Source organism: Crotalus tigris, unplaced genomic scaffold (assembly GCF_016545835.1).
Source record: "Crotalus tigris isolate CLP2741 ecotype Arizona unplaced genomic scaffold, ASM1654583v1 scf7180000018006.973166, whole genome shotgun sequence".
Classification (NCBI taxonomy): Eukaryota; Metazoa; Chordata; class Lepidosauria; order Squamata; family Viperidae; genus Crotalus; species Crotalus tigris.
The window spans coordinates 458364-602542 of NW_024096771.1; the positions used below are offsets into that span (position 1 = coordinate 458364).

The window sequence follows — 144179 nt, forward strand, 5'->3', positions numbered from 1 at the left end:
TTCAGCATCCAAAAATATAAAAGCCACAGGAATCTGATTGTTCTTATCCAGATACTCAATTAAATTAATAATTTGTCTTACATTATATTTCATATATCGCCCTGTTATAAATCCTGATTGATCACTGTGAATCAAATCCTTCATAACCTGCATTAATCTGCTTGCCAAAATTTTAGTGAAAATCTTATAATCTACATTTAACAAAGATATTGTCCTGTAATTCTCTGTAAGATCTTGGTCCTCCTTCGGAATCAATGATATAAACACTCTTCTCCAAGAAGGGAGGACTTGTGCTCCCAACAAAATACTATTAAAGAGCTCCTTTAATGGCTCCATCATTTCTTCAGATAAGATTCTATAATACGACGATGTCAATCCATCTGTTCCTGGAGACTTTCCCACCTTTAACTGCTTAATAGCTAAACCAATTTCCTCCACAGTAATTAAACAATTCATCCCACTTTGCTGTTCCTCAGAAAGTTTAGGAAAATGTGCTGATTGTAAATATTTATCTATATCCATGCCCTTTATATTATCACTTGAGTATAATTTTGTATAAAAATCTAAAAAACTCTTTTTAATCAAATTTTGCTGAAAGACCTCGGTACCTTTATATTTTACTTTCTCTATAATCTTAGCCTTCTGTTTCTTTCGTAACTGATAAGCCAGCCACCTCCCAGGCTTATTTGCATTACAAAAAGTATTATGTCTCATATAATGCAGATTGGTAGCCACCTGATCTGCCATCAACATATTAAATTGTTCCCTAAGCATTTTTATAGAAACCTTTAAGTTATTATCAGTTGGATTAAGAACAAGCACTTCTTCTTTTAATTTAATCTCTTCTTCTATTTCTCTATGTCTTTGTGACCTTTTGTCCCTGGAAACTTTATTTAAATGAATCAAAATTCCCCTCATATACGCCTTACTGGCGTCCCAGACCATGGGCATCAATGTACCCTTATTCATATTTAAAGCAAAAAACTCCTTTAAATACTCTTTACATTTTTGTACAAACTCTTCCCGAGTAAACAAATTCTCATTCAGTCTCCAGGATTTTCTATTCCCATCTTCCAAATGTAACTCCATCCACACCGGACTATAGTCTGACAAAGTCCTGGGAAAGATTTTTACCTTCCTCACCCTAGAAAGGAAATCACTAGTAATCAAAAAGAAGTCAATCCTTGAAAATGACTGATGTCTATCCGAATAAAAAGTAAAATCTCTATCACTTGTATTCCTTTCTCGCCAAATGTCAATAAGTTCCAACTCTTCTTTCAAATCAAAAAAAGTTTTGGGTAATTTAGTTTGAGTAAAAGTTTTAGAAGAGCTCTTTTTATCTATGGTTAAGTCCAAAACTCCATTCCAGTCACCTATCATAATTACAGATTTGTAATCCAACTGAGATATCTTCCCATACAAAAGCTTATAGAATTGCTTCTGTTGTTGATTAGGAGCATATAATCCAACAATAAGAACTTTCTTGCCTTGTAATAATAATTCCACAAAAACATATCTTACCTTCAGAATCAGCCTCTATTAATTTAGCCGATAAGTTTTTCTTCACATAAATGACAACACCCCCCTTTTTCCCTGGAGCTGGAGCAATAAAATGTGATCCCAAACGAAAATTTATCAGGTATTTTAAGTCCTTTGAAGTTATATGAGTCTCTTGTAAACATATTAAGTCATTATTATGTTGTTTCAAATAGTGGAAAACTTTTCTCCATTTCTGTGGTGAATTTAAGCCGTTAACATTCCAGATCAGGAACTTTGCCATCTGCACCGGCCTGAAGCCTCTGAAGCATGGCCTGAAGATCAATTGTCGAAGATCTTTTAGGTCTTGCCCCTCCCACAGGCTCTGTAGTAACCGTTCCTTCTACTTTATCACCACTCTTCTGCTGCTGCTCTTTTTCTTTACGTTTATGAGCAGCTTGTGTCATTCTTTGTTCTTTTATCTCAAAATTCTGTGCAGGCAACACCACTTGTTCCATAACCATCTGTGAAGAGGCTCCTGCCATAACAGGCTCTTCAATTTCCCTTGTTTGTGGGGGTGAGGACGGTCCTGCCTTTAAGATAGAATAATAAAAATCTCTTGCCTTTGAAACTGTAGTTAATCTGTAACATATTCCATGGATGGAAGATATCTTGATCGGACATTTCAAAGATAGCCTGAAGTATGACATCATACTTATATATATGCATCCCTTGAGGGTGTCCAGACTGACTCCAAGACTGGTACATCCTGGCCGAGGAGATTGATCGGCCCAGAAGGCAACAATGTGGAGGGAGATCTTGGGGGAAGTCACCAACGGAGTCATCCCATGAATCAATGAAGCCAGCACCAACCACACCGAGAACAAAGAATACTTCAAATATGGAAAAGAAGGACACCATGCTACCGAGTGCTGCTCATGCACCCCCATCTGTAAGCCTGAAGGAGCCCTGGCCAGGAAACCGGGGAAGACCCTGATGAAGCTGAAGGAGATGGCCATGAAAAGCACGGAGGTCATCGAGTTCCCCACCCCATCAAAACAAGGAAAGGGAACTCTGACACTACTGGGAGAGCCATCCAACTCGTCAGACGACAATTTGGAGGATGAACCCTGGTAACTGGACCCATTGCGCCCCTCACCAGAACTGTAGAACTATTTAGCCCAGAAGCAGCATTCAGAGCACTAATAGACTCTGGCTGCACCCACTGCCTCATAAGCCCAACTTTAGTGGGGAATTTAGGAATTCTGGTAGGAGGCTGAAAAAACTGATCTCATTCGGTCAATTAGATGGATCCATTCCAGGGGAGACGCCAGCCACACTTGCCACACTGCCCATCAGCTCACCATAGGGGATCACGTAGTAGAGACTATAACGTTTGTAATGACACCTGGCATGGAGTGCCCCCTTATTCTGGGCATGGCATGGCTAACCAAGTGGAACCCGTGGGTGGACTGGAGGACGGGAGAACTCAGATTCCCAGACACAAATGCAGCAAGAACCCCAATTCAGCCCGGAAACGGGGGAAGCCCTTCTGAAATGGCAGCTGTGGGGGGGAGGAGTTATCAGACATCCCAGAGGAATATAGGGACTTAGCTGAAGTATTTAGCAAGGAGAAATCTGATGAACTGCTCACCCACCGGCCCACAGACTGCTCCATTGAAATCGTCCCGGGGCGAAGTTACCCAAGCTGAAACTGTATTCCATGAGCCCACGGGAGCTAGAGGAAATGCAGACATTCATAGACAAAAATCTGGAAAGGGGTTTTATCTAACTGGCAAAGCGAAAAACTGCAGCCCCTGTATTATTTTCAGAAAAGAAGGACAGGACTCTTCGCCTTTGTGTGTACTATAGATCTCTGAAAGCAGTGAACGAGAGTAACGTATACCTCCTCCCTTTCATGAAAAACATGCTAGCCCACCTGTTGAAAGGAAAAATCTTTTCAAAACTGGACTTAAGGGAGGCGTATTACAGGATTAGAATTAAAGAGGGAGACAAATGGAAGACAGCTTTCAATTGCCCCTTAGGATGCTACCAATTCAGGGTTCTGCCTTTCGGCCTTCAAGGGGCACCCGCAGTATTCATGTAATTAATAAATGATGTGCTCCAGGAGCACCTGTATAAAGGGGTGCTTATTTACCTGGATGATATCCTGATATTCATTGAAACAATGGAAGAACATGTGAAGTTAGTCAGAGCTGTACAGAAAAATTCCAGGCAGCTCACGTGTATGCTAAACTGTCTAAATGTGAGTCCCACAAGGAAAAAATTGACTATCTGGGGTATCGCCTCTTGCCAAATGGCATAGAAATGGACCCTGAGAAAGTCCAAGCAGTACTAGAATGGGCTCTGCCGCGCACTAGGAAACAATTGCAAAGTTTCCTTGGACTTGCTAATTTTTACCGGCAATTCAACCCCTCCTTTGCACAGATTATGCTGCCAATTACTAATTTGCTAAAGACCAAGGGGGAGGGAAAGCTGAAACCAAGCCAGCCATTGAAATGGATGGTAGAATGTCAAACCGCATTCGAAAGATTAAAACAACTATTTTCAGCAGAGTTGGTTTTAAGGCACCTTGACATTGAGAAACATTCTGTGATTCAGGCTGATGCTAGCGTAGTGGCTGTGGGGGCAGTACTATTACAGGAAAATGATGAAGGGAAATTGCAGCCTTGCGTGTATACATCAAGAAAATTCACAGAAACAGAGCAAAGGTGGGCAGTCTGGGAGAAGGCGAACAGCATTTTGAAATTAAAGAAATCCTAGACTCTAGAAAACATCATGGTTCCACCCAATACCTGGTAGCATGGAAACACCTGCCGCCTTCCCAGAATGAGAGGTTCCAGAAAGGTCACATTAGGGCCCCCTGACTCCTTAGCAAATTTCATGCTGCATACCCAGATAAACCAGACTAATCTTTAATTCCCTCTTATCTGTTTTGTTTTCTACAGGTGGGCCTCTCTTTCTTTTAAGGAGGGTAGAATGTCAGAACCCATTCTTTTACTGGGGGGGGGATCTATTTTATTTTTTGTTCTATCTTACAGAGGGTTCTGCTATTCTCCTGAGGGGGAGGGGGAAAGGCTCTATGGTATATTTCTCTGCTTTGCTACAATGTATCCTTTCTGCTAATTCTGCAAACTTACTCTTTGAACTGACTCTCCCTTGATGTTATCTTGGGGGGGGGGGAGAAAGGAATGTGCCTTTGGCCATCTGGCTTATCTCTCGCTGTACAAGGGTATCCCAAAGTTAAACTATCTAGAACTGACAGGGGAAAAAACAACACTGACTTGCATTGTAGTCAGATGCATACTAATAACCAATGCAGCACCTCCAACTGGACTACAATGGCCCTTTGTGGGTCACTGCATTTTGCAACAGTTCAAATTCTTTAAATTCAGATTATTGTCAAAAATATACTATATGAAAGCCCCTGGGAATCTTTCCTATGCACCTCATAAAGTCTGCACTCTCTACAAACATTGCAATATATTTCACTGTACTTCAAAGAGATTCTGCAGGACTCTGGGACTGAATGACAGACAATCAAGCAATATAAGGCATACAAAAGTGTAGTAAATAAGTGCAACATGAATATATTACCATATTTTAATTCCTTCAATATTTTGTTATATGTTCAAAATTTACATTTTAAGGAATTACAGAATGATACTTGTATTTAAATTTTGTCAGCCCTAGATCTTATACCTATTTCAGATCACTTTATATTTGAGAGTTATTACTTGATACTCGTGAAATCATGGCAGCAAATCACAACAGAAATTTTATTATTTTTTCAGTACTTAAGGCAATTAAATATATTTATGCTTTATTGGCAAATAAATTAAAATTTGATTTTAGATCTCTTAAGAAGTGGATAGCTTCTCTAAAGTTGATGCCTTATCTAAAAATGGCAGGCAAAAAAGTTTCTTAGAAATCATGACACTTCATCAGTTAATGTGTCACCTTCAAAAAGTTGAAAAATTACAAGAGGAGTATAACTTGACAAAAAGCTTCTTATATTTTTTGTTTACTCTGATGTCTACAAAACATTAGAAAATTTTAATGTACTAGAGAAGTCTACTTGTTTTTACAGTAGCTAAATTAAAAATTCAAAATGAGCAAATATTTCTTTAAAACCTTAAAAAAATAAAATTAGATAATATAATATAAACTTGGAATAAGAAATGAAATATCCTGCATTGCAAAGTCAGTAGTCCCAAGTTTAAAGATGATCAAATATTTTTAAAATAAAATAAATGATCAATATAGAAAGTCCCATAAAACCATCTGTAAATAATTATTTAAAATGTCTTCAAATCAGAATTTCAAATAACTTTTATGTCTGCTGTGTAAATTACGAAAAAAAAAGGCTGAAATATGAAAAGTTCTTATGACCAGGGGATATATAAGGAAAAAAAGATTCTTTATTCTTTATTTCATTAGAATATTTTTATGTCATCTTCTATACAAAATATAAAATCCAACACTGGAAAGCAAATAATAGAAAATCTTTGTCGCAAACCTGTTGACTATCATTTAAAATATATCATTTGATGACTTAGAGATTAAACATATCTGCAATGTAACAGTTGTAAATCTACTGTAACCAAAATATATCCAAAATTCTTTTAATGTCGTGGTCTTCTCTATAGAATAGAATAGAATAGAATAGAATAGAATAGAATAGAATAGAATAGAATAGAATAGAATAGAATAGAGCTGAAAGGGACCTTGGAGGTCTTCTAGTCCAGCCCCCTGCTTGAGCAGGAGAACCACACCATTTCAGACAAGTGACTGTCTAGTCTCTTCTTTAAAATCTCCATTGATGGAGTGCTCACGATTTCTGAAGGCAAGCTGTTCCATTGATTAATTGTCCTCACTGTTAGGAAGTTTCTCCTTAATTCCAGGTTGCTTCTTTCTTTGGTCAGTTTCCAACCATTGTTTCTTGTCCTGCCTTCTGGTGCCTTGGAGAATAGTTTGACGCCCTCTTCTTTGTAGCAGCCTATCAAATACTGGAATACTGCTATCATGTTACCCTTGTTTCTTCTTTTCTTTAGACTAGCCAAATCCAATCCTGCAGCCATTTTTCACATGTTTTAATCTCCAGACCTTGGATCAGGTCAGGATCATAGAATGCCCAGAACGGAGTTCCGGCACTCTTTTTGGATGGAACCTTGTAGGGTAGGCAAGGCGGGTTGTATGACATGTGTGAGTTCAAGCACTTTTTTTTTTTCAAAAAAAGCACCGCCTTGGATCATTTTATTTGCTCTTCTCTGCACATTTTCCAAAGTCTCAACATCTTTTGTGTAGTATGGTGACAAAAATTGGTTGCACTATTCCAGGTGTGGTCTTACTAGGGTTTTATAAAGTAGTACTAATACTTCGCGTGATCTTGATTCTATGCCTCTGTTTATGCAACCCAGGATTGTATTAGCTTTTTTGGTGGCTGCTGCACACTGCTGGCTCATAGTCAAGTGATCGTCCACTAGGACTCCACGGTCCCTCTCACAGTTGCTGTTTTTGAGCCAGGTCTCACCTAACCTATACTTAAATCTTTGATTTTTCCTGCTTAAATGTAAAACTTTGCTTTTTTCCACATTAAAATTCATTTTGTTGGATAGAGGCCCATTGTTCAGGTTTGTCAAGATATTTTTGGATCCTGAGCTTGTATTTGATGAGTTCTGTTTCTATTCCTTCCTCTAAGTAATTAATGATAGAGGAATGACAGAGCCTTCTGGTATCCCACTGTTTTCTTCTCTCCATGTGGATATAGTACCATTGAGGACTACTCGCTGACTACAGTTTGCCAGCCAGCTACAGATCCATCTGATGGTGTTATTGTCTATCCCACCTTTTTCTAGCTTACTAAGCAGCAGGTTGTGGTCTACTTTGTCAAATGCCTTACTGAAGTCTAAGTATACTATTTCCACGGCATTTCGCTAGTCTACTAATTTAGTCTCTTTATCAAAAAATGAAATAAGATTGGTTTGGCATGATCTGTTTTTGACAAACCTGTTCTGGCTATTGGTTATAACTTCGTTTGCTTCTAGGTTGTTCGCAGATATGTTTTTTGATTATCTTTTCCAGGATCTTAAGAGCTCTTCAAGGCAGGATAGTACCATTAGATCTTAGATGACATTATTGGGGTAGATTTTTTTTAAAAAGAAACAAACTGAATTAAATTAAACTGGAATCTCCCATATCCATTTACAGAAAGTATTTCAACACATCAAGCAAAGAAGTAGAAATTATTTCCTTTCATTTGCAAAATCATGTATACTCTGGAGAGCCCTTTGGATCTTGGAGATAAGGGAAATGATGAAAAAGTTGAGAAAGCAAAACTAAAATGCCCTATATGTGCAAGCAAGCACTAACACATTGCATTCAAATCATGACTTGCTTACCAAAACGCAAATAGCAATCTTACAAAGTCTGAAATTAACACGCTTGAATAGCAGTTCCATGAAGAGCATCTCTTCCAGTCATTTCCCATTTAGTACTATCATTTGATGCACACAACATTTTGACAAGTTCATCCAGTTCCTTTCTAAATCTCACATGACATATTGTCTTTTTCTTTTCAATCTTATCCACATAAATCTCAGCTTATTGTGTTACAAGAGTCAATCAAATCACCTTTTCACCCATGTGACTAGCACAAGGGACTTCTTTCAATGCTTAAGGAACCTCCAGATAAATATATTTACTCTGACGGATGATTCTAAATCATCCAATAATCCAGCATATGTTTCAATACTATTTTTGTGCATATTCAGTGTACATCCAATAGTCTCAATCTATAATTCAGAATCCCTCTGACCTGGCTGCCTTCTAGGTTTAGAAAGATTACATTCACCAAACACTTTCATCAGAAGTTGCTGCTATAAATTCTAATAGATAGAAAACATTAATAAAGTTTGAATTTCTTATATCATATTTGTCAATATATGGACATATTTTTAATCTGGTACTCTTTATATTTCATCAAGTTGATTGCTGATTACAACCTTCAATTTACCTACTCAGGAAGTGATGTGTGTATAAGATTTTGAGATTGTGTATATTTATGTATATATATGAGCCTGTGGGTATGTGCATGTGTAGGTAAGTAGGTAGACAGACAGATAGATAGATGATAAATACAGACAGAAAGACAGAGATAGATATGGTTACAGACACATATACACACAGTATGTATATATATGATTTTGACCATAGCTAAATTCAGCTCTACTAAAGTGTTAAAACTATACACTTTTTACATATTTTGTCAATGTATTATTCTTTAATACAGATAATCCCTGAGTTAGGAATATTCACTTAACACTCATTCGAAATTACGCGATAAGTGCCCCTAGTGATTACGAGCAAGTCCCGAAATTCCAAATACTGCGGCACCACAGCAGTCGTTCACCCTTACGAGCACCCACAGAGGCTCTGCAACATTCACCCTAGTTATTCCCTCCTTCCCCACCCCCACCCTGAGTCGTTTTCCAGGCCATTGCTGCCTGGATCTAAGGCCGGAGGACACTTCTGTGGCCCTCTGGTGGCCCGATCCAGCTACTGAACACCTTCTCCAGGCTGCTGCTGCCTGAATCTGAGGCAGGGGAATGCTTCTGTGGTCCTCTGGTGGCCCAATCCAGCTGCTGGATGCCTTCTCCAGGCTGCTGCCGCCTGAATCTGAGGCTGGCGGATGCTTCTGTGGCCTTCCAGTGGCCCGATCCAAGAGCCAGATGCCTTCTCCAGACTGCTGCTCCTGCCCGGATCTAGGCCGGGGGATGTTTCCATGGCCCTCCAGCAGCCTGATCCGGGTGCTGGATGCCTTTTCCAGGCCACTGTCACCCCGATCTGAGGCCCGGGGATGCTTCTGCAATCCTCTGGCAGCCCAATTCTGGCAGCAGCAGCCTGGAGAAAATGTCTGGTGCCCGGATCGGGCCGCTAAAGCATCCTGACATCAGATCCAGGTGGTAGCAGGAACCGCGACAGAGAGGAGATGGATCTTTTCCAGGTGAGTCTGGTGTGGCAGGAAGGGAAGGGGAAGCATGAAGTATCTTAGTGGGTCCAGAAGGACTTGGGGGCCTGTTCCATGACTAGGACTTCCATGGCCTTCCCCACCCTGAGATACCTCATGTTCACTTAACGAGCCGCATGAGTCTTAATGAGCAAGGGAGTGATCTTGTTCGAGGTACGAGATTCACTCTGAGTTTTCGAGTTACAAGTGGAATGGGCAGGCTCCATTACACTCATAACTCAAGGACTACCTGTACTGATTTTCTGGAAATATCAAGTGTAATAATAAATATTAAAAAGCTAAGTATCTCCAAAATTACATTTTTTTTCATTATTTTACAAATCACAAGCACAACTATGTGGGAAGAAAATTGATATAAAATTCATATATAAGGATTATATAAGATTATATAAGAAAAAAGAAAACCCATGAAATAAAACAGGAAACCTTAACAATGCAGTTACAGGTAGTCCCCGACTTATGACCACAACTGAGCCCAAAATTTCTGTTGCTAAACAATACAATTTTGTTAATTTTGCCCATTTTACAATCTTTCTTAGCATAATGTTAACTGAATCACTGCCGTTAATAACATTTTTGTTAAGTGAATCTGGCTTCCCTATTGACTTTGCTTGTCAGAAGGTCACAAAAGGTGACTGCATGACCCCAGGATGCTACAACCCTCCTTAATATTATATGCCAATTCCCAAACAGCTTCTTGATTGAGAAGCAAAACATCTTCAAAAAAAAAAAAACCCAAGAAAGTCCAGTTGCCTCTTGAAAAAGCACCTTTGGGACAACAATGACCTGGATGACTGAGAATCTCCATAGACATTTAGGATATAAGGATGTTATCTTCAAAATCACTAAAAGCACTCATTGAGGATTCTGAACATTGTCATCGCAATTATTTGTTTATTTGTTTGTATATTTATTATTAGGTTTACATGCCACTATCTCACTATCCAAAGCGACTCTGGGCAACTCTGTTTCTTTTAGTCATTTTCTTTTCTTTCTCTAATTCTTTCAGAAAAGTTCTTTTTACCTCTTGTCTGTAACTCTTCTCTTCATGTTCTTCTGGCTAATAAGCTGTTCTCCCCATTCTTTTTTATATATAAATGCAAAAAAATGCCAATATTATTTTATGTTGAAAAAACTGTCATTGACATCAAATGAAATTTTTGATATAAACATGAAGACATTTTCTCATGCTCTCCAATTTTTCCTATGTGAACACAAAGAGAATAAAAGCAGGAAGACCAGAAAAACAAAGAAGACTTGCTTAATGGGCTTCTAAAAGAATTAAGGCATCAAGCTGGAAACCAGGAGATCATAAGTTCTAGTACCGTCTGAGGCACAAAGCCATCTAAAACTTTGAGCCAGTCATTCTTTCTCAGCCTGGATGCCTCTTCTGGAAAACCTTGCCAAGAAAACTACAGGGACTAGTGCAGGTAGTTGCCAGGAATCAACAGAGATTAAAAGGCACCACAAAAAAAAAAAAAGCAATTGTTCCTATGTACGGTTTGGCTGAGAATTAAACTGATCCCTATCTGAACAAATACATTCCTATCTATTTGATGAGGCTAAGTATACATCATTTGATATTGTAACATTTATTGTTCACTGAACATTCTGTATCTTCTCAGTATAATTGCAATGCACCACTCTTCTGTGGATAAATATTACTTAATGCAGCACTTAATCAGGTATTTTTAAGATATTAAAAATTTTGATAATCAGACATTGATCTATGCCACAGCTATAATGTATGGGGTTGATTAGCAACTGCTATTCAAGTAGTTTTAAATAAAAAGCCTGTTATACTCTTGAAATTCTATATAGAATATTGCACTTTTATTTTTAAACATTTTCAATTAAACATGCAACTTATAGTATTAAAAAAAATCAACTGAACTTCACTGAAGCACGGACACAGATTTTTCATGGCTGGTTACTGCACATCATTATTGTTGGTGCAGTTACTATATAATATATTAATAACATTTCTTTGGAAATTATTTCCCTCAGAGTGTAAAATAGCCAGAACTCACCTTTAGCAATAATAAGCAAGCCTCCTTGAGTATTGAGAACATTTTCATCTCCAGGTTATACAGTTCTGTGGATGGCATGATAAATTAAAATAAGAAAATAAATAGAGACAGGAATTTGGAAAATTAAAAACAAGTTAGCAAAATAAATTGCATCTGTATGTGAAGATGATAATTGATATGGTAAGAGTCAGTTTGGTGTAGTGGTCAAGATGATGACCTAGAAATGGGGGGGAGGCGGGGCCAGCTTTCAAGAGGAAAGGCTGTGCAGAACGGCTCTCCATCTATGAGAGTCGAATACATAGCCTTTTCCATCCGATCAGCAGATTCTTTGGAGTCCCAGATTCCCTGGAAAGGAATGGGAAGAAAGAGGCGCCCTGCAGTGCAGCTCACAGCGGCAGTTGAGAGTGTGGATGGCAGGAAAGCCTCGGAGAAGTCGAGCGGGGGAAGAAAGGTGGCCCATAATGGTGGCCGGGAAGAGAGAACAACAGGCAGCTGGACAACATTAGAGGTGGACTAGCGGGACAATGGAGAGACGGACCTGGGCAAAATGATCCTGGCAATGAAAATTCCATCAACCGGCACATAGACCTCCTACCAGCATACCAGACTCTCAGAAGATGGGAGAAACAACGTGGTAATCCACGGAGTAGATGGCCATCCCATACGGTGTAAAAGCAAGACCATGGCTCTACAAATGGAGAAGCTGCGATCCCTAGGGAGGACAGCGAACTGGCAAAAGAGAAGGGGGGCCAGGTGACACCACAATGAGATAGCAACTGGCAGGACTGGAGTGATAGGGCTGCAGGTGAGGCAGCAAGAACTGCTATGGGAGAAGACGACGAATGGCTTGGAAGGACAGACAAAAAAGGAGGGGGGAGTATGAAGCAGGAATATCTGAATAGTTGTTCTTTGCAGGGTCAGGGAGAGGGAACTACAATCATCAGATCCACCAACAGGCTGCTGGATGAGAATCAATTTAACACATTGCAGAGTAACATAGCTAATGGGCCGATGACGTGCTGGAGGAGCCGGGTGCAGAGACAGGCAGCTGTATATAGGCAAGCTTTCTAATCACCTAGCATTTTAACTCTAATGACATCAATAGTTTGGCTGATGAAAGCTCAGTAAGTAACTTTTTTACTCACAGGTTTTTTTATATTAAACAGTCCTGTTTATTTTTATCCAGGTGTTCGCTTTTCTTATATTTTTATTGATATGCCCAGGATTCGCATTTTTAATGATATTAAGATACACACACACACACACACACACACACATATATATATATATATATATATATACACACACACACACACACAAACACATACATACACACATATATTATATATAATCATAAAGGTAAAAAAGAATATATGCAGTGTGTTATCTTCATTTTAGATGTCAAAAGGGTCTCTCTGCCTCTCTTCTCTCCCTCTCTCTCTCTCTCCCCCTCCCCTGCTTCTCTCCGATCTTCTGCTCACCTGGCAACCTGGCTTCAAGCTGTTCTCCAACAAGCTCAGGCAACCTTGGTTCTTTTATAACTCATGGACTTCAACTCCCAGAATTCCGGAGTCAGCATAGCTGGGCTAGCTAGCTCTCTCCTGCCCTTCCTGCTTCCTGTTTCCTGCTTCCTGAAGAGACGCAGCAAAAGGAGGAGCCCCGCCCAGTAAGCTTTTCAGCTCCTCGGAGAACACCGTGAGTCCTCTCTTTTTTACACACACACACACACACACACACACACACACACACACACACAGAAACAAAGGGGGGAAGCGCAAGTGCCTCTCTGTGTCTCTGTCTCTCTCTGCAAATGGCAGAAGAGGCTGGGACCTGCAGGGGAAGGATCAAAGAGCCACATGCGACTCCGGAGTCACAGGTTGCTGACCTGTGCCCTAGATAATACACACTCCCATAAAGCAAGAAATCCCCAAGCGTGAGGAGGAAGGGTACTTTTGTCCCACCCTTCCAGAGAAATAAAAGCGGCGGGTCACTCTTTTTGGGGGACAAAAACAAAGAAGAATATAATACCAAAGTGGAAGTACTATAAAGACAGAGCATTGACAAACCACAGAATTGAGAAAACTGTTAAGGGTTTTCTCATTGGACAGAATATTGGGGTGAAATTCGAGAAACTTTAAAGCAGAAATAATTGTTTGCTTTAAGTGTTGGGAAATGGACATTTGCGTACATCTAATGGTGGCATAGAGGTACAGCATTGAGCTTGTTGTGGCTAAAATGGACTTGGCACAATGCCCAGACACAAATAAATACCTAGCTTCTTTGATCTTCAGTCAAGCTTTTAGTTCAACAGAGAACAGCTGGCAATGGAGAAAAATATTTTGGGCTATTCTCTGCTTGGTGGAAGTTATAACTGTTTTGAAATTTGCTGACTATCTTGGATTACAAACATTGATTGAACTTTAAGTTTTGATTTTCTGTGTCTGGATTATTTTTTTACCAGGAGGAGACCAAGGGATTGACTGTAAGATGGTTGGACACTGTGGATTACAAGCATTGATTGGCTGAAATTTTTGGATTCCTGGACAGAAGAGTTGTGACAAAATACCCCTTGTTGGGTGGACACTGTTTAATTACAGCCTTTATTAAAATAAATAAATAAATAATAAAGAAGGAAAGACTTTCTTTGATTATTTTTAAAATGGAGAAACTCCACTCTCATTTAAATTGCAAGCTTATACTGGAAAAGATTTATGAGGTTTCTGAAGAAATATGTGCTATAAGGAAAAGGATTACTACAGAATGAAGAGTCAATGCTACCCCAAACTTTCAAACTGATTTTTAGATCACATCTGTTTATGCTATAAACCAAAACATACCAGAAGAGGAATTAAAGGAAATTAAAGAGGAATTTGTTACAATGAAAGAGATCACCACAGATCTAAGAACAAGAGATTATTCTTTAAACTTTAAAAGTGACTTTCAGATTACACCTGACTACTCTACAAACCAAAATACACTAAAAGATGACTTTATTGAGGATACAGAGGAACTTATTTTATCTTACAAGCATATTATCTATATTTGTGAGGACCAGAAAAAACAAAGATTGAGATTTGAACCTTTATTGCAGCGAGGTTTCAAGAATAAGAGAAATGGAGGTCCAATCCAGACGACAGGAAGCTTATTACTGCCTCAAATATCATCACAAGCAACAAGGAGAGATTTACCGGTTGAAAGGGAAGCATTGTTGTGGAAACCTGCTTGGCAGAAAAAAAAGCCTAGAATAAGACTGAAAAGAGAAATTTAAAATTATATATATTGGATATAAGGCATTTTAGAACTATGGACTGAGTTAAGGATTAAGTTTTTGAATAGAAATAAGAAAAAATGGGTGATTAATGTATGAAAATTACTATATAATGGAATGAAGAAAAGTGAAGATATGTTTTAGATTGAGATTGAATTAATAATTAATTGAATGTGATTTTAATAAGATGATGTGTTTTGTCTGATAATATGGATGATATTAGGTTTGATAATTAATTGGATGAAAACAGAACCTTGTCTAAAGGACTCAAATGATTTAAGGTTGTTATTATTTTATTAATAAAAAAACTGAAGTATTGATGGATTAGATATATATAGGGTAGATTAATATTTTATTTTTATTGGGAGATATTTGTGGAAGAAGAAATAAATAAGATTTATGATGAAATTAAAGAATTAAGATATATTTGGAAGGTATACCTGAACTGATAATGCGTGTATTTGAAGTTAAATTAGATTATGGTCTTGTAATTGCATAATAGGATTAATAGAAATTTAAGGTAGAAATAGACTAGTTTAAATATATAAGCTATTTGAGGGAAATAGAGAGGGAATATTTGATGTACTGATTGAATTACTTATATATGTTTTGTTTTTGGATATTTGATTACCCCAGCCCCATGGTGTGTCTCAAGCACTTTGTATTAATTAAAAAAAATACCCCTTGTTGATGATGGACCTATATTTTGGAATTTATTGGATTACAAAGGCTACACACAAAGACTATAAGAATTATATGAGATGATTTTAAACCTAAATTTAAATTTAAGTTGTATATTATTGTATTGATTATAAGATTGGTCCTGTTAAATAAGACTAGCACCTGGGAAATACAAATAGAGGGAGGAAACCCAAAAAAACCACCCCAAGTATCCACCTCTGAAGCCCCCAATCTGGTACACCAGAGACAAAGAACTAATAACTTCCAGAAGGAAATGCAATTCATATTGCAATCAATTAGAGAGGCAATTGAGTCATATAAAGAAGATTCAAGAAGAAACCATGATGAGACTAAAGAGATTCTGAACAAGATAAATGAGCAAGTTCTTAACTTAAAATCAAAACTAGGGAATCCCCAGAAAATAAATAAACAAGGAACCCAGAAAATAGAAGATAGGCTAGAAGAAACTGATCCAAAGACAGGGGATATAAAGGAAGGAAACTACAGACTGGCACAGACAAAGAAAAATACTGAAGACTTCGAGATAATACTGGAAATGGAAAAGGCATACCATCCCTCAAGATAAGAAAGAAGACTGTACAGAACAGATTATAGAGCCTTCAGAAGAAGCATTAGAAACTGGGAAACAAGAAAAGAAAAGAGAGGCTGAGGGGGAAAAAACTTGGAGCTTTTCAATGAATATGATTGGATTGAACTCCCCCTCAGAAATATCATATTTAAATGGCTTTCCCCACTACAAAGAATACCCATAAAATCAGAGGAAAAATTTGATGATTTAAATACACAGATTTGGAAACCTATCTGGCAAAGGAAAAAAGTTAGAGTTAGATTAAAGAAAATAGAGGACTTGATCTATTGGATGGGCCCTATATTATCAAATAGATATTTGAATAGATAACCTTTAGATACTAAAAGATCATCATATTTAGAAAGATTTGATTTATACTTAGGATGGTGTACTTTTCTATGAGATGGGAAACATGAAAATAACAGGATGGCTCTCAACAAGGGAAGGTTTTACTCACCTTAATGTAATCACTGCTGAAAAAATCGTTAATTTATAAAGATATTTTGAATACTGAAGGGAAAACAAAATTGAAATAAGAGTTGGGAAAACAGGGTATTGGCTAAATAAGGTGACTTTAATTGCAAATAAAATTGAGATATGAACTGGACAGAAAATATGTTATAATCTAGAACTATTGTTAGTAGATACAATATTAGAAAAATATGATGAAGAAGCATATATTTAATGTTATATGTATGTTATATGTATTGATAGCAGAAAGAATTGCATTTGTTTAGTGTTTGAAAAGTGAAGAAACATTACTTGAAGAGGGGATTAAGAAAATGCCAGAATGTGTAGAAATTGACAGAGCGATATTGAAGAACAAAGAAAAAAAAGACATAGAATAATTTTAATATGTATTGTTAAATAAAAAATGAACCCAGGCAACACGTTGTTTACTAAGCACCTATGATTTGTAAAAATAGAAAATCAATAAAATTCTATTAAAAAAAGAAGACCCTAAACAACTTTTCTAACAAACATATACCGGGGTATTTAAGTTGTAATAGAGGTCCCCCAGTTGTGCCTTTAATGGGATTTGACTTTATAGGATCTCATTTGGAATCAGTTCTTTGATGGATGTATTCTTGCATATTGCTCACATTCTTCTGTTCATCAAGCATTTGTCATTCCACTTTGGTGCTGCTGTACTACCTAATAGCCATGTATTACTTCTGTATCTATTTTGCTTGTGTTTCTACCCTATGGATAGTTCTTGTTTGGTGATTGTTTCATTTAGCAACCATTTGCAGTTAATAACTATCATTGAAAAAGTAACTTTATGACCAAATCTCTCATTTACAACTTCTACAATTCTATAAAGCAAAGGAAAGTTGAAATAAGATTATAGTCCTCGACTTACAACCATTTGTTTAGTGACTGTTCGAAGTTACAGCAGTACTGAAAAAAGTGACATGATTATTTTTCACACTTATGATTGTTGCAGCATCCTCATGGTGATATGATTAAAATTTGGATGCTTGGTAATTGGTATGTATTTATGATGGTTGCAGTGTCCCAGGGTCATGTGATCACCTTTTGCACCTTCTGACAATTAAAGTTAATGGGGAAACCAGATTCACCTAACAACCGTATTACTAATTTAATAATTGCAGTGATTCATTTAACAACCATGGCAAGAAAGGTCATAAAATAGGGTAAAATTCACTTAACAACTATCTTGCTTAGCAATAGAAACTTTATATTTCATTTATAATTTTTTATAGCATATTGGGTTTATTGTATTCCAGCTGGTTCATCTTAGGGACTCTTTGCATGAGAGACATCAGAGAATTACTTTAATTATGGAAATAAGTAATGAACTAATTTATTAATCGATTATTAATGATTTCAAGGAGCTTGGATAAAAATGAGGAAAGAACATAGAATAAGAGTTGGAAGGGACCACAGAGGTCTTCTAGTCCAACCCCCTGCTTGAGCAGGAGACCCTATACAATTTCAAACAAATGTTGTCCAGTCTCTTTTTGAAAGCCTTCAGTGATGGAGCACCCACAATTTCTGAAGGCAAGCTATTTCATTGGTTGATTGCTCTCACTGTTAGGAGATTTTTCTTTAGCTCCAGGTTGCTTCTCTCCTTGGTTAGTTTACAACCATTGTTTCTTGTTTTGCCTGGTACCAAAGAGAATGGAAAGGAATCCATTCTCTTTGGTATCATCTTCCGGTGAGAGAGACAGATGGAATAAAAGTTGAGAAATCACATAGACATCACTTCTCCTTCTTATTTTTATTGCTGCTTGGTGGATTGTGCAGAAATGCAGAAAAAAGATTAACATCGTCCTGAAGTAATAGAATTTAGATGGCTCTAAGAATTGGGAATGAACTGCTACTTGGATGACAGCTTCCAAAAGTCCAGCTGCTAATAGGAATAAAATAATAGAGTTTTGTAGTACTAAAAGACTGAAAAGTATTTATAATCACATGAACTTACATTGACATTTAATGAGGTAGACTTTGCTCCACATATGCTTAAGTCATAAAAATATGTTGGTATTTAAGGTGCTATTAGGAAACATATTCCTTCTTTTCATTTCTTTCTACTTCTGATTAGCGAGATTGACCTTTCTTTGTTAAATAATATAATAAACAGAAGGCTTCAAATCACTTCCTAGATGTGTTTGGATAGATTTCAAAATAATGTTATTTTATTTTATATTATTTTTATTTTATTTTATTTTTAAATGTGTTTTAGATAGAAATTGAGGGTGACATGATAGGCACAAAAATTCAGCAGTGTTTTTATTTCCCAGTTTTGCTAATACAGTAGCATAATCATCAAGGGAAATTTAAAATTGAAAAACGTCATATCACAATTTATAAAAGACTCCCTAAGGTAGTGCTCTAGAAATTTCTTCCAGCAGCCCACTCTTTATGTTGTTGTACAGTGTTGACTATTGCAAGATACTATATTCAGCAATATAGAAGTTGCTCGTGCCCTTGGGGTGCTATATCATGTTCTAATAGAGTTATGCAACAGTATATGAAACCTAGTGTCAGACTTAAAATAAGCAGCATGCTTTCATAGCTCAAAGAATTACTTTAAACTAAAGGCATACATCTGTATATCTTACATCCAGTGCTTTTTTTCTAAAAAAAAAAAAAAAAAAAGGTGCCAGAACTCACACGTCATACAACCCACCTTGCCTACCCTACAAGGTTCACCCTCCTGGCCACTCTGCTCTCAGCCATCCTGCCTATTTGTGGGAGGGGCATACTCAGCACAGCAGCGAAATTGGCAATGTTGGTAAAGCAACACCCTAAATTCAGCCTGGACCTGGTTGATTGATTGAGCGAAGTGAAGGCACAGAGGGAGGCAGGCAGTGCAAGTCCCCCGTACATGATACCATGGTTTTTTCCCCGTGGATTTTTGCTGCCAGAGTATTTAACTTTCTTAAACATTTACTTGATGCAGAATGTGGATTTTCCCTGTTCAGCAAAACACTGAAAAAGGCTTCGGAAGAATCTTTTCGTGATTCTGCTGCTGCTACTGCTCCCAGTTTTCCAAAGGGGCATCTCTGCAGGGATCTCCCTCCTGCGGCGGCCCCCTCCTTGAAGTCGTGCCTGCAAGCAGATGGCTCCTGAGCAGCAGCAGTGCCCAGCGCTCCCACCGCCTCCCCAAGTTTTCATGCCAGGCTTTGTGTCATGACTACAGCCCCTGCTCTATCTGCCGTAAGAAGAACCACCGCCCAGCTGCCCTCATTTCCCTCAAACATTTTTCACTAACCTGCTTTCCAGCTCCATCGCATTTCTCTGTCTCCGTCAAGTTTTTCTGCCACCACATGCTGGGAAACAAAAGACGTTTGTGGGACTACCGGTAAAAAAAAAGTTCAATCAGACTTTCCAACTTCTCATGAAAAAAAAATGGAGAAGGGAGCCACAGGGTGATGCAGGGTGGCAAGAAAATGCTCTTCTTTGCTCTGAATCGCTGCGCAGAGCCGGCCCTCCCCATTCTCTGTTCTCCAGTGGTGGATGGTTGGTGGAGGGAGGCAGCAGGGGAGTGGGGCAGCTCCATCCCCCTCCCCCACCTGTCTCGCCTCGTGGTGGCAGTGGTATGACACGCGCTTTGGTGCCCCATTGTGGCAGTGAGGTGGAACAAGAGTGGATAGGATCTTAACTAGGGGTTATTTTTTGGGTAGGGCATATATTAGGCACACCCCGCAAAATCAGGCTAGGGCTTATTTTTGGGATAGGGCTTATTTTGGGGGTAGGTCTTATTTTCAGGGAAACACAGTATTTAGAAACTTTCCGATGAATTATATTTAAGCCAAAAACATATGAATATTGCTTAGACATTAAAAATATTTAAACTCTAAATGGTGTGATAGAAAAAGAATGCTTATAAGCAAAGTTTTTTTTCAAAATGTTCATTGTTTCATATAATTGAGATTTTTGTGCTGTAAAAATGTCAATCTACTTTCAGAGAAAAATTAATATGGACAGGTTTCTATTATCTGTAAATACACCATAATTGTTTTTATACAGATGATGCTCTGGTAAGCAACTGTACCTAGCTGACCTTGGCTGATCCTGAAAAGCTAAGAGGATTTGGATGGAGAATCTCAAGAAAATGCCAGTGTAGACCTGACTAGATAGTATAAGGGGGGGGGGAACATGCTAGAAGAGAATGGTAAGCCACTTCCATGATGTCGCCTTTAACATTCTGACCATTGCTTCATATTGTTCTGTTTTTTAGTTAGATAAGTTAACAATGAATCCTGAAGCATCTTAGAAGTCAGCAGGATTACTCCTACATAGATAGGCACAAGACTGGAAATATAAAAGAACCCTGTAATTGAACAAAACTCAAAACTGCAAACAAAACAAGAGAAGAACATGAGACAGTTGACCTGCACAATGATATATAGCCAACAGTGTTTTTGCCTCAGATCATTATAGCAGGGGTATCAAACTCAATTTCATTGAGGGCCGCAGTATTTTGGTTGCTCTTGGGGGACCGGGTGAGTGTGGCTGGGATGGGTATGGCCTACTGGGTGGGTGTGGCTGGGGTAGGTGTAGCCTACTGGGTGGGCGTGGTCAGCTCAACATCGCTCGTGCCAGGGGCGCCTGTGTGGGCCTGGGCAGGACTGGGGCGAATCAGGGTGTCTCTGGGGGAGGAGGGTGGGACTAGGGTGAGCGCCAAGGCATGGTCCACTGGAGGAGCCTCACCGTCCCTCCCAGGCTGTGCAGAGGAGTCCACAGACGGTAGTGCAGGCTACCAAAAGCCCTGGGCAGCGGAGGTCAAGCGCCCAGCCATTGAGTTCAGGGATCCCACAGCCTAGCCTAGCCTAGCCCCACTTCCTCAAGGGTCGCCCAGCTGTGCTTATCTCCTCCTCGAGGTTGCTGCTGCTGTGCTCGCTCTCCTTGGCCAGGTTGCTCATGGTGGGGGCAGGAGGGCAAAGGGAGGAGACCCAGCTTTGTAACCAAAGCATCCTCAGCAATAGGATGGGAGACCACCAGGGGATGGGGAAAGGGCAGCAGGGCTACTGGTGGCCAAGTGCTAAGGCAGGACTTCCCTCAAACCCTCCCTTCCTCTAATGCCAATCTCCTTCCTTCCTCCCTCCCTCCCTCCCTCCTTTTCCTTCCTGTCTCCCTCTTTCCTTCTTTCCTGTTTCCCTCCCCTCCTTCCCTCTCTGTGCCCAGGAAGGATGAGGGGAGGGGGAGTAGCTGGCAGCATTTCCCTCAAAGAATAACAGTTGGAAGAGACCTTTGAGGTCTTCTACTCCAATCCCTCCTCAAGCAGGAGACCTATACCATTCCAGACAATGGAATATCCAATCTCTTCTTAAAAGCCTCCAGTGACGGAGCATCCACAACTTCTGAAGGCAAGCCTTTTCACTAATTAGTTGTTTTCACAAGTCCTTAGTTCTAGGCTGGTTTTCTTCTTGATTAGCTTTCATGTATTTTTGCCTTCTGATGCTTTGGAAAATATGTTGACCCCTTCTTCTCTGTGGCAGCCTGTCAAATATTGGAACACTGTTATCATTTCACCACCCCTAGTCCTTTTCATTAGGCTAGACATACCCAATTCCCACAAACATTTGTCATATGTTTTAGTCTCCAGCCTCCTAATCATCTTTACCATCCATTAACAGTGGCCACGAGCAGAGCCTTCTCAGGGACAGCACTCCAATTATAGAACTTTCTCCCAAGGAAAATATGAACAGTGCATCCCTCACCCATTTAGAGGCAACTCCAAACACACTGTACAGCCAGGCATATGTAGAACAACAACATTTTATGGTCAAACAGCACTAAGTAAATTACTACTAATTTTTTTTCTTTCTTAAAATACACACTTTTAATATTGTTTTAAGCAGTGCTGGTGATGCTTTGCAATAGTTGTCTTTGAGAGTTTTCTTGTAAACCACCCTGGATTTCTCTGAAACATTTAATTTTGAATTAGACGTTTATTTAATAAATTAGGCAGAAGGCACAGGGGGGACACGCTGCCAAAAACAGTGGAGTCTGTGTGTGTGCCTGCCTTGCCCACATCAGCTGTGCTCTCCATGGCACACTACAGCTGATCCAAGGCGGCTGGCCAGACACCAAAGCACTGCCAAAAATAGCAGAATCTGTGTCTGTGTCTGCTATGCACTCACCCATCACGCTGCGAGGCTCATTGTGCCAATTGCGCCAGTTCTGCAGCTCATGGCTGCAGGCTTTGAGGCTGATCCGGTGCAACGAGCCTCAAGGCCTGCAGCCATGACTGACGGTAGCGGCACAATTGGCATGACGAGCTTCGTGGCGTGACGGGTGAGTGTGTAGCAGGCGCAGGTGCAGACTCAGACCCTGCTGGTTTTGGCAGCACTTCAGTGTCTGGCCCGCCGCCTCAGAAGCTGTAGCATGCTGTGGAGAGCATGGCTGATGTCGGTAAGACAGGTGCGCACATAGATTCCGCTGTTTTCAGCAGAGCTATGGTGCCTGGCCCTCAAAGTGGAGCCGGGCGTGGTAAGGCATGGCCCACCAAAGCAGAGCCAGATGAGGAGAGGCCCAGTAAAGCGGGTCATGGCCAGGAGGGGCATGATGGGGTGAGGCAAATGAGCTGCAGCTGCAAATGAGTTGCAGCTGCTCCACCATCCCCCGAGCACTTGCCATTTCCTGTGTGTGCACCGGGAAGGTGCCCAGCCGGGTTGGGGTAGGCCAGGTCTGGGGCAGCAGGGGCCAGTCCCTTGCCATTTCTGGAACAGCCCCAGGGCCAAATCTGGACCGTTCGCAGGCCGGCCCCGGCCCGCGGGCCGTGTGTTTGACATGTCTGCATTATAGTCTTACCACTGGAATGAAATATGAAATAATAAAAATATTGTATTTATATATGCTAAAATTCCCATGGAATAAATATTTATGGGAATAAATGAAAATATTATTGAACAGTAGTTGATTTAAGCATTTCATCAGTTTAATCACTGAAAATGGTAATGATTTTTTCCCTGCAACCAATTCATAATGAACTCCATTCTTTATTACTTGATAGCGCAGCTCAGAATAAAGATTACAGTTCTGAACTGACTAAGATAAATGGAGCTATATTTGGTATGCCTTAATCACAAAAAGGCTCTGGATAAATATGTGGCTCAAATATGAACATCTCTCATTTTGGTAGATGTATACAGTATATTTTACAACTTCCAGTGGTATAGATACTGTGGATATTTTCAAAGCCACAGTTTTCAAAACAATACATTGAAAACATATTACTTGTGCCATGGTCGCTATTTAGAGGAAACCAATATAATTAGTGGCACTTAGAAAAAGCATTTATGTTGTTGCAAGGACTAGGACAACTGTAATGAAAGAGTATGAATAGACCACCAGCAAACAAAGGATAATGGCATTTTCTATACCCCGAAGGCCTTCTGCATTGCTTGGTTGTGCTGAAGTTTCCCAGTACACTCAGTGCAGACTATTTTTAACTTGATGGGTGAATATGACCTTAGAGTTGACATGCTATAGAATCATGTTTAAATGCATAATCATGCATTCTTTAATGCTCTCTTTGATTCTAAAGAATGCTGGCAACTACAGGTTTCCTCTTTAGGGGAAAAACACTATTGCATTAATATATTGTACAAATTCTTCAAGTTCTTGGTTGAAGTAGGAAAAGATAAATTCTTTTATTTAAAATTATGATCCTGATTTTAATCCCTTTGAGAGTAAGAAATTATTGCCCACATATAACTTTGTAGCATATTAAGCTAAATTCAAAGTTTATAAGTGTCTGGTCCCCATAGATCCCTATCGGGACACTGCCATTCTGGTGGGAGGGGGAACCTCGGGGCATTTCTATGATGTATCCATTTTACTTTGTTCCTCTTTTGCTTTGATGTATCTTCCTGGGAAATGAGAGGGGGAGGGATGACCAGTAGCCATCTGCTTTGTCACATCTCTGGAGAACCATGGTCAGAACGCCTGAGAACAACTTATCATCTTCTCAGCTCAGAGTTCTCACAACACCTTCGCACCTCTGGATTGGGTCTCTATGGACTGGGCAGTTGGGAAGGGTTTTGAACAATGGCGTTTAACCTAACGTTTTTGCGCAGGAACTTTATACTCTGCCTGCTTTCTCTGCAATCACTATCTCTCAATAAAAGATCCTTTTGAAATGCTGTCTGTTTCAAGAGTTTGTATTTTGCTCTGTCTGTTTCAAGAGTTTGTATTTTGCTCTGGGAGGTCAGGGGGGGAGCGGGGAGGGGGGAGGGGGGTGGGGGTGGATGGGTTGAAGTTTAAATAGTTCAGATAAAGTAGAAATAGTCTTATTGTATATAATATTAATGTTTTAATTTTGAGAGAGGAACTGCTTGGGCATTTCCCCTGGACCACATCAAGAGGGAGAAGAAGAAGGTGAGAAGTAAGTAGGAAGGTTGAGGTGAAGTAAGTTGGTTTGAGGTGGGATGCGGTTTGGGGGGAAATGGGCGGGCAAGAATGAATGTGGTGTGTATCAATTTGTTTTATTTTTTATCTGAAGTATTTGTAAGATTGTTATGTATTGTAAAGATGAAAATAAAAATTTTTACAAAAAAAAAAGAGTTTGACTTTCTTGAGGGAATAGCTGAGGCAAGACCTTAGGTACCTCAATAAAGTAAGAATATAATAAATATATATTATCTAAAGTTATTGGACAATAGAAATCTTTGCTCACACAATGTTTTATCTGTGAAGCTCTGAAGAGTGATCTACATAACCAAATTGGCCAGATTTCTATGGAAGCATGCTACATTATTTAGTAACTCAGAAATTCAGAGTAGATGAAAGTCTGGACTTCAGCACCCACTGCTGATTCATGTATGTGTAAAGAGGAGTCTCTATCTTTCATTATTCAGCACTCAGGAAGTATCAAACTGTCTAATTAAGGCAAGTAACAGCTGTGTTTTTAAAAATCTAATTGGATATTTAAACTGGCAATTTTCTTCCTGGGTGCAAATCTTAAGAATTCCTAAAGAGAACATGTATCATTTTAAGAGGAAAAAAAGATTGCTGAGGAACATGTAATGCTTACTTAAAAAAACAACCTTGAAATATCAGCTTTCTTTCTTTCTTACTTTTTCTTCTTTCTTTTTTACTTTGTTAATCATTTTTAGAAATATGCTTATTACAATGACAGAATAATATCCCTAGATTCTACTAGAGTTCTATGCCCAATTCCATAATTTTATTTTATATAGGACTATTTTTTAAAAACGAATAATAATAATAATGCTGAAACTGAGTTCTTTTGTTACCTGTGCTTACTTCTCTACCTAACCACTACCATTCAATACACCCCCTACCAACAATGGATCAGATTTTTAAAGTTATCATGAAAGAATTCACACATCTTTTCAATTGGGTTCTGACATTCCTTTCTGCCTTTCATTTAAGTTAAACCATGAAAGCCCATGAAAGTATTCTTCAATTTTGAGAAGAGATAGAAGTCTGCATTAGACTGTGTATGGGATAAGACAAAGATCCAGCTTGTCTTTTCCCTAGCTTGAGATATGAGTCATCAATGTCGTGATATTAAAGTAAAATTTCATTTTTGCAGTTTCAAATTTTATCTAATTATTGTTTCAAAGTTTGGAGTGCTGCAACTAATGCCAGTTTTAAGAAAGTCCATGTAAATAACACAACCATGTCCCCAAAAACTGTAATCATGAGTTTTCCTTTTTGATTCCCTCACTCCCAATTTTTGAAGCTCTGGAATATACCATGGATTGACTCTTCATTTCTGGGTCATAATAATGACCCCACGTTTGGCTTTTACCATGCTGTGAAGAAATTCCTCACCCTCATTCTCATAGCATGGCAACAACTGCTGGAAAATGACCACTGTTTCACCTTTGCCCTCGGCATGCAATGAACCCATCTTACATAAATCTGATTCTGAAGAATATCAAAAATGTAACATGTTTTTTTTTTTTGAAATGCCACATTTGGCAGCAATTTTCCTTTGAGTGATCTATCATTTGCCCTTAAGGAATCCTTATTTCCTATTCCTCACATGAAGTTCATTGATTGCTGTCACAGTTCACTCTCTTCATTCTTGTTCACTCAAATCAGTTCTTTCCAGTTCACTTCTTTATATTTTTTGGCCCAGTGATGCATAGTACTCACATCAATACTGTTATCACCATAAATTGCATTTGATAGGGAATTTCTAATGGAGGTAATCCCTCAGCAGTCAAAAAATGAATGTTGATGAGTTGCTTAAAACATGTTTACATGTACACAGTGCAGGCTTTCATTTCACAAAGAATAGCAACACCATCTTTTTTTTCACTGCAACTTCCCCAAGGAAGTGAAAGAACAAGTAAGGAACACATATCAGAAGTTCTAGTCCTTCAGTACTGCCATCTGTTTTTGCCCTGAAACTGAAGGCATTACTTTTCATTTAATCTTTGTACAGGTGCTTTAATGCTTTAGTGATTTAAAGCTATGCCAAGGAACTCACCTGTCTCTTTCCTATCATAAACTCAATTGGCAGATGTTGCAGAAATTACTGAAGAAATACAAGACTATAAAATATCAAGTACCGTATATGCCGGTGTATTAGGTGACCCGGCGTATAAGACGACCTCCATCTTTATTGCCGAGTCACCTTCCTAGAATGTCGTCTTATATGTTGGAAACTACCAGTATTTCCGGCGTATAAGACGACTCGGCGTATAAGATGACCTCCGTCTTTGGCACCGAGTTTAGCGCTTCCGAAAGTCGTCTTATACGCCGGCATATACGGTAATAATATCTGGGCAACTAATTATGTACTCATTAAAAAATTCTAATAGATTGTAGTGGAATATATGGGTGACCTTGGAGAAAGAGGAGACGTTGCCTAGGAAAAATCAAACAAGAGAGGCAAGGGGACCACAGAGGGTTTAATGGTTATAGAAAGAAATTTGCAAAGGATCCCTCTCTATGAGTCAAGCAGTTAAAATTGGCAAAGGAAAATTTAAATCTTCAGATTTGCAAGATTCTGTTAATGTAGCCTTAAATAAAGTAGAATTAGTTCATCCTCTTTACTGTGTTGTTACCTTGAGAGGTTTTGGAAATATTCAATTCACTGCATACAAATATTCAGTTTACTGCATAAAAATATCATACATGCTTAATAATTTAAAAGATATACAGGCAGAGATTGATAGCAATTGAAATTAGTTTTATTGTTGTTCCTAAAAGTACTTGACCATGTATTTTTTTTAATGTACTTGCATGATTCTTGAAGACTACAGTCTTAAAGCACAGCTATGAGTAGATTGTATATACTAACAAGAATTATTTGTAAATTGTCTGTATAGGAATCTGTAGTAAAATTCTTTATTCCTATATTTACCTACATTATGCAAATAATGTTTGTAGTTAGTCGCGAAGTCGTGTCTGACCCATCACGACCCCATGGACGTTCCTACAGGCCTTCCTGTCCTCTACCATCTTCTGGCATCCCTTTAAGCTCATGCCTACTGCTTCAGTGACTGCATCCAGCCACCTCATTCTCTGTCGTCCCCTTCTTCTATTGCCCTCGATCTTTCCCAGCAATAGGCTCTTCTCCAGTGAGTCCTTCCTTCTCAGTGGTTCTGTGTCCAGTTCTCACTGTTGCTTCTTGACCCGCATATAGGTTTCTCAAGAGACAAATAAAATGGCCTGGTACTCCCATCTCTTTAAGAACTTGCCACAATTTGTTGTAATCCACACAATCAAAGGCTTTAGCATAGTCCAGTGATGGCGAACCTTTTAGAGACCGAGTGCCCAAACTGCAACCCAAAACCCACTTATGTATCGTTGGGTGCCAGGTGGGTGTGGCCATCTGAGTGGGCGTGGCCCATTAGGTGGGCATGGCCACAGTGGTAATGGCAGACTGGGTGGGACTAAAAAGTTCAATCAATTCCAACTTTGCAAGATCTTTTTTTTCCCACAAGAACTTGAAATTGATTGATTGACCCTTTTTTTTTCCCACACAGCGGCGGAGGCCTAAAGCAAAAAGGTTTTATAAAACCCAGCTGAATGCCTAGGACTCAGGCGACAGCACGCACGCCCACAGAGAGGGCTCTGCGTGCCACCTGTGGCACATGTGCCATAGGTTCGCCGCCACGGGCATAGTCAATGAAGCAGAAGTAGATTTTTTTTGGAATTCCCTAGCTTTCTCCATGATCCAGCATATGTTGGCAATTTGATCTCTAGTTTCTCTGCCTCTTCGAAATCCTGCCTGCACTTCTGGAAGTTCTCAATCCACATAGTGCTGGAGTCAAGCTTGTAGGATTTTAAACATAACTTTACTTGCATGTGAAATGAGTGCAATGGTGTGATAGTTTTTTTCTCCTTTTTAATTCTAAGCAAATTTAATTACACCCTTATATAACTAGCCCCAATTTGCATTTCAAAAATACACTTTGGTGAAGTCATGGCTTTTTAAGAAGAAAGTACTTCCCCATTATTTTCAATGAGAATTATGCCATCAAATCTTCAGAAAAATAAGAACTTGCTTTCACAAAAAATATATATTGCTTTTGAAGTGCAATCGATCAAAAAGTAAAGTTAGATATTATTTAAAGGGCAGATATTTTTAAAAATTACAGTATTATCTTTCTACAACAACCCCCAATAATTGTGATTTTTAAATCTTCACACGTAACTGTTCCTGGTTATTTATCTAATAATATAGTATCATATAGTATCATTAATGCTGATAATAATTTACTAAATATGCTACTATTAATGATTTTACAAATAGAGAATATTTTATTTCAAACCAACAAAAACTTAATACATCTTGTGGCATAATGTTTTGGGATCTATCTACAGAATGCTATTTCAGCTATGAATGCAGAATATTCTGATTTTTTCAGTGTTTTTATTACTTGTTTGATATTTTGGATATGATTTTCATAATAGAAAAAAAATGGATAAAAAAATAAAAGACACAAAAATGTGTTACATATCAATGAAATTTAGTAATGAGTATAATTTTAACTGTAAATTCAGTATTAACCAATCATTTAATGAACTATTATGAGCAGTTTCAAAGTTCACCTTGACATTTAAATTATTTTAAAATGTATGTCTGTACCCTATGACTATTTTAAATCACAATAATTGATTTGGAATGAAGTATGTAATTACAGTAACCCAATGTATTTGGTGGGCCTTTTTTCTTCAGGGAATAAAATTGAACGGTTATCCCTTTGCCATATTTTATTTCATTCTTCCAATTCTGGTACCTTCCTACCTTCTGGAGTTCAGGTTTCATCCAGCAAGGCCAATATTCTATTTTGTATTGTTTTTTTTTAAATTCAAGCCATTTATAGAGAGGAAACACCCAATACAATATTTTTAATTACACAGACATGAAATGATGGTACTAAAGTGCACTGTCCAGTAAAAGATTACAGAACAGCCATCTGCATGCAATTCGCATTAACGCAACCAATAAGGGAAACTGGTTTGCTGAATACGGGCAGAGAAGTTAACAATACCATGTTTCTCCAAAAATAAGACGTCTTTTTTTTTTCCTCCAAAAGAGGCACTAGGTCTTATTTTCAGGGTAGGCCTTACCTCACCTCCAGCACTGACAGCCCCACCCAGACGATCCACTTCTTCTGGGGCCGAAGTTCTGCAGCACCATTCAGGCCTGCATTTTGCAGTCAGGCCTTTGCAGAAGGCCTAAGCAGCCGAATACCGAGCTATGGATTCAATCAATAGCTTGGTGCTCAGCTGCTAAGGTCTTGCAGAACTGAGCTATAGATTGAATCCATAGCTCAGTTCTTGGCTGCACAAGCCTTCTAGAAAGCCCTGTGACTGAGAAAAGCTGGCCTGGCTGCAGAAGAGGCCTCAGAAGAAGTGGGCCGGCAAGGAGAGGCCTGGCTGCAAGGTAAGTGGGTGTGGGACTGGTGGGGCATCTCCACACCCCCACCATAGCTTGATTTTTAGATGTGTGTCTCGCCCCAAAATTGGGGCTTAGTTTTGAGATATGGCTTATATTAGGCCCCCCCCCCAAAATCAAACTAGGGCTTAGTGTTGGTGTAGGCCTTACTTTCGGGGAAACACAGTAAGTATAATTCATTGCCTCTCTAAGGCTTTAAGAAGGCAGGCTGATATAGAAAGATAAAGTAACAAAGCTATCATTATCATCATCATCATGATAAATTTTTCTTATATGTAAACATTGACCTTTGTCCAACCATGTCAAGAATTCTCATTACCATTCCAGACAATACCTGTCCAACCTTTGCTTGAAAACCTCCAGTGCTAGAGCACTAACAATCATGAAAATCATCTTTACCAAACTTACACCCAAAGGTTCTTCTCCTATCTTCACTTTTTTTCTGTGACAGCTTTTCAGTTATTGGAAGACTAATATCATCTGTCCATTAGACTTTTCTTCTTTACACTAAACATAGTAGTTTGTTTAACCATTCTCCATAGGATTTAACTGTCAAGCCCCTGCGGGCTTGCCACTAACTGAAAGGGGGGAGGGGTCACGGGTGCAACCAGAACGACAGCGGCGGCTAGAGCAAGCTGATAAGAAACGGGCTCCCCACAAGCCATTCCGGGTGGAGGATACAGTGTATCTATCCATTAAATACTTACACCTGAAAATGCCCTGCAAGAAATTAAGCCCAAAGTTTATAGGACCATTCCTGATAGTACGGGTAATTAACCTGGTTACTGTGGAACTGAAACTGCCCCATCTCTTGGGGAGGGTGCACCCAGTGTTCCATAGTAGTTTGCTAAAGCCAGTGGAAGGGTTCTCCTTGCGGCCCATTACAGGTTACCGGGTCTTGTCATAGGGGATCAATACGAGATTGATGAGGTGTTAAATTCTCGACTCTACCAGGGTCGATTGCAATATTTGGTATGCTGGAAGGGATACCCTGCCCCAGACGCATCGTGGGTGGCGGAAAAAAGACATAAAAGCCCCTCATTTGCTTAGACTGTTCCACCGAAAGCATCCTCATAAACTGGGGGGAGTGGGCCGAGGAACCCACCGTAGCCAAGTACTAATCAACGTCTCTCCTTGCCTTCCAGGTGGAGCCCTGATAGGGGGAACTGCCTGTCAAGCCCCTGCTAGCTTGCCACTAACGTCATCCTGATTTACACAACCAACATGGCAGAACACACTCAATTGGTCCGGCAGATATTAGACAAACTACTGAAGGCGCACTTATACGTGAAACTTTCTAAGTGTGAGTTTCACCAAACCCGAGTGGACTATCTGGGGTACTGTATATTGGGTGCAGGCATGGAAATAGACCCTGCCAAAGTCAGGGCCGTACAGGAGTGGCAGGTACCACGGATCCGCCATCATCTGCAAAGCTTTTTGGGGTTTGCAAATTTCTATACACAGTTTATCCCCTCATTCGCAAGAGTGACCCTCTCCACCAGGGTCAACTGCAATACTTGGTATGCTGGAAGGGGTACCCTGTCACAAACGATTGTGAATGGGGGAAAAAGACATAAAAGCCCCTCATTTGCTTGGACTGTTCCACTGAAGACATCCTCATAAACCGGGGGGGGGGTGGACTGAGGAACCCGCTATAGCCAAGTACTAATCACATGTCTCTCCTTGCCTTCCAGGTGGAGCCCTGATGGGGAAGCTGCCTGTCAAGCCCCTGCGGGCTTGCCACTAACCGGGAGGGAAAAGGGGTCACGGCTGCAACCGGAGCGGCGGTGGCTGGAGGCAGCAGCAGCGACAGCCCTCCCCCTTGTACCTGAATGATGGCCAGGGGCCGTTTGGAGTATAGCTGGGAGGCCATTGTGATCGGATGGCTGGGAGCCAGCTGCTGCCAGGTCATCATGCCGGAGGATGGCTGCCAGTCAAACTTCCAGCTTTGCCAGCTCAGCTGTTCAGCAGTCCGCTGGATGGCTGATCGGCGCAGATAAACAGGGAATTTGAAACCAGCCCTCGCTTGCCCTGCTGCCACGGACCAAAGCCTATGCCAGGCTGATTGCTGAGAGCTGTGAACTGGGTTGTTGTTCCAGATGCTGGTTATGTGGGTGGGGGGAGGCCCGGGCGGGATACGTCTATTTAGCGTGCTAGGAGGCAGTTGCTTCCAGCACTGACTTTGTTTGCATTTGTTTTGAGCTCGCAAGCCAGAGTGTACCTAAATAAACCAGGTTTCCTTTGAACCCAACATCCTGTTTTCTGTTGGGCTCATGTCTGTGGTTGGGACCTTTGACATTAACCTTCAAGACCTTTACTATCTCTCTCCCTCATCCATGTATTTCTTTTTTTAAAAAAAATCACCTCTAGAACAACAGAAATAGGTGAGATAAGATGGGCTTAATAGTTACCCAAATGAAATTCCATGTCTAAAAGTGAAGTAGAATCTAGGTCACCACTGTCCTTAACCACTATACTACACAACAGATTTTCATTTGATACACTTTGTATCTTGTGTTATTCAATTCATGCCTCTCAAAATGTATAATTGATTTTCCAACAAACTTTTGAAATTTTGTGTAAGAGTATTCTTCACTTTTATAAATGGGTTTGTGATATTCAATATGCATAGTTTTAAAGTCAAAATGAAAAACATGCATAAATACGCCCAATGATAAAAACAATACCAAAGCATTTGTACAAAGACTTCTTAAATCTACTGCCAAATAGCTTGTAGAAGATTATGAGTATTTTTTAATTACTGTATTTATTTATTACTTGTTTTGAACCACCAGTAGCCAAGGCACACTAAAAGATATGATATGAATAAAAATATTTATAACGACATGTAATAAAATGCAAAATGAAAACACCACACAGACTAGGCAGCAGCAAGGCAACGTTCAACATCTTTAAAAATCAGAATTGTTGTTGTGTTGTTCGTCCATCAATTTCGATGAAGACCTTGACATCTTGTGGGTTATGGGCCATTAACGATGTGTCCGTAGGTGGCTAATAAGACCGATGTTAGCACGGAATGTTCTGCCACATACTGTTAATTCAGCATTTGCAGCTCTGGCTTTGCGGAGTGCTCGCTTTTCTTGTGCCAAGATCGTCCTTCTGTGTTCATACGTCTGGCAACCCTGGTACACCAAGGTGCGCCATGTTGGTCGATCATGTGCCAGAAGTTCCCAAGAGATGGTGTTAATATCCAGGGATTTAAGAGAAGCTTTTAATGTGTCTTTGTATCGCTTCTTTTGTCCCCCGTGTGATCGCTTTCCTTGAGACAGCTCACCATAGAAGAGCTGTTTAGGGATGCGATGATCTGGCATCCTTACAACATGGCCCGCCCAGCGCATCTGGGCTTTCATCAACAGAGTGTAAACTGATGATAGACCTGCTCTGGAGAGGACATCTGTGTCTGGTATCTTATCCTGCCACCAGATCCTCAGAATTCTACGAAGGCAAGTCATGTGGAAGTAGTTCAGTTGCCTAACATGCCTCCTGTACACTGTCCAGGTCTCACTAGCATACAATAGGGTAGTTAGCACTGCTGCCTGGTAAACTTTAAGCTTGGTAGCAAGACTTATTCCACAGTGGTATAGAAAAGCCTTTTACCTGGGGCCAAAATAAAGCTAATGTAGGCACTGATTCAGTCTTTCTGTAGAGGAAATTCACCTCACTTTCTTGGTTGGTATGTCCTGACCTAGATAGTGATAAGCTCTGGATAAGTTCTTGTGGGAGAAAGTTAACTCTATGCAAGGCACTAATATTGGAAACTATTAGACCAGATGGAATAAATTCATCATGAGGTTAAGAACAAGAAAGGTTTAGTGCAGATTGCTTCTTAATGGATCACCAACTCATTATTTTATACCTAGTCAAAAATATTTGTAGGGCTAAAATTTTCTTTATACACAACTTTTGCAAATACCTTCAATACTATTTCTAGAGGCAAACTCTGGGACAAACTCAAAGATGTTGACAACAAATAACTGTACAACTCACCAATAAGCTGTAATACTAATATTTATTTGAGAGCCAGATATATAAATTGAATGATCCATTCTCATATAGTACTAGTGCAAAAAGGTGTTATATATAGATCCATTTTGTTTTTTAACTTTTGTATTAACACCCTAGTTAAGATCTTAATTTAGTTTACATCACCCATTTAAACTGGTAGAACAAAAATTCCCAATATTGTTGCATGCTGATGATTCAGTGCTACTGTCACAAACTCTACTTGTCTTTTAGTCTCTATTTAAGTATTATAGCAAGGAACATCTTCAAATTAACTACCAAAAGACTAAAATAATGATATTTATTACAAGACCCAAGCCACATCACCAAGTTATAAAGAGAAAAAGACAGCACAGAATACATGTTTAAAATACTTCTGAGTGGTACTTTACTCTTCCTGAAGTATGAATAAAGTGTGCAATATTGATAAATCAAGGAATATAGCGACTATTTTGGAATTATGTGTCCCAAGTGCAGCCATATGTGTCCCAAGTTTGGAATACAGAAGGTTGAAAGCAGAGTTTTGATAGAAATTGACTACCGGCTAAAAAGAAAATTCCTTCTGCTTGGCTTTATCTTACATGTTTCTTAATAAATTCCTAGGTGAAGCAGGCTGTAATTTTTAAACTATGCTTCTTTGGACTTTCACTCTTAATTTTTACTGTTCCTAGGCTATGGACAAGCAATAATGACTTCAAGAAAATGTATCAATGATGTAGATCTTTAAATAGAATTTAGTTTCCAAACTTGCAGAAATTGAGTGTTGCATCCACCCCAGAGGAAAACCTGGCAGCTATTTCTTCATTTACTTTCCCTAAATATAGAAGTAATTAATACTTGGAGAACGTTAACAATAGACGTATGAAGTATACTTCCCCAACAATCAGCCAGGAGAAGCAAAGATAATCCTTAGTGCTCTTTATGCACCAAATACTTTAATTATAAATTGGAAAAAAAACATATTTTGTCCTTGGACAATGTACTATCTATTTGCTTAATATCATAGTGTCTGTTATGCACAATTCAACATTCATTTCTACATCCATTAAGATAGGAACAGTCTGTATCCTTGAATTGCCAAGAATGTATTAGCAGAGAAACAGCACCACCTTATGGCTCTTCATTTTATGGTATTAGGAAAAAATCACACTTCTCTTAAGAATGGCCAAACATATTCATGAAGCACTCTCAAAATCATTCAAACACAGACCATACATATTTTTCCATATTGAAGAAAAACTATTCTGGTCACATCCTATTCATCACAAACATTTTTAAGTTCAGAATATAGTTATATAATCTTCCATCATTAAATCACTACTGCTGTTGCATCATTGCAAGTTACTTATAGCAAAACATAACACAAATAATTAAAATCCTTTGAAAATCTAGAAAGCAATGGTAATCATTGTACAACTGTCACGTATCAATAAAAAAGAAAACAAAGACATGCTGACATTTGCTTAAAGCTACTTACACAAGTGAAACTATGTCTCCACGTTGTACTTTGTAATTCCGAATACTCCAATGATTTAAAAGCACTATATCAGATACTTGCTGTTCCACTGGATTCAGTGAAGGCTGTGGGGATTAAAAAGGGACAGGTTTTAGCATTCACAAACAGAACAACTAAATCAACATTCTCATTAATACATATTGGATAGGGGAAAAAGTGGTTGAGAGATTTGCAAAGCATCAAGCTGGGGAAAGCTGTACACAAAATCATTAAAAGCACTGAAGTGTATCACGTGGAACATGCTATCTACTTGTAACCATGCCACTTTGCCTAAGTTGTGCATGTAAACAAGAGACTGAAAATGTAAGGAAAATGATACATGAATATTAGAACATTGTAGAATATTGTAGAATATTCTACAATAGTTGTGGATATCCAGGTTATTCACCTGATCTTTACAGTTAATATGCTGAAAAGACAGTTTTGAAGTAGCTCAGGGATAATTACCAAAGAAATACTAGAATTATAAATGCACTTCACTTATAATAAATCTAATGTCAATACTCTTTCTTAAGTGATGGCAAATAGCATTGCTTACATTTATGAAGTAAAGATATAGAACCATAGGAAATTCAATGAGATGGGGCGTTGTCTTACCTGAACGCCTTTTCTCAGCATGATGATGGAGAATCCATGAGTGGGTTGCCTTAATCCTCCTGCTCAAATTAGACTAAGTCTGGAAAGTTGCCACGCCTCCTGCTGGGCTAGAGCACCCCAGTTTACGATGAAGGTGAGGCCCAGACTATAGTCCGCTGCAAAGGCTCCTCCTATACTGGGCACAGGACCAGATGGACACTAAAGGGAGGGTGTGGATTCTCCATCATCATGCAGAGAAAAGGCGTTCAGGTAAGATAACGCCCCTTCTCCAGCATGATGGATGGAGAATCCACGAGTGGGACATACCAAAGCCCTGTTCTCCCTAAGGGGGGGGGAGTAGTTTGGGCCTGTGTCCCACTGGCTGATATCACTTGCTGTAATACCCTCCATCCATACGAGGCATTCGAGGAGGCAAATTTGTCAATTTTGTAATGTTTGATAAACGAGGAAGGCGAGGACCAAGTCGCCGCTCTGCATATCTCCCCAATAGGTGCTTGGGTCGCCCAAGCCACCAATGTAGCAGCACTGCAGGTGGAATGGGCAATGATACAACCAGGAACGGGCAATGACTATGACCGGTATGCCTGGGCAATGCAGGCCCTAATCCACCTGCCTATGGTCAAGGAGGAAACCTTCTGACCGATGGAAGTGGGTTGAAAGGAAACAAACAATGCCTCGGATTTACGGAAGGTGGAAGTCTGTTTGATATAACGTCGCAGGGCCCTGCGAGCGTCCAGAGTATGCCATCGTTTTTCTAGTTCGTGAGATGGTCTAGGGCAGAAATTAGGAAGCACCACCTCCTGGGACCTATGATACAAGGAATTAATCTTGGGGACAAAGGATCCAGACGAAGGGTCACCCTGTCTGCATGGAAAACACACAGGTCCTCTCTGACGGAGAGGGCAGCCAGCTCTGAAATTTGCATGGCTGACGTGACCACTACGAGGATAGCCACCTTCACAGACAGCAGCCTCAGCGTGCATGTTTTAATGGGTTCAAACAGTGGCGAGGTAAAGGCCTGTAAGACCCAGGGCAGATCCCAAGAGGGATAACGATGGACCACTGGTGGCTTGGCGTTAGTCGCCCCTTTTAAGAAGGAACGCACCATAGGGTGGTGTGCCAAAGGGGCAGAATTGTCACACAGGAGCACCGTGGATAAGGCCGAGACCTGTCTGCGGATGGTATTCGGTGATAACCCTTTGTCCAACCTGTCCATCAGATATTCTAGAACTATCGGGATAGTGATGTCCGAGAGTTGCACCTTGTGCCCTGAACACCAGAGACAGAAGTTCCTCCATGTGGCATCGTAAATTCTATTCGTAGAGGGGCGCCTGGATTGCTGGATCATGGCGATCACCCTCGATGAATACGAGCTACGGGTCAGGGCCTGCCGCTCAAGTGCCAAGCGGTTAGTTGGAGCCACTGAGGATCTGGATGTTGAAGGACTCCCTGGCTGACAGCAATACGACCTGGAGGATCCTCCACGGGGGGGGGGGGGTGAGACGGAAAGCTCCCCCAGGTTGGCGAACCACAGACATCTTGGCCAATGTGGGGCAATTAGAATGACCTCCGCCCGTTCGTGCAGAATCTTGCTGATTGTCGCCGGAATCAGAGGAAGGGGAGGAAAGGTGAATAACAGCTCCCTGGGCCAGGGGCTGCGGAGGGCATCTATCCCTTCTATTCTTGGGGATGGGAATCTGGAAAAAAATCTTAGAAGTTGGGAATTGGTTGGAGAGGCAAAGAGGTCTAATGTCAGACGACCAAACCTGTCCGTCATCTCCCTGAACAAGCCGGGGTCCAGGCGCCACTCAGAGTGCTCCACTGTTGACCTGCTCAAGGAGTCCGCCTGCTAATTCGCCTCTCAGGAGATGTGTTCCGCCTTGATGGAACAAAGATTGTTCTCCACCCAAGAACCCAACAACTGAGAGGCATGGACCGGGTCCCCCCTTGTCTGTTCACATGAGCTTTCGCTGCAACATTGTCAGTAAGCACCAGGACATGCTGCCTCACCACCCTGCTGCTGAAGTGGCGTAAGGCTAGATGTATGGCCCTGAGCTCTAACCAGTTTATACTGTGTTTCAAGTCTGCCTGGGACCACCAACCCTGAGCCAACTCCGACTGAAGATGTGCTCTCCAGCCGAACAGGCTGGCGTCTGTAGTCAGAGTAAGCCTGACTGGTTCCTTGAACAGGGCGCCCTTTGTCATTGCGGGGAAAGCCACCACCAAAGGGAGTTCAACAGATGGCGTGGAACTTATACCTTTTGGCTGGAAGAGCTGGTGCCCATCCTCTGAAACAGGAGCAAAAACCACTGTAGATCTCTGGAATGAAGTCGTTCCCATAGTACAATTGCTATACAGGACACCATCTTCCCCAAGAGCTGTGACAACTTTGCCAGGGTGACCACTCTCTCCCTTCGTACCCGATGAACTAGGGTCTGTATACTGTCTAGCCAGTCCTGCGACAGGTAGACCATACAAATGTTTGTGTCTATGATCGCGCCCAAATGAAGGAAGCAGGTTGATGGGACCGTCTGACTTTTCTGGAAATTTACAGAAAACCTGTGAGTCTGAAGGGTCCTGATGGTGAGGGTTAGGTCCGATTGAGCCAACTGGAAGGATGGAGACTGGATCAGAATATCGTCCAAGTAACACTGGACCCGTATCGGAATTTGTCTCAGGTAAGTAGCCAGCACTGCCAAGACCTTTGTGAATACTCAAGGGGCCGAGGAGAGACCGAATGGAAGTGCTCTGTATTAGAACACTGGCGGGCATGGCAAAATCTGAGGAACTTGCGATGTCCAGGGAGGATGGGAATATGCAAATACGCGTCCGTTAAGTTTATGGATATCAGGAAGTCTCCCTTCCTGATGCTGGCTAGGATAGACTGGAGCGTTTGCATCTTGAACTTCCTGCAAGTCAGGTAGGAATTCAGTTTTTTTAAATCCAATATTGCTCTCCAGCCGCTTGAAGACTTTGGAACTACAACAAGATTGGAATAAAAACCCCGTCCCCTCTGTTCCTCCAGAACTGGCTCTATGGTGTTTATTTGTAACAAATGGGAAATGGCCTCTGACATGACCCGCTTTGATTGCATTCTTGGGAGTAGGACAAGATTGGAAACGTTCTGGAGGGCTGGACAAGAATTCTAGGGCTAGACTGTGAGTGATGGTATTTAATACCCAGGAGTCTGTGGTGGTGGCTTCTCATACGCTGGCGAAGAGGGACAGTCTGCTACCTATGGGAGAAACGTCCCTGGAGTCACTTGGTCCTTCTAAAAGGACGCCCTCCTGAACCTCGAAAGGGCCGCTTGGCCTAGAATTGCGTTCTGGCCCTGGGTGCAGAACGGTCCTGAGGACGATCTGGTCTTGAGGAAAAGGAACGAGGGGTTTGAGGCCAGTCCCAAGTGGAAGCTGAATGAAAGGACTGTCTGCAAAAGTATTGGTGGGACCGCCTATCCGCTCTCCTATTCATGTGCATCATGACTTTGCATTTGTCCTTACCCTCTATTAAATAAGGGTTGAGGGTCTCACTGAAAAGCTGGTCTCCGCTGTAAGGAGTGGTAGCCAAACGCCACTTAGACTTCAAGTCTGCTCGCCACTGTTTGAGCCAGAGAAGCCTGTGGGTGGAGACGTCTGCAGTTATGGCTCTTGAGGAATACCTGGCGGCGTGAAGAGAAGCGTCCTCCATGTATTGTGATGTTGCCACCAACTTACCCAGGTTCTGATGTGCGCGAACCTGGTCTGGGGGAAACATATTCTGAAGTTCATGGAGCCATATGATGGAGGCCCGGGCAAAGAAGGCTAGGGATGTAGACGCCTTCACCGACCACGCCAAAGCCTGATGGGACCTGCGCAAGGCAGATTCAAATCTCCCATCCTCCGCTTTCAGAGCTTCGGCCATGTCCCCTGGAATGGTAGGATTAGAGAACAAAGAATTTAACGGTTGATCCACTGGAGGAACCTCTAGTAAAGAAGAGAAGGAAGGCGCCACATTAAAGAGCTTTTTCTCCGATACACCCGGCATGAGGAGAGCGCCCAGGTTTGCCCACTGCTTCTGGACTGTGTTGCGAAAGAAAGGCAGGCAGGGAATATGTTTCTGTGCAACCACCGGTTCAGAGTACAATGGGTTTGGGTCCTGGGAGGTAGAAGGAGCTGCCTGGGACTCTTGTTCCGGGGCGATGTTTGCTGAGGTGCACGCCTTGACAAGAAGTGAACCAGTGACTGGTCGAACAAGCCGGTGAGCAGCGATGGATCCGAAGAAGGAGCCTCTTCATTGTCTGACAGAAGTAATCCCGACGGCTCAAAGTCTTCAGAGTCTGATTCCTCGTCCTGAGAGGATCTGATTAAACAGGCTGAATGAGGAAATGCAGGGGCCTCTGTCTGAGGGAATGACCTTAGTGGAACTGAGGGTTCCTGTCAGGGCCGCTGGTAGGCAGAAGAGGTCATGAACTGGGCGAAGGCCTCAGCCATCATTGTCTGAAATTGATCAGGCCACGCTGCCTGTGCCTCAGTGGGACGGAGCCCCGATTGCACCGTGACTGGAGAGGAAACCCTCCGCGGTTCCAGACTCTGGCTAGGAAAAATGGATTCCATCTGTATGGTCTCCCTTTGAGCAGACCAAGCACGTGGGGCTAGATTAGAGGGGGCTAGCTGCAGTTCGAACAGTGACATCACAGGTGGAGCAGGAGTGTTAATGTCTATCTCACCTGGAGTCAGTTTCTGTGCCTTGGAGAATTCCTTCTCCAAGGCCTGATGGTGTCTACTGGCCTCCTTCTCAGCTGCTTTTGCGGGCTTCTTACTGGACTGAGCCCTGGCCTTAGCCTTGAGCCTCCCCGCCACTTCCATTGTGGAAGACTTGTGTTTCTTTCTGGCGGGGGAGTCTGGAATGCCCTGTGCAGACTGAGGAACCAAATTATCTGCCATTTCAGTGGGATATCCCAATGGTAGGCCGGGAGGGATCCCGCAATGTGGAGCAGAATAAATTATAAGGGAAAACCGTCTGTCCAAGCCTGGACCCAGGTAGCTCCGACTACTACTCCAATAATTGGCTGACAAGGACTTAGCTGTTGTTTGCGAGGCCAATCTTGGCGGCACAGTGCCCGCACGGTCTACAGATGACCGTCTGACTCGGTCTCCCCCCCCCAGGGGAAAACTCCCTGTATGTGCAGGCCTGACTGCTTAGGGTGGGGGGATGGGGTATAAGATCAGGCAATAAGACCCCGCAGGAGCGATATTGCCCTCCCCATTGAAGTCATAACGGCCGCAGGATGATGAAATGCAGTAAGGGCCTAACTTGACAGAAGGCTACAGGCCGGAAATTCATATGTAGTCCTGAGCGCACTACTCAAAATGGCGGCCGCGTGATCTGTGCGCCAAACCTAGCATCCCTGAAGCAATTCCTGGTTGGAGGCTCAAATACAGTTAGGCTGCTTGTGCCGCATTCAAAATGGCGGCCGCGCTATTTTCACGCTGAAAATAACGGCCTCCGAGTCAGAAGATAGCCAGGGCCCCTCAGAAAGGATCCCTCCCGCAACGTCCTTGGCCACTGAGGAGTCTAAAGAGCCAGTCAGAGAAAGGCTCAAACAGCAGAATTCGGCGCTGCTGTAAGCTGCTGAATCAAGCAATCGGCCCAAAGGGAGATAGACGACTCTGTGAGAGATCGCCTGACGAGGGAAAGCGCTGAGGGAAAATGCCGAAATAAGGCTGTGATGGTTCCAGCAAGAAGTCGCAACATCAATTAAACAGCTGGTGCTGTTTAAGTAAGAATTTGGCTTTTATTCTTTCCTCTTTTTTTCTCTATTTTTTTTTAAGAATACTTAAAAGAACTGTGCCCCCCCTTTTTTTTTCAATAAGACTCTTTCTTCTTGGAACTTAAGAAAATGGCTTCAAAACGTCTGCCTCCCGCCCCTAAGGTTCCTATTTCTTCTCCAATGCCTCAGCCTGCATCTCAGAAACCAAAATCACCTCCACCTTCTCCTCCTCCTCCTGCAATTTCTCTTAATGATTTACAAGATGCTTTAAAACAGCATGCCTTGGATATTAAGGAGGAGGTAAAAGATCTTATAATTGCAGAGAGGGCTAATACAGAAGAATTATTGGAGAAAAAGAACAAACAAGTAAGAGACCATATCCTTCTGGCCTTTCAGGGCTTAGCCCTGCACATAGAGAGGATTGATGACCAGATGGAAAAGATTACTGAAAATGCATCAAGGATGGAATTTAGAATGCAGGAGGTAGAGAACAAGATAGAAATTACACAGGATGAACAAATCATTTCACAATATAGGGAGATGGAACACGCATTGCGTATCAGAGGCCTGAGGGAGAACCCTCAGGAAGACTTAAAGATGCTTATTGTGAAAGATATTGCTCCTAATATTGGCTGGAGGCCTGAAATAATTGAGAATGAGATAGAAAAAAATTTTAGAGTTAATTCACGGGTTGCTAGACAGAGAAATCTACCAAGAGATGTGGTTATTTATTTTTCTAGAAGATCTATCCGTAATGAAATTATACAGGCTTTTTACAAACAAAAGTTTCAAATTGCTGATCAAGACGTGATAATTTTAAAAGAGATACCTCCAAAAATTTTAAGAGCCAGAAAAGATTTTACTTTCTTGTCTGATGAGCTGAAACATCGTCAAATTCAGTTCAGATGGGAGATTCCAAGAGGAATAATAGTAAATTATGAAGGGATACGTCACAGATTAACTACTGTTTCCAAAGCAAGAGATTTTTATCAGTCTATCTTAAAAGCAAGATTGTCACCACCTCCACAAATAAGGATGACGGAAGAGTCTCTTATGGCAGGAGCCTCATCAATGATGGTTATGGAACAAGCTGCACCGAATTCTGACATAAAAGAGCAAAGGATGACACGAGCTGCCCATAAACGTAAAGAAAAAGAGCAGTTGCAGAAGAGTGGTGAAAGTTTGGTTGTTACAGAGCCTGTGGGAGGGGCAAGACCAAAAAGATCTTCGACAGCAGATCTGCAGGCCATGCTCCAGAGGCTCCAGGCCGGTGGAGATGGTCAGGTTTCTGACCTGGAATGTTAATGGCTTAAACGTGCCACAGAAACGAAGAAAGATTTTCCATTATTTGAAACAACATAATAATGATTTGATATGTTTGCAGGAGACTCATATAACTTTAAAGGATTCTAAATTCTTGATGAATTCCCGTCTGGGAATTTTACTGCTCCAGCCCCTGGGAAAAAAGGGGGAGTGGTAATTTATGTGAAGAAAACTTTTTCAGCTAAACTAATTGAGGCTGATTCTGAAGGAAGATATCTTTTTGTGGAATTATTATTACAAGGCCGAAAGGTTCTTATTGTTGGACTATATGCTCCCAATCAACAACAGAAACAATTTTACAAGTTGCTGCATGGCAAGATATCTCAGCTGGATTATAAATCGGTAATTTTGATGGGTGACTGGAATGGGGTTTTAGACCCAACTATAGACAAAAGAAGTTCCTCTAAAACTTTTATTCAAACTAAACTACCTATGACTTTCTTTGATTTGAAGGAAGAACTGGAGCTTATTGATATTTGGCGAGAAAGGAACACAAGTGATAGAGACTTTACTTTTTATTCTGATAGACACCAGTCATTTTCAAGGATTGATTTTTTTTTATTACTAATGACTTCCTCCCTAGAGTGAGGAAGGTGAAAATTTTTCCCAGAACATTGTCAGATCATAGTCCTGTGTGGATGGAGTTATATTCGGAAGACGGGAATAGAAGATCCTGGAGATTGAATGAGAACTTATTTAATTGGGAGGAGTTCGTACAAAAAGTGTAAAGAACATTTAAAGGACTTTTTTACTATAAATATGAATAAGGGAACATCGATGTCTATGGTGTGGGACGCTAGTAAAGCATATATGAGGGGAATTTTGATTCAATTGAATAAAGTTTTTAGGGAAAAAGGGTCACAAAGACGTAGAGAAATAGAAGAAGAGATCAAATCAAAAGAACAAGAGTTGGTTCTTAACCCTACTGATAATAATTTAAAGGTATCTATAAAGATGCTTAAGGAACAATTTAACATGTTGATGGCAGATCAGGTGGCTACCAATCTGTCGTACATGAGACATAATACTTTTTGCAATGCGAATAAGCCTGGGAGGTGGTTGGCTTATCAGTTACGAAAGAAACAGAAAGCTAGAATTATAGAGAAAGTAAAATATAAAGGTACTGAGGTTTTTCAGCAAGATTTGATTAGAAAAAGCTTTTTGGACTTTTACACAAAATTATATTCAAGTGATAATATAAGGGGTTTGGATATAGATAAATATTTACAATCAGTACATTTTCCTAGACTTTCAGAGGAACAACAAAATGGGATGAATAGTTTAATTACTGTGGAGGAAATTGGTTTAGCTATTAAGCAGTTAAAGGTTGGAAAGTCTCCTGGAACAGATGGACTGACTTCTAGGTATTATAAGATCTTATCTGAAGAAATGATAGAGCCGTTAAAGGAACTCTTTAATAGTATTTTGTTGGGTATGCAAGTTCCTCCTTCTTGGAAAAGAGCCTTTATATCACTGATTCCGAAGGAAGATCAGGATCTTACAGAGCCTAAGAATTATAGGCCAATTTCATTATTGAATGTTGATTATAAGATTTTTACAAAAATTTTGGCAAATAGATTAATGCAGGTCATGAAAGATTTGATTCATAGTGACCAAGCAGGATTTATAACAGGGAGATATATGAAACATAATGTCAGACAAATTATCAACTTAATTGAGTACTTGGATAAGAATAATCAGATTCCTGTGGCTTTTATCTTTTTGGATGCTGAAAAAGCTTTTGATCAATTGGACTGGCAATTTTTATTTTCTTTGGTAGAGAAAATGAATTTTGGGGATAATTTTTTACATGCACTTAAAGCTATATATCAGCAGCAATCTGCACAAATTGTTGTAAATGGGGGATTGACTGAGAATTTTAATATTCAAAAAGGGACAAGACAAGGATGTCCATTATCCCCATTGTTATTTGTTTTAACATTGGAAATTTTATTGACTCAGATTCGGGAATCGAAGTTAATTAAGGGTGTAAAGATAAGGAAGAATGAGTATAAATTGCGGGCATTTGCGGATGATTTGGTTTTAATTTTGGAACAGCCGAATCAGGCGATTGATGGTTTATTAGAACTTATAACACAGTATGGGAATGTTTCTGGTTTTAAAGTTAATAATTATAAGACTAAGATATTATCTAAGAATATGTCAGTTAAAGAAAGGGAAAGTTTGATTAAAGCCACAGGTTTTCAGATGGTAAAAAAGGTTAAATACTTGGGAGTATATCTAACTGCTTCAAATGGAAAATTGTATAAGAACAATTACGAACCATTATGGGCAAAAGTCCAAAAGGATTTAAGAGATTGGAAAAAATTGCAATTGTCATTGTTGGGGAGAATTTCAGCTGTAAAAATGAATGTTCTACCAAAGTTTCTTTTTTTGTTTCAGATGATACCTATTCTTAAAAAAGAGGCAAATTTGGAGGAATGGCAAAAGGGTATCAATAATTTTATATGGGCCGGGAAGAAACCAAGGGTTAAATTTAAGATATTACAGGATGCTCGAGAAAGAGGGGGACTTAAGGCACCTAATTTGAAATTATATTATGATGCAGCCGCCCTAACTTGGTTAAGTGATTGGCTTAATTTAACAAATATGGATATTCTTTTTTTGGAAGGTTGGGATTTAATATACGGTTGGCATGCATATTTAATTTTTAATAAGAAAGTTGATCGGACTTTTAAATCACATATTTTGAGGAATGCCTTACTTCGTGTTTGGAAGAAGTATTATTATAGATTAAATTATAAAATACCTATCTGGGGGATTCCCAGACATGCAATTGAGGGAACCTCTAAGGCAGTGGTTCTCAACCTTTCTAATGCCGCGACCCCATAATACAGTTCCCCATGTTGTGGTGACCCCCAACCACTTATATAACACCGGGTGCCAGGGGCGTGACCAAAGAAAAGGGGGAAAAATGGCGGACAGTCTTGTTTGGCGACCCCCATGAAATGGTCATTCGACCCCAAATGGGGTCCCGACCCACAGGTTGAGAACCACTGCTCTAAGGGGACAAATTTTGATAAAATCTCATACAAAGAATTGTTAATTTGTTCTGGTTCGAATTGGCATTTGAAATCCCTAGATGTATTAAGGCAGCAAAATATTCTACAGTCATGGTTTCAATATTTACAAATAATGGACAGATGGACTGTAGACAAGAAAGAGGGAATAACACTAGAAGATAGACAATTGGTTATTCAGATTAAAAACCAAGGTCCGGCTCATATAAAAAGAATATATAATGTTTTATTAGAGTTAGATTCGGAAACAGAATTGGTTAAAGACTGTATGATTAAATGGGCTCAGAATATACAGGAGCCGATCTCATTGGATTTATGGGAGACAATTTGGATAAGAAATGTTAAATTTACACAAGCTCAAAATTTGAGAGAAAATTTTTATAAAATGTTTTATAGATGGCACTTAGATCCTAAAAAATTATCTTGTATGTATTCCAACATACAGCCCAAATGTTGGAGATGTGGCAATAATGATGCGACATACTTTCATATTTGGTGGAATTGTAAAAAAGTAAAGGCTTTTTGGATTATGATTTGGTGGAACATTCAAAAGATTTTTAGAAAAAAGATAAAGTTTACTCCTCAACTATTTTTACTTGGTATTTTTGTTGACTTAAATGAAAAAGAAACTACTTTGATGTTGAATTTATTAACTGCAGCAAGGTTACTAGTAGGTTTATATTGGAAGAAAGATTCTTTGCCTACTTTAGAAGAATGGATATTTAAAGTATCTAGTTTTGCAGAAATGGCAAAAATTTCTGCTTATTTAAAGGATCATACACAAGAAAGATATATTACTGTATGGGGAAGGTGGATAGATTATATTCAGAAAAAGTATGGAATTAAAAAGTTTTATTTATTTTATGAATGAATATCAAATATTATAGAGAATTGTTTTATAGGTTATGGAGTTAAAGGTTAATTATGATATTTTTTTTTCTCTCTTTTTTTTTCTTTTTTCTTAATTATTATAATTTTCTTCTTTTTTAACCCTGTATTCTGCTCTGGGAAGTGAAGGGAGGGGGGGTGGGGGTGGGAGGGAGGGTAAGGGGGGGTTTTCCCTATTTTAAAATTTTATTGTATTTTTATAAATGATTGTATGTTTTAAAAAATAAAAATTTTCAATTTAAAAAAAAAAATTAAACAGCTGGTGCAATTTGAGAGGCTCGGAAGGCTCGCATGGAGGCAAGCTGTCCTCGAAGGTCAGGAGACTGCAGTCTGCAGGGAAACCCTGAAGTCTGTAGAAATTCCCTTCAGCACAAGGTGAAATTGACCAGTTCAATTTGAAAGAGAAAGTAAGCCAGATTAAATCAAGTTATGTCCAAAATAAGTAATGAAGAAGGAAAATCCACAAGTGGGAAGAATACAACCTGCTGCTAATTCTGGAAAGGAGCACAATTTTACGCGTCTGTTGAGCAAGAGACTAAGTTGTAAACTGGGGTGCTCTAGCCCAGCAGGAGGCGTGGCAACTTTCCAGACTTAGTCTAATTTGAGCAGGAGGATTAAGACAACCCACTCGTGGATTCTCCATCTGTCATGCTGGAGAATTATATTTATTACATAAAATGACATCTTCTACATAAAAGAACTATACATTTCCATTTCGCAACCTTCATGTCGATAAGAAATTATGGATGCAGCTACAAAAAAATTATGATTCCATGGCAAGAGGTTAGAAGCATCCATTTATTACATAAACAGCTCATCAGTATAAAAAACAAATCAAATGTTAGTTGAGATTGGCAATAAAAATAACTTCTCAAAATTTTATTAAGAAATATTAGAATTATTTTCTTTTTTCTAGACATAACAAAAACCAACCACAATAAGCAAATGTTGAAGTATCTGAAATTATTGATAACCCTCCAAAAATTGTATTTTTATTTTGCAAGTTATTTCTGTATTGCTTTTTGTCAACAAAACTGTTTCTGAAACATAAATCTTAACATCTTTTTATATCTAGGCCAGTGATGGTGAACCTTTTATAGACTACCTTTTATAGACTGAGTGCCCAAACTGCAACCCAAAACCCACACGCATTGTCGGGTGCCGGGTGAGTGTGGCCCATTGGCTGGGTGTGGCCAATTGGAAGGGTGTGGCCCATTGGGTGAGTGTGGCTGTGGTGGTAACGGCAGACTACGTGGGACTAAAAAGTTCAATCAATCAATTCCAACTTTGCAAGACCTTTTTTTCCCGCTAGAAGTTGAAATTGACTGATTGAACCTTTTTTTTTTTTTGCACATGGCAGTGGAGGCCTAAAGGGAAAAGGTTTTATAAAACCCAGCTGAAGGCCTAGGACTGGGGCAATGGCGCGCATGTCCACAGAGAGGGCTCTGAGTGCCACCTCTGGCACCCATGCCATAGGTTCGTCACCACTGCCTTACCCTATCCCGAATCCCTTATTCCCACCCCTTCCCATACCCGTACTGACTCTATCCTTTCCCTACCTGCATAAAATCTAATAAAATATTTATTTTAAAAACCCCGTAATGAATGAGTGCAATTGAGTGGCATGGAGGCCTAGTGCTGAAGGCACTCATCTCCCACCTGGAAGGTTGAGGTAGATGCTTTTCTCCTAGAGTGCAAAGAAAAAATATCTGCTGCAAACTCCTGCTGTATGGCATCAGGAAGGGCATCCAGCCAGTAAACACTCCATCCAGTCGCCCCAAGTCTACCCTGAATTAAGGGGTTACAGGGTCATAAAAAGAGTTTAATATATCAGTGCAACTGACCTGCTCCAAATGGCCTTTTCCATAAAGACTCCCTTACATGCGGCAAGGGAAATAATGCAGTCCTTTCAAACCAGAATTCACACTCACGCAAAGTGCCACATTATTTCCATGAAAGTCTTACACTAGATTTCTCTTCAACATTTCCCAGAACCATCACAAATGTCTTTGATCAAAACTTATACACATTTGTAAAAAAAGGTCAGTGTAAATATAAAACGGTGAAATCTTCTAACACTCACTTGAACCATTTATTTATATACATTTCTTGATTTATCAATAACACTGTCCTTAAATGTCTTTATTTAGAATGCAACTCAAAGATACTGAGGGGCATGTTTCAAAATCATATTCAATAAAATTGAAGTACTTTTATATTTCTCCAAATGCCTCTTAGTTCTAATTCAGGCCTTCATACCTAAAAATGAACACAGCAGAAAAGATCCTTTTTACCTGCATTGAAGCCCCTTCTACTCTCGCTATACAAGCCACTCTATCAAGGAAAGTGACAGTCACAGGAACAGCAACAAAAAAACCTTTCAAAAAGGCTTTAATATACTTTCTCCCGAAGCCTTGCATTTGCGCCATAATCTGAAAGATAAAATAAAAACACAATATAAATTGGACTTCAGAATTGACAGATAATTTTTAAAAATGTTGAATGAAAAAATATAATAACAGTGATACCAAATGTGTGGGCTGAATTAACTTTACCTCCTTCCAACTCTTGGTTCATTTGTAGCTATTCATGTCTTGGTATATTATCAGAATGTTTACCATTCTGTAAAGCATAGAATGGACCAGGGAGAAGTAAAATGAGTGTTTTCAATTCATTATTTTTGTCCTTGCCAGTTGACTGCTGCCTAAAAAGTTTTCTTCTGAGAAAAAAGGAAACAGATAAAAATTGCCTTTCCTTCCTTAAACCAAAATTTTATCTTCATCGCTTATGCAGTTGGAAGGACCGTATTCATTTTATGCTACTCCATACAATCTCATCAAATAATAGATGAAAAATAATTTATAAAATGATGAAATAAAGAGATGATCTTAATCACATTTCTAAAATAATCATTTCAAACACAAGGCGCCCACAGAAGAAGTATGGTTACATCATGGGGAGAGAAGTTGCTATTAAACTAAGTTATCTTAAATTAAGACAAAACAGTAGGACGAGAGGGAGAGGGAGAGATAAATCAGAAAAATCAAAAAGACTGGAGAAGAGAAAAGGAGAAGATCTGCGGAGCAGAGAGGAGAATCAGCTATGGGGCAGAGAGCTGACTGAGGGCAGCGCAACAACCGGCAGAGAGAAGAGGCGAGCCGGCGAGATAGTGGAGCAGGCAGGTGATCCAGCCAGGGAGAGGAGAGCTTACAATGGACCACCTAGGCAGCCCCATTTGCTGAAGGAAGCAGAACACCAGCACGATGGACCAGCAAACAGGAGCCACGTGGCTGCGGAGGTATTGGTGGGGGTGGGAGAACACTGCAGCACAGTATACCGGGAACTGTGAACAACAGTAGACCAGGGACTGCGAACGACAATAGACCAGAGACTGCGAATGACATGACCAAGGACTGCGAACGACAGTAGATCAGGGACTGCAAACAGCAGTAAACCAAGGACTGTGAACGACAGTAGACCAGAGATTGTAAACGACAGTAGATCGGGGACTGCGAATGGCCGTAGACCGGGGACTGCGAACAGCAGTAGACCTGGGACTGCGAACAATAGTAGATTGGGGACAGCGAACAGCAATAGACTGGGGAATGCAAAGGCCAGTAGACCAGGGATTGCGAACAGCAGTAGATCGGGCACTGCAAAAAACAGTAGTCTGGAGAGACTGTGAACAGCAGTAGACCTCGGATGCGAACAGCAGTAGACCCAAGACTGAGAACGGCAGTAGACCCGGGACTGCGAACAACAGTAGATCAGGGACAGCGAATGGCAGTAGACTGGGGAACGCAAACAACAGTAGACTGCGGACTGCGAAAGGCAATCACACAGCAGACTCTTGGAAAAAGGAACTGATGCTATTGTGATCTGCAAAATATAGGACAAAAAAAATAGGCATAATTGCCTAGAACAGAGAAGGTATGTAAGGACCCACCCCACTTTGCATCTTAAGAAGACAGAACTCTTGGAATAATTCTTCCAACAGGAATCCTTTATTAAGAGAAAATGGTTGCAGGCGTTCTAGACAGGAATTGGGGTTCAAGCTCTCCCATTCGAGGTTTTAAGGGGTTCCCCAGTAGTCCCACCCAATCACCCCCCTCTTCCAGTGACAGTTTCAGGCATCACAATCCCACCCCTTTTTTCCTTTCTGCCGGCTGGATGGAGACTTCAGATAAACTACATGAAAGGTAAATAGCCTCCTTTGTTATGATAAGGCCTTTTGGTGCTATCCACATTCAAACCCTTTGAAGTTGTACCGAAGGAAGTGAGGGCCATAAAGCCCCTTTGTTCACCCCCCTCTCTTTCTTTATGACAGAATCCAGAGAGGGCAGAAATGGGGTTTTCTATAATTGATAACTGGAGATGAAGTATAATTGGATTCTGACATCCGCCCCCCCTTAAAAATAAGAGAGATCCACCTGAAAGAAAACAAAACAGGTATAAAAGTTAGTCAGGCTTGTTAGGATACTCTGTGTGAAACTTCTTCAATAGCTTCGGGGCTCTGACATGACGTTTATGGACCCACTCGTTTTGTGAGGGAGGGAGGTGTTTCCAGGCAACTAGGTACTGAGTTGCTCCATGATATCTCCTAGAGTCAAGGATTCCTTTATTTCGAAGTGTTGTTCGCCCTCCACCATGATTGGAGGTGGTGGGGGGGGGATTTTTGGCCGTAGAGGTGACTGATGCTCTCTTTTCAGCAAGCTGCAATGAAAAATTGGGTGTATTTGCCTGAGATTTTTGGGTAATTCTAATTCTACTGTTACTGGATTTATGATTCTTTTAATTGGAAAAGGTCCTATATATTTTGGTCCAAGTTTTTTACAGGGCTGTAGGGACTTTAGGTATTTTGTAGATAAGTACACCATTTCTCCTATAGTGAATGGTGTAGGCTCAACCCTTTTTATATTGCCTTGTGCTTTGTATGCCTGCCTACCTTCATCTAGTGCTTTTCTAACTATTGGCCAGGTGTTTTGTAGTTTTTCCATTCTTTCAGTGAAGGGACCGTTGGTTCGTTTGGGGTTAACTCTGGCATGGGGTTGAAACTTTGACCAGTGGCTATTTGAAAAGGAGTGTAACCTGTGCTGGAGTGGACTGCAATATTGTAGGCAACTTCTGCAAAAGGGAGAAGGTCTGCTGGAAACTAAGAAAACATCTTAAATATTGCTTAAGTACGGAGTTCATTTTTACAGCCCCCCCATTTCCTTGTGGGTGGTGGCTAGATGTCAGTCCCTGAGTGGTTCCTAAGAGGGATAAAAATTCCTTCCAAAATGCAGACGTAAATTGCACCCCCGTCAGAGATGATGCGTTGGGGTGCCCCATGCAATCTGTAAATGTGCTGGATGAAAAGTTTTGCTAAGGCTTTTGCAGTGGGAATCTTTTGGCAAGGGATAAAGTGCACCTGTTTGGAAAACAAGTCCGTGACCATCCAGACCACAGTATTCCCATTGCTTTCTGGCAATTCCACTATAAAATCCATGGCTATTTCTCTCCAGGGGGCTGAGGGACTTGCCATGGTTTGCAATAGTCCTGGCGATTTCCCATGCAACCTCTTTGCAGTGGCACATTTTGGACAACTGGCTATATAACTTTCTATGTCCTTTTTCATGGATGGCCACCAAAATTGCTGTTTAATTAAATGTAAAGTTTTTACAAGAAAGAAGTTCTTTCTTCCTGGTAAATGTTTGAGCTTAAATTGGAACTGGTGAAAATACTGGGACCAGCAGGCTTGTTTGGGATTGAGTTTCCTGGATGTTTTCAGGGCTTCCAAATTTTTGTGATCAGTCCACACCTGGAAGGGGATTTTGTTGCCTTCCAGGAACTGTCGCCACGTAAGTAATGCCCAACGTATCCCATAAGCCTCCTTCTCCCATACAGTCCAGCGCTGTTCTGTTTCCGTGAGTTTCTTGGATGTATATGCACAGGGTTGCAATACTCCATCATCATTTTCTTGTAATAGAACAGCCCCCACTGCCACATCACTTGCATCTGCCTGTATTACGAAGGGCTTGTCCATCTCTGGGTGCCTTAGTACTGGTTCAGCAGAAAAAAGTCTCTTTAGTCTCTCAAACGCTGCTTGGCACTCCATTGTCCATGTTAGTGGCTGGCTAGGTTTTACTGAGGATGCTCCCTTCATTTTTAGTAAGTTAGTGAGGGGCAAGGCTATCTGGGCAAATGAGGGGATGAATTGGCGGTAAAAGTTTGCAAAGCCCAGGAAACTTTGTAGTTGCTTTCTTGTGCGGGGTGGTGCCCAATCTAATACTGCTTTGACCTTCTCTGGGTCCATTTCAATGCCCTGGGGGGATATGCGATAACCTAGGTAGTCTATCCTTTCCTGGTGGAATTCGCATTTTGAGAGTTTGGCATATAGGTGGGCGGCTCGCAGCTTCTTTAAAACCGCTCTGACAAGGTTGACATGTTCCTCTTTTGTTTCGGTGAAAATAAGAATGTCGTCCAAGTAAACAAGGACCCCCTTAAACAGGTGGTCCCTTAGAACGTCATTGATTAATTGCATAAAGACTGCAGGGCCCCCTTGTAATCCAAATGGCAAGACTTTGAATTGATAGCACCCCATGGGGAGTTAAATGCAGTCTTCCATTCGTCCCCTTCCTTAATTCTCACGCGATAGTAAGCTTCACTTAGGTCTAGTTTAGAAAAAATTTTCCCTTTCGATAGGTGTGACAGCATGTCTTTCATGAGGGGTAGAGGGTATAGTTGCTTTCACTGATTGTATTCAGGGCCCTATAATCCACGCATAAACGTAAAGAGCCATCCTTCTTCTCTCTAAAAAGGACCGGGGCAGCCACTTTAGGCTTGGCTGGCTCAATGAAACCTCTCTCTAGGTTTTTTTTAATGAATCTTTCCATTTCCTCCTTCTCCTTTGGGCTCATGGAGTATAATCTGGGCTTCGGGAGTTTTGCCCCAGGCTTGAATTCAATGGTACAGTCTGTGGGTCAGTGGGGGGGGGAGCTCATTCACCCTCTCCTCACTGAAAACTTCAGCAAGGTCTCTATATTCCTCTGGTATTTCTGTTAATCTTTTTTCCTCTCCTATGGATGCTTTTTCTATTCTTGATTCTGGTAGCCTCCCTTGGGATTTTAAGTCCATAGGGTCCCCCTTCGGGAATTTGATTTCTGTCATCCTCCAATTTACCCAGGGGTTCCATTTTTTCAACCATTCCATGCCTAGAATCATTGGGCATTCCATGCCTGGAGTCACCACAAATGTTATGTCCTCTTCATGTTTGCCCAGGGAGAGGTGTATTGGTAGAGTAGCTAGGGTAGCTGGCATCCCCCCTGCTATGGATCCATCTAACTGGCCAAATGAGATTGGTTGTTCCAGTCTCCTCGATGGGATGCCCAGATTCCCCACTAGTGTGGGGCTAATGAGGCAGCGGGTGCAGCCAGAGTCTATTAAGGCTTTCACCTTCACAGCTTCGGGCATGGGGGAAATTAATATAGTCACTGTCTTGAGGATGGGCGTGATGTGTCCACTTACCAGGGGTTCGCCCTCTGAACTGTCATGTGAGGCATCCACCGGCCCTGTGGTGTAGGCTGGAGTTTTTTTCCCCTTGGTGAGCAGAAGTGGGGGGTTCCGCAATTTCCATCATTCTCATGTCAGTTTCTTTTGGCTTAGCTGAAGACTTTCCAGATTTGTTGATTGGGGATCTGTCTGGGTTGTGCTGGGGGGCTTTGGAGCGGCATTCTACAGCTCGATGCCCTTCTCTTCCGCACTTGAAACACCCCATTTGCTTCTTGGCTGTAGCCAATGATTTCACCGGTTCGTGTGTCAGCTCAGGCGGGGGGCGGCTCCATTATTTTCCTCGGCGGTGTCTCTTCAATATGTCGATCTCTGCTTCCTCTGTCAAGTTTTACCATTCCTCAAGTTGGTATGGGTCCCCTCGGGGCAGGCAAGCGTCATATAGATCATAATTTAGTCTGTCTTTTTTATCCTTTCACGGGCTTTGTGATCGGCCAGGGGGTCTTCAAATCGTCTTCTCAAAGAGGACATGAAACGGTTGAAGTTACTGAGTTCTGGGGCATTGGAGTCATGCAAGTTCACCACCCAATCTGCAGCCGGTCCATCCAGGGCAGATTGCACAATCTGGATGCAGGCTTTGTCGCTGGGAATGTCCTGCCCGTATTCCTCCATGTAGCTGAGGACTTGGGTTAGGAAGAACCCCAAGCGTGTTGGCTCCCCTTTGAATTTCACCTCCAACAGCGGACGTCTTGGAATGGATCGATGCCTCCATTGTTGGTGGTAGTGTCTTCCGTCCAGATTGCCATCTGTGGTCTGGTAGGGGGTGGGGACTACTGGATCAGTAGATGTCCCCGGGGTTGCAGGTTCCACGTCCCCCTCGGTGTCTCTCCCTTTGCGGCTCCAGGAGCTGGGGTGGCCGTAGGGCTCAGGATTCTCCTCTCTTGGAGAGCTGAGAGTTCTCTTCATCGGGTCAATAGCTTTCTCTAGGATCCAGTCTGAGTACGGTGCCCAGCTTTCTCCCTCTTCACTTGCGTGCAGGGATTTCTCCATCTCTTGCTTCCATTCTGGTTGCTTGGTCCCCCGTCTCAGGGTCACCTTTCTTGATTCCTTTCCCCACTCACTTTTCTTTCCAACGCCCATTGACCAGCGAGGCTTGTGGTCCCGTGTCTCCACCACTTCTTCTCCTGAGGAATCTGACCTCTCGGATTCCAACATCTGGCAAAGTTCCAATTGGGTCAGCGGCTCTCTTTCCAGGGAGTTTTTCCTCTTTCTTGCTCCATTGTCTGACATGGTAATTTTTTGCAAAATCCCCCAGCAAGGGTCTCCCTTCCAGGTGGATTAATTTTGCAAGTCCTGTCTAATGTAAGGACCCACCCCACTTTGCATCTTAAGAAGACAGAACTCTTGGAATAATTCTTCCAACAGGAATCCTTTATTAAGAGAAAATGGTTGCAGGCATTCTAGACAGGACTTGGGGTTCAAGCTCTCCCATTCGAGGTTTTAAGGGGTTCCCCAGTAGTCCCACCCAATCACCCCCCTCTTCCAGTGACAGTTTCAGGCATCACAATCCCACCCCCTTGTTTCCTTTCTGCCAGCTGGATGGAGACTTCAGATAAACTACATGAAAGCCTCCTTTGTTATGATGAGGCCTTTTGGTGCTATCCACATTCAAACCCTTTGAAGTTGTACCGAAGGAAGTGAGGGCCATAAAGCCCCTTTGTTCACCCCCCTCTCTTTCTTTATGACAGAATCCAGAGAGGGCAGAAATGGGGTTTTCTATAATTGATAACTGGAGATGAAGTATAATTGGATTCTGATAAGGTAGAAACATGGTTAACAGCAAAGCATATCTATCAACCATAAAAGAGGGATTTTCAAACAACAAACTCATGGAACAGGTGACGGATAGTATTGTGGTATGCAATACATGTTCCATGTATGTGCTTATGCCCAAAGAACACCCAAATTATACATGCATTAAATTTAAACTATGTGAACTGCTACAGGAAAAAGTAAGGACTCTAGAGGCAACTTTAGCCAAACTCCAACCTACACAAGAAAGCTATTCCCAAACTGAACCAAACAATGGACAAATAACTCCCAGAGGATTTGACCCTACCCATAAACCCTTGGAGGAAAACAAATGGAGGCGTGTCACATTTAGAAAGAAACATAACAATCAAAGGAAGAAGCAGCATATATCTAACAAAACCCTACTGCCCAGTCTAACCCAACCAGAAGTAGCCCCATGAAAACTGAGCAATCAATTTCTCCTCCTACATGGAATACAGATCCACAATCTCCCCCTCAAAGAAAACATGCAGACACCAAATATCCCTTAAAAAAGTCACATCAACAAACATCCCTAAGATAAACAGACAAGCACCTCAGACTGCAAACCCCCAAAACAGAAGGTGAATGTTGGTGATAGGAGATTCTCTTCTCAAAGGAAAAGAATCAGCCATCTGCAAACTGGACATAAATCCAGGGAGGTATGTTGTCTCCCTGAAGCAAAAATCAAAGATGTGGCTGAGAACCTAACCAAAATAATTAGGCCCACAGAGTACTACCCTCTCCTACTCCTTCATATTGGGACGAATGACACAACAAAGAACCTGAGCAGACTATAAGCTACTATAAGAGACTATAAGCTACTAGGCAATAAAGTTAAGGAGCTAGGAGCACAAGTAGTGTGCTCATCAGTACTCCCAACAAAAGGCCAACATCCATTGAGGGAAAAAAGAATTCTAGAAATAAACCACTGGCTAAAGGGTTGGTGTCGCCAAGAAAACGTTGGTTTCCTGGATCATGGACTGCATTTCCTACGCAAAGGATTCTTGGCAAGGGATGGGCTGCACCTCAGGAAAACAGGGAAAATGTAGTTGGAAAAAGACTGGCCCAACTCATTAGAAGGGCTTTAAACTAAAATTGAGGGGGAAGGGTGACCAATCCTTAGAATCTCTAGAACACAAAACCAATCACAAATCTCAAGAAAACAAATAAAAAAAAGAGGCAGGGAATGTTGAGAAAAAATAAAAAATAAAACAACAATCAGGATATCCAGACATAAAAGTCTTAAATGTTTATATACTAATGCTCAAAGTTTGGGGAACAAACAGGGTGAACTAGAAGCAATAGTACACAAGGGTGGGTATGACAGTTGGCATTACAGAAACCTGGTGGGACTGGAATGGACTGATAGATGGATACAAATTGTTCAAAAGAAACAAATTGCTCAAAAGAAACAGAACTACAAAAAACTACATTCTGTAGATATGCACTATACGTAAGAGAATACTGTATATCTACAAAAATGCACATGATCCAAGACAAAATAGAATAGAATAGAATCAAGATCACGCAAAGTATTAGTACCGCTTTATAAAACCCTAGTATGACCACACCTGGAATACTGCAGACAATTTTGGTCACCATATCACAAAAAAGATGTTGAGTGTTTGGAAAAAAATCAGAGAAGAGCAACTAAGATGATTAAAGGCCTGGACACTAAAACATACGAAGAACAGCTCCAGGATTTGGGTTTGGCTAGTCTAAAAAGAAGAAGAAACAGGGGTGACATGATAACAGTATTTCAATATCTGAGGGGCTGCCACAAAGAAGAGGGGGTCACATTATTCACCAAAGCACCAGAGGGCAGGACAAGAAACAATGGTTGGAAACTGATCAAAGACAGAAGCAACCTGGAATTAAGGAGAAACTTCCTAGCAGTGAGGACAATTAAACAGTGGAACAGCTGGCCTTCAGAAATCGTAGGCGCTCCATCACTGGAAGTTTTTAAGAAGACACTGGACAATCACTTGTCTGAGATGGTATATTATATGCTTAAAATGCTTTTAAAATTTATTATCATGACAGGAGGGAGGGAGGATGTTTTTTCAAAATAAAATTATTAGGACATTTAAATATAATAGAGCAACCTTTATCTGATCTGAGAGATATATAGTAATAAAAAGGGGAAACACAGAATATCATGTTGCTGTCCTAGTAAAGACCAACTGCATTAGCAAATAACAGGTCAAAATCCAAGGAAGATCACACTGCGTAGCTTAGAGATTACAGCAGATGGAACACAGCATTATCTGGACTGAAGTCTTAATGTACAAATGTTCAGTAATTATAATGAGTGTCTATTGGATAATACAACATACAGAGCAGAAATGTTTTTTAGATTGCACTCTACATTTAAATGTTTATTTTTTTTAATTTCCTATACTTGCTTGCACATTAGAAGACACAACATCAGTCTTCTGGCTGGTGAATTCAACATTAAAGAAATTCTACTGCCTTGAGGTGCCATGAGATATAATTTTTAATGAATACACATCCTGGCACTGAAGAAGTAAAATCAACTCTAAGTTTCCCGCACAAAGTTCTGGTTAGTTACCAATAGCTTTTCATAACCCCCACCCACCAGGTGTTCACATTCTTTGTTTGTTATGGGAACAGTCCACTTCTCTGCCAGACACCTGCTTTGGATGACCTTGGTTCTCACAGTCCATGAACGGCTTCCTGAAACTCCCATTTCTTTCCCAGATTCCTCCTCCCCTGTTTCTATGGCAAATTGAACAACTATAGAGGTTAGCATTTTAGCAATTCAATCTTGACATGCCGACCCCTTGAAAAAAAATAGACATAAGGAAACGATAAGTACACGTATTCAAACATTCAGTCATAATTACCTTGGGCATTGGAGGTATTTCTTATGAAACTTCCATATCAATCGATAAGCTTTAATATCCTGGGCTTCTACCCACTCAGCATCTGCTAAGGGATAGCCTCTCCACAGGACTAGGTACTGTAACTTTCCCCTAGAAATCCTTAAGTCTAGTATTTTCTTAATTTCATAATGCTTTTCCCCCTCTCCCAGTATAGGAGGAGGGGGTTCCTCTGCCTTTGGTCTTAAGCTGGATTTTTGAATGGTTTCAATAAGCTGCAATAGAACACTGGGTGAACTCACTTCAATTCTTTTGGTAACCGTAATTCCAGTTACTGGATTTATGACTTTCACAATTGGGAAAGGTCCTATGTACTTAGGACTCAATTTCTTGCAAGGCTGCCTTAGTTTAAGATACTTAGTAGACAGATAAACCCGGTCCCCAATCCTAAAACTCACTTGGGGTGCCCTCTTACGAATAGCCTGCCTCTTATATGATTCCTTGGGCTTGTTTAACGCCTTCTGCACCTCCCCCCATGTACTTTTCAAACTACCCATCCAATCAGCTAAGGACAACAAGGAAGGGGTCCCCTGAGGTACTTCTGGCATAGGTATGAAATCCACTCCTGTCACTGCCTTCAATGGGGTGAACCTGGTGCTGCTATGTACAGAGTTATTATAGGCCACTTCTGCAAAAGGCTGAAATTCCGCCCAATTAGTCTGCTGGTAGTTCACATACCAGCGCAAGTATTGCTTTATCATTACATTAGCTTTCTCTGCCTCCCCATTAGTATTCGGATGAAACCCAGAGCTAAGTCCCTTTAGGATCCTATCAATTTGATAAACTCCCACCCAAACTTTGCGGTAAACTGCAACACCCATTCAGAGATGACGCACTTTGGGATTCTGTGCAAATTATATATATGCTGCACAAATAGTTTGGCTAAGGTCCGAGCTAATGGGATCTTCAGGCATGCCACAAAATGCACTTGCTTTGAAAACAGGTCAATCACAATCCAGATTACGTTATTCCCAGAACTCTCAGGCAGTTCCACAATGAAGTCCATGACTATCTCCTCCCACAGGCTGTGGGGGTTAGCCACCTGCTGCAACAAACAAGGTTTTCCTGGCAGTCTTTTCACTGAAGTGCAGGTTGGGCACCCAGCAACATAGTTCTTGATGTCCTTGTTCATTTTGGGTCACCAAAATTGCCTCCTGACTAAATGGAGGCTTCACGTTGTGACACCTTTGCAAAATTTGGGTTCTTAGGTTGAATGGCAAACCCTCTTTCATCATTTCACCTTTATGTGTTCTAAACCATTCATCCCCCTCCAGGGCTTCTTTCAGGTTTTGGGTGACCTCATTGTCAGCTGGCTGAGAGGGAGCCAACAGAACTGGCCTCTTAGAGCCTTGTGCTGTTAATTGCCCTAAGGGAATGATTGTGTTAACTATTTCCTGGAGCTTTTGTATTGTGGTAGGCATGAAAGTGCATCTGCCAAGAATTTTTTTTCCCCTGGCAGGTACCAAAGAGTGAAGTTGATTGAAATATTGAGTCCATTGGACCTGCCTGGAGGGAGTTTTCTTGGGGTCTTCAGGGCTTCTAAATTCTTGTGGTCATTCCACACCTCGAAAGGGATTTTACTGCCCTTCAAGAACTGCCTCCATGTAAGCAACGCTCAATGGACTGCATAAGCTTTCTTTTCCCACACTGACCAATGACTCACAGTATCATTTAATTTGCAAGAAGTGTAGGTACATAGCTGGAGCTTCCCTTCTTGATTCTTTTGGAGCAGAACTGCCCCCACATCTACACCAATAGCATCCGCTTGAATTATGAAGGGTGCTGTTGGGTCTGGATGCTTAAGGGTTGGTTCAGCCGCGAAAAGCCACTTGAATTTTTCAAAAGCTGCTTGACAGTCCATACTCTAGTTGAGCAGCTGGCTCACCTTGGGCTTCAGCCCCCTCCCCTCCTGTTTTTAACAGCTTGGTAATAGGCAAGGCTATCTGTGCAAAGGAGGGGATAAATTGTCAGTAGAAATTAGCAACCCCCAAAAAAGCTCTGTAGCTGCCTCCGGGTTCGGGGAGCTTCCCACTCTAATATAGTTTTCACTTTCTCAGGGTCCATTTCCACTCCTTCGCCTGATATGCGATACCCTAAATAGTCCAAGCTTTTCTTGTGCAAGTCACACTTGGGTAGTTTGGTAGAGTCTGCCTTTAAGCAGCTTCTGCAACACCTCCCTCACTAATTTCACATGTTCTTCCATTGAGTAAATGAGAATGTCATTGAGGCAGACCCCCTTGTATAGATGATTGTACAGCACTTCGTTAATTAGCTGAATGAACACCGCTGGTGCCCCCTGCAGTCCAAAAGGCATCACCCTGAGCTGGTAGCATCCCAAGGGGCAGTTGAAAGCAATCTTCTATTCATCTCCCTTCTTGATTCTCACACAATAATACACCTCTCTTAAATTCAACTTGGTGAATACCTTCCCCTTGGACAGGTGTCCCAACATGTCTTTCATGAGGGGGAGGGGGTACATATTTTCCACTCACACCCCATTTATCACTCTAAAATCCATGCATAATCTCAGCGACCCATATTTTTTCTCCTTAAAGAGCACTGGTGTGGTCACCTTGGATTTAGCTGGCTGAATGAAGCCCCCAACTCTTTTCCACAAGGGTCAGAGTTCCTCCATCAATCCTGGAGTTATGGAGTACATTTTTGGCTTAGAGAGTTTTGCCCCAGGTAGCAATTCAATAGTGGGGCAGTGAGGAAGGAGCACAACTGACTCCCGCTCACTAAAGACTTTTGCCAGGTCCCGATACTCCTTTGGAATGCTTGGCTCTATTGGGCTTCTTTGAGTTAAAGTGTTGATTGCCTCTGCTTTCACTTTCACAGCTGATCGTGCTCGCCTAGCTTTAGGCAGCTTTTCCACCCCAATCCTTTCACATCTTTAACCCTTAGTTGCCACTTGTTGCCTTCCCAATCAATTGACAGACTCCATTTTTTCCACCACGACAACTCCAATATTATTGTCTCTGCCATCTTTGGGGCTACAATAAACCGGATAGTCTCTGTGAAGCTCTCCATTTTTAGGCTCACTGGCTCAGCACACACACACACACAGACACACACACACACGAGTAAGCCATCCACCTGCTCGAATTTCATGGGTTGCTTCAGCCTCTTAAGCCTTAGTCCCAATGAATCCACCGCTTTCAGGCTGATTAAACAACGGATGCACCACGAATCTAGCAGGGCCGTGAAGGCCCCTTTGCTCCTGACTGGGAAACTACCACCTCCACCTGGGCAGTCAGTGGGGTGATGGCTCCACTTACCATCATCTACCCCTTCGCTTTTGCTCTCATAGAAGACTGCTCCAGGCTTGCTGGGGGTTGGAGTTCCCTCCCCTTCACTTGATTGGGGGGGAAACCTCCATGATCTGCTGTGCCGCTCGCATTTTCTCCTTCGTCTTTTTTGGAGTCTTCTTTGGCTTGGGTTGGCTTGGAACCCTGAGCATCAATGCAGGTTGGGGGGCCAGGCAATTGGCCACTCAATAACCTTCCTTTCCACATTGGAAGTAAGCTCCGGCAAGGAGATGCTGACCCTCTCTAATGGCAGGGGGAGGAGTCCCTGCCCTCTTTGTGCCAGCAGGCGCTTTTTCTGGCAAGGGCGAGGGCGGTCCTTAGGCACTGCATGTTGCTGATATACCATCAGATCCAGCTCCACTGTGGTGGCCAGTTGGTACCAGGCTTAGAGATTGTTGGAGATGCCCCGGGGTAGGCAGTTCTGGTACACCTCCTTGCTTAGCCCATCTCAAAATTGGCAGACCAGCAGACGCTCCAGCCACCCTCTCAGTCTCCCAACTATGCTGCAGAACTCCCTAATGTACTCAGCCACAGATTGATTCCTTTGTCTTATGGAGCAGATGTGTGATTCTGCCCGGCGGGCTTGGGTGGGGTCCCTAAACCTTGCCCGGAGCCTTTCCAGGAAATTGTTGGGATCACCCAACTCTAGAGCCCCCTCATCATGAAGCGCACCATCCATTCAGCAGCAACCCCCTTCCAGGTTTTCTGCGATAGCATTCACATGGGCTATGTCATCTGGGAATGCTGCCCCATGTTGATCCAGATAGATCCACGCCAGGTTCAGGAAGTAGGCAAGCTTCTCAGGTCGCCTGTCAAATGTGGGCTTCAGAGGCAGTGGCCATGATCATCCCGTATTAGCAGGTAGCCAGGCGGCACTCTCACAGCCTGTTAAATGGCTTGGGTTGGAGCTCTCCCCACTGCAGGGATCGGACAGACTTGCCTGGCAGCCACTGGTGGAGTTCCCACTGTTCCCGTGCCACCTTCAGCCCCTGGCACACTTGGGTTAGTGCTGTTGGCTGAGACTGGGGAGGGGGTGAAGCCGGAGCTGGGACCATCTTCAGTACTGCTCCTCTGCCTGGGGATTTTGCACGTTCTGCTCCTTGCACCTCCATCCCCAAGGCAACTGCCCGGACTGGGGATTTCACCCATTCTACTCCTCGCATATCCAGTTCTCCAACCTTTCTTGCAACTACTCCACTGAGGGGCTGAGGGAAGTGGTCAGGGGCTTCCATCTTGCTGATTTCTCCCAGTCTGCAGACCTCTTGGCCTTCCACTCATTTCCCTGGATTATAGCAACACCTAGTGGGACTAAGGAAAATTCCAACTCCGCTGCCTTCCCCACGCCGCCATTAACTGAGTCTTCTTTCCAGAGCAGAAGGATCCTGCCATAGCCCCCTTGTAGCATAATTGCGGCTGCTCTGTCTTCTCCGCTCTCACCTTGGGCTGCATTACTGCCCCTGAGTCCAGCTGGGCTGTTGCCAGTGCCTCACGAGGCAGGGTCAACCCCAGTTTGGCTGTGATCTCAATCTTCTCTCCTCCCAATGCCATTATGCTACAGTCTTCTTGGAAGTCTCCAAGTAGGCTGCATTCATAACTTATGAGAGTTGATTTAATGTCAACCTTCCGGCTGGTGAATTCAACATTAAAGAAACTCTACAGCCTTGAGGTGCCATAAGAGATAAATTTTTATTGAATACACATCCTGGCACTGAAGAAGTAAAATCAACTCTTAAGTTTCCTGTGCAAAGTTCTAGTTAGTTACCAATAGCTTTTTATAACCATGTGTTCACGTTGGCCAATCACATTCTTTCTGTTCGTTATGAGAACAGTACACTTCTCTGCCAGACACCTGTTTGGTTCTCTCAGTCTATGGACAGCTTCCTGAAATTCCCATTTCTTTCCCAGACTCCCCCCTCCCCCATTTCCAATGCAAATTGAACAGCTATGGAGGTTAGTAAGCATCTTAGCAATTCAACCTTGATACACTGTTTATCAAGCTGTCTATAAAAACTCATCCAGGTTGACAAATTAGAAGACATCACTTCCACAACACCTGTCCCCCTTTATATAATCTTCACATAGTTCTAATTTTAACTGTCTTTTTTCACCATTTGTTGCCTTATCTGTGAGATGGGCAGCATATAAATTAAATTAAATCAAAAATTTAAGTTTGGATTAAGATTTGGTGGAATATTCAAAAGATTTTTAAGAGAAAGATAAAGTTTACTCCGCAATTATTTTTGTTGGGTATTATTGTAGATTTTGATGTTAAAGAAACTAATTTGATGTTGAACCTTATAACAGCTGCAAGGTTATTGGTGGGGCAATATTGGAAGAAAAACCTATTGCCTACTCTGGAAGAATGGATATTTAAAGTGTCTAATTTAGCAGAAATGGTGAAAATCTCTGCCTATTTGAAGGATCATTCACAAGAAAAATATATTATGGTTTGGAGAAGATGGATTGATTATATTCAGAAGAAATATGAGATTGAAAAGTATTATCTTGCTTTTGAGTAGATTTTAGATGATTATTATTAGTTTTAATTATCTTATTATTTTTGACTTAATTTGTTAATATTTGTTTTGAGAAGGAGTTAAAGTGTGTTATGGTTTTGATTGATAGTATAGTTGGTTTATGTTAGTTAGATTATGTTTGTTTATTTTACTCTTTATCCTGTAATCAGCTCTGGGAAGTGGGGGAGGGGGGAACGGGTGTGGGGGGTTATATTGTAATAAATTTATAAAACTTTTAAATAAAAAAATTAAATTACTTCAAAAGTCTCAAGTCATATATAGGTAGTCCTTGATTTATGATGGCAATCTTCAACCAAGTCAATGGTGAAGCTGGCAGGAAGCCCCAGCTCTGAAGGCAGATAAGTATCTGTTACCATGCAGATCAGGGAGTGTGCATGAAGATGGAAGGTGACACAAGGTCAGGAAGGGGGCAAGAGTGTTGTGAGACATGTCATGTGGGTTGGGGAGAGGGGGCAAGGGGATGAGGGTTTGTGCAAGAATTGCCACGCAGTTTAGGGAAGGTGTAAGAGGGTTATGAGAGGCACTACATGGGTCAAGAAAGGTGCATAGGGGTTTGCGAGATGCACGGCACGGATGAAGGTGCACAGGGATGCAGGAGGGTACACAAAAGGTACAGCATGGAATAGTGAGGATGCAAGGATGTGTGCAAGAGGCACTGTGCTGGTCAGGAAGAGTCAGAGAGAAGAGGCGTTGTCTTACCTGAACACCTTTTCTCAGTACGGAGATGGAGAATCCACCAATGGGTTTTCTCTGTCTGCCTGCTCTTGAGACCAAGTACCCAAACTTGACACGCCCCCCTCTTGCTAGGAGATCCAGTCTTAACAAGGGCAAAAGTGGCTGAAGGTGGACGAGGTGTTGGCTCTCAAACCCTTGAATTCAGCCTAACTGACCTAAAGGGTGGGTGCGGATTTTCCATCTCCGTACTGAAAAAAGGCGTTCAGGTAAGACAACGCCCCTTCTCCAGTATAGGAGATGGAGAATCCACCAATGGGACATACCAAAGCCTCACTGTCCCGATGGGTGGGAAACAGATAAGGCCGGAATAGTGTCCCTGTAGACCACCTGCTGAAGGACTCTCCAACCAAAGGAGGTGTCCGCCGAAGCGAAGCAGTCGATTCTGTAATGGTGTACAAACGGGGAGGGCGAGGACCATGTCGCAGCCCTGCAAATCTCCTTGATGGACGCCTGAGTGGCCCATGCCACAAAGGTCGCAGCACTGCGAGTGGAATGGGCAGTAAGATGACTTGGAGCCGGCAGAGGAGTGGTACACCTCCGTGATACAGGCCCTGATCCACCCTCTGCCAGCGGAAACCTTCTGTCCCAGAGAAGCCGGACGGAAGGAGATAAATAGGGCCTCAGACCTACAAAAAGGCTCCATGCGCTTCATGTAACGCCGCAGTGCCCTGCGGACATCCAGTGTGTGCCACTGTCGCTCCAAGTCATGGGAAGGATTGGGGCAAAAATTTGGCAAGATGACTTCCTATGCTCTATGGAAGAGCGAATTTACCTTGGGCACAAAGGCGGGGTCCAGACGAAGGACCACCTGATCGCTGTGAAAGATACAAAGGTCATTCCTGACCGATAAAGCAGCCAGTTCAGAGATATGTCTGGCTGACGTGATGGCGATTAAGAACGCAACCTTAAGAGACAGGTTCCGCAATGTAATAGTTGCTATGGGCTCAAAGAGTGGTTTTGTTAGAGAACGAAGGACATGAGGCAATTCCCAAGAGGGGTACCTGTGTACCATGGGAGGCCTGGTGTTGCACGCACCCTTGATACAGGCGCGAATCCTAGGATGGTGAGCTAAGGGAACTGAATCCGCACAAGCGAGTAATGTTGACAGGGCCGCCACCTGTCTGCGAATAGTCGCAGGGGCCAGGCTTCTGTCCAGACCATTCAGAAGATAATCTACGATCTGAGGAATGGCTTTTCCGGCAGGCCTGGGGTTTATAAAATCTGACCCCTGGATGACTGTAATTGTACTGTTCATTTGTCATGTTTTATGTTGTTTTTATTGTTAGCTGCCCAGAGTCCTACGGGAGTGGGGCGGCTTATAAATTTTAAAAATAAAAAAAAATAAAATAAATAAAATTTGTAGATATCCAGTTGTCGCCTTCCACACCAATGGCAAAAGCTTTTTCAAGTAGAATCATAACTGTGATTGGTCGCTAGGTGACGAGAGGCCTGAATCATGGTAATTGCATGGGGGGAAAATAATTCTTGTGTCATGATGCTGCGCTCAAGCGCCAGATGGTCAACTGTAACCATTGAGGGTGTTGGAGGGTCCCCTGGTGTAAGGACACGCGATGTGGAGGAATCTTCCACGGAAGAGACCGGGAAAGATTCACCAAGTCAGCAAACCACGGCCTCTGTAGTCAGTATGGGGCCACGAGGATCACTCCCGCCTGTCTTGGAGTAGTTTGCGGATGGTCGCTGGTATGAGTGGGAGGGGAGGAAAGGCATAGAGGAGACCTTGTGGCCATGGGGTCCGCAAGGCGTCCGTCCCCTCCACCCCTGGAAGAAAATAGCGGGAGTAGTACCTGGGGAGTTGGGCATTGGTTAACGACACAAACAGGTCGAGGGTTGGATGGCCGAACCTGTGGGAGATCTCGGAAAACAGATCTGGATGCAAACCCCACTCCAAGGGGTCCACCTTAGAGCGACTCAAAAAGTCTGCCTGCTGGTTCTCGACCCCGAGATGTGTTCAGCCCTGAGAGAGGACAGGTTGGACTCTGCCCAGGAACCCAGGAGCCATGCCTCGGACATGAGGGACCTGGACCTGGTGCCCCCCTGATGATTGACATGTGCCTTGGACGCCATGTTGTCCGTAAGGATCAGAGCATGACGTCCCCTGATCCAGTGCCTGAATTGTCGGATGGCCCTGAGCTCCAGCCAATTGATGTTGTGTCTCAATCTGCACGGGACCAACAGCCTTGCACAAACTGAGACTGTAGATGGGCTCCCCAACCGAATAGACTGGTGTCTGTCGTGATGGTGATGCGGTCCAACTCCTTGAAGGGAGATCCTTTGGTCACTGCTTGCGAGAACCACCAGCGCAGAGACCTGCGGATGTGAACCAGGACCATCTTTCCCAACAGTTGGGAGAGTAAGACCAATGGAACGGTACGGTCCCTGTACACCTTGCGAGCCAGGTCCCTGATGCTGACCAATTGCTCCTGAGAGAGATAGACCATGCAGTTTGTGGTGTGTATGACGGCTCCCAGGTGCAGAAGCCTGGATGAGGAAACTGTCTGGCTTTTTTGGAAATTGACCGAGAAACTATGTTGTTGGAGGACCTGAATGGTGAGTTTCATTTCCACCTGAGCTGCCTGGAAGGATGACGCTTGGATCAGGATGTCGTCCAGGTAACACTGGATGCATATTGGTACCTTCCTCAACTAGGCGGCTAGTACGGCCAGGATCTTGGTGAACACCCTGGTGCTGAGGAAAGGCCGAAAGGAAGGACCTTGTACTGGAAATGCCTGCCCCTGTAACAGAACCTGAGGAACCGCCGGTGAGCTTGATGGATAAGGATATGGAGGTACGCTTCCGTGAGGTCTACTGACGCCAGGAAGTCTCCCTGTCTGATGCCCCCCAGAATGGGCTGGAGTGATTGCATCTTGAACTTTTTGTAAGTGATGTAATAGTTTAGGTCTTTGAGGTCCAGAATCGCTCTCCACCCCCCTGAGGTCTTGGGAACCACAAAGAGGATGGAATAGAATCCCCCTCCCCTGTGTTCCGGCGGTACTGGTTCTATGGCCTGAATCTCTAGAAGATGTTGAATGGCCTCCTGCACGAGTCCCTGTTTGAGTGGATCCCTGGAAACGGAACAGGCAATGAATCGGTCCGGGGGTTTGGCTAGAAACTCCAGGGACAAACCAAACTAGATGGTTTGTAAGTCCCAGTTGTCCGTGGAAGTGAGTTCCCACTAATGGAAGAAGTTCCCACTAATGGATGGCCAGTGAGTTCCCACTGATGGATGGCCAGCCTTCCCCCGATGGGAAGAGCAGTATAAAAGTCACTTGGACCTCCTGTAGGGGCATCCTGCCCCTCGAAATGGCCGCTTAGACTGGCTCTGCTGCCTGGACCGAAAGCCTGGCCTGTCATAAGGATGGTCATACGGTCTGTCCTGTCTGGGAGTGTATGAGCGGGAGGGCTGTGTAACTGTTGGACCTGCTGCCGGCCAAAAGGACTGCCTACGAAAATATGGAGCGGGACGTTTGTCAGACCGTTTGTTCAAGTGAGCCATGACCTTCCGCTTGTCCTTGTTTTCCACAAGGTACGGAGCCAGGGCTTTCCCAAATAAATTATTTCCCAGATAGGGAGCAGTCGCTAGACACCATTTGGCCTTGGCATCAGCCTGCCAGTGTTTCAGCCATAGCATCCTTCTGGCTGTGCTGTTGGATGCTAGGGACCTAGAGGTGAAGTTGGCCGACTGAAGTGTTGCATCTGCAGCGTACTCAGTGGCTGCCACCATTTTGCTTAGGTCCTGGTGGGTCTGAATGTCCTCAGCAGGGACTCTGGCCTGAAGCTGACAAAGCCATAAAAGGGTAGTCCGGACAAAAAAGGATGCACAAGTGACCGTTTTAACTGCCCATGCTGCTGATTGATGGGTCTTCCGGAAAGTTTGGTCCCATTTTCTGTCGTCCGCTTTGAGCACCTCCGATATGTCCCCAGCGACCGCAGTCTGGGATACCAGAGGTGTCCAGGCTTCATCTACCTTGGGGACCTCCAGTGCATCAGTGAGGTCTGTGGAGGTGCTAAATATCTTTTTGTCAGTCCCACTCATGGAAGGAAAGGAGGAAGGGGATGCCAATTTTTTTTTGATCCTTTTAAGAAAAATAGAGGGGCATGGAACGTGATGTCGGGTTGCCACTATTTCAAAAAATATCGGATTTGGGCTGGAATCCGATGTTGCCTGCGGCTGAGGGAACTGATCGGACCCTATGTTAGCCGTTGATGTGGCCTTGTGAAGCAGTGTAAGAAACAGGGTTGGATTGAACAGGCCTCCCGAAGGGGAGGGTTCAGGGGAAGTTCCTTCTCCTCTGACAAATTAAAGTCCGGCTGGTCCTCACCTTGCAGGGAACAGTAGCTGCTTATGGAGGAGTGTACGGGAGACATGGGCTCCTGAAGTATAGGGAGCCCCGTAGGAGGAACATAAGGTGTCATGGCTGATGTGGAAGCCCCCTGACCAGGTGGATGGAAGGACCGTTCTGCTAGAGCTCGGTCCACTACCTTGGATAGCAAGGCCTCAAGGCGGCCGTCAGAGAAAATGTCTCCGATGTCCGGTCCCCTGAGTCCTGCAGCCGTAGGAGTGAAGGTGGCCTCTGGAACTGAACCTGGAGCTGTTGTTGTGTGTTGAACCAATGCGGTAGAGCTGAGTGTGACAGGCTTCCCTGTGAGGGACCACACGCCTTGAGCCGAAGTTGAAGGTCCTAAGGGAAGGTCAAATTCAGGGGCCACCATTTGATCCGCCTCTAATCTGGCCTGCCTCTGTGCTCTGGAGAACTCCTTCTCCAGAGCCTGGTGCCTACAGCTGGCTTGCTTTTCCACCAACTTGGAAGATTTCTTGAGCATGGTCTTAGCCTTAGATTTGGCCTTGCCTGCCGCCTCCTGTTCAGAGGATTTTTGGCAGCCGTAACTGGAGGATGGAGAGGCAGTGCTCATGGGTTGAGGCATCATGGAGCCCTCCATCCTGGTTGAGCAGCCTCAGGGAAACTGAGATGAAGCTCTGGCAGGCAAGCAGTTGGCCGAAGCAAAATTGGAACAAGTAACAAGACTGCTCCCCTGACCAGAAAAAAATTCCCTCTGGGCTTTGGTCACGGCAATTTGAGTCAGATGCCGAAGGCACGATTGGGGACCCACTCTGGGCTGCGCCCGGAGACCTTAGGTGGCCAGTCAAGATGCACCAGTAAAAAGGAAAAGCCCCCAATGAGGGCATAGAGGACCTGAAAGGCAAACAAGGGCCTGGCAAGGAAGGATCAGTCTCAATTGGCGGCTACACAATTTGTATTGTATTGCAGAAGGTGATGTGTGATAAAAGGGAAACACACCCCAGATGCGGCCTAGGTCAGGCCAACTACTGTGAGTAGGCCTCATTGGGCCTAAAAAAGCCTCCACGTGGCCCTCAAAATGGCAGCCGTCAGGAGGTGATCTAGCTACTGTGTCCAGAGGATCGCAGTGAAATGGGAATGGAAAATCCTAAAGGGGACTGTGTGAATTGCAGGGAAATTGGGATTGAAAATCCTAAAGAAGACTATGTAAATTGAGCCACTGATGGGGCAGGGCTCTGAGCATGCCGAAAGAAGGCTGTTTACAGCTCTTTGGCTATGTTAGCGGCCCCAAAATGGCAGCCGCAACTTGTTCTCTACTGAGAACGGTCTCCAGGGCCTCAAATTCAAAGAACCAGGTGGCTGGGACAATCACAATAGCAGTGGCAGACGCTGCTTTGGAATTGCGCCCCGCGATCTTGCTTCCGAATGGCAGGCAAGATATAAGTAAATCAGACTTTGTTGCCTTTGTCAGCAACCAAAATGGCGTCCGCGATCAATTCCAGCTGCCGGGGGTGAGTCTGGAGGCCCTGAATTAAAGCTCCAGTTTCAGACCAGCAGTCTGAAGGAGCAACCGGTAGTTTGAGAAAAGGGAGAAAAAATAAAATAAATGGGGGGGGGGAGAAAGAACAATGTTCCAAGCAGCCCGTTTAGAAATTTTTCCCCAGAGCCCTGGGGAAAACTAAGAGGGAAAACTGCAGAAACCTCCCCCCCCCCTCCACTCACACTCCTCAAATCTAAGATTTGAGATAGCACTGATCCCAGTGCTGTAGGAAAATTAAGGGGAAATTCCAATTTATCATTTAGGTAATTTTAGAGGGAAAAGGAGAATTCACCAATGGATTTCTAACCTGCTATCTGCTGAGAGCCAAACCTGATACGTCTTCAAGAACTGAGAATAAGTTAAGACTGGATCTCCTAGCAAAAGGGGGCCTGTCAAGTTTGGCTACTCAGTCTCAAGAGCAGGCAGACAGAGAAAACCCATTGGTGGATTCTCCATCTCCTGTACTGGAGAATGTCTGAGGATGCAGAGATGCACACAATGCTTGGAAAGGGTCAGAGAAAGTACAAGAGGATGTGCAACAGGTGCAGTGCAGTTTGGGAAGAGTGCAAGGGAGTGTGCAAGAGACACCACATAGATTGTGGAATATGCATGCGACTGCAGCAAGGGTAGGGGAAGCTGTGCAGGTGGGGAAGACTTACCCCAGTGACTTGCTATCTTCCTTCCCAGCTTCCCCCTTGATTTTCTTCAGAAACCAGCAGGGAAGATTGCAAATGGCGATCACTTGATTGCAAGCACTTGGCAACCAGCTGTAAGTGTGAATTGGTTGCCAAGCACCCAGACTGCAATCACATGATTCCTGGGGTGCTGAATGGTCAGAATCCAAGGACCGATCATAACCCACTATTTGTTTAACACCATCAAAATTTGGAATGGTCACTGATTGAATAGTCATAAGTTGAAAACTACCTATATTTGTATATCTCAGCACTTAAATTTATCCGTTGAAGTACAATGGGAAATAACAGCAGTAAAACCATAGAAAATGCAACAAAGAAATAGGATCATAAGAAACAGAAGAGAAAAGATGGAAAGAATTACAACATCAAACAGCAGGAATATCTTACTTCAAGCTATCTGATTTAGAAACTGAACACTGTTTAAAATTTAGTAATAGTCTTAATATTAATTGTTGCAATTCTGACTAATGTTGTAAACTTGCAAAAAAAAAATTATAGTCTCTCCTAAAAACAATGTCTTAAAGATCAGCAATTCTATAGCTAAAAAAAAATTATATAAGAACTAAAGGGTCTAGATAATTATACAATATATCGTAAACAGACCAAGGCAATATGAGATTACATTCTATAACTGATGTAGCTACAAATTTTATTAGAGTTCCCATATTATCTTTTGCCACACTTTACACAGCATCATAAAAAGGAGCAATATAAATTGCAGCAGACTATCTGTCAAAAAGTTAAAGGGAGAAAGGGAATTTATATAAATACCCTAGAAAATGTACTAAAAAAATAATAAAAAGCTTTTCACATAACTTCCAATGAATTTTGAACTACTCCTAAGCTACAAAGATAGGCATATTCTCAATAGGGTCTCATAGAGGATTTCTATGAGAAAGATGTGCAGTGACAAGGTAATTCAAGATAGTTGACATATTTAGTTGGCCAGAGGTTTGGATTTCATCTCATGACCGACCAAAAGAGATTAGATGTAGCTCATTGGTGATATATTTACTAAAGTGATTGTATGTACAGTAAGTTGCAATAAAAAAGCATTTGAAAGGACCCCTAGGAAAACCTGATGATGCAAAGCATCTCTCCTCAAAGCCCTTGGGAAAAACCATTTTGTTGGGAAGGCTTGGCTCAACTCAGTTGCTTCAAGACCTTTGCCTAGATGTCCATGAATGTATGTGTCAGCAAGTAATATGGTGAAAACCTTAAAACAGTCATATGGAGCCTTCTGAAAGACACAGATGTCTTACTCTTTTGAGGATGAGGTTTTGGTGAATTCCTTTTAAATGTTTCCATAGCAAAATTCGTATTTTATTTCAGATGAAAGAGCAACTGGGAGAATCCAACTGTGTTTATGTGTGACTTCCACTTACACATCAGGAGGATGACGTCTCCTCTTTGCAACCCAATTTTGATATTCTATATCTGTTCTAGAAAGTAAACCTCCTATATTTACAGAAATTTGCAGAGACCATCAAATAGTTTTTTAAAAAATTGATAATATGACATAAGCTAACATGTCCTAATCATGTGAATATATTTGGGATCTTTTTCAGTCATTATAAATTATTTGGATCATAAATTAGGCAACTATAACCTATAGTTGCAAACTCTTCAAGCTAGAGTAGGGAATTATTTTGTGCTTGGGAATTCATTATAACATCAATTTATAATGGGAAAATACTTCTTTAAAGCTGAAAAATATATTCATGAAAATTTATTCAATAATGAACTTCAGATTCCTAGTGACTTAATAATATTATCAATATAAAAAAGAATGTTGTAGTAGAAATTCAGAGGTGGACAATTTATCTTCCTGGGAGTCCTGTTTTTGCAGCTTTTTGAGGCTATTCAACTACTCTCATTGAAAACTGATAATATAGCCTCAATGTGGGAAACATACAAACCATGGTAAACCCAAATAAGCAGCAAACTTTTTATATAAACCAATATATAAATTTTTCCCAAATCCAACTTTGCCAAATATATGATGGGGATACACCCATTCTACATCCCTCAGTTTCTGGAAAAATTGTTACTATTGTTTCTATATTCTTGAATGATGTGATCAGATAAAAATGAAGGTGATAGATTTTAAAATAATCCTAGCTTGTTCAAACATAAATGTACTCAATTTTTGGTGTAGTTAAAAATTTCAGTACCACAAAATGATATCCAATGGAACATGGCAAGTGTGAAAATGACTTGAACACTGGGCACTAACTAACAAAATGAAATTCAATGGTGAAAAAAGTAAGGTTCTACATTTAGGCAAAAAAACCCAAATGCACAAGTACAGCATAGGTGGCACCATGCTCAATAGTAGTAACTGTGAGAGGGACCTCAGAGTCGTAGTAGACAATCACCTAAATATGAGCCAGCAGTGTGCTGCAGCTGCCAAAAAGGCCAACACAGTGCTAGGCTGCATTAACAGAGGGATAGAATCAAGATCACGTGAAGTGTTAATACCACTTTACAATGCCTTGGTAAGGCCACACTTGGAATATTGCATCCAGTTTTGGTCACCGCGATGTAAAAAAGATGTTGAGACTCTAGAAAGAGTACAGAGAAGAGCAACAAAGATGATTAGGGGACTGGAGGCTAGAACGGTTGCTGGAATTGGGTATGTCTAGTTTAACGAAGAGAAAGACGAGGGGGGACATGATAGCAGTGTTCCAATATCTCAGGGGCTGCCACAAAGAAGAGGGAGTCAAGCTATTTTCCAAAGCACCTGAAGGCAGGACAAGAAACAATGGGTGGAAACTAACCAAAGAGAGAAGCAACCTAGAATTAAGGAGAAACTTCCTGACAGTTAGAACAATTAACCAGTGGAACAACCTGCCTCCAGAAGCGGTGAATACGCCAACATTGGAAGTTTTTAAGAAGAAACTGGACAGCCATTTGTCCGAAATGGTGTAGGGTTTCCTGCCTGAGCAGGGGGTTGGACTAGATGATCTCCAAGGTCCCTTCCATCATCATCATCATCATTATTATTATTATAAAATGTAAGCCATTCTATTACTATGCTAACATTTGATTATGATTTCTGATAGCAGCATAATGAAATCTGAGCAAGGGTGTTACTCTTTTTCAAAGCTGTTTGTATTACTATTCTATTTCTTTAAGGCACGTATATTTTGGGTTCTCTATGCTGCTTCAAAATGTACAAAATGCTCACCCAGTGATCTCACATAATCTCAAAGTTCTACAACATTAATGGAAATTGAATTAAATCTGTAGACACTGTATATTGGGGAGGGGAAAATTTGGTGTCACAGTAATATCACAAATCTTCATTTGAAGACTACACTATAGAACACATGAATAAAGAATTATTCAGGAACTAGAAGCAAAAATGAAACCACTCTCCCTTAATAAGATTAAATTATATTTACTTTATTAATTTTTATCCCCACTAAATATCAATATTCCCATTCCCCGTTCTCAAAACCTTATGTCCAAAGAAACATTTCATTGCTAACTTCATATTCTATAAAATCAAGATCATTATGTCTTTGGAAGTAATTATTTCTCTGGAGTATAATTAATTATTTTGTGGACAAAATCTGCAGCATAGAATCCTACTCCAATTGTGAGAAATAAAAGGAATGCAGATTTATTCAAAATTATACACTGGCTCCAAATCTAGCATCTCCTATAGAAACATAGGTCAGCCATATTACCAAATCATATAAATATTTAACATTAACAATTATCATTTTTCTTACAAAAATAGAGATACCATCAATCTAGCATTTGAAAAGCAACTCAAAAAATGCCAGAACATATTTACATCTCAAGAGTAAGCTGGCTTAGGGCTAGCCTCTTGTCTTTTGGCTAAATTCTAGCATAGTGCCAAACCGGCATAGGAACTTAATTTCCTAACTCATTATTCTGCCTTTCCCCAGTTACACAAAGTCCTCAACTTACAACAATTCGTTTAATGACTGTTTGAAGTTACAGCACTGAAAAAAGTGATGTATGACTATTTTTTACACAATTGTTGCAGCATCCCCATGGTCACATGATCAAAATTTACACATGTGGCAACTGGCTCATATTTATGACAGTTGCTGTGTTCCAGGATCATGTGATCACCTGCTGTGAGCTTCTGACAAGCAAAGTCAATTGGGAAGCCAGATTCACTTAACAATCATGTTACTAATTTAACAATTGCCACGATTGACTTAACAACTGTGGTAAGAAAAGTCATAAAATGGCACAAGATTCACTTAACAATTGTGTAAGCAACAGAAGGTTTGGGCTCAATTGTGGTCATAAGTCAATGACTATCTGTAGTTAATTTTTAAATGGAGACAACTTTTTTTTAAAGAAGTTCTGAGGGACAGGTCAAAAGACAAGATAATGGTTGAGGTAATTTCAGATATAAAGGAGCTGGGTTCAATGGAGAACATTTGCTAAGCATTCTATGGCTTAAGGCAGGGGTGTCAAACTGCCGGCCTGCGGGCCAGTCTCATCATACTGGACCTGCGCCCACCCCATTGCCGGCAATGGCGAAAAAGCTCCAATATGTTGCATGATGTCACGTGATGTCGTGAGTTTGACATGTCTGACTTAAGAGAAAGATGAATATTGTTTTTTCCCTATATTATAGCAGCTGCTTCAAGACACAAAAACTGCTATGCTTAATAAGTAACTGATAAAAGTCAAAAGTTCCTTTTTTTAGATTGAAGTTACATGTAAAATTTGAAAGCAGGTTACACGTATTTATCATCAGAATATTCTCTAACCCACCACAAATTTTCTAAGCAAACTCATCATGAATATAAAGATAGTGTTAAGATCTGGCTATTCTTTTGCATGGATGCTTATTTACCATATACTATTAAAATCAACCTACTTTGGTTTGAGGCAGGTCATGCAGGGAATTGACAGATAACAACAGATGTATCTGCACATATACTGATATCCATGCATATCACAGACAAGATCCTAGGAATAAGGATACTTTGCCTGATCAAAAAAGTAATTACAACATAAAAAATATCCTAACCAAAAATCTAGTAGCAATCTTTGTTTCTTCAAGCCTATAGAAAAGGAGTGTTGGCTTACCTGAACACCTTTTTTCAGCATGATGATGAAGAATCCACCAATGGGTTATTTCAGTCCTCCTGCCCAATCAGACCAAGTTGTCAAGTTATCACGCCTCCTCATTATCTGGGAACCTCCCAGTTTTCATCGATGGGCGAAGTCATTGACAACAGTTCGATGTGATGACTCTCAAGCAGGTATTAAACAAAACTCACTAACCCGGATCTAATTGACAACTATTAGGGAGGGCGTGGATTCTTCATCATCATGCTGAGAAAAGGCGTTCAGGTAAGCCAACGCTCCTTCTCCAGCATGATGACTTAAGAATCCACCAATGGGACGTACCAAAGCCTCCAGAGTCCCTAAGGGTGGGAATCAGTTGGGGCCAGAACCCCAGATGGTGTGACTACTTGTTGTAAGATACGTCTACCAAAAGTGGCTTCAGCCAAAGCAAATTTGTCTAAACGATAATGTCTAATGAACGGTGATGGCGATGACCATGTTGCTGCCCTGCAAATGTCCTCAATGGACGCCTGGGTTGCCCACGCTGCAGTTGTAGCAGCGCTGCGGGTAGAGTGAGCCGTCACATGAGGAAGAACTGGCAAGGCAAGTGAAACATAAGCGCTTGAAATACAGGCCCTGATCCACCTACCTATGGTGGAAGCCGAAACCTTTTGTCCCATTGAAGAAGGCTGAAAGGGCACAAATAGGGATTCCAACTTACGGAAGGGCACCGTGCGCTTGATATAGCGACATAAGGCTCTCCTTACATCCAAATTGTGCCAGTACCGTTCCAATTCATGTGACGGGTGAGGGCAAAAGTTTGGGAGAATGACCTCCTGAGCCCTATGGAAAACCGTATTAACCTTCGGGATGAATGAAGAGTCTAGTCTGAGAACCACCCTGTCCTCATGAAACGTACACAGGTCCTCCCTAACCGACAAGGCAGCTAACTCTGAAATGCGCCTGGCCGAGGTAATGGCAATTAGGAAGGAGACCTTGAGCAATAGGTGTCGTAATGAGTGTCAATGCTGCAAATACTGTATATTCTTGCTTTGACAATATGCAAAACTGTCTGGCATTAATTGGGTTAATACTTAGCTTAGACTGAGCGGGGAAAAAGCCCGGGAAAGAAAGAGGAAGTAAACGTTTGACCTTCTCACTAATTGGATAATGTGACCTGTGACTGCATGAGAAGGGAGGGGTTGAGCAAGGAAAGCTTGATGCCAGCGACAGGAAGTTCAGATTCTGGCATTAACCAGTCCAACATGGTGACCGGAAAAAATTGTAGCTCTGCAAATAAAGACTTTAGGAAACATGCCTGAAAGTTCTTTGAAGTGCTTCATTAGTCGGAACATGTGACATCATGCCAGAATCCACACTTTTTTCAAACGATCTACGTCCCGATCTATCAACAGCTGCTTCTATGCCTGAAAGGAGCTGGCAAAGTTTCGGGGGAGATCTCATCATGGAGAAAGAAAGATTGCCTGAAACCAGCCCCGTAGCTGCAGCAGTTTCCCCGGGGGGGGAAAGCGACAGCCAGCAAGCCGGGGGAGGGAGAAATTTGGCAGATTTCCCAGCTGAGAGCGAAGACTTCAAAAGCAGCATGGACAGATAACACAGTTATGGGTGAGTCATTGGAAAGATTTCAAAACTTAGAAATGAGAAACAGAAAACAGTCCCTACAAAGTGAAACCTTCATCCCTAAGAGAGAGAATCCCAGTTTGAATCCTCTGCAGCAAAGGGGAAATTGGGTTCCCCAGCAAGTGGCTGATCCATGTCCTCTGAACTTACCACAGCCAATAGAGGCCTTGCAATGTCTTGGTGTGGTACAGAAGCCAGGAAATCAGCAGCTGGGGGGAGAACAGCCACAGCAAGGAGGTTGGCCACAGCCCCCAAACGTGCAACCCCTGGGCATAAATCTGCAGCCAGGTTGGGGCCTACAGCAACTGGGGTGGCCACAAGGGCGATGGGGAGCCCAGCAGGAAGCCTGTCAGACCCTGCCTTTGCCAGCCAGAGACCCCAACCCTGAAGAGAGGGTGAGTTCCAGTCTGAGGCATCTGCAGCAATGGGTAGATGGGTTTCCCCAGCAGATGAATGATCAGCAGCAGCAGAGGGCACCACCACCCCCTGCAGTCCAACAACAGAGAAGACCACTACAACCCCCCCTTGCTCAGCCACCATTGGGAGGCCTACAGCAGCAGGGGGTACCATCCACCCCCGCTGGCCAGCAGCCATGGAACCAGCCCCAGTGGGGGCCACAGCAGCCTGTGTTTGCACCACCCTTCAATGCAACATTCGATGGGGACCCAGAGAAGCTGATTTTTTTCCTCAACCAAGTGCGTTCTCATTTAAATCGCTGGGCCTATCTCTATCCGGAACCAGTGGCCATGGTTGACGTCATTGGGGCCAACCTGGAGGGAGAAGCATCTGAATGGCTGAACAATCTATATAGCGAGCAAGCCCTTGAATTGGAGGATCCCCATCTCTTTCTCTTAGGACTGAGAGAACGATTTGAAGACCCATCCATCGGCCTCAAAGCAGCAGGACAAATTCACAAGATAAAACAAGCAGGGAGGCCTGCCCTAGAGTACGTGCGAGAGTTCCGCAAGATGGCAGGTCGAATAGAGGGGTGGCCTGAGCAGTCCCTCATCCATCACTTCATCGAGGGATTAGATGATCACCTCTCCCAGGCTTGCATCTATCGAGAAGTACCTGATCGGCTGCAGGAGTGGTACCAGACGGCCGTGAAGCTGGATGTTAAGCTCTCTCGCTATAAAAAGCCTCCCCCACAGGAACCCGAACAGCAACCAGAGCTACCTGAACAGCAATCACCCCCACGAAAGCCTTCAACCACTGCAAGAGCTGAGAGACCCAGGCCACCTGCACGCCCTTCCTTCGAGTGTTTCCGGTGTGGACAAGGAGGACACTGAGCGGCCACCTGTCCAGTCCCCTACCCTCGACTGCAGAGCAAGCCAGGACCGGCGATGCAAAAGAAACCTGCTCAGCGGCCACCAAGAGAAAAATCTAATCGACTCACGCAAGAACCAGTCGCCCAGGTTACACCCCACACACAGGAGAATGCCAAGACTCCAGGTGGACCTGCCCCTGCTCTTCCCTTCTTTGATAGCAACGATGAAGGAGAAAACGACCCAATGGTGAGTCAACAAATCCTGCCTTTTTCACTGCCCGCCAAACTTGTAATCCCTACGTCTGGGGCACAAATAGACTTAAACGTACTAATTGATTCGGGATGTACCCGCTGCATTATTAGTCTGGCGTTTGCCATGAAAATGGGCATAAGGGCAAAACAGCTTTCCAAACCGATGAGATTTGAGCAAGCCGATGGCTCCCTGATGGGAGGGACTCTTATTACACAATTAACGGAGCCCTTACGCCTAGAAATAGGTGCACACTGGGAGTTTATTCGTTTCCTAGTGGCTCCAAAGATGACCGAGGCAGTGATCCTGGGACTAGCCTGGTTGGACAAATGGAAGCCATTTATCTGGTGGGAGAAAGGAATGAGAATTGTGAGACTACCTATAGGGCCTGATCCCCCCATTGATTCAACAGATGTTACCGGGCATCTTAGGCCACCCAATGAGCGAGCGCACATGGCCGTCTCACTGACCCCAGGTGAACCAGTCATCCCCAAAGAATACTTGGACCTGGCGGAGGTGTTCAGTGAAAAAGAATGTGATGCCCTACCCCCTCACAGACCCAATGACTGCTCCATCGAACTGGTGCCCAGAGCCAAACTCCCACGTCCGAGGATGTATGCTATGTCCCCCCTCGAAATGGAGGAGATGCAGCGATATGTGAACAAGAACCTAGCGAGGGGGTTTATTGAACGGGCCAAATCTTCCGTGGGAGCCCCTGTGTTGTTCAAAGAGAAAAAAGATGGGTCTCTTCGTCTCTGCGTAGACTACAAGGGACTCAATGCTGTAAGTGTGGAAAATAAATACCCCCTCCCCCTCCTAAAGGATTTATTGACCCACCTGGCTAAGGGGAGTGTCTTCACTAAGTTAGACCTAAGAGAGGCATACTACCGGGTGAGAATAAAAGAGGGAGACGAGTGGAAAACTGCCTTCAACTGCCCTATGGGGAGCTATCAATTCAAAGTCATGCCATTTGGACTACAGGGGGCCCCAGCTGTATTTATGCAGTTGATTAATGAGGTTCTACATGATCACTTGTACAAAGGGGTTTTGGTGTATCTTGATGATATCCTGATATACAGCACAAACATGAATGATCACATAAAGCTAGTGAGAGAAGTGTTAAAGAAACTATTGAATGCCAAGCTTTATGCCAAATTGTCAAAATGTGAATTTCACCGAACCCAATTAGACTATCTTGGCTACCGAATTTCCAATGAGGGTATTGAAATGGATCCGGCCAAGGTAAAAACTATAATCGAATGGCAACCCCCAAGGACTCGCAAACAGCTCCAAAGCTTTCTGGGCTTTGCCAACTTTTATCGTCAGTTCATCCCTTCTTTTGCCGAGATTGCCCTTCCTCTTACAGAACTACTCAAAACAGGCAAAGGAGGAGGGAAGCCACGACCGGGCCAACCACTAGCATGGACAATGAGCTGTCAAACAGCTTTTGAGAATTTAAAGAGACTATTTGCCGCTGAACCGGTTCTAAAGCACCCCTGCCCAGGGGAACCCTTTGTGATTCAAGCCGACGCCAGCGATGTGGCGGTTGGAGCAGTGTTACTTCAAAAGAACAAAAATGGGATCCTGCAACCCTGTGCCTACACCTCTAAGAAATTCACTGAGAGCGAGCGAAGATGGCAATCTGGGAGAAAGAGGCCTTCGCAATTAGGTGGGCGCTATTGAACTGGCGACACTATCTAGAAGGGAGCAAGGTGCCATTTGAGGTATGGACTGATCACAAGAACCTAGAGGCACTGAAAACTCCTCGCAAATTGTCACCAAAGCAAGTACGGTGGGCACAGTACTTTAACCGCTTCAACTTCACTCTAAAGTACATACCAGGAGGAAAGAACTTTCTAGCTGATGCGCTATCCCGGTTACCCCAGTACAAAAGTGAACGAGAGCAGGTTAACGAGGCAATTATTCCCAATCCACAAACTGTCACTCAACTTACACCTCGCAGGGTCCCCAATCCGGATGACCCTGGAGTGAAGAAAATAAAACGAGAGCTCCTCACTGACCAATGGTTCAAAGATAATCAAGCGTCCCTAACATGCAGGGATGGCTTGGCTTACAAAGGGGGGAAGTTATATTTGCCAGAAGCGCTCCGTCTTAATGCTCTCAACCACAGCCACGATGTAAAGCAGGCTGGACACTTCGGATATTTGAAAACCCTACACCTCACCCGCCGGCAATTCTGGTGGCCGGGGCTGAAAAAGGATGTGGAAAACTATGTAAAAAGTTGTACTGTATGTGCTACAATGAAAAGAATCCCGGGGAAAACTCCTGGGTTACTGCAACCCGTGGCAGACCCTTCTCAACCCTGGGAAGAAATAGCTATGGACTTTATAGTGGACCTACCTGAAAGTAAGGGAAATTACAGTACTTGGTACAATGGAAGGGATACCCATTATCTGAAGCCACCTGGGTGAAATCTAGTGAAGTGAACGCTGACAGATTGATCGAAAAGTTTCATGTGAAACACCCCAGCAAACCGAAAGATAACCCTTAACATATGCTTTTGTTTCCTTACAGGATCTGTCCTTCTTGTAAGGGGGGCCGGATGTCAATGCTGCAAATACTGTATATTCTCGCTTTGACAATATGCAAAACTGTCTGGCATTTATTGGGTTAATACTTAGCTTAGACTGAGCGGGGAAAAAGCCCGGGAAAGAAAGAGGAAGTAAACGTTTGACCTTCTCACTAATTGGATGATGTGACCTGTGACTGCATGAGAAGGGAGGGGTTGAGCAAGGAAAGCTTGATGCCAGCGACAGGAAGTTCAGATTCTGGCATAACCAGTCCAACATGGTGACCGGCAAAAATTGTAGCTCTGCAAATAAAGACTTTAGGAAACATGCCTGAAAGTTCTTTGAAGTGCTTCATTAGTCGGAACATGTGACAATGAGCATGATTTGAGTGGTTCAAAAGGAGGTGATGTTAGTGCCTGAAGAACTTGAGGTAAATCCCAGGAGAGATACCTATGAATTACAAGCAGTCTGGTATTCGCGACTCCCTTAAAGATGGCCCGGATGGCTGGGTGTCATGATAAGAAGCCCGAGGAGTCCCATGACAGAACCGATGACAGAGTTGTTAACTGTCTGCATAAAGTGTTGGGTGCCAACCCTTTGTTGACGCCCTCCAATAAATATTCCAGTACCCTAGGAATTGTCACTTGTGATAGACTTACGTGCTTCTTGTCGCACCAGCGACAGAAATTCTTCCACGTATGGTCATAAATTCGGTTTGTTGCCGGTCTCCTAGCCACCTGGATCATATCAATCACCTCCGCTGAGTAAGATTCCCCAGTTAGGGTGCGGCATTCAAGTGCCAGGCGGTCAATTGAAGCCATTGGGGGTCTGGATGTTGGAGATCCCCTTGCGTCAGCCGTATTTGTCGGGAATCCGCCACAGGGCTGAGGATGAAAGACTCACCAGATCCGCGAACCATGGTCTTCTGGGCCAGTAAGGGGCGATGAAGACCACTTCCACCCGCTCCTCCAGGATCTTCCTGATTACTGCTGGAAGCAGAGGCAAAGGGGGAAAGGCATACAACAGACCTTGTGGCTACCTGCTGCGAAGCACGTCTCTCTGCTCCCCGGGAGAGGAACCAAGAAAGGAACCTGGGCAGCCGAGCGTTCTCCGGGGAGGCAAAAAGGTCCACAATCGGATGACCAAATTTGACCGATATCTCCCTGAAGATATCTGGATGTAGCATCCACTCTGAATGATCTATTGTCGACCTCTTGAGGAGGTCTGCCTGCCAATTTGCCTCCCCCGAAATATGCTCAGCCCTGATGGAGAGCAGGTGTTTCTCTGCCCAGGAGCTCAACGCTCGAGCCTCCATCATGAGGGATTTGGACCTGGTGCCCCCTTGGTGATTTAAGTGAGCTTTTGCGGCCATGTTGTCTGTTTGTACCAGTACATGCTGTCCCTTGACTGCAGTGTGAAATTTTTGGAGAGCTAGATGTATCACTCTGCGCTCTAACCAGTTTATGTTGTGTTTGAGGTCTGTTTGCGACCACCGGCCCTGAGCTATCTGGGATTGGAGGTGAGCCCCCCAACCGAAAAGACTTGTGTCCGTGGTCACCTGAAATTGACTGGGTTCCTTGAACAGGGTCCCCTTGTGAATGGCCAATGAGGTCCACCAGCCGAGTGATAAACGTACCTAATGAGGAACCCGAACCAGTCTGTTGGACGTGCTGGTATGCTGCCTCTGGTACGGAAGTAGGAACCACTGAAGTTCCCGGGTATGTAGCCGGGCCCATGGCACTATTGCTATGCATATTAGTTTGCCCAGGAGTTGAGAAAGCGTGGCCAATGCCACAGCCCTGTCTCTGCACACCCTGCGAGCCAGATCCCTAATGCTCTTGCGCCTCTCCTCTGACACGATTCCGTTTCTATCACCGCTCCCAGATAAAGCAGGCGGGTAGAGGGGGTCATCTGACTCTTTTTGAAATTGATCAGGAAGCCGTGGTTCTGCAGGGTCCCTATGGTAAGGGTCAAGTCCGATTGGGCGGCTGAGACTGACAGGGAATGGATCAGGATGTCGTCCGGATAACACTGGACCCGTACGGGGATCAGCCTTAAGTGAGCCGCCAACACTGCCAGGATTTTGGTGAAGACCCTGGGGGCTGAGGAGAGCCCGAAGGGAAAGGCCCTGTATTGAAAGTGGCGGTTGAGATAGCAGAATCTCAGGTACCTGCAATGATCTGGAAGGATAGGGATGTGCAGGTATGCCTCCTTCAGATCTATTGAGGTCAACAAATCTCCCCACCTGATGCTGGTTAAGATAGAGTACAACATTTGCATTTTGAACCTCTTGTAATGAAGGGTGGAGGTTCAGTCCCTTGAGATCTAGAATTGCTCTCCGTCCCCCCGAAGACTACAAACAGGATGGAGAATAGCCCTGCCCCACATGGCATGGGGGAACCTCCTCTATTGCCCTGATGGTGAGCAGGTGTTCTTTGGCGTTTTCCATGAGTCCCCTTTTAACGGGGTTTTTCATGGCTGGGCAAGACACTAAGTGATCTAATGGAATGGATTTGAATTCCAGGGACAGGCCTTCTCTGATGGTATGCAGAACCCAGGAGTCTGTGGTTGTGCTTTCCCATTGGCGAATGAAGTAAGTGAGTCTGCCGCCAATGGGAGGAGCTCCCTCTGAGTCATTTCCCGCGGCGGAAGGGGCGACCCCCTCTGCCACGAAAGGAATGTTTGGTTTGTGGCTGGTATCTGATTCTATCCCTATAACTTGCCCTGTCAAAGGAGCGCTCCGATTTAGGAGCAGGTGGCCGGAATGGTTGCGCGGACTCAGTTGTTGCCCCTGCCCGAAAGGACTGCCGGCGACTGTAAGGGGTGAACCACTTGGTAGTTCTCCGGGCTATCATCTGGACTGTAATAGACCTGTTCTCAAAACAGGCTCATTTCATCGCTTGCAAAGGACTCCCATCTGCCCAACGACTGGCCAAATTGTTCCTGAAACGTATCTACCGGCTGCATGGCACCTCTAAGCGAATAATTTCAGACAGGGGGGTGCAATTCACAGCAAAGTTTTGGAGAAATTTCCTTACATTGATTGGATCATCTCAAGGGTTATCATCTGCTTTTCATCCGGCCACCAATGGGGCCGCAGAAGCTGCTAACAAAATGGTGGAGCAATATCTTAGATGCTACGTTTCTTACCAACAGACGAACTGGACTGATCTCCTCCCTTTTGCGGAGGTGGCGTACAATAATTCTGTGCACAGCAGCACCGGCTACACGCCTTTCAAAGTAGCCACAGGGAAAGAATTTAACCCAATACCTGAATATCCTCAGTTGCCCTCCGCTTCCCAGACACTTGATCAGTGGGTGAAGGGGTGGGAAGAAGTTTGGAAAAACACAAGAATTGCTTTAAAAAAGACTTTTGAAACCTATAAAAAGCAGGCAGATAAAAAGAGAGCTCCCCAAAGGACATTGCAAGTTGGGGAAAGGTCTATCTGTCAACTAGATATCTACGCCTCAAATTGCCTAGCAAGAAATTGGAACCCAAATTCCTGGGGCCTTTCCCCATAGTAAAGATCATCAACCCGGTCACAGTAAAACTAAAACTGCCTAGACTTTTAGGGAAAATTCACCCATTTTTCCATTGTAGTTTGTTGAAGCCTTATCGGGGCTCCACTTTAAGATCTCCCCCAAAGAAAGCACCTGGGCCCCTCATAGTTGTAGGGCAGACCCACTATGAAGTAAAACGTATTCTTGATTCTAGAATTTTTAAAGGGAAATTGCAGTACCTAATCCAATGGAAGGGATACCTGTTGTCTGAACCACCTGGGTGAAGTCCAGCGAAGTGAAAGCTGACAGATTAGTCAAAAAGTTTCATGTTAAACACCCCAACAAACCGAACAATAATCCTTAACCTATACTTATGTTTATATACCAGGGTCTGTCCTTTTTGTAAGGAGGGCCGGATGTCAAGACTGCTAACATCGGATGTTCTTGCTTGCCATATATGAAGAAACAAACCTGTTTTATTTATCCTGTATAGCACTTCTAGAGTTAAAGCAGTTAGTAATAGTCTAGTGGATGGGAAAATATGCTAGTTAATCATAACAATGTCTGAGCACAGTGTGGCCAAGGTCAGCTCAGCTGCAACGGGAGGGGCACTTCACACTTCACATTAATTGGAGAATGTGATTGATGACTGTAAAATGAAGGAGTGAGTTATGCTTTGTTACGGGTGTTTGGGGGAGGGAGGATTCAGTTTTTGGCTTAACTTTGTTAGTGCCGAAGCTATGCAGAATAATAAAATATTCTTTTAGAGGAATAAGCCTCAAAATTCTTTGAAAAGCTGCTTCCTTTCAGAATCATGACATCTACTGTCAAATTCTTCTCTCTCCCGGCTTGCTGGCTGTCGCTTCCCCCCCCCCCCGGGGAAACTGTTGCAGCCACTGGGCTGGCCTCAGGCAATCTTTCTTTCTCCATAATGAGATCTTCCCCGAATCTTTGCCAGCTCCTCTCAAGCATAGAGTGGATGGGGCTCGGGACCCCATTGAAAAGAATGTGAGATCCTAGCATGATGTTGTGGTTCCGGCTAATGAAACATTCCAAAGAACTTCCAGGCATTGATTTTCCTAAAAGTATTTTATTGTTACAAAATGTCGGCACAGGCACAATGGAGGGATGTTAGGATCTAAGTTCTCTTCCTCTGAGCAGTTAAATTATCAGCATGTTCCCTCCCTAAATTAGCCGTCATATCTCACACCATCCAATTAGCGTGAAGGTCAAATGTTTTCTTCCTCTTTCTTTCCCGGGCTTTACCCCCAACGCCCCTACTGCTCCTTATTAACCCCATGTTTACCAGACAATTCTGCATATTGTCAAAAGCAAGAATATACAATATTTGTGTCAGAATCCAATCATATTTCATCTTTAATTATCAAATATAGAAACTCCCAATTCTGCCTTCTTTGGATTCTGCCATAAGAGGGAGAGAAGGGGGAGAACAAAGGGGCTTTATGGCCCTCACTTCCTTCAGTACACTTCAAAGAGCTGAATGCTGAATGTGTGTTTATTGTAACATCAAAGCGTTAGCACTAGAGGACCTTATCTTAACAAAGCAGGGTATTTGCCTTTCATGTAGTTACCTGAAGTCTCCATCCAGACGGAAGAAAGAAGAAAGGGGGTGGAATTGTGATACTTGAAACTATCACTGGAAGGGGGGTTGATTGGGTGGGACTACTGGAGAACCCCTTAAAACCTTGAATGGGAGAGCTTGAACCCCAAGTCCTGTCTAGCATGCCTGCAACCATTTTCTCTTAATAAAGGATTCCTGTTGGAAGAATTATTCCAAGAGTTCTGTCTTCTTAAGATGCAAAGTGGGGTGGGTCCTTACATTAGACAGGACTTGCAAAATTAATCCACCTGGAAGGGAGACCCTTGCCGGGGGATTTTGCAAAAATTTACCATGTCAGACAATGGAGCAAGAGAGGGGGAAAACTCCCTGGAAAGAGAGCCGCTGACCCAGTTGGAACCTTGCCAGATGTTGGGATCCGAGAAGCCAGATTCCTCAGGAGAAGAAGTGGTGGAGACACAGGACCACAAGCCTCGCTGGTCAATGGGCGTTGGAAAGAAAAGTGAGTGGGGAAAGGAATCAAGAAAGGTGACCCTGAGACGGGGGACCAAGCAACCAGAATGGAAGCAGGAGATGGAGAAATCCCTGCACGCAAGTGAAGAGGGAGGAAGCTGGGCACCGTACTCAGACTGGATCCTAGAGAAAGCTATTGACCTGATGAAGAGAACTCTCAGCTCCCTAGGAGAGGAGAATACTGAGCCCTACGGCCGCCCCAGTTCCTGGAGCCGCAAAGGGAGAGACACCGAGGGGGACATGGAACCTGCAACCCCAGGGACATCTACTGATCCAGGAGCCCCCACCCCCTACCGGACCACAGATGGCAATCTGGACGGAAGACACTACCACCCACAACGGAGGCACCGATCCATTCCAAGACGTCCACCGTTGGAAGTGAAATTCAAAGGGGAGCCAACACGCTTGGGGTTTTTCCTAACCCAAGTCCTCAGCTACATGGAGGAATATGGGCAGGATATTCCCAGCGACAAAGCCCGCATCCGGATCGTGCAATCTGCCCTGGATGGACCAGCTGCGGATTGGGTAGTGAACTTGCATGACTCCAATGCCCCAGAACTCAGTAACTTCAACCGTTTCATGTCCTCTTTGAGAAGACGATTTGAAGACCCCCTGGCTGATCGCAAAGCCCGTGAAAGAATAACAACGATGAGGCAGGCAAACGCCCAGTGGCTGAGTATACACAAGAATTCCGGGCCATTGCCAGCAAACTGAATTGGCCAGAAGACATCCTCCTTGGCCATTTCAAAGACGGACTAAACTATGATCTATATGATGCTTGCCTGCCCCGAGGGGACCCACATCGACTTGAGGAATGGTACGTCTTGGCAGAGGAAGCAGAGATCGACATATTGAAGAGGCACCGCCGAGGAAAACAATGGAGCCGCCCCCCGCCTGAGCTGACACACCAACCGGTGAAATCATCGGATACAGCCAAGAAGCAAATGGGGTGTTTCAAGTGCGGAAGAGAAGGGCATCGAGCTGTAGAATGCCGCTCAAAGGCCCCCCAGCACAACCCAGACAGATCCCCAATCAACAAACCCGGAAAGTATTCAGCTAAGCCAAAAGAAACGGCCATGAGAATGATGGAAATTGCAGAAACCCCCACCTCTGCTCACCAAGGGGAAAGGACTCCAGCCTACACCACAGGGCCGGTGGATGCCTCAGATGACAGCTCGGAGGGCGAACCCCTGGTAAGTGGATGCATCACACCCATCTTCAAAACAGTGACTATATTAATCCCCCCCATGCCCGAAGCTGTGAAGGTGAAAGCCTTAATAGACTCTGGCTGCACCCGCTGCCTCATTAGCCCAACACTAGTGGGGAATCTGGGCATCCCATCCAGGAGACTGGAACAACCAATCTCATTTGGCCAGCTAGATGGATCCATAGCAGGGGGGGTGCCAGCTACCCTAGCCACTTTGCCAATACATCTCTCCCTGGGCAACCATGAAGAGGACTTAACGTTTGTGGTGACCCCAGGTATGGAATGCCCAATGATTCTAGGGATGGAATGGTTGAAAAAATGGAACCCCTGGGTAAATTGGAGGACGACAGAAATCAAATTCCCGAAGGGGGACCCTATGGACTTAAAACCCCAAGGGAGGCTACCAGAATCAAGAATAGAAAAAGCATCCATAGGAGAGGAAAAAAGATTAACAGAAATACCAGAGGAATATAGGGACCTTGCTGAAGTCTTCAGTGAGGAGAGGGCGAATGAGCTTCCCCCCCACCGACCCACAGACTGTACCATTGAATTCAAGCCTGGGGCAAAACTCCCGAAGCCCAGATTATACTCCATGAGCCCAAAGGAGAAGGAGGAAATGGAAAGATTTATAAAAAAAAACCTGGAGAGAGGTTTCATTGAGCCAGCCAAGCCTAAAGTGGCTGCCCCGGTCCTTTTTAGAGAGAAGAAGGATGGCTCTTTACGTTTATGCGTGGATTATAGGGCCCTGAATACAATCAGTGAAAGCAACCTATACCCGCTGCCCCTCATGAAAGACATGCTGTCACACCTATCGAAAGGGAAAATTTTTTCTAAACTAGACCTAAGGGAAGCTTACTATCGCGTGAGAATCAAGGAAGGGGACGAATGGAAGACTGCATTTAACTGCCCCATGGGGTGCTATCAATTCAAAGTCTTGCCATTTGGATTACAAGGGGGCCCTGCAGTCTTTATGCAATTAATCAATGACGTTCTAAGGGAGCACCTGTTTAAGGGGGTCCTTGTTTACTTGGACGACATTCTTATCTTTACTGAAACAAAAGAAGAACACGTCAAACTTGTCAGAGCGGTTTTAAAGAAGCTGCGAGCCGCTCACCTATATGCCAAACTCTCAAAATGCGAATTCCACCAGGAAAGGATAGACTACCTAGGCTATCGCATATCCCCACAGGGCATTGAAATGGACCCGGAGAAGGTCAAAGCAGTACTAAATTGGGCACCACCCCGCACAAGAAAGCAACTACAAAGTTTCCTGGGCTTTGCAAATTTTTACCGCCAATTCATCCCCTCATTTGCACAGATAGCCTTGCCCCTCACTAACTTACTAAAAACGAAGGGAACATCCTCAGTAAAACCTAGCCAGCCACTAACATGGACAATGGAGTGCCAAGCAGCGTTTGAGAGACTAAAGAGACTTTTTTCTGCCGAACCAATACTAAGGCACCCAGACATGGACAAGCCCTTCGTAATACAGGCAGATGCAAGTGATGTGGCAGTGGGGGCTGTGCTATTACAAGAAAATGATGATGCAGTATTGCAACCCTGTGCATATACATCCAAGAAACTCACGGAAACAGAACAGCGCTGGCCCGTATGGGAGAAGGAGGCTTATGGGATACGTTGGGCATTACTCACGTGGCGACAGTTCCTGGAAGGCAACAAAATCCCCTTCCAGGTGTGGACTGATCACAAAAATTTAGAAGCCCTGAAAACTTCCAGGAAACTCAATCCCAAACAAGCCCGCTGGTCCCAGCATTTTCACCAATTCCAATTTAAGCTCAAACATTTACCAGGAAGAAAGAACTTCCTGGCAGATGCTCTATCTCGCATGCCCCAATATAACAGCGCACGAACCACAGACTCTAGACCAATAATGGCAGAGTCACAACTGGCAGCACAAGTAACCACAAGAACCCAAGCCAAATTAAAACCACAACTGGACAGCCAAACTGGAATTGAATTCAGAAAAAGTTTGGAAACAGATGATTGGTTCCAGAAAAACAAAAATGTGTGCACAATGAGAGACGGGTTGCCTTGGTAGGGGAAAAGTTATATATACCAACAACTCAAAGAGTAACTTTCATGCACCTTTGCCATGACACAAAATCAGCAGGGCATTTTGGATTTGTAAAAACTTTACATTTAATTAAACGGCAATTTTGGTGGCCATCCATGAAAAAGGACATTGAAAGTTATATAGCCAGTTGTCCAAAATGTGCCACGGCAAAGAGGTTGCAAGGGAAAGTGCCAGGACTATTGCAAACAGTGGCAAGTCCCTCAGCCCCTGGAGAGAAATAGCCATGGATTTTATAGTGGAATTGCCAGAAAGCAATGGGAATACTGTGGTCTGGACGGTCACGGACTTGTTTTCCAAACAGGTGCACTTTATCCCTTGCCAAAAGATTCCCACTGCAAAAGCCTTAGCAAAACTTTTCATCCAACACATTTACAGATTGCATGGGGCACCCCAACGCATCATCTCTGACAGGGGGGTGCAATTTACGTCTGCATTTTGGAAGGAATTTTTATCCCTCTTAGGAACTACTCAGGGACTGACATCTAGCCACCACCCTCAAGGAAATGGGGGGGCTGAAAAAATGAACTCCGTACTTAAGCAATATTTAAGATGTTTTCTTAGTTTCCAGCAGACCGAGTGGGCGGACTTACTCCCTTTTGCAGAAGTTGCCTACAATAATGCAGTCCACTCCAGCACAGGTTACACTCCTTTTCAAATAGCCACCGGTCAAAGTTTCAACCCCATGCCAGAATTAACCCCAAACGAACCAACGATCCCCTCGCTGAAAGAATGGATGGAGAAATTACAAAACACCTGGCCAATAGTCAGAAAAGCACTAGATGAAGCTAGGCAGGCATATAAAACACAAGCCGATAAAAAAAGGATTGAGCCTACACCATTCATTATAGGAGAAATGGTGTACTTATCTACAAAATACCTAAAGTCCCTACAGCCCTGTAAAAAACTTGGACCAAAATATATAGGACCTTTTCCAATTAAAAGAATCATAAATCCAGTAACAGTAGAATTAGAATTACCCAAAAACCTCAGGCAAATACACCCAATTTTTCATTGCAGCTTGCTGAAAAGAGAGCATCAGTCACCTCTACGGCCAAAAATCCCCCCACCACCACCTCCAATCATGGTGGAGGGTGAACAACACTTCGAAATAAAGGAAGTCCTTGACTCTAGGAGATATCATGGAGCAACTCAGTACCTAGTTGCCTGGAAACACCTCCCTCCCTCACAAAATGAGTGGGTCCATAAACGTCATGTCAGAGCCCCGAAGCTATTGAAGAAGTTTCACACAGAGTATCCTAACAAGCCTAACTAAATTTTATACTTGTGTTTTCTTTCAGGTGGATCTCTCTTATTTTAAGAGGGGCCGGATGTCAGAATCCAATCATATTTCATCTTTAATTATCAAATATAGAAACTCCCAATTCTGCCTTCTTTGGATTCTGCCATAAGAGGGAGAGAAGGGGGAGAACAAAGGGGCTTTATGGCCCTCACTTCCTTCAGTACACTTCAAAGAGCTGAATGCTGAATGTGTGTTTATTGTAACATCAAAGCGTTAGCACTAGAGGACCTTATCATAACAAAGCAGGGTATTTGCCTTTCATGTAGTTACCTGAAGTCTCCATCCAGACGGAAGAAAGAAGAAAGGGGGTGGAATTGTGATACTTGAAACTATCACTGGAAGGGGGGTTGATTGGGTGGGACTACTGGGGAACCCCTTAAAACCTTGAATGGGAGAGCTTGAACCCCAAGTCCTGTCTAGCATGCCTGCAACCATTTTCTCTTAATAAAGGATTCCTGTTGGAAGAATTATTCCAAGAGTTCTGTCTTCTTAAGATGCAAAGTGGGGTGGGTCCTTACAATTTGCAGCATTGACACAGGCCACGTGATAAATTACCTTTTTTGTTTGTTTTCAATGAGATACGGCGTTAGCGCCTCCCCAAATAATTTGCTGCCCTTAAAGGGGGCTGTGGCCGTGCACCACTTATGTTTGCTTTCGGCTCTCTAGTTTTTTAGCCACAGGAGCCTCCTAGTGACTACGCTTGAGGCCATTACTCAGGCTGAATGTTTTGCCAAATACAGGGAGACGTCCGCCATATACTCGGACATGGCCAATAATTTAGTCAAATCCTGATGAAGCCTGGTTTCCTCCAGCGGAATTCTATCCTGTAATTGACGCAGCCAGGTAATAGAGATCCTTGCAAAGAAGGAAGTGGCCGTTGCTGCCTTAATCGCCCAGGCCGATGCCAAATGCGCTTTGCGCAGGGCCATTTCTGATTTTTTTATCTTCTTCCTTAAGGGTGTCCGATACATCAGCCGGGAGGCTGGCCGTTGAATATAGTGGTGCTAGGGATTCGTCTACCTTTGGGACCTCTACTATTTTGCGCTCAGTTGCCCCTTGCGACGGCTGAGCAGCTGGAGACTCCCACTGTTCCTGGATATTTTTGAGGAATAACTCGGGACAGGGAATATGGAGGTGCGTGTCTACTGGCACAGCAAACGAGGGATTAGTTTCTTGATCAGAGGAAGGTTGAGCAGTTGGGACCGGATGGGAGGAAAGTTTACTTGCCTCACAGGCTCTGCACAACAAGGCAGGAAAAAGCGAAGCATTGAACAGCTCTAACATAGGTTGGGATTCATAAGTGGGCTCCTCGCAATCCGACCAACCATCCTTGCCTCCCTCATAATCTGAAACCTCGGAGTCAGAATCAGGAGAATGGGATGGGGAGACCATACCTGACCGCTCCAGTGAAGGTCATGTGGCGGTTGTTGGTGCCGAAGAAGAGGAAGCCCTGGAATGGGAGACGCCCGCTGGTGACCCGCTGACACCATGGCTTGGCACACAGCCTGCAATATCCACAGTTTGAGCTGGTCGGAAACGGACTGCTCTAGCGGAAGCCTTAGCCCCGCAGCAGGTGGTGTGATAGCAGCGGTGGGTGCTGCTGATGGACCTGGCAAATTAAGGTCCTCCCCAAATAGAGGTGGTCCTACCTGACCAAAGGTCTGCGTCTCATGTGACCGCACTCTCAATGTGGACGGTTGAGGTGCTCCCATGTCCGGTGGTGTGGAGGTCGACAGTTTGAGGCCTTTTTCAGCAGACAAGCATTGGGCCCGGGAGAATTGCTTCTCTGTGTGTGCAGTCGGCCAGACTGTCGCTTGCCGCGCCAGCCTTCCTGCCATGCTTAGATTTAGATTTGGCCTTACCAGAAGGTGGCTTGGGTGCCGGCTCAGCTGGGGCGGGAGTGACGTCCGTGTCCAAGGGACGTGTCTCAGTTGGTTCTGCCATTTCAATCAAGATACAATCCAAAGTTGCCTTTGGCCTGACGTGGATTGGCGTGAGACAGCTCACTGGTTAACCTGAACTCACACTCAGCGCCGAAGTGCTTGTCGCTCCGCAATGGTAGGCAATGAAATCACACGTGTCCCACAATAGTGGCGATGGTCAGGAGCAGCCATTAGATGCAGAGGGGCAGAACAAGCACTACGGCGACCAGGCATGAAGGACCGGAGCTGCTGCTGATTCCACACTTTGTGATAACAGAGTGCCTTGAATAGGAGATATGATTTCTGAAACAATAAGACTCAAGACAAAATGAATACCGACAAGCTCAGTAAACTATGTTTCCCCAATGTGATTGACTGCAATCAGTCTCTCTCCTGTTATTATTATTATTCTTATTTTATTTTTATTTTTTTAAAACACAAAATGGCATCCTAGTCTGGGTGTAGTATGGGCGTAGCCCTGGAAAGTATATTCTTAAAACGGCAGACCTGGGAGGTCTCATGAGAGAGAGAGAGACCAGGGAAGGGGTGGGGGGAGGGGGAGAAGGAGGCTACTCGAGCCTCCTAAGTCTGCAAGGCAGCTAGAGAGCAAACGGGGCTAATTTGAGGCTTGCAACTTAATCAGGGAACGATGCTGTGAATCGCGCCTAACAGCTGTTAGGCGCGAAAATCGTCGTCGCCGCACCACGAGGCTCTCACCTCTTCAGCGGCAGCCACAAGCAAGCAAAAGTCAACAACCTGCTTATTCCCCTGTCTCTATCCGAAACGAGCCCTTTAGAATCTTCCAGCAAAGGAATAACCTCATAAAAGAGACTGTTTCATAAATTCAAAATGGCGGCCGCTACAGAACTTCCCTACCGAGCCTGGTCAGGAAGAAGCCACAAGGCTTCAAAATGGCGGCCACCCAGCAGAACAATAGCACGCGCGCTACTGGGAAGGCACAAGCGATCCCTTACAACCCCCCCCCCGAAGGAAAGAAAGCTCTCCCCACTTCTTTTGGGAATTATTATGATGATTTAGCAGACTGCTGAATTCAGGGAAGGGAAAGGGCCACACACATCCCCCGTTCTAGCAAGGAGCTCTATTCTAACCCTAAAGGGAGAGAAAGACAGGAATAGATCCTCCAAGAAAGGGAAACAAACTTTACTAAACCTAATAGCTTTAAGAATCCACCAATGAATCAATAAATCTAGTCAGACCTGCTCCAAACGACAGAGAGTCAAGAGATCACGTCGTCATGGGTGAAAGACCAAGATGAAAACTGGGAGGTTCCCAGATAATGAGGAGGTGTGACAACTTGACAACTTGGTCTGATTGGGCAGGAGGACTGAAATAACCCATTGGTGGATTCTTCAGTCATCATGCTGGAGAATATAGTCAGATCTAATTTAAAATTTTGCATCCTAGTTATGATTTCAGCTAGATTAGAGAAGCATGCTTTATTTTAGTCTACTGGAAATGTAGTAATAGGATCGTGAGCATAAAGGTAGCATTGAAATGAGCATTTTGTTTCACAGCATGCTCACTGCCAATTGTGGATTTATTTAAATTAAATGCATGAATTTAATTTGGACTAGATCTGGTATTTAATTTGGACTAGATCTGGTATCTGCAAAGGGAGGCCCACAGATTGAAGATTCAAAAAGTTAGATTGTTCCAGATATTTTGTATGTAAATTTGTTTCATACAAATACATGGAAAAATCTAACTTTTGGAATCTCCAATTTGTGGGCCTCACTTTGTACATACCAGATCTAGCCAAAGTAGACATGTGAAAATTCAATATGGACAGCAATATTTGATTTAAAAAAAAAAAAGTTCAATTGCTCCATCCAATTACGATCAAAGGGATGGAGGTTTGCTTTTACATAAAAATTAAAGAGCATAGATTACTACTGAGGTAACTATATAAGATTGCTATTTGCAGTTCTTTAGCTCAAATACTTTCAGGATTAATGGACAGGGTGAATAATAATCAATGTTTTTTAAAAAAATAAAAAAATCATTTTTTAAAATTTAAATCGTTTTTTTATTTTTATCAAATTTATTTTAATAAAATGCTTTTGGAATAAAAATCTATCTAAAGATAGTTTTATATTTAAGATTCATTAATAATTTAGTTTATTCAGCATGAAATGGAGCTTAGTTATGTAGCATGAGGCTGTATATTCTGCAATATTTACTTTTTGGTATCCAAGCTCTGCAAGCTGAGATACTGCATTGATGCATTCACACAATTTCACAGTTAACCATGAGATAAATCATAAAACAAAGTTCAGGAATATTCCTTTATCCCATTGCTTTGCAAATCTATGTATACTACAAATTGTATGATTGTTTGAAAAGAAAAGCATCTGTACCAGACTCTTAACTGTTTTAATTAAATAAAAGAATTTGAGTAGTTCTCCAACTATGTGTGATTAACCTAGTAACCTAAAATCGGTTCTGATATCACTGTTTTACTAACCTGACAGCTTATTATTCTAAATAGAAAACCTTCACTTTATTTGCAAATAATAATATTAAAGATTCTAACTACCAGAAAGATTGAGTCCTTACATTTAAAGAGCACCTGTCATTTCAGATCCATCATGGCAGCACCTATTAGCAGGCATCCATTCACCTGCTGCCTGCCATGTCCCTCATCTTGTTATGTCATTGCCGCATCACCAGTCATCCCATTAAAGTGAATGGGACTGTCAGTGAATCAACAGTGGGTTAGAGGAGCCGCTGCGGGACAGAAATGACAGTTGCACTTTAAAAATTATGATTTAAATTGAGTTGATTTAAATCAAGCCTTTTTACTAGTGATTTAAATCATGATTTAAATCGTGATTTAAATCAACTTGATTTAAATCAAATCCACACTCTTAATGGATCACATTTACTTTACGTACTTCTGTACTGCTAGGTATGGAACACTGAAGACCAATCCGTTTTACCATTCAAGGAAACACATATTCAGCAACTATCTCTAGCTGGGTCTTTTTCCAGAATCAAGTGGCTTCTTCTGGAAGTGGTCAAGTACACATATCCCTTTTGCTCTCTGAGGAATGCATTTCCATGCACAAAGTGCCAAGAGCAACTTAGAAAGCAGACGTATTGTACATCTGTCTTAATGAGACAAACAGATGCCTTATACTTGTTCCCTGCATTAAGAGCCTCTGTTGAAGAATTTGTACAGTCCTAATAAATATTCACATCCTTATATCCATTCAAACAATTCTAGATATTCCTGCCTGGTTGAGAGAGTTGGCTTAAAACCCAAAATAATATGAAGTAATGAGCAAAGTGTTGGTTTGACAAAACAAGGAAAACCATCATGGTTTTTGTTCTCTTTTTAGTGTGCTGTTCTGGTGTTTTACAACTATCTGCTACCAAAGCTTCATTTTCCTACTGTGCATTAATCTCATTAACACTAACAAAAAAAACCTGGTTTCATTCGAACATGCTAAGCTATACTGCAGATTTTTTATCATATAGTAGCTTTTTTTTCCTTGCAAGAAGCAACGTCAACCTTTATTAGAGATTTAAATCAACTAGGGACTTTAGAATACCACTATCAGAGACTTAATGATTTTTTTAAAGTAAGCAAAACTGTCTTCAAATAGTAAAAATATTGCACCACATTTTGACAGTAAGAAATTCCAGTGGCCTCAAAAATGAGCTGAAAGGTGAGAGTTCACCCTGGGTGTTATGGCAACACAGATGAAAGAAACCGGGGCTTTAGTTTCCTAGTCTGATTTCGCTTCACCTGGAGACCCAGAGAGGTTGGAAAGTCACCCTGGAGAGGCAACGAGGAGGAAGGGAAACCTTGGGAGTTTGGAGCCAACGTCGGTTGACCCAAACGGACCAAGGAAACCAGGAGGGAGAAAGGCTGTCAGCAAATACGCAGACAGCCCAAGCCATAGACAGCTGGGGAAGAAGTGAAGAGCAATGCCACCAAACAGCTGACTGTCAACAACGCGTTTGATCTGGGTGAGATTGTTCTTTATTTCTCTTCCCTATGGACTTTTAAAATATAAATCCCTGAATTGGATAATTTTTAAAAGTAAAAACCCCAGCAAGACTTGGGAAGAAGAAAGTTAAAAGCGGTGAGAAATCTAAAATAGGGGAAAAAAATTAAGGAATATGAAAATATGCAGAAAAGGTTTGAGACTGATTAAAAAAATGATAATCTTTTGTTGGCTAACTTTTTTGATTTGGAAGTTTTTTTTACTTTGTTGTGAAAGAGCATTTTAAATAAAAGTTTTATTACTGGATATAGACATTACAGTTAATGAGAACATCTAGTGGTGAAGGAAGACACAATAACACAGAAAGAATCAGAAGAGTGATGACCTCGAAACAACACCTGTGCTAAACAAAGAACATTCTATGATTCTACAAAAGAAAAAAACAAAGATTTTTTTTTAACTACATCTTTTAACTTTAGACATAACTATTATAGAAGCTATTTAGACACAGGGGTTTTATTTCTTTTTGTTTTTCTTTTTTTTCAATATCTTTGAATTGACAGAAATATCTGGATTAGACATGCAGTTGGTGGTTTGTTTGTTTTTTGCTGGATTACAGCTTAAAGCAGTTTTTTTAAACTTGGATTATACTCTAAAGCAGTTGGCTCTTTTTAAACTTGGATTACAACCTAAAGCAGTTGGCTCCCTTTTAAACTTGGATTATAGCCTAAAGCAGTTGGCTCCTTTTTAAATTTGGATTATAGCATAAAACAGTTGGCTCTTTTTAAAATTGGATTATAGCCTAAAATAGTGGGATTTTTTTTAAAAGTTGGATTATAACCTAAAGCAGTTGGCTTGTTTTTTTTTTCTCTTCTTTTTTTCTCTTCTCCCTGTGGATTTATAAAATTTGCCTGATTGAACAATGAATGCACCAAACTTCACTAAAATTACAAAAAAACCTGCTTCTGCACCCTTTTCTGGAACATCTAGCCCAGCAAGTCAGAGATCTATTGAAGCAATGTTACAATGAGAGAAGGCAAACAATCTCCAAAAAGAGATGCACAAGACTCTACAACTAATGCAAGAAATGATGCAGAAGAATCACCAAGAAACAAAAAGCAATCTTGATAAGCTAAACCAGTGGTGGCGAACCTATGGCACGGGTGCCAAAGGCGGCACTCAGAGCCCTCTCTATGGGCACGCGCGCTGTTACCCCAGTCCTAGGCCTTCAGCTGGGTTTTATAAAACATTTTGGCTTTAGACCTTCACCATGTGCAAAAAAAAAAAAGGTTAAATCAGTCAATTTCAACTTCTCATGGGGAAAAAAAGATCTTGCAAAGTTGGAATTGATTGATTGAACTTTTTAGTCCCAGTCTGCCATTACCACCGCAGCCACACCCACCCAATGGGCCACGCCCACCCAATGGGCCACGCCCACCCAATGGGCCACATCCACCTGGCACTTGACAATGCATAAATGGGTTTTGGGTTGCAGTTTGGGCACTCAATCTCTAAAAGGTTCGCCATGAACTAAACGAACAAATGCTTGACATAAAGACACAGTTTGAGGTTCACCAACAAATGATTCTTAAAAATGAACAAAGAATTCAGAAGGTGGAAGATCAATCGGAAGATATTGAGAAAAAAATTGAAGCACTAATGACAGAGAATGAAAGATTAGAACAAGCAAATCAAAACTTAGAAGGAGCGGTTGCTGCTTTGGAAATGGAGAAAGCTGTACACTATTTGAGATTCCAGAACATATCCGAAGATAAAGAAGAAAATATAGCAGAAGTGATTATTAATCTATTACCAGAGACCCTAGAACAGTGGTTCTCAACCTGTGGGTCGGGACCCCATTTGGGGTCGAACAACCATTTCACGGGGGTCGCCAAACAAGGCTGTCCGCCATTTCCCCCCCTTTTCTTTGGCCACGCCCCTGGCACCCGGTGATGTATAAGTGGTTGGGGGTCACCACAACATGGGGAACTGTATTATGGGGTCACGGCATTAGAAAGGTTGAAAACCACTGCCCTAGAAATTGAAAGATCAGAGATGCAGCAACAAGTGGATGGAATATTTAGAATGAATTCAAGTTATGCGAGGAAACACAAATTGCCCAGAGAAGTCCACATAAGATTTATGAAGAAAACAACAAAGGATGAGATATTAAGAAGAGTTAGAGATGATCCATTACAATATAAAGAAACAGTAGTGCTGAAACAGATTCTCAAGGCAATAAGAGATGCTCGAAGACAATATCATTTCTTGACTACCAAGCTGATTGCAAAAGGAGTACATTTTAGATGGCTGATGCCAGAAGGGATTTTAATCAATTGGAATAATACAAGATATCAATTGCATTCAGTGTGGAAGACAGAGGATTTTGATGAAAGATATAGAACATTTCTGGGAGAAAGAACACAATATCAACAAGAGGATGGAAAAAGCCAGGAACAGACAGAACAAACAATAGAGGAAACAATTACACAAGTGAAAGAAGAAAAAAGGAAGATGAATGAAGAAGATGAGGGAACAGTAAATGAGCAGAGGATTACGAGATCAACAAGACCTAAATATAAGTAAATCAAAATGAAGAAGGAAAATGGATTTTTTTCAGTGAATATAAATGGATTGAATTTCCCCATCAAAAAGAAAAAGAATTTTCAAACAACTACAGAAATTAAACATTGATATAATTTGTTTACAAGAGACACATAAAAAAACATCATAAATTTTTGGAAAATTCAAAACTTGGAAAACTTTATTACACATCAGTTCAACAAAAAAAGAGTAGTTATATATGTTAAAGAGACAATAGATTCCAAAATGATTTATACAGATGAAGAAGAAAGAATATTAATGGTAGAAATATTTTTAAATCAAAAACAGATACTTTTGATAGCAATATATGCACCAAATAACGAACAAGAAGAATTTTATCAAAACCTTCACAGAAAAATAGTAAAAATGGAATATCAAAATATATGCTTAATTGGGGATTTCAATACAATAGTAGATAGGACATTAGACTATAAAAGCAGTAAATCAAGGAAACAAGGAAGAAAAAGATTACCAAAGACTTTTTTTAACATGACAGAGGAAATTGGTGTAAAAGATATTTGAAGAGAAACAAACCCAGGAAAATCACAATATACATTTTATTCTAATAGTCATAAATCTTGGTCCAGAACTGATATGATTTGGATGACGCCTGAATTAAGGGTTAATACGCAGGAAATTGAAATAGAAATATGTACTTGGGCAGATCATAATCCTTTAAAAATTGTGTGGAAAGGAATGCAGAAAAAATTAAGATGGACTTTGATCAATTATATTAAAAGAGAAAGAATTTATAGACTTAGCAACAAAAGAAATCGAATTTTTCTTAAAAGAAAATAAAAAAGATACAATATTACAAAATGTATGGGATACAGCCAAAGCATATTTTCGAGGCATGGTGGTAACATATATGGCGGAAAAAAAATAAAGAAAAGAGACAACAATGTCAGTTGTTAAGAGAAGAATTTAAAAAATTAGAACTTGAACTACAAATAAACCCACAAAAGAAAATATTGAAAAGACAAATGGAAATAATAAAACATAAATTAAATAGAATCAGAAAAAATGGCACAGCAAATTAAAAGGGCAAAGCAAAACTTTTTTGAAAATGCAAACAAACCAGGAAGATGGTTAGCTTATAAACTTAAAAAACAGGAGAAAAAATTGATAAACAATTTAGTAGATGAAAAGAACTGTTTACAATTTAAAAATGAAGCAATAAAAAAGATAATCAAAGAATACTATGAGAAACTGTATGTTAAGGAACAAACGCCATGGAGAAAATGACTCAATATATGGAAGAAAATAATTTATCAAAAATTCCAGAAAACTTCAAGACTATGTTAAATGAAAAAATAACAATGATGGAAGTGACAGAGGCAATAAAAAGACAAAAAAATGAAAAAACACCGGGATGGACTCTCGGCAGAGTTTTATAAGTGTTTACAAGATACATTAAGTTCGCCATTGAAAGATGTATGTAATGAACTTTTATTGAAGGCAAAACTCCCAAATACATGGACAAAAGGAAATGTTACTTTGATACCAAAAGATTTGACCCAAATAAAAAACTATAGACAGATATCACTACTGAATGTGGACTATAAAATCTTCACTTCAATAATAGCTGAGAGGCTGAAAAGATTTTTGACAGAATTTATGCACCCAGATCAAAACGGATTTTTGCCAAAGAGACAAATAAAAAATAATTTGAGAGTAATATTGGACATATTGGAATATTATGAACTACATCCAGGAAAACAACTGGCATTAGTATTTTTAGCTGCCCAAAAGGCATTTGATAATGTTTCTTGGCAATTTTATGATTCAACAACTAAAAACAATGGACTTTGGACAAAACTTTATAAATACGATTCAGACAATATATCAGAAACAAACAGCAAAAGTGATCGTAAATGGGGATTATACAGAGAATTTTGATATACGAAAAGGCACAAGACAAAGATGTCCATTATCCCCACTGCTGTTTATCTTCACTTTGGCAGTTTTAAATAGAAACATTAGGCAAGATTCAGAAATTAAAAGATTGAAAATAAAAGGTGAAACCTACAAACTGCACGCATTTGCAGATGATTTGGTATTCATTCTAGAGGAACCTTTAGAGACATTCCTAAACTGTTGGAAAAGATAGAACAATTTGGAGAGATAGCAGGATTAAAGATAAATAGAGAAAAAACTAAAGTGGTAATTAAAAATCTTACAGTTAAACAAAAAAAGCAATTATCAGAAAAAATAGAATTGCAAATAGTCAAAAAGGTCAAATACTTGGGAATATATTTGCAGCAAAATGTTCAACAATAAAAGAAGATAATTACATTACATTGTTAAATCAAATAAAACTTGATTTGGAAAAATGGAAGAATCTTCAACTGTTGATGTTAGGAAGAATTGCTACGGTGAAAATGAATATATTACCAAAAATACTATTTTTGTTTCAAATGATACCTATAAAACTGCAGAAAAAATTCTTTGAAGATTTAAACTCCCTAATTCAAAAATTTACCTGGCAAGGAAAGAAAGCTAGAATTAAATTGAAAATGCTACAAGAAGCCAAGGGAAATGGAGGTTTTGGCTTGCCAGATTGGGTTTTATATTATCAAGCATCAGTGTTAACATGGATAAAAGAATGGATAACTCTCAGGAATAAAAGATTGCTGTATTTGGAAGAACATGACCTACAACTTGGTTGGCATGCTTTTTTATGGTATGGAAAAAATAAAATACATAAATACTTCCAAAACCACTATATTAGAAATGCACTATTATTAACTTGGGAAAAAATAAAATGTAAAATTTATTTGAAAATTCCAGGATGGCTTTCAACAATGGAAGCATTTGTACATCCAAATATAGTCAGTCTCGATAAAATATGGACATACAAAGATATTCTAAATTATGAAGGGAACGTAAAATCCAGGCAAGAGATGGAAAATTAGGGCATTCATTTTGCCTTGGTGGTCACATTTACAAATGCAAGTCAGATATGACAAAAGATATTAAACAGTACAGATTTTATAAAGAGCAGACTATGTTCGATCAGACATTACTAACCTCTGATGAAAAGTTAAATAAAAAATGTACAATTTTTTATTAAATTTCAAAATGGAAGATGAACAAGTAAAAGAGACAATGATAATATTTTGGATATAATATAGACTTAGAGAAGTGGCAGTTTATGGGAAAGAAACTATAAATTAACAATGTCAGCTTCATATAAAGAAAACTTATATAAAATGTTCTATCTTTTTGCCACCAAAAAGATTAGCAAAAATGTTTAAAAATATGTCAGAGAAATGTTGGAAATGTAAACACAAACCAGGTACTTATCATCATATGTGGTGGACATGTGTTAAAGCAAGGAGATATTCGACAACAATCCACACTTGGTTAGAAAAAATGTTAGAGAAACACAGACTATAAACTTGAATTTTTTTTACTAGGTATAATGCCAGAAAAACTTGATAAGCAAAGTACATATTTGATTCTACATGTGATAACAGCGGCAAGAATTGTATTTGCACAATCTTGGAAGAACGAAGAAATACCACCAGAAGAAGAAATAATCAAAAAAAATTAGACTGTGAGGAAATGGACAGACTTACTTTAAGGTTGAAAGAAAAAGAAGAAACAGAGTATTTTCAAACATGGGACCTATTTTATCAATGGTTAGAGAAAAGATTTAGGGATTAGGAATTTAATTTGTATTAGTGAATAAGATACTCAGACAACACATTTTTGTTGAATAATTATTATTGAATTCTGTTAAAAAATAAAACTTTATAAAAAAAGGATTTGAAAGGCATATTGACTACTTACAACAGAAGTGTCAAACTGCCAGCTGCAGCTGGTTGCATCATAGCGAAACCGTGCCCACCTCATTGCTGGCAATGGCAAAAAAGTCACGACACATCACGTGACATTGCGAGTTTGACACCCCTGATTTACAATCTCAGTTTCACATATTATATAAAAGCCACAAATAATGGTTAATTTAATAAACTATAATTAAAATATGGTTTAGCAAAAGTGCAAATCCAGCCATAGAACTTTTATGATGTAGAAATATTGCCTTAGAACAATTAAAATGGTGTTTATTTAAAATAATTTATAATAGCTAAATCTATGACTTTAGAAAGACATAATCACAGCAAAAAAAAAGCATTTATCATAGAAAACACAAAAACAAAAAATGCCACTGTAGGCAAAAAAATACAAAATACTTGTGCAACTTAAACAGAAAGAAGTTACAGTCGCTAAGTATTAGATTTAACAACTACAGAATAGCTTATGCTAAAATACCATCCAACTAAATGATAGTCCAAGGCATTTTGCAGTGTAAATTCAAAAAGTTACATATATGTATGTCTATGAATGAAATATATGAATGAAATCACCATTTTCTCCAGCAATTTCAGAGGTCCATCTCAGTTTGTTATTTTATGGTAACTATGTAAAAGTACCAGTTTTTTAAACCTATTTTTGCAAGTTTGGAAGTTTAACCCTCCAAAATGGAAAACAGAACATGACAGTACTATACCTCTTTTTTCCGCAAAAAAAAAGAGAGGAAACGAAAATTATTCATATAAGCACTCCATCCATTTCTCGATTTGTTCTGAAAATTTAGCCTTCCTCAATTCATTCAAAACGTAAAACTGCAGACATTCCCTGATTTAAGATACGTTTTTATGAATGCTCAGAGGAACTTTTTTCCCCTCATTATTAGGGGTTTACTAAACCAGAAGCAACACATTTCCTCACAGGTTTACACAATAAGGAAACCCAGCCAAGCATAGTTTGTAAAACATGATTTATACTTTTTCATTCCGTACTAATCAGCAACTATAACTTTTGCTTCTTGCTTGCTCGGGATCGGTGGCTCACCTTCGAAAAACAAATAAAGCGCTCTGTCCCAACCTCTTGTCTTTCAGACGCGTTAAACGCAAACGCCCGAAATCCCCGAGCACGTCCTTCTCGCCTCCCAACTGCCCTCCGTTCAGCAAGGCAGAAAACGCGTCAGGAAATACCCAGGATTGGCTAGCTGCGGTAGTCAGCTCGAGCAGTCACGAGGCGGCGCTTGCCAACTGTAAACGCTGGACTCTGAGTCGCTGCCTTTCCTTCTGATTATTGCGTAGGGAGGAGGGGCTCTTGTAGCAGGCAGGTCGGGGCTGTTGCTGCGGATCAAGAGCTGATTTCTGAGTCAGAATAGGGATAGTTTGGTGCCTTTAACACTAAAATGGATGGCATTTTATTTTCGGTAATAGTCTTGTGGAAAAATAAAGCCTTAAAAAAATAAAGGGCTTTTACAAAATTCCATGGGTGAAAGAGAGATCTTTATTTTTGCGCAAAAGGTTCAGAAGTGATTTAACAATCAACAAATTTCTGAACAAGGGGGAGGGTCTAAACTAAAGCTTTATAGGTTTCTTTCTCTCAGGAACAAAGGAAGCATAGATGGAATCTTACATTGTATATGGAATCTACTTTTGTGTAACATTCAGATAGTTTCTCACACGTTAGGTCCATTTCTCATGGGAATACAATGAAGGCAGTTTTTACTTTTATACAATGTTTCTAAATATGCATTAGGTCATTCACGTACTGTTAATACAGCTTTTGGCTAACACAGCTTTCTTTTCAGAGATTATGCAGACACATGATTTTTGCTTTTAGTGATTTTTCATTATTATTATTATTATTATTATACTTTATTCTTCTTTATTCTATGTTATTCTATTTCTTTCCCACATTACTCCCCCCTTTTGGAAGTTTTCCAGCTTAAACTTCCATTATTCTACCTCTGATTCCGGATCTCCTGAAGGTACCATTTTATATTCCCATAAGGCTAACATTGTTTCATGTTTTGCTGTTAATTGGGCTGTACTTTCTGAGATCCTCCGAATCGTGGCTATAAGACGGGATCAAGCAAGGAATTAAAATACACCCTAGAATTAACAAGACTGCTATAACTATGATGGTTTGTAGGCCGGGTAACTTTGGCCACCATCCTGAAAATACATCTTCCAAGTTAAATCCGTTCCAGGTTTGCACCGGAACATGTGCTAACTTGATCATTTGATCTGTTATGCCTTTCAATACTTTTCCACTTTCATCTACTTCAATGCAACAGTTTGTAAGGTTGAATTTTCCACATACCCCTCTTTCTTTGGCTAAAAGATAGTCCAGGGCTAACCTATTTTGCATGATACATGTTCTGGATTTCACATTTTCTTTAGCCAATTCAGTTAGTCCCTTCACAGTCTCATTGGTGATTAACTCTACCACCACTTGTAACCTCATGATCCTGTTGATCATATAAATAGGGGTACGGTATCCATACGTTCCATCCTCAGCCCAAGTAGCCGGGCCATAGACTAGAATGATGCGACAAGGTGGCCACTCATCCTTTTGCCAAGTGATTCCTGCACATTGGGTATATGCACTTGGTTCCCTTTTTTGTCTTATATTGCCAATTTCATCATATACAGGGACTCCAAGAATTTGCTTAGTTTTTAGTGGTAACAGGAAAAATCCTGGTCGAATTATTCCCAATACACAAGATCCACACCAATTCTTAGGTAGTTGCCCATATGTCATTTTTCCGCAAATCCAGTACATTCCATCTGGGGCTAACCAATGGAGACTGATATTTGTGGGGTCTTTTAGATAGGGCATCCCAGGAATGTTAGTAAGGGCATAACGATTCATAGCAGTGGTCTCATTGGTTCCAGACCACCATTTACCATCTTCCCATATCCCTGTGCATAGGAGGTCATCTACTGCTACATAAGATTCTGTTTTGTTTCTTGAGTAACATACATGTCCTACCAAGTTGGAAGTGAGACCCCAATCTCCATCTTTCCCACTTGTATAGGTTAAATTATTATTTTTAGACATTTCCAGTACCTTGGTATAATTTAACTCTTGTGCCTCCCACAGCCACCTTTCTCCCATGTTTGTTCCACCACACACAAAACAGTTAGACATGCCTAAAGTATGGGCAATGTCTTCTGCTAACTTAACAAAGGTATTGGTTACATGTCTAGATACTTCAGGAATATGTAGGTTCTCCATTTCCTCATAATATGACCAAAATAATGATTTTTGTTCTGGTCTTTTGGTTGCAGTTATAATTTTGACTTCTATTTCTGACATTGGGTCATAGCCATTTGTATCTATTCCTATCCCAAACATCCATTTCTTACTTTCCCACCTATTCTGTTCTAGGAACCAACTGCCATTCTTGACTGTGAGAGTCACCAAATTACAGTTATCCGTTCCACAGGAATTTGCTTTTGTTTCATTCTTTTCAAACAAGATGTGGTCTATCTCTTTTGGGTCTTGGGTATGCCACTTAATACATGACCACCACTTACATTTGACCGCACATCCATCTGGTGGGCACAAGTACTTATGTTTTGGGATAAAGTTGTGAATATTACCGATCCCTCCGCAACCATATGTTGGAGTCCAATAATTAGCTGCTTTGCAAACATCAAAGGTGACGCTAAAACTGGAGTGTGGATTGGATTTCCATTGGGAGATCCCTAAGAGTGCCTGGTCCTTATAGCTAGTTCTTGTTCTATGTGTTTTGATTTGTAAGGCCCAACGATCAGGATCAGACTTCGGGTTATAACACTGATATTGGACACCTTTTCTACAAACTTTATATATAGTTCTATTGTATGTACAAGAGTCAGGAGAACTATCTTGACACCCTTCTGGTTTAACTGTATGGTAAATCAAAGTCTTGGTTATCTGGTTTCCTTGTTTTATAGTTTTGATACAGTTTTGACAACCTTGGTTTCCCTGTGTTTCTGCTCTTTCTTGGTGTGTGCTACTCTATAATTCTTTATTAGAGGGTTTCTGCATTATGACCTCTCGTGTAGCCATTGTACTGATTTGTGTAGGAATGTGTGTGCATATTAAATAATTAACAAATATTACGAGCTGTAGAATCCTCATATCTTCCACCGTGCGTAGAGAGACAGCTTCCTGGGGTGTCTCAGCAAGGTTGTTGATCACACCGTGTCTTGGGAACCCGTTGCTGTATTTCTTGTAAATTTCAACACCAAAGGCTTGTCAGTCTTGTCCACCTTGTAGGTCACCGGATCTGCAGGTGCAGCTGCTTTCACTCTACTCCAATGGATCCAAGATTTTCCTTCCAGGGTTTTCACTGCCAAAGGAGAACACATGACAACAGTATATGATCCTTTCCGTCTTGGGCTCAAGGGATCTGATTTCCAGTGCTTTACCCACACTCTATCTCCTGGCTTAACTAGGCAACTGTGCTGACTCAACAGTAGAAGTGTGAGAAACTATTGCGTAACCAGAGTATCTACATCCTTTATCCATAAAGCTAGAACCATCAGTAAACCATTGATAGTCTGGATTATGCAAGGGTTGGTCTGTAAGGTCAGGTCTGCAAGAATATTGTAGTTCTATTGTTTGCATGCAGTCATGAACAGGTTTGGTTGAATCAGGAATTGGCATTAGAGTTGCTGGGTTTAAAGTTGAGCATTGTTGCAGTGTAACTTGTGGATTTTCTAATAAAAGAGCCTGTATTTTATGCATTCGTTGATTACTTATCCATAAATGTCCTTTATTATCAATGATTGTCTGCAAGGCATGACTAGTATAAACAGTCACTGGAGCTGAAAAGGTTAACTTGTTTGCCTCCTGCAGTAATAGCATAACTGCTGCTAGAATTTTTAAACACTGGGGCCAGCCTTGTGAAGAAATGTCCAGGTGTTTTGACAGATAAGCGACAGGGCGGTTCCAACTTCCCTGTTTTTGGGTAAGGACCCCTAAAGCTACATTTTGTCTTACATCCACATAAAGTGAAAATGGCTTAGATATATCAGGTAGTCCTAGGGTGGGGGCTGTGGTGAGAGCCTGTTGCAATTGTCTTATTGCTTGGGTTTGTTCCTCTTGCCACAAAAGAGGTTCTTTTTCTGGTCCCCTTAAAGCTTAGTACAATGGTTTAGTTGTGAGAGCGAAGTTAGGAATCCAAATTCTACAGAAGCCTGTAATTCCCAAAAAGGCTCTAACTTCCTGTTTTGTTTCTGGGATGGGAATCTGTAACACAGCTTGCTTTCTCTGGGGGCCCAAAGTTCTTTGTCCTTGTGAAAGTTCATAGCCTAAATACATTACAGTCTCTTGAATTAATTGTGCTTTCTTTTTGGATGCTCTATAACCACAGTCTTGTAACAATTGGAGCAGTCTGGATGTGTTTTCAAAGCAATCCTCCCTGCTTTGGCCAGTTACTAAGACATCATCGACATATTGAAGGCAACAATCCTTTTGTCTGAATAATTTCAGATAAGCAAGATCTTGGGCTAGGGCTTGACTAAAGCACGTTGGTGAATTTTTAAATATACGGCTACCACAAGGATTTGATTGCTTGCCAATAGATTTATTTAGGGCAGATCTGGTGGCTCCCGTGTCAACTAGCATCAGGACAACCTGTCCTCCCACCCTTATTTTAACAATGGGCTCTGGGGGTGGGGCGATAGAACCCTGTCCTCTTCAGTCTTCCCATTCCATGTCAGCTAAGCCGATCATGTTTTCTTCTCTTTCCTCTGTCTGATTGGGATAAACTGGATGCCCTCTTCCTTTGAAGCTCTTTCTGAAGCCTCTCTGGAAAGTCCCTCTAAATCCTCTTCCTCTTCCATACTGGCGAGATTGTCCCCTGGGTTGGCCATTCCTCTGGGGGCACTCCCTTTGCCAGTGTCCTTCTTGTTTACAGATGGCACACTGATTGGGTCCTAGGCATGTTCCTCCCAATGCCATGGCTAACATTTCAACTTTCTTTTTTTCTTTTTGATCTGATTTGTGTTCCTCCTCCCTGGCACAGTTACGGAACATATTGAAGCATTGAAATATTAGTGTTATCTGGTCCAGGAACCAACACCTCTCTTAGAGGGGCAATATTTTCTTCTGTTTTTATTTCTAACTTGCTCCTGGTGTGGCTAGAAACTGAGGTTTCACTTTCAAAGTTGTTCAAGCTTTTATCTGTTTCTTGAAGGGATCCAGCTGTTGCTAATTTTCCTTCCTCACCGGCTTCTGCCTGAAATTGGGCTTCTCTTTCAGGCAGAGGGAGTGGAATTTGCTGATTTATTCTCCCTTCTTCTCTTCTAGGAATGTAGGGGGGTGGTCTGGCAATTTCCTCCTTATCTTCCTGGCTGAAAATCTTAGCTTTTGTTTGAGGCTTGGCTTTTTGGCTTGCCAAATATATCTTTGCACGCTATCTGACATTTTGCTAACCATCTCGGTTTTTCTGCAATGTTGATTTTCCATTGGTCAATGTAGGGATAGTGGTCCCAATAACCATTTCCAGTCATAATTTGATGAACCCGTGCAACGAGTTCGGGATTCGCCGATCCCATTTTTGGCCACCCTACGCCCAGGGCAGTCCACTCAGATTCACAGAATCTTTTTAACATGGCTGGATTTGGTTTTGGATCTCCATAATCCCTAGAAAAACCCTTTTTGAAATTCTTTAACATGCACTGGAGTGGTGTCTGGTCAACGCTCTCCTTTGACTTTTTCTCACCCATCTCTAATACACTACCATTGATCACTCAGCATGAGCTACAATGGTTTAACCTCCCACACAATCCTGCCTATTGAAGGCTTAAGGACGCCACCTTTGCCTTCTAGGGGGTGATCAGTCCCCTCTTCCGATCCAAAAGGGATCAGGTTTTCTGTTTTACAATACTTGCCTGCAGGCGTTTTCCAGATTCCTTTGTTGATTTAAGATCTGTCTGTCACCCTCATGGATCCTCAGACTGGAATGCTTCCTGATGGGTTAATTCCCTTTCCTCCCGTCGAGTTCTCCTCGTAGTCAAGAGCTACGAAGCCGGCTTTTGGAGCTGTCGTCGTTTAGGAGAGGGGGGGCCACCAGGGCAATCCGTCTTGGAAGGTTAAATCCTTTTTCTTAAAAGCCCTTTAAAATGTCCCGGCGGAGTCGCCATAAATTTTGTGGAAAAATAAAGCCTTAAAAAAATAAAGGGCTTTTACAAAATTCCATGGGTGAAAGAGAGATCTTTATTTTTGCGCAAAAGGTTCAGAAGTGATTTAACAATCAACAAATTTCTGAACAAGGGGGAGGGTCTAAACTAAAGCTTTATAGGTTTCTTTCTCTCAGGAACAAAGGAAGCATAGATGGAATCTTACATTGTATATGGAATCTACTTTTGTGTAACATTCAGATAGTTTCTCACACGTTAGGTCCATTTCTCATGGGAATACAATGAAGGCAGTTTTTACTTTTATACAATGTTTCTAAATATGCATTAGGTCATTCACGTACTGTTAATACAGCTTTTGGCTAACACAGCTTTCTTTCAGAGATTATGCAGACACATGATTTTTGCTTTTAGTGATTTTTCATTATTATTATTATTATTATTATTATTATTATTATTATACTTTATTCTTCTTTATTCTTTGTTATTCTATTTCTTTCCCACATTAATAGAACAGCCAACTTCTCTGTCCTATGTTGCTCGTGTTATGTGCTCCTGGCTACTTTCCTTCGTGACAGAGGCAAGCTCGCCTGACCAATAACCAGCCGAGTCACAGTGAAGGCCTTTTGTTTTGTATATTGCAATAAGCGGAAGAGAAGCTTTCTAAGCTTGGTTCTCTTCAAAGTTTTAACCCAAAATAATTCCTTCTTTTATTCATCCCTATCACCGGCCGCTACAGCCCTCCTCTTTCCCCATTGGCTGAGGTAGTATGAGGTTACACTCTTTCTGTCCGCCTATACACATTTCCTGATAACATACTAAATCATATTCACATATACAATAAAAATAAGAAAAATTAAACATGTAAATGGTTATTTTAAACTTCAGTAGCTATTTATGTCCCCATTTTTAAACAATAAGTTCTTTTCCTGCTTTTCAATTCAGTGTGCCTCTCTTCTTATCTTATTCAGCCTATTCTCCATTCAACCTTCCTGGCTAGCCATTTCCTATATATTTTTATAGCTTCTCTTCTTCCTTTCTCAAACCCAGCTATTTTTGCCTATATGGTTTATCCTTAATGTTATCTCTTTCTGACTCCCACCATCTGTATTTTTTTTCTATTCAATTAGTTTCCATTGTATTGTAGGTTTAACTGACTCTGAAGATTTATCATATTGATGTATATTTATCAACCCCCCCTGTATTTCTGTATACTCTGATGAATCTTCATTTTTGGCTATATTAGATAACATAAATTGAATCTGTACATCTTCTCCAGAGATGTTTTTCGCTACTGACTCCAATGTTTTGGTGCAAAATGAAATACAGCAGGGTATACATTGGAGACAGACACAACACATAATACCTATCACAACTATAAACACTAGTCCTATAAATATTTGTTTTACCCACCCAAAATTGGGAAGCCAATTTGTTAACCAACTCCAATTACCCCACATATTTTCATACTTTTGTTCAGGAGCTTTGGCCACATTCCTGATTCCTTTTGCAATGTCCATTACTGCTTCGTGATTATCATCTATCTTTAAACAACAGTTAGTGTAATTAAATTTTCCACATACTCCTCCCTCAGAGGCTAATATATAATCTAAAGCCATTCTATTTTGAATTACAATTTCTCTAATTTGTCCTACCTCAGTAGCCAGTAATTCTAGAGCTGTAGCTGTTCGATTAGCTATTACTTCTACCACAGCTTGTAATCTTATTATTCCATTGGTCAAAGTATATAGCCCTCTATATCCTCCTATGGTCCACCAATTCCAGGTTACTGGTTGTAATTCTTTTATTATTCTATTTGTGGACCATACACCCTTCCAACTTTGTTCTGGGCTTTAGCTATTTCCCTCTTTCCCCTATATTTTTTATATGAGGGGATTTGTATTTCATTATCCTTTTCATTTTCTAATAAAAAGAATTCAGGTATCACTACCCCTGGATAGCAGATTCCAGTCCAATTTGGGGGCAATGCTCGATATGCTCTTGACCCACATATCCAGTATTGACCTTTTCTTGCTGGCTGTCCCTTAGGAAAAGGTCCATTCCAATTGCCATCCCATCCAACTGGTGCTATAGTCATATATTGTCCTCCATGTGGCACAGGCATAGCCCACAAGGTTGTTCCTACACATCTATATACTTTCCCTTCCTTTGTACATTTATCTGTAGGCCATTTATAAATGTTCCAATATTCAGTGAATCCTGCAGTTAATGTTCCATTTATATGTCTCCAACCCCAGATCCATTCTGTTAACTGTTTTACTATACCCTCCTTATTCTGCTTTCTGCATAAGCATCCCAATCTTAAACTATTTGTTGCATAAGAACATTGTTTTTTAGTGTATGTTGTTTTAAGTTGAGTACAGTTTACAGGGCCTGTTGTAAGTGGAATCTTGTCATATGTTTGAGTCCAAATACATTGACTTTTCCCCAACATTTGATGTCCTTTACTTCTATTTAAACAAAAGAAGCCTGTCGGAACATTACTTAACTCCCACATATGTCTATTAGTATCAGTCCAATTGCTAGTGTAATCATCAGTGTTGAGTCCTTGGCGAAAAGCAGACACGAGAAGCAGTTGTAGTTCTCAGGTTTTCTTTTATTCTGTGTTCAGCTTACAGGTGAAGGCTTCAGCAACGCCCAAAAGCTCCCAGCCTCTTATATAGGCAATTCCCGGGTCAATGTGTTACTTTTCCCGCGCCAGCACCCGCGCATGCGCACAGGCGCTGGCGACAGCCTGTCTGGTCCCGGGCAGCTTGCACCTGCCCGGGACTGCCTGCAAACGCCCCGAGCCCGTTTGCAAGGCTCGGGACATAACACCCCTTTCCCCCGGGCTAAGACTACTACCAACATACAATTATTTCTTGATGCAATGTTCTACTCCCCAGTGCTCCTACTGTTTACTGGCTTTTGTTTGGCCAGCAATGTTATGTAATCCTCTAAGTATTTAGGAGATTTCCTTGCTCTCTGTGACCTTCTCAGCTCTGGGTTTCTGACAGGTGTTCCCTGACTGAGGGGAGACGTGAGCCTGTTCTCCTTATCATGCCTTGGTGCCTTCCAAGGACTGTGCCCCAATGCCTGGCCTGCTCGCTCGCCCACCAGGCTCGTCAGGCAAGGGCTTCTGTCACTTTGTGACCTGGTTGACCTGCCTAGCTGTAGGCCCTCGGGCCCCTTGAAGTGATAGCCACTGCTGGGCGTCTCTGTAGAACCTCCTAGGTCCGTCCAAGACCTGTCAGGAGGCTGTCCATTCCCTAAACCCCGTTCTGTGTCCGGGCTCGTGTGGGTTTCTGTACCTTCCCAAAACTCAGTTACTCCCTGATTTGGGCTAGAGGTGTTGCGGTCGGGACTTGGTTCCTCGACCACCTCCCTGTATGTTTGACCCCCTGTAGGACTTGGGGTAAGGTCAGGCCAACTCTGGGGATTATGTGCCAGCTCTCTTGCGGGGTATGATTTATTGGGATGCTCCCGGGTATCCTCCCTGACTGGAGTACTGTGCTGTGCAGGTGAATAGTGATTGTACCCCCGGGGTGACTCCCTGGCTGGAGTAGGCGTGAATGCCTGGTAGTTGGATAGGCTCTTAGAATTCCTGTTTGGGGCACTCGCGGAATCTTGGAATGGGCCGTTTGTGGCTCCATCATTGGAGGTGGGCAGCAGCTCGTGCCCCTCCCTTTGCTCTAAAGGGTCCCCCTCCCCCCTGGAAAAGACCCAGGAGTCTCATCTGAAAGATCCCGCCTAGGGCGGAGTTGGTCGATGTGCCGACGCAGGACACAACTGTTGTCCAGGGCTACCTCGTAGGATAGAGGACCTGTGACCCTGGAAATAGAAGCGGGGACCCATGTATGACCAGGCTCGTAATTGCGAGTCCAAACCGGGGCACCCACAAGTAGTTGTCTAGGTGCCCTAGGATGTGAGGTAGATGAAGGCAGTCTGTCCGGATGCAACCAGTCAAGCTTCATAGTAAGTTTACGCCCCCAGCGAAGTTCAGCTGGGCTTCTCCCTGTAGAAGTGGATGGTATGGTGCGGTAAGAAAGGAGAAAGTCAGCCAACCTGTGATGCCAGTCCCCATAGGTGAGTCTTTTCAAGGCGTCCTTTGTGATGCGGACCATGCGTTCAGCCATACCGTTGGTGGACGGGTGGAAGGGTGCAGACGTGGCATGACGAATCATGTTAGCCTGTAAGAAAGCTTGGAATTCGGAGGAAGTAAATTGAGGGCCGTTGTCAGACACGATGACATCTGGGAGCCCGTGTGCAGCAAAAATCCCCCTCAGTACCTGAATAGTCTTTGCAGTGGTGGTGGATGAGACAGGTACAACCTCAAGCCATTTTGAATGACTGTCAATGAGGACCAAGAAGAACTGGCCCTGAAAGGGCCCAGCGTAGTCAATGTGCACCCTAGACCATGGGGACTGTGTATCCTCCCATCTATGCACAGGAGCTTGGGGCATCTCTGGGTGAGAGCGCTGGCACAGGTGGCATGCATGCACCTTAGCCTCAATGTCCTTATCTAAACCAGGCCACCACAAGTGGCTGCGCGCAAGGGCCTTCATGCGAACAATGCCAGGATGACCCTCGTGGAGGGACTCTAAGATCCTAGTCCTCATTGAGGTGGGAATGACAACTCTGTTTCCCCAAAGCAGACAACCCTGAGAAGTGGACAACTCGTTCCTTTTGGACCAGAAACTCTGAAACTCAGGACTAGGGCAGTGCTCAGGCCATCCAGACAAAACCCAAGAAAGGACACGTGAAAGTGTGTGATCTGTGCCTGTTTCAGCGGCGACATCCCTGGCATTCAGAGGGGACTCGGGCAAGGCTTGGATGGATAGAATGTTGACAGCTGGCGCAGGGTCAGCTTCTACTACTGGCAGGGGCAATCTACTGAGGCCATCAGCATGGCCCATTTCTTTCCCAGGCTTGTGGAGTAAGGAAAAATCATATGCAGACAGAAAAATAGACCACCTAAGCATTCTAGGGGAAATGATTTGGGGAGTTTGTTTACGTGTGGTAAACAGTCCCAGCAGAGGCTTATGGTCAGTGAAGACCGTGAAATGCCTGCCATACAAGAAATCATGGAATTTTTTAATTCCAGCAACAACAGCCAGAGCCTCCCTGTCTATCTGAGCGTAGTTGCGCTCAGCAGAAGACAGTGTTCTGGAGTAATATGCAACAGGAACCTGAGTTCCATCAGACCTGAGGTGGCTCAGGACGGCTCCTACCCCGTAAGGGGAAGCATCACAAGCGATGCACACAGGAAGGGACTCATTGAAGTGTGCAAGTACACTGTTAGAAGTGAGTAAGGCCTTGACCTCATTGAAACTAGCCTCATGTGTTTGTGACCACTGCCACACTGCTTGTTTGTCTAATAGCCTGTGAAGAGGCTCAGCTACACTAGCTTTATGTGGAAGAAAGGAATTGTAGAAATTCAGGAGGCCCAGAAAGGCCTGAAGTTCGGCCTTAGACTTTGGCCTAGGTGCTTCTAAAATGGCAGTTAGTTTGGATTCAGCAGGGTGAATCCCAGCAGCATCAATTTTGAATCCCAGAAATTCAGTAGAAGGCACCCCAATTTTGCATTTGTCTTTTTTGAGCTTGAGGCCTGTTTTCCTGAATCTTAACAGAACAGCCCTTAGCCTTTCAGCTAGAATGTGTGTGGAGTCTCCTGCAATTAAGACATCATCAAAGTAGGGGCAAACCCCCGGTATGCCCCGTAGTGTGTTTTCCATTACGCTTTGGAAAATCCCAGGAGCGACATTCACTCCAAACTGTAGCCTTTTTACCTTAAAGGCTCCCCTGTGGGTCACAATAGTCTGAGCTATAGCAGCATCATCATCAACAGGCAGCTGTTGATACGCTTGAGCTAGGTCAAGCTTTGCAAAAACGCGCCCCCCCTTGAGGGAGGCCAGAATATGACTGACCACAGGAACAGGATAGGCATGTTGCTGCAATGCCTTATTAAGAGTGCATTTGTAGTCAGCACAAATGCGAATGTCCCCATTTGCCTTTAGAGGCGTGACAATGGGGGTCTCCCAAGGGCTGGAATCAACAGGTTCTAGGATTCCCTGTTGGATCAGTTTGTCTAACTCAGTGTCAATTTTACTCTTTAAAGCAAAAGGGACCCTTCTTGCTTTAATTCTAATGGGAGTGACAGTGGGGTCTAGTTTTAAGGACACAGGGGTCCCTTGAATGTGCCCAGCTGGGGGCTGAAGACATCTGCAAATTCTTTGCAGACTTCCTGTAGGTCGAGTGTTTGTAAGCTGTTGAGCCCCGTGACGTGTATCCCCAAGGCTTCAAACCAATCGAGTCCTATGAGACTCGTTCGTTCACCCCCTACTACTAATAGGTCTAGTGGACCTTCAAAATTCTTATACTGTACGTTAAGGGTGGCCTCCCCCTTAACACACACTCTCGAATTTTGAAAGTCTGTTAACACAATGTCAGAAGGCCTTAATTTAGCCTGAGTTCCACTGCCGGAACAAATCTTCCTAAATGTATGTAAGGATATGATTGAAAGGGCAGACCCCGTGTCTAGTTCCATAGTTAATGGAACCCCTTGTAGCTTCACCTTGAGTGACAGCTTTTTCTTGATGGGCTTGTGTGTGCCTGTCCTGAAGATGCTTCTTCGCGAAGCGCAAAAACCTACCCTATTCTGGCTGGAGACCCTGGTACCTTTCAGGCGCAGTTCTTCCTGAGGTTGTACCTTTCGTCGGCCCAGACACACAGCTGCAATATGTCCTTGTTTCCCGCACACCCGGCAGATAGCGGAGCGGAACTTGCAGTCGGTTCTCCTGTGGCGACCTCCACAGCCGATGCACTTGAGGGGAGCTTCAGAGCTTCCTTTCTGATTCCCTTCCTTCATGGGGTGGAGACGGTCGACTTCCTCGTCCGGATCCTCCTCGGAGTTCCGTTGGACGTCCTCTTGGTGCACGGATGAAACATCTGGACTGTTCCTGATCGGCCGCATGTTTTTGACGGCGCCGCCTGCTGCTTCTTCTGCGGTGACCTCTCTTAAGGCATCTTGGAAGGACAATTCTTCTTTGGCGAAAAGCCTCTGTTGTAGATCTCGATGCCTTAAGCCGCACACGAATCGGTCCCTCAGTCGTTCTTCGAGGTCCTTGAACTCGCAGTGCTTGGCGGCCTTCCTCAATGCGGCGATGTATTCTTTGGCCGACTCTCCGGATCGTTGATCCCTCTGCTCGAAGGTGTGGCGCCATGCGATGACGGACATCTTGGGCTGGAAGTGCTCCTTCAATAGCTTCTTTAGATCTGCGTAGCTGACAGACTCTAATGGGACAGGTGCTGCAAGGTTCTCTGCGATTTCGAAGGCGTCTTGACCGCAGACACAAAGCAGGGTGGCAGCCTTCAAGCTATCTTCCCTCACTTGGTTTACCTTGAGGTAATTTTCCACCCTGGCTACGTAGGACTCCCACCGCTCTGGATGTGAGACGTCGAATTCCGAAAGCCTTCCAACTTTTGCCATTTTCAGGAGACGGGTCTATCAGCCAGCCTACCCCCGAATGCGCACTGGATTGGCGGGTAGCTGCCAAGTCAACGCCATTCCGCCGCTCAGGACTCACTTGGATAAGCTTACACCTCTTCCTTTCCAGGCGATGTAAGGCACCCACCTTCGTCACCAGTGTTGAGTCCTTGGCGAAAAGCAGACACGAGAAGCAGTTGTAGTTCTCAGGTTTTCTTTTATTCTGTGTTCAGCTTACAGGTGAAGGCTTCAGCAACGCCCAAAAGCTCCCAGCCTCTTATATAGGCAATTCCCGGGTCAATGTGTTACTTTTCCCGCGCCAGCACCCGCGCATGCGCACAGGCGCTGGCGACAGCCTGTCTGGTCCCGGGCAGCTTGGGACATAACAATCAGCATCAGGGAGAAGGAAATGAGGGCTCAAAGGAACTGCTCTCATAGGCCATTGAGCTATCAAAGGCCTGCCACACACCCAACATTTGGTTAAATTGAACACCTTATGCACTTGTTCTGCAAATTCCACAAACAAAATTTTACCTTCATTTCCCAGGTTGTTCTGGTGTGTTATTTTCAGAAATATTAAAATTAGAATCCACCCCCTCATGATTATTACACAGTATCTTACACCCGTAAATTGATTCACAATTACAACAATAACAATAATCACTAGCTATTACAGAGGTGACACATCTACCACATACTACCATTTGTAAATCTACTTTTTCAGTTTCTACTGGTGTAACTTCTGTCTCGGTTATTGGTTTTACTTGTAACAAACCACTTTTATTTTTTTCATGAGACACCACCAACACTTTTGTTGTTCGTCTGGGATCACTTTGAATTCTAATAGAAATGTTTGAAATAGATGGGGATTCTGTTCCTTCTTTTATTCATCCCTATCACCGGCCGCTACAGCCCTCCTCTTTCCCCATTAGCTGAGGTAGTATGAGGTTACACTCTTTCCGTCCGCCTATACACATTTCCTGATAACATACTAAATCATATTCACATATACAATAAGAATAAGAAAAATTAAACATGTAAATGGTTATTTTAAACTTCAGTAGCTATTTATGTCCCCATTTTAAACAATAAGTTCTTTTCCTGCTTTTCAATTCAGTGTGCCTCTCTTCTTATCTTATTCAGCCTATTCTCCATTCAACCTTCCTGGCTAGCCATTTCCTATATATTTTTATAGCTTCTCTTCTTCCTTTCTCAGACCCAGCTATTTTTGCCTATGTGGTTTATCCTTAATGTTATCTCTTTCTGACTCCCACCATCTGTATTTTTTTTTCTATTCAATTAGTTTCCATTGTATTGTAGGTTTAACTGACTCTGAAGATTTATCATATTGATGTATATTTATCACTCGCGTAGCACTAAAACCCAGAGACAGAAAGGAGAAACCAAAAGATGCTGCAGCCACAGCCCTGGTTCCCCAGCCCAGCCAGAGCCTCAGCAGCTCCAGTGCCAGCCTTTCAGAGAGCTAAGGCTGGAGCCGCAGCAGCAGCGTCAACTCTGTGGACAGCAAGAAGAAGAAGAAGGGCAAGAAGAAGCATAAGAAGCAGATTTATAGAACTGAGATCCGAAAATGGAACTAATATAAGGAGTAGATGTTGAGTGGGGATGTTGGAATGTATAATTTGTGGAACAGCTACAGTAGTAGCCAACCAGTAGATGGCAGTGTTTATATGTTTCCATCTATGGTTATACTCTATGACTATGTCCTTTTGTTCTGAGGAGAGTTTTGTAAACAGTTAAGCAACAAGGCACATGGTGACTGTATACTTTATTTTGATCTGTAGGGCTGCATAAACAGAATTTCTAACAGTCTTTTATATAGTACTGTAAAGGAAAACTTTGACTCCTTTAGTACAAAAAGCTGTGGTATTTTTTTCTTACTAATAGTGAGAAGTAGTTAAATTTTGTGGCCGGTCTTTATGGCAGCATTGACTTTTCTACTTCAAAAATAAAATTTTCCTACCTGGCTTTACTATAATCATAGTGTAAGGGATAATAAGATCAGAAATTGTTTAATGAACTTATGAAGAAAATTAATCCTAATGGTCTAGCTGAAACTTAAGTGGTGTGATTAAAATGGAGTTACTTGAGCTTTTAGAAGTGCAAGATTGTTGCTTAGATTTCAGATATGTAGCTTGTTCTTAGGAAGTCAGCTGTAACCGCAAGCAGAGGAAATATAAAAATAAAGATAGAGCTATTAGAAGTAAAGTCTTCATCCTGGTTCATCCAAGCCGGGAATAAATAAGCAAACATGGCGACTGCTTTGGGAAGAAGGTTACCGTTTATTGCAGAAAGATGGTTCTTCAGGAAAGAGCAGAGGAGAGAAGGGCTGAGCACATGGGGTATACCCCCTCTAGCCTTTTGTTTGGAATAGTTTCCTGTTCCTGTGGCATGAACCTTGAGGCTGTTTCTGAGTGTTTGTCTAGGCCTTGATATCTGTGGTTTAATTCTATTATCATATCCTGCTTCCCAGGTGATGGGGCTAATGACTCCTAGAGTTTGGGTGGGGTATGCAGATCTTCTCTTTTGTCTTCTTGATTGCTCTGGCTCCAACTTTCTGATGGTTTTACATCTGCATTTGTATGGGGCTAAAGTCTTGCTTGGGGCAGAGAGATAGATTTGGGGCCAGGTTTGGTTTTAAAAAGTCCTTTTGAGGAAAAAGTATATTTTTCTGCCCTTTTTAATATTTCTTTCTCTGGGCTAACTTCCCTCAGAGCTTATGCTAGCAAAAGTAAGTCATGGTTAACACAACAGGTATAGACACATGGGGCTTTTTCCTGGGAAGGGAAAAAGAAATGTATTTTTTTTAGGTGCTTTGGATTAGCTGATTGGGATGAGCAGGTGGGCTGTTGAGTATGATAGGAGTGAAGGGAACCAACTTTGTGAGAGATTATAAATATGGTTTCAAAAATGTGTGTGTGGCTTTTTCTCCTCCGTGAGCTAGGTCCACCAGCTTTTGCAAAAGTTTTATACAAATAAAACTTTTTTCTTGAATTCCAAGTAAGTTTGTTTGTCTTTCAGACCTTGAGCCACATCCCAGACAATAGTATCTGTATATTGTACTCCAAAATAAAACTTGGTACTAAAGTGCACATAACTATGGCATTTTATTCTGAGAAAAAGAAATTAACTTCTTTGTCTGCCTTCATGGCAGCATTCTTTTTGGAAAGTCTCTGAGAGCATGATTTACTCATTGGGCCTGTGAGATGTAAAAACTCCAAATTTTGATACTCACAATACGAAGACAAGTCTGGTTAACAAAACAAAGGTTTATTGGAGAATAACATAAACAGAATAAAAGAGAAAAGAGAAAGAATAGAAGAGAGGAGCGTTTGCAAATGCGGCCCCCTGGATCCTTCCCTATGGATTGGATTCCAGGAGCACACTGGCCTGGTTTCAAGATCTGCATTTTATACCCCTACAATGCATGTCACATCTAAGCAGCTCTTTCATCTTTATAGATGTACTCTGAAGTTGTACTTTGTTAACCTGACCTCTTCTGTCCATCTGCTGTTCTCTTGTTTATTTGTAATTCTCTCCTTGGGTCAAAATCCCCCTCTTCGATAGTAGGATTTCTACTCAAAGTTAAGTTCCTGTGTCCGGAGGATTTTAAGGCAGGAAATAGTAAACATTTGGTCATATATTGGCATTGCATTGTTACATTTGTGTTACAGTGTTACATTTGTACTAAAGAGACAGTTTCATATAATGGCATTACATTTCTACAATTATTAAAAGAATAACTTTTATTTCCTTCAATCCTCCCTTTTTCTCTTCTACCTGAATTTATTCTTTTATACTTTTAACAGTTCATAACTTCCTATATTTTCTTTAGATTCCTGTGCAAGCAAGTTTTCATATTCTGAGTCTTCTTTCCCCAATGTTCCTTAAAGTATTGGGCCCATGGTCCTTCCTTCTACCAAAGAAGGTACTAAGGAAACAACAGTAGCAGAAGAAAAACTTTTCAATACATAGTCCAGGTTCTAGGAACACGTCCAATCCATTGAAGTTTTTCTCCCACTTAGATGGAAACAATTCAACAGGTGAGGTAGGTTGAAATTTCATTTTCAGGCCATCCAGTTGTGGAGTTTGTCACTGGAGAGGATATGATGGGATTTTCCATGGACTCACACCTTGACTCCTTAAATCAGGAGGACTTGGCATGGTTGAGACCACTCAGGACTGGTATTTCTAGGTGACAGTTCTTTTCACCTGAATCCACTCTCCAGGAGCAATGGCCAGAGACAGGTGGTAAGGCAGCCTGGGCCTGTACTGAGATAGAAGACAAAACCTGCACCACATTATGTAAATACTGAGTAACTTTCTTCTCTTCTTCATTGACATTCTTGAACCTTCATGTAACAAAAGCCTCCCATTTCAAAGAAACAAAAACAACTTTCCAGTTGAGGCCTATATTGACATGGCCTCATCACTAAATGTTGTAAAGCATTTTTTTAACTTGAATTTTATCACATATTTGTTTAACTAAAGTATAAATACAGCCATCCTGTTTTAGAAAATATTAATCATCCCTTGCGACCCCCCCTTCAGTGGCTGCTTCTGTGTTCTAGCCATTGTTTTGTTATTTTTTGTTTGTTTGTTTCAACATCCCTCTCCCATCTTGCAACATCCACCTCCCATCTTTAGTACATTCTTGTTTCTTCAACATTCTAAGGCTTGTGTTAAGGCATACTATTCACACGTTTGGGCTGACCACATTAATGGCAGTCTCCGTGCTTAATGCATGCAATTCACAAGTCTGTGCAAACCAACTTAAAACAACTTTCCTGTTTCTTTCTTCTATTTATTCCTTCCTTCCCTTCTGCCTCTCTAGCATAACTTCTTTCTTTTCTTCTTCCACCTGTATTCAAGACTCCATAAACATACTTGGAGTCAGTGTATATTTTTTTCTTCTCCCTTTGTCATTTTTACACATTGCTTAAATGACTCTAATGGTTGGACAGGTTTTAAGAGTATAATAAGAAAATCCCCCCCAGACATACCACCTTGTAATGTTCCAATACATCTTCTAAGACTTAATATCACACTCTATCTCACACTCTGTGCACTGAACACAATTAATACAGTGAGAGCAGCAACAATACCCACAAAGATACCCACAAAATCAGCACATGCGGGAGATCTTGGTATTCCTTTGGTTCTAGATAGAAAAAGAAATATAAAGTTTAGTCCTTTTTCCTCTATTACCCCCTTTCTGTCAGGAAGATTGACTATTAGTCCATGGTCCTTTGGAACTTTAGCTTCAGTGGATCTCCTTGGTGAGATTCCACCTTCCACTCCTCTGGGGCTGGCACGGGCCCTTTTACTTGGGAATAATGGTCCAACCTTTTTCAGCTGTCCGGATAGCTGTCTCAGTGGTTAACAAGATGATGTAAAGTCCTTCCCAGGTTGGAGTTAGTACACCCACTGTCCTGCTTTGTATTGGTGTACTACAAAGTCCAAGGGTGGAGTTTGCCTTTCTGTCGCAGGAGAGAAAAACATCTGGACAGTTCGAGTACATATTTTCTAATTATTTTATCTTTTAATTCAATTCTTGGTAATCCCTCCTTCCCCACCTATTATCGTATCTTCATTATGTCTCTCTTTTTCTTGTTCCTTTTTTTTTTTCAACTACTTTGCTATGAACAAGTGTATACCTCCTTTAGGCTTCCTGATTAAAATTGTCCACACTTGATAAGAAATACTAACCACGAAGACGTCCCCAAATGTCAATTTTAGACAAAAATGCCACTGGCTACCTCTTCCCCCAACTTCTGGGACAAAACCTCCTCCAACCTTTGTCCTTGTTTATAAATAAATTACCTAGCGAAGAGCCAACAAAGGAGAGCTCACCAAACCCTGTTTGCATTTGTTAACACAAGCTCTTTTTCTAACAGTTTTGCATACAAATCTTTAATCAAAACAGCATAGCTATTTATAATCCCAAATTTTTTCTCAACTTCCTTATTTTGACTTCACAAAAAATAAACAAGTTTAATAAGATATTCTGAGTTACTGAAATAGCTTTTTTTCCCAAACTCTAGTATTGCTTTTAATATAAAGTTAGTCAAATTACAATTTAATCAAATTCCATTCAGATGGAAACAAATTTTCATTAAATAGGGAAAACATTTATAAATCTAAGCAAAACAATCTAGAGTCATTTCTTTTGGTTGATATTAAACAATTTAAACTCAAAAATTTCCCCCCAAAAAGTTGTCCAACAATTACTGACCCCTCTTTTGAATAGAAAAAATTGCAAAAGTGAGCATTAAATTTTCACAGCCACCCCACCTTTCTAAAACCTGAATTCTAAGCAGAGAAAAAGTTAAAAAGATCAACCTCCCTTCTCCTTTCTCTCTCTCTCCCTCTCAAAGCAACATAGCCAGAAAAAAAGCAGGGGGGAAGGGGGTTGTGTCTGCAGATAGAGTTTGAAAAGGCATTAACACACTTAACATTTGCAAAAGGGAGAGAGCAGAATAGGCAAGAAAATGGTATAGAATTTCCTGCCTGAGCAAGTAACTTTGGGCTGTTCTTCAGAGGGAGAGAAAAAACAAACAAACAAACAAACACATCTTTCTTCACTTTGTTGGCCAGACAAACAGAGTGAGGATGTTTCTTTTGGTATCTTCTTTTCTCTTGAGGTTAGTAACAGTCATATTTACTTCACACACAAAGACTCTGACACACATATACACACCAAGACAAGGAAAAGAGAACAGAAAACTGCTTGGGAAAAAGGTCTTCTCACTCACACACAGAGACAAACACACATTTCTCTCATTCCCTGTCAGAATCCAATTATATTTCATCTTTAGTTATCAAATATAGAAAACCCCAATTCTGCCTTCTCTGGATTCTGCCATAAGAGGGAGAGAAGGGGGAGAACAAAGGGGCTTTATGGCCCTCACTTCCTTCAGTATACTTCTAAGGAACTGAATGTGTGTATTGCAACTTCAAAAAGTTTGAAGGTGGTTAGCACCAAAAGGCCTCATCATAACAAAGGAGGCTATTTACCTTTCATGTAGTTTATCTGAAGTCTCCATCCAGACGGAAGAAAGGAGAAAAGGGGGTGGGATTTGATGCCTGAAACTGTCACTGGAAGAGGGGTGTGATTGGGTGGGACTACTGGGGAACCCCTTAAAACCTTGAATGGGAGAGCTTGAACCCCAAGTCCTGTCTAGCACGCCTGCAACCACTTTTTCTTAATAAAGGATTCCTTTGGAAGAATTATTCCAAGAGTTCTGTCTTCTTAAGATGCAAAGTGGGGTGGGTCCTTACATTAGACAGGACTTGCAGAATTAATCCACCTGGAAGGGAGACCCTTGCCGGGGGATTTTGCAAAAAATTACCATGTCAGACAATGGAGCAAGAGAGGGGGAAAACTCCCTGGAAAGAGAGCCGCTGACCCAGTTGGAACCTTGCCAGGTGTTGGGATCCGAGAGGTCAGATTCCTCAGGAGAAGAAGTGGTGGAGACACGGGACCACAAGCCTCGCTGGTCAATGGGCGTTGGAAAGAAAAGTGAGTGGAGAAAGGAATCAAGAAAGGTGACCCTGAGACAGGGGACCAAGCAACCAGAATGGAAGCAGGAGATGGAGAAATTCCTGCACGCAAGTGAAGAGGGAGGAAGCTGGGCCCCGTACTCAGACTGGATCCTAGAGAAAGCTATTGACCTGATGAAGAGAACTCTCAGCTGCCTAGGAGAGGAGAATCCTGAGCCCTACAGCCGCCCAGCTCCTGGAGCCGCAAAGGGAGAGACACCGAGGGGGACGTGGAACCTGCAAACCCGGGGACATCTGCTGATCCAGTAGTCCCCACCCCCTACCAGACCACAGATAGCAATCTGGACGGAAGACACTACCACCAACAACGGAGGCACCGATCCATTCCAAGACGTCCGCCGTTGGAGGTGAAATTCAAAGGGAAGCCAACACGTTTGGGGTTTTTCCTAACCCAAGTCCTCAGCTACATGGAGGAATACGGGCAGGACATCCCCAGCAACAAAGCCCGTATCCGGATCGTGCAATCTGCCCTGGATGGACCGGCTGCAGATTGGGTGGTGAACTTGCATGACTCCAATGCCCCAGAACTCATTAACTTCAACTGTTTCATGTCCTCTCTGAGAAGACAATTTGAAGACCCCCTGGCTGATCGCAAAGCCCGTGAAAGGATAAAAATGATGAGGCAAGGCAAACGCCCGGTGGCTGAATATACCCAAGAATTCCGGGCCATTGCCAGCAAACTGAATTGGCCAGAAGACATCCTCCTTAGCCATTTCAAAGACGGACTAAATTATGATCTATATGACGCTTGCCTGCCCCGAGGGGACCCACACCAACTTGAGGAATGGTACATCTTGGCAGAGGAAGCAGAGATTGACATATTGAAGAGACACTGCCGAGGAAAACAATGGAGCCGCCCCCCGCCTGAGCTGACACATGAACCGGTGAAATCATCGGCTACAGCCAAGAAGCAAATGGGGTGTTTCAAGTACGGAAGAGAAGGGCATCAAGCTGTAGAATGCCGCTCCAAAGCCCCCCAGCACAACCCAGACAGATCCCCAACCAACAAATCCGGAAAGTCTTCAGCTAAGCCAAAAGAAACTGCCATGAGAATGATGGAAATTACGGAGCCCCCCACTTCTACTCACCAAGGGGAAAAAATTCCAGCCTACACCACAGGGCCGGTGGATGCCTCAGATGACAGCTCGGAGGGCGAACCCCTGGTAAGTGGACACATCGCACCCATCCTCAAGACAGTGACTATATTAATCCCCCATCATCCCCGAAGCTGTGAAGGTGAAAGCCTTAATAGACTCTGGCTGCACCCGCTGCCTCATTAGCCCAACACTAGTGGGGAATCTGGGCATCCCATCCAGGAGACTGGAACAACCAATCTCATTTGGCCAGTTAGATGGATCCATAGCAGGGGGGGTGCCAGATACCCTAGCCACTCTACCAATACACCTCTCCCTGGGCAAACATGAAGAGGACATAACGTTTGTGGTGACCCCAGGTATGGAATGCCCAATGATTCTAGGGATGGAATGGTTGAAAAAATGGAACCCCTGGGTAAATTGGAGGACGACAGAAAACAAATTCCCGAACGGGGACCCTATGGACTTAAAACCCCAAGGGAGGCTACTAGAATCAAGAATAGAAAAAGCATCCATAGGAGAGGAAAAAAGATTAACAGAAATACCAGAGGAATATAGAGACCTTGCTGAAGTTTTCAGTGAGGAGAGGGCGAATGAGCTCCCTCCCCACCGACCCACAGACTGTACCATTGAATTCAAGCCTGGGGCAAAACTCCCGAAGCCCAGATTATACTCCATGAGCCGAAAGGAGAAGGGGGAAATGGAAAGATTCATAAAAAAAAAACCTAGAGAGAGGTTTCATTGAGCCAGACAAGCCTAAAGTGGCTGCCCCGGTCCTTTTTACAGAGAAGAAGGATGGCTCTTTACGTTTATGCGTGGATTATAGGGCCCTGAATACAATCAGTGAAAGCAACCTATACCCTCTGCCCCTCATGAAAGACATGCTGTCACACCTATCGAAAGGGAAAAATTTTTCTAAACTAGACCTAAGGGAAGCTTACTATCACGTGAGAATTAAGGAAGGGGATGAATGGAAGACTGCATTTAACTGCCCCATGGGGTGCTATCAATTCAAAGTCTTGCCATTTGGATTACAAGGGGGCCCTGCAGTCTTTATGCAATTAATCAATGATGTTCTAAGGGAGCACCTGTTTAAGGGGGTCCTTGTTTACTTGGACGACATTCTTATCTTCACTGAAACAAAAGAAGAACACGTCAAACTTGTCAGAGCGGTTTTAAAGAAGCTGCAAGCCGCTCACCTATATGCCAAACTCTCAAAATGCGAATTCCACCAGGAAAGGATAGACTACCTAGGTTATCGCATATCCCCCCAGGGCATTGAAATGGACCCAGAGAAGGTCAAAGCAGTATTAGATTGGGCACCACCCCACATAAGAAAGCAACTACAAAGTTTCCTGGGCTTTGCAAACTTTTACCGCCAATTCATCCCCTCATTTGCCCAGATAGCCTTGCCCCTCACTAACTTACTAAAAATGAAGGGAGCATCCTCAGTAAAACCTAGCCAGACACTAACATGGACAATGGAGTGCCAAGCAGCGTTTGAGAGACTAAAGAGACTTTTTTCTGCTGAACCAGTACTAAGGCACCCAGACATGGACAAGCCCTTCGTAATACAGGCAGATGCAAGTGATGTGGCAGTGGGGGCTGTTCTATTACAAGAAAACAATGAAGGGGTATTGCAACCCTGTGCATATACATCCAAGAAACTCACGGAAACAGAACAGCGCTGGCCCGTATGGGAGAAGGAGGCTTATGGGATACGTTGGGCATTACTCACGTGGCGACAGTTCCTGGAAGGCAACAAAATCCCTTTCCAGGTGTGGACTGATCACAAAAATTTGGAAGCCCTGAAAACGTCCAGGAAACTCAATCCCAAACAAGCCCGCTGGTCCAGCATTTTCACCAGTTCCAATTTAAGCTCAAACATTTACCAGGAAGAAAGAACTTCCTGGCAGATGCACTATTTCGCATGCCTCAATATAACAGCGCACGAACCACAGACTCTAGACTAATAATGGCAGAGTCACAACTGGCAGCACCAGTAACCACAAGAACCCAAGCCAAATTAAAACCACAACTGGACAGCCAAACTGGAATTGAATTCAGAAAAAGTTTGGAAACAGATGAATAGTTCCAGAAAAACAAAAATGTGTGCACAATGAGAGACGGGTTGCCTTGGGTAGGGGAAAAGTTATATATACCAACAACTCAAAGAGTCACTTTCATGCACCTTTGCCATGACACAAAATCAGCAGGGCATTTTGGATTTGTAAAAACTTTACATTTAATTAAACGGCAATTTTGGTGGCCATCCATAAAAAAGGACATAGAAAGTTATATTGCCAGCTGCCCAACATGTGCATCTGCAAAGAGGTTGCAAGGGAAATCGCCAGGGCTATTACAACCAGTGGCAAATCCCTCAGCCCCCTGGAGGGAAATAGCCATGGATTTTATAGTGGAATTGCCAGAAAGCAATGGGAATACTGTTATCTGGACAGTCACGGACTTGTTTTCCAAACAGGTGCACTTTATCCCTTGCCAAAAGATTCCCACTTCAAAGGCCTTAGCAAAACTTTTCATCCAGCACATTTACAGATTGCATGGGGCACCCCAACGCATCATCTCTGATAGGGGAGTGCAATTTAAGTCTGCATTTTGGAAGGAATTTTTATTCCTCTTAGAGACCACTCAGGGACTGACATCTAGCCATCACCCTCAGACAGATGGACAAACGGAACGTTGTCATTCAGTACTTGAGCAATATTTGAGATGTTTTTTAAATTTCCAACAGAGTGATTGGACGGGCTTACTTCCTTTTGCAGAAGTTGCCTACCATAATGCAGTCCACTCCAGCACAGGTTACACTCCTTTTCAAATAGCCAATGGTCAAAGTTTCAACCCCATGCCAGAATTAACCCCAAACGAACCAACGATTCCTTCACTGAAAGAATGGATGGAAAAACTACAAAACACCTGGCCAATAGTTAGAAAAGCACTAGATGAAGCTAGGCAGGCATACAAAGCACAAGCCGATAAAAAAAGGGTTGAGCCTACACCATTCATTATAGGAGAAATGGTGTACTTATCTACAAAATACCTAAAGTCCCTACAGCCCTGTAAAAAACTTGGACCAAAATATATAGGACCTTTTCCAATTAAAAGAATCATAAATCCAGTAACAGTAGAATTAGAATTACCCAAAAATCTCAGGCAAATACACCCAATTTTTCATTGCAGCTTGCTGAAAAGAGAGCATCAGTCACCTCTACGGCCAAAAATCCCCCCCCCACCTCCAATCATGGTGGAGGGTGAACAACACTTCGAAATAAAGGAAGATCCTTGACTCTAGGAGATATCATGGAGCAACTCAGTACCTAGTTGCCTGGAAACACCTCCCTCCCTCACAAAACGAGTGGGTCCATAAACGTCATGTCAGAGCCCCGAAGCTATTGAAGAAGTTTCACACAGAGTATCCTAACAAGCCTGACTAACTTTTATACCTGTTTTGTTTCTTCCAGGTGGATCTCTCTTATTTTTGAGGGGGCCGGATGTCAGAATCCAATTATATTTCATCTTTAGTTATCAAATATAGAAAACCCCAATTCTGCCTTCTCTGGATTCTGCCATAAGAGGGAGAGAAGGGGGAGAACAAAGGGGCTTTATGGCCCTCACTTCCTTCAGTATACTTCTAAGGAACTGAATGTGTGTATTGCAACTTCAAAGAGTTTGAAGGTGGTTAGCACCAAAAGGCCTCATCATAACAAAGGAGGCTATTTACCTTTCATGTAGTTTACCTGAAGTCTCCATCCAGACGGAAGAAAGGAGAAAAGGGGGTGGGATTGTGATGACTGAAACTGTCACTGGAAGAGGGGGTGATTGGGTGGGACTACTGGGGAACCCCTTAAAACCTTGAATGGGAGAGCTTGAACCCCAAGTCCTGTCTAGCATGCCTGCAACCACTTTTTCTTAATAAAGGATTCCTGTTGGAAGAATTATTCCAAGAGTTCTGTCTTCTTAAGATGCAAAGTGGGGTGGGTCCTTACATTCCCCTTATTTCCCAAAACTTCCTTTTCTACCCTAGCTCCACATGGGCAGAGCCTGGGAAACCCATTCACAGACACAAGGCATCTGCTGCTAGCAAGATGGGTTTTCCTGTTTGAAGCTACTCAATTTTACAGTTATTTTTTTCTTTAGGTTTACAACAACGACTTACAACAACAACCCATCTTCTTGAGAGTTTCCCTGATTATGGTTCCCTGAGGTTCTTGATTTGACGGCCACTCAAAACTCTTAACACCAGTTTGCTTCCCTTCAGGCTGGCCTTCCCTCTTGCGGGAGTAAGGGATCTCAACCTTTCAGGTCCGCACTCCTCTGGACTTACCAGTGTTCCCAGAACACAGCCTATCAAACTCACACAGCTGTTATCGCAGAAATCCTCCCACAATCGCTCTCCTGACCACCCAGGTACAATTGCATGCTTTCCTCCTTCGGGGCAAAAGTTCCTTACCTGGGCCAGTGCACTGGGTTACCTGGTCTGGGCTTCAGTTATTGACTTTCTTCCTATTTCCTGTCCTTTGATTTTTGTAAACTAGAGTTGCCAATTTAGTTTGGCTCGGAGCCTGCAAAGGGGAAACTAGATCTCAGATAACTCCAGGCAGTTGAAATCAACAGGCGCACTCCTGATTTTACTGAGAACAGTGTCCCCTAGAAGCTCTTAATGCCCGCATTCTCCACCAAGATTGTGAGATGTAAAAACTCCAAATTTTGATACTCACAATACAAAGACAAGTCTGGTTAACAAAACAAAGGTTTATTGGAGAATAACATAAACAGAATAAAAGAGAAAAGAGAAAGAATAGAAGAAAGGAGCGTTTGCAAACGCGGCCCCCTAGATCCTTCCTTATGGATTGGATTCCAGGAGCACACTGGCCTGGTTTCAAGATCTGCATTTTATACCCCTACAATGCATGTCACATCTAAGCAGCTCTTTCATCTTTATAGATGTACTCTGAAGTTGTACTTTGTTAACCTGACCTCTTCTGTCCATCTGCTGTTATCTTGTTTATTTGTAATTCTCACCTTGGGTCAAAATCCCCCTCTTCGATAGTAGGATTTCTACTCAAAGTGTAAGTTCCTGTGTCCAGAGGATTTTTAGGCAGGAAATAGTAAACATTTGGTCATATATTGGCATTGCATTGTTACATTTGTGTTACATGTTACATTTGTACCAAAGAGACAGTTTCATATAATGGCATTACATTTCTACAATTATTAAAAGAATAACTTTTATTTCCTTCAGGCCTGAAGACCCCAAATAGAGATAGAACCAATCAAATGGTTAATTTGATTGTGTTGCTTTTGCCGCCAATGGGTGGGGCATGGGTTTTTATCTTGGGGGTTTTAATGTAAGCTGCCTGGAGTTACCTATGTTTGAGTTGGGTAGTCATATACATTTGTGTTATTAAATAATAAATTATAGCCATGGTCTATTATACTAAAAATGAAAAATTTGGTACCTTTAACATGGAAAGCCATGGTGTTTTATTATGAGAATCAAAAGTTAATATCTTGGTCTGCCTTCAGGATCACCAGGAATGGAATAGAGCTGGAAGGAACCTTAGAGGAGAACATATACTGTTTCAGACAAATAACTGTCTACTCTCTTCTTAAAAACCTCCAGTGATGGAGCACCCACAATTTCTGAAGGCAAGCTGTTCCACTAGTTAATTGTCCTCACTGTTAGGAACTTTCTCCTTAATTCTAGGTTGCTTCTCTCTTTGGTCAGTTTCCAACATTGTTTCTTGTCCTGCCCTCTGGTGCTTTGGAGAATAGTTTGATGCCCTCTTCTTTGTGGCAGCCCCTCAAATACTGGAATACTGCTATCATGTCACCCCTGTTTCTTCTTTTCTTTAGACTAGCCAAACCCAAGTCCTGTAGCCATTCTTCATATGTTTTAATCTCCCAGCCTTTGATCGTTTTAGCTGCTCTTCTCTGAACTGTTTCCAAAGTCTCAACATCTTTTTTTTAGTATGGTGACCAAAATTGGTTGCAGTATTCCAAGTGTGGTCTTACTAGGGTTTTATAAAGCGGTACTAATACTTCACATGATCTTGATTCTATGCCTCTGTTTATACAATCCAGGATTGTATTAGGTTTTTTGGTAGCTGCTGCTCACTGCTGGCTCATAGTCAAGTAATCATCCACAAGGACTCCAAGATCCCTCTCACAGTTACTGTTTTTGAGCCAGGTCTCCCCTAATCTGTACTTATACCTTTGATTTTTCCTGCCTAAATGTAAAACTTTTCTCCACATTAAAATTCATTTTGTTGAATAGGGCCCATTGTTCAATTCTGTCAAGATCTTTTTGGATCCTGAGCTTGACTTCTGGGGTATTGGCTATTCCTGCCAGTTTAGTGTCATCTGCAAATTTGATGAGTTCCCCTTCTATTCCCTCATCTAAGTAATTTAAGAAGATATTAAAGAGTACTGGGCCTTAAGAGCAGAGTGGCGCAAAAATATTTGTTATGAGGGAGGGAGAAAAACAGGCAAGAAGCACAATGGGAGGAGTCACCCTCTGCGAGGAATGAAGAAAGTCACCATCCCCAGATGGAGACCACCAAATTGTCCTTGCCCGCTTCACACACCTGGCTCTGTGGGCGGGGATGCCGTGAGTGACATGAGAGTCCACATTACTTGCACTATGCCGCCCAGCCCACAGCCTGCCTGGTTTTTGGCAGGCAGCAGTATGCTCTCCTTATCACACAAAGAGTCTGGGCCGGGAGAGGCAAAGCTGGCGAGAAGACTATAACCTGCCTGGGAATACCTGGGCATGCGAGGCCCCATGCGCTCACTGCCTCCTGTGCACGTGCCCAGGCAGGTTCGGCTTCTCGCCAGCTTTGCCTCGCCTGACACAGCCTCTCCGCACAGTGAGGAGAGCACACTGCTGCCTGCCGAAACTGGGCAAGCTGAGGGCTGGGTGGCATAGCACAAGTAAAGTGGACTCTCTCGCCACTTGTAGTGTCCCCGCCCCCGGAGCCCACAGAGCCAAGTGTGTGAAATGGGTAGGGGCCATTTGCTGCTGGTGCATTTCTTCATTCTTTGTAGAGAACGACCCCTCCCCCGCTGCATTTCTTGCCTGTTTTTCACTGCCACCTGTGTACGTGCCCAGCACGAATAGTTGCCACAAAGTTGTAGATCAGCTCCCAACTGGCCTGTTTTATCTCCTCTCCTCTCTCTCCCCCCTCCTACTTTTCTTTTCAGTGCAGCTCCAGCTGACTCCTCTTCCCAAGGCTGTGCCTTTTTTAAATCTCCCCCTCCTGCCGGAACTCCCTCCTTTTATGGCTTTTCCTGTCTCCCGCCCTCCTTTCCTTTCTCTTCCGGGTGAGCCGGAAGTGCTGATCCTGTAGCCTTTGTCTTGTCCCAGCAGCCCTGCAGCTCCTGAGGACTTTCTCATGGCAAGTCCTGCGCTACACTGCTTTAGCTCATTGTCTTCCCCGGGACACTTGGCTAGGCTAGGCAGGATCATGTACCACCTGCCAGGTGCCAATGTACCATGGAGGACTATTCACTGAGTACAGTTTATCAGCCAACTACAGATCCATCAGGTGGTGATGCTGTCTATCCCACCTTTTTCTAGCTTACTAAGCAGCAGGTTGTGGTCTATGTCAAATGCCTTACTGAAATCTAAGTATACTATGTCCACAGCATTTTGCTGGTCTACAAATTCAGTCACTTTATCAAAAAATGAAATAAAATTGGTTTGGCATGATCTGTTTTTAACAAACCCGTGCTGGGTACTGATTATAACTTTGCTTCTAGTTGTTTGCAGATCTGTTTTTTTATCATCATTTCTAGGATCTTTCCAGGTATTGAGGTTCGACTGATTGGTCTGTAGTTTCCTGGATCTGTTTTTCTTCCTTTCTTGAAAATGGGAACCACATCAGCCCTTTTCCAATCCTCAGATACTTCCCCGGTGCTCCAGGATTTTTGAAAGATATGGTGCAATGGTTCTGAGATAACATCTGCCAGCTCCTTCAGAACTCTGGGATGTAATCTGTTGGGTCCTGGTAATGTATATTCGTCAAGATTGGATAGATGTTCTCTTACCATTTTCTTGCTTATTTTAATTTTTGTTTCTAGTTTGTCTTTTGCAGTATTTTTTTGGTATGTTGGGCTATAATTTCTTTTTGTGTGAAGACTTATGCAAAGAATGAGTTAAGCACTCTGCTTTCTCCCTATTGCTTGTTACTTCCTTGCCATCTTCTCTCTTTAGTGGACCTACAGTTTCCTTGACTTTTTTTCTTGTTATTAATATGTTGAAGGAAACTTTTTTATTGTCCTTGATTTCTGTTGCAAGTCTTTGTTCATTCTGAGCCTTTGCTTTCCTGACTTCATCTTTGCATTTCTGGCTGTCTGCTGATAAATAGTTATGTGTCCTCTTTTCATTTTTTGTACTTGTCTTTTTTGTCTTTCAGTTTGTCAGAGAGAGCTTTGTGCAGCCATTCTGGTTTCTTCTTGAATTTCTTGTTTTTCTTTTTCAGTGGTATTGTGCTGGTGTGGGCTTTTATGACCATATTTTCAGAGTTTCCCATGCTTCTTGAGTTGTTTTCCCCTTTAGGATTTTCATCCATGGAATTTTTCCTAGGTTTTCTCTGAGATTATTAAAATCAGCTGCTTTGAAGTTTAAGATGCTGGTTAGATTATTTTCTATTGCTTGTGTTTGCATTATATTGAATTTTAGTATGACGTGGTCACTTTCACTCAAGGTTCTTCAACTGCCTCTGTTACTTTTTCTCTATTACAGCGGTTCTCAACCTGTGGGTCATGATACCTTTGGGGGTCGAAAGACCCTTTCATAGGGGTTGCCTAAGACCATCGGAAAACACATATTTCCGATGGTCTTAAGAACCGAGACACCGTTCCACATCCATCTCCGCATGGCCTCCTCCGCCATTTGTAGAGAGAGAGAGAGAGAGAGGCACTTTCACTTCCCTTCTCTCTCTCAGGCGGACTTACCTCCTGCAGGGCTCCTGATTGGCCCTGTGCCCGGGTGCTCCACCCCCTGGGAGAAGCGCGGCCAGGGCCTCGTGGCCTTGGAGCCGCCTGGGTAAGCCCCAGGATCCCTGCTAGGAGCAGCCCGCAGGATGTTCCGCTGAGCGGGCCAGCCCTCCCAAAAGCCGAAGCCCAAGGGAGACCAGCCCCTCCAATCCCCAGCCAGCCTGACCATTGGACCTGCTGGCCAGGAAGCGTGCTGGAATCCAGGCTGCTGGGAAGGAAGAAGGAGATTCAGCAAAGGTAGGAGAGGAGAGCTGCCTCCTGGGGCCTGGTGCTGGCGGCAGCTTCCTTGTCCTCCTCTTCCTCCTCCCCTTCTTTCTCCTGCTGCCCCCAAAGCGGCTTGGGCAGGTGACGGGGCAAGAGGGGTGCCTGTGGGGGAGCAGCCAGGCTGGCAGAGGGGCTGGCAGGGGCTGCGCGGCACCAGCCCCCCCCCATGGCTCCATTGGATGGGCAGAGGGCGAGGCCGGGCAGCATGGAGTCCTGGCTAGGGCTACTGCTTCCTCGCCCTCCTTCCTCCTGCTGCCCTCGAAGCAGCTCGGGCGGGCACTGCCTCGACCATGGCTCCATCGATGGGCGGAGGGTGAGGCCGGGCAGCGTGGAGTCCCAGTGGGCCGCGGGCGGCAGGGACCCCAGCAATGCTGTCCTGCCACTGCCGCCAGAGCCGCTGCCTTCTGACCTGCTCCCCCTCTCCACCTGTTTGGCTGAGGAAACGGCGGCCGGGCCGGGGGCAGCAGTGAGGAACCCCGATGATGCTGCTGTGCTGCCGCCGCTGCCACCGGAGCCACTGCCTCCTGTCCTGCTCCCCTTCCCCGCCCGATCGGCTGAGGACACGGCGGCCGGGCAGAGGGAAGCGGCGAGGAACCCTGACGATGCTGCCGGGCTGCCATCGGAGCCGCTGGCTCCCGTTCTGCTTCCCCTCCCCGCCCCTTTGGCTGAGGACACGGTGGGCCGGCGGCAGCAGCGAGGAACCCTGATGATGCTGCCGAGCTGCCACCAGAGCTGCTGGCTCCCATCCTGCTCCCTTCCCCGCCCGTTCAACTGAGGACGTGGCGGGTGGCAGCTGGGCCGGGGGCGGCAGCGAGGAACCCCGATGCTGCTGCTGCTGCTGCCACCAGAGTCGCTGGCTCCCGTCCTGCTCCCCCTCCCTGCCCCGTTGGCTGAGACTGTGGCAGGCCAGCGGCCAGGCTGGGGGCAGTGGCGAGGAACCCTGATGATGCTGCCGTGCTGCCGCCGCTGCCACTACCTCCCATCCTGCTCCCCCTCCCCACCCATTCAACTGAGGATGTGGCAGGGCGGCGGCTGGGCCAGGAGCGGTAGCGAGGAACCCTGATGATGCTGTCGTGCTACCGCCGCTACCTCCCATCTTGCTCCCCCTCCCCACCCATTCGGCTGAGGACGCACAGAGGCCGGGGGCGGTGGGGACCCCCAACGATACTGCCGTAAGAGAGAGAAAGAGAGGAAAGAGAAACAGAGGAAAAGAAAGAGGAAAGAGAGAGAAAGAGAAAGAGAGAGGAAAGAGAAAGAAAGAGAAAGAGGGAGGAAACAGAGAAAGAGAGTAAAGAAAGAGGAAAGAGTGAAAGAGAGAAAGAGGGAGGAAACAGAAAGAAAGAGGAAAGAGAAAGAGAGAAAGAGAAAGGGGAGAGGAAAGGAAAAAAAGTGGAAAGAGAGGAAAGGGAGAGAGAATGAGAAGAGAGGAAAGAGAAAGAAAGGAAAGAGAGAAAGACGAAAGAGAAAGAGAGGAAAGAGAGAGGGAGAGGAATGGTGCTTCTCCAACCAGGCTGGGCAGAGCCGGCGGAGTGGCCTTCCTGCCCCCCCCCTCCCTGGCCAGCTGGATGGGGGTGTTCGGGGTCACCATAACATGAGGAACTGTATTAAAGGGTCGCAGCATTAGGAAGGTTGAGAACCACTGCTCTATTAGTAAGAATTAGGTCCAGTATAGCTTTACTTCCTCCACCTTTTGGATGATAAAGGTGTTGACTAGGTTGGTTAAGAATCTGTTTGATCTCGCTCTTGCTGCAGAGTTTGTTTCCCAGTTGATATCTGGATAGTTGATGTCTGCCATTACTACTGTGGTATGCTTACTACATACATTTGTTAACTGGTTTGCGAAGATTTCATCTATTTCTTCTGATTGTTTGGGTGGCCTGTAATATACATCTATGGCAATGTCACTTTTGTTCCCTTTTATGTTCACCCATATACATTCTGGAGGGATTTTATCTTTGATCACGTGCATTTCTGTAGATATGTAGTGTTCTCTTACATATACTGCAACTCCCCCTCCTCTTTTTGTAGATCTATTTCTTTTGAACAATTTGTATCCATCCATCAGTATATTCCAGTCATGGGTTTCATTCCACCATGTTTCTGTAATGCTAACTATATCATACCCGCCCTCGTGTACTATTGTTTCTAGTTCACCCTGTTTGTTCTCCAAGCTTTGAGCATTTGTATATAAGCATTGAAGACCTTTATGCCTGTCCTTGAGTTCATTTCTTACATCTCCTGATTGTTGTTTGAGTTTTTCTTTTTTCTCATTACTCCCTCATTGTTTGATTTGTTTTTTTGGGATTTATGATTGATTTTGTGTTCTAGAGATTCTAAAGATTGATCACCCTTCCCCCTCAATTTTAGTTTAAAGTCCTCCTGATGTGTTGGGCCTGTCTTTTTCCAAGTACATTTTTCCCCGTTTTTGTGAGGTGCAGCCCATCTCTTGCCTAGAGTTCTTTGCATAGGGAATGCAGTTCGTGGTCCAGGAAATCAAAGTTTTCTTGGCAACACCAACCCTTTAGCCAGTGGTTTGTTTCTAGAAATCTTTTTTCCCTCAATGGGTATTGGCCTTTTGTTGGAAGTACTGATAAGAACACTACTTGTGCTCCTAGCTCCTTAACTTTATTGCTTAGTTGCTTATAATCTCTCAGTATTGTTCTTTGTTGTGTCATTCGTCCCAATGTGAAGGAGGAGTAAAGGGTTGTAATCTGTGGGCCTAATTATTTTGATTAGTGTTATGTCCTGAGCCTGTGCAAGCAGGCTCGGGGCATTGCAAACAGTCCCGGGCAGGTGGAAGTTGCCCGGGACCAGACAGGCTGTCACCAGTACTTGTGCGCATGCACAAGTGCTGGCGCGCCAAAAGTTGCAGATTGACCCAGGAATGGCCTATATAAGAGGCCAGGAGTTTTGGGCGTTGCCGGTGTCTTCCAACTGTAAGCTGAACTAAGAATAAAGAAGTCTTGAGAACTACAACTGCTTCTCGTGTCTTGCCATTTCGTGAAGGACGCAACACTGGCAACGAAGGTGGGATGCCTTACATCAAGCAAAAAGGTGTAAGCTTACCCGAGTGAGTCCTGAGCGGCAGGAACGGTGTTGACTCGGCAGCTACCTGCCAATCCAGCATGCATTCGGGGGTAGGCTGGCAGATAGACCCTTCCTTCTACAAAATGGCAAAAATTGGAAGGCTTTCGGAATTCGACGTCTCACATCCAGAGAGGTGGGAGTCCTACGTAGCCAGGGTGGAAAACTACCTCAAGGTAAATCAAGTATGGGAAGATAGTTTAAAGGCTGCCTCCCTGCTGTGCGTTTGCGGTCAAGACGCATTCGAAATCGCTGAGAACCTTGCAGCACCTGTCCCTCTAGAGTCTGTCAACTACGCAGATCTAAAAAAGTTACTGAAGGAGCACTTCCAGCCCAAGATGTCCATCATCGCGTGGCGCCACACCTTTGAGCAGAGGGATCAACGACCCGGAGAATCGGCCAAGGAGTACATCGCTGCGTTGAGGAAAGCCGCCAAACATTGCGAGTTCAAAGACCTCGAAGAACGACTGAGGGACAGATTTGTATGCGGTCTAAGGCATAGAGAGTTACAACAGAGACTTTTTGCCAAGGAGGACTTGTCATTCCAAGATGCCTTGAGAGAGGTCACCGCAGAAGAAGCAGCGGGCGGCGCCATCAAGAACATGCGGCCGATCAGAAACAGTCCAGATGCTGCGTCCGTGCACCAGGAAGAAGTCCAAAGGAACTCTGAGGAGGATCCTGACGAGGAAGTGGACCGTCTACACCACACAAAAGAAGGGAAACAAAAAGGAAGCTCTTCAGCTCTCCCCAAGTGCATCGGTTGTGGAGGTCGCCACAAGAAAACCGACTGCAAGTTCCGCTCCGCTATCTGCAGGGCGTGTGGAAAACAAGGACACATTGCAGCTGTGTGCCTGGGCCGTCAGAAGGTACAACCTCAGGAAGAATTGCGCCTGAAAGGTACCAGGGTTCCCAGCCAAAACAGGGTGGGGTTTTGCGCTTCGCGAAGAAGCATCTATAGGACAGGCACACACAAGCCCATTAAGAAAAAGCTGTCACTTAAGGTGAAGCTACAAGGGGTTCCATTGGCTATGGAACTGGATACGGGGTCTGCACTTTCAATCATTTCCATGCAAACATTTAGGAAGATTTGTTCCGGTAGTGGAACTCAGGCCAAGCTGAGGCCTTCTAACATTGTGTTAACAGACTTTCAAAACTCCAGAGTGTGTGTTAAGGGGGAGGCCACCCTTAACGTACAGTTTAAGGATTTTGAAGGTCCACTAGATCTAACAGTAGTAGGGGGTGAACGAACAAGTCTCATAGGACTCGATTGGTTTGAGGCCTTGGGAATACACGTCACAGGGCTCAATAGTCTGCAAACACTTGACCTACAAGAAGTCTGCAAAGAATTTGCAGATGTCTTCAGCCCCCAGCTGGGCACATACAAAGGACCCCCTGTGTCATTAAAACTAGACCCCACTGTCACTCCCATTAGAATTAAAGCAAGAAGGGTCCCTTTTGCTTTAAAAAGTAAAATTGACACTGAGCTGGACAAACTGATTCAGCAAGGAGTTCTAGAACCTGTTGACTCCAGTCCCTGGGAAACCCCCATTGTCACGCCTCTCAAGGCAAATGGGGACATTCGCATCTGTGCTGATTACAAATGCACTCTGAATAAGGCATTGCAGCAACATGCCTATCCTGTTCCTGTGGTCAGTCATATTCTGGCCTCCCTCAAGGGGGGGCGCGTTTTTGCAAAGCTTGACCTAGCTCAGGCATATCAACAGCTGCCTGTTGATGATGATGCTGCTGTAGCGCAGACCATTGTGACCCACAGAGGGGCCTTCAAGGTGAAGAGGCTACAATTTGGAGTAAATGTCGCTCCTGGAATTTTCCAAAACGTAATGGAAAACACACTACGGGGTATACCAGGGGTTTGCCCCTATTTTGATGATGTCTTAATTGCAGGAGATTCTACACACAGTTTAGCTGAGAGATTAAGGGCTGTCCTGTTATTTTTCCCTGATTTCTAATGTTCTACATTTGTCATTATTTGCCTATTTATTTATCTTTTATTTTCTGTCCTGCATTTATTTTTATTCTTTACTGGGGTCTTCCCTCCTTTCCTATTGGGACCTCAAATTTGATTGTTGACTTCGCTTCCATTGCTCACTGCTCTGGCCTCTTGTCATTTTCTCTGCCAGCTCCTTTCTGTCTTTCAGTGCTCGGGTCTTTTTGGTCTCGTCTCTGCTCTGGTCAGGCCTGCCATTCAGCTCTGGCCAGGCCTGCCATTAATATCTTAATCTCTTCAGTTTTATAGTTTTAATATGGTTTTATATGTTGTTTTAACTTTTTATTAGGAGC

The 144179-nt window shown here is 42.7% G+C and overlaps 1 protein-coding gene and 1 long non-coding RNA gene across 5 annotated transcripts; one reads left to right on the plus strand and one right to left on the minus strand.

The window, feature by feature from the left end:
• Nucleotides 1-10193: 10193 nt before the first annotated feature.
• On the minus strand, nucleotides 10194-107458 carry IMMP2L (inner mitochondrial membrane peptidase subunit 2). 4 transcript variants are annotated; one of them, XM_039346554.1, is made up of 6 exons: nucleotides 107269-107458; nucleotides 49891-50028; nucleotides 35960-36063; nucleotides 19837-19894; nucleotides 11557-11621; nucleotides 10194-10608 (listed from the first exon to the last, which is right to left on the minus strand). In XM_039346554.1, exons 2-5 carry the CDS (start codon nucleotides 50023-50025, stop codon nucleotides 11601-11603), a joined length of 318 nt encoding a protein of 105 aa, XP_039202488.1. In that variant the 5' UTR covers nucleotides 50026-50028; nucleotides 107269-107458; the 3' UTR covers nucleotides 10194-10608; nucleotides 11557-11600. The 4 variants fall into 4 exon arrangements, with proteins under 4 accessions (XP_039202488.1, XP_039202487.1, XP_039202489.1 ...); XM_039346553.1 differs by lacking the exons at nucleotides 10194-10608; nucleotides 11557-11621 and having other exon boundaries at nucleotides 18162-19894; XM_039346555.1 differs by lacking the exons at nucleotides 10194-10608; nucleotides 11557-11621; nucleotides 19837-19894 and adding an exon at nucleotides 33948-35296.
• LOC120309386 lies at nucleotides 30396-32710 on the plus strand. The gene is made up of 3 exons (XR_005557074.1): nucleotides 30396-30447; nucleotides 31605-31762; nucleotides 32154-32710. It is a non-coding gene; the product is annotated as an uncharacterized LOC120309386 (long non-coding RNA).
• Nucleotides 107459-144179: the final 36721 nt, after the last annotated feature.

Excerpts from the sequence above, each read along its gene's own strand:
- IMMP2L (XM_039346553.1), bottom strand. The coding sequence starts at position 50,025 with ATGGCGCAAATGCAAGGCTTCGGGAGAAAGTATATTAAAGCCTTTTTG. Across the intron at positions 36,064-49,890 it reads TAGAAGGGGCTTCAATGCAG|CCTTCACTGAATCCAGTGGA; the intron begins GTAAAAAGGATC and ends TAATCCCCACAG. Across the intron at positions 19,895-35,959 it reads GGAGACATAGTTTCACTTGT|CATGTGGTGGCAGAAAAACT; the intron begins GTAAGTAGCTTT and ends TTTGTTTCCCAG.